We start from the raw sequence: 143,675 nt of genomic DNA, 5'->3' as shown, positions 1-143,675 counted from the left end.
TATGCACATATCTTAAATTTTCATCAGGTCTGCAGGTTGCCTTTCCTGCATGTTTTTGATCTTGAACGAATGAGATGTAAATAGCCCTAGTATACAACAGAAAGTAAGTTGCCTGAAGGAAGTTCCAAAATTTTAAGGACATCCAACATCATTACTCTACAAAGTAATTAAATAATAAAATCAATACAAGCATCAATGTTGAAGCAAAACGATCCTGATGCAGTTGCCTGAGAAAAAAATCTACAAATGTCTCCAAGAAGTGGTTGCCTGTAAGAAAAAATGCTAGCAATGGTTCTTGGTAGGCAAAGCAATCCAACCTAAAAGCTTGCTGCTCTGTGAGTTTGAAGCTAGTGATCAGAAGAAAGTTCAGACGGGTATTTAGACTCAGCATATCCAATCAAATTCCTCTTAGTCAATGCCTGTTATTGCAAAGCATTGTGATTAAGAAAGGTTTTCTAATTGCAGTAAATCATCCTGAAATGATGATCGGTGAACAACCTCATTTTCTGACAGATGTACATTTCTTTGTTTAAGAAATTTGAAAAACTTGAAGCTAACATAAATTGATAACTGCGATTTTAAAAATGCTTTGTTATGCATCTAATATGCCAAAATATTTATCTTAGAGGTAAGCACATAACTGCAAGTTCCTAGACCTTATGTTAGGGGCCTTCTCATTTCCAGTAGTAATTAATGTTGACATTATGGATCAAACACCAACTTTTTATGTGGGTGTTTGATCCGAGGCCTATGGTTGAATCATGGTGGAGAGCTCTCTAGATAAGGATCTAGATGAAGTTGTAGGCATATGCAGAAGCTTATGATATATAGTACAGAAAATGCACATAGAGATTTAGAATGAAACAGAGAATGTAGTTTTATTCAGCTATTGGTTACATACATCACGTACCCTCAAAAAAAGTATATGGTTCCTATCCTCTATTATCTACCTATTTGTCCATTTCAATGAATTTGTGCTTACAACATATATTATAGATGTTTATATAAATTACACTAAAGGTGTATCACCCACCAAAGGTGGAATTTCTCCTACAACAATATCCCTAGATATGCAATTCTCTAAGTGTCTCATATGCAAATTATTATGATAAGCATTATCCTAAGTCAACTTAATTAAAGTGTAATTACATGAAACATAAATTATACCAACACCCCCCCTTCCCCCCTTAACTACAACTTAGGGGAATGTAGACTCAAGCCAAAAATGCAAGATGGGTCTCAACTACTAGGCTATTTTAGATACCCATGTACAAATGCAATGCAATCTCTCACAAATGGAAAAAGAGAGAAAAAACTCCCCCCCAAAAGAGAGATGAACACACAATGCTCTCAATGATGTATGATGTGAGGAAAAAGTCTACCCCATAAGAGAGAAGAGAGAGACCATGAAGCCCCCCTTCAATGTAGAATCTCCTACAAAGATGATCCAATGATGTCGAACAACATTCCACCCCATTAGGAAGAAATAGAGCCAATGTTGCACCAAGAATGTCAAAGTGTGACAAATCCAAGTACCAATGTCGATGAAGAATGACCAATTAATCACTCATTGCAACATGATAGACTTGAATGAGTATCGATTGGATGCTCAAACTACATACATTCTCATCGGAGATATGTACCAAGTCTCACAAGATAGTTCCTAATCTACTAATTACAGAAGGATTACATCAAATATGTCATCAATGACAAAGTACAAAGAGGCGTGACACTTTATATTAGTACGAGTACAATATAACTCATGCAAGAGAATACAACAATACATAGTGCAAATCTAGAACATGAAGAGGATGCCACCAAAAAGATGCCTTGAAGATTGCAAATGAAAATGTTTTTGATTGGTATGCCACCAAGAAAAATGTAGGAGCAATTGACCCCCCCTAGCTGTTGGTTGGAAGACGTTGCAAGACAGGTATGTAGGTGGACAAAAAAAATGTGTTCCCAATTTTGCTTATTTATTAAAATTGTGTTTTTAAAAAACTTAATAAAAACATTATTTTCAAAAAAGACAGAAACTTCATTAAAAACAATAATTTTATTTTTAATTTTTGAAAAAAACTTTATGTAGAAAAACAAAAAAAAAAACTCATTTTTTTTATTTAATGAATTTTTTTTTTAGTATTTAAAAACTTCATAAAATAAATTAACAAAATTTAATTAAAAAAAAATTAATAAAAAAACTTGTACTAATTTTTTTTATTAAAAACAAAGTTTTTATGTTAAAAAATTTAATTAAAAAATATTAATTTTTAAAAATAATTATTAATCCACAGATGGGCCACAGTCATTGCGTAACTCTAGGTACAGTGTATCGTCCTAAATTGTGCCTAGTGCATTTATGACACTTATGCATGGCATCTGATGCATTAATGGTAGGTCCATGATCGAAATCTCATCATTTTGACGTCATGGGCCCTCAAGACAAAGTGCCTTTGTTTGTCTTAAAACTTCATTTGGGCTTATCTTTGGCAAGACGACAACATGCCACTTAGAGGTATGCACGTCGCACTAATGTCCTGATAGATCTATGGAATCTCAAATCTTCCAATTAGCAAGCGCTTTCTGGCGCATGTCTTTTGGCTTGCTTCTAGCTGTAATGGCTCTCTGCGCCTCTTCCCAACCTTAAAAGCTCTTCTTTGCTCATTTTGAAGGGTTCCACTCTCTTGGTTATCTCTCTTAGATTATTGGCTCTACTCTTTGGCTCGCTTTGATATCTCTCATTAATGCTCTCTTGAAGGCTCTACAAGCACTATCAAGTTATAGTTGTTTACGACGTTCTTGCAATCATCTTGCAACCACAAAGCACGCATCTTGAGTTTCATCACGCTCGTTTCTCAAAAAGGGGGGTTTGGCTACATGCCTTGTCTTCTCTTTATCTTTTATCTATCTTTTTATCGTTGCATGCAATCTATTTATCATATCTCTATCTATTATCTAGGTGCATTTAGTTTATCAATACATCACTTTTATCTATTTGCAATAGGGGTTTGCTTCCATTAAGCGAAGTATAGTTTCTATTTGCATTTTATCATTTTATCTTTTATCAAATCTATCTATTTGGTTGTCCGTGGAGGTGGAAACACCAAAGCAGGGGTCTGATTAAGACAGACCCTTATATAGCCCCAACATTTTCCCCTTGTCTTCGTGTGTGCAGGCGGCGAACAGGTTCTGCATGTCTGAAGTGGTTAATTGTGGGTCGTTTGTGAGATTCTGTGTTTTCTAGTCATTCAAACTACAACACGCCACGCTGGCGTCCAAAATTCGAGACCTTCTCGACTCTCTGGTATAACTTATTTTCAGTCTTGCATCTCCCTATTAATTCAAATTTATATATTGCATTGTCTTCGAGCGTTAATAGTTTTATTTTGTTTCTCTATTAGTATAGTTTTTATTTTGTTATTATCCCCTGGCTCACCCTTAGCGCTAGTTTAAGTGAGGTAGCGGTAGACCAATTTGTCATCTAAGATTCGTCATCTTAGAGGTGACAAATCCCTTCTTCTACAATTTGGTGAACCTGACGTGAATTCGTAATGTGTGATCTTCTTCTCTTAGATTTTGACGCTTTTGACAATGCATTCTCTAAGGATGATTTTGATATGTTGGATGAAGTTTTAGATGACTTCTTAGAAGCACCTCTTCCCAAAAAAGATGTAAAAGAAGTGTCGTCCTCCACAACATCCTCATTTGAAAATAACAAGTCCATGAATGTTATTGTTATTTCCGCAGCCTCTTAAAGCCCAAAGAGACCTTAAATTCATGTGACCGCAGCAAGTCCTTCTCCGAAGAAAGTTAAAACCATTAATGGAAAACCTTTTAAAGGAGAAACTTTTGATTTATACACAAAGTTTATGCAATCTAAACAATCATCTTGCAACACCATTGCTCATACATATTGTGAGAATTTGTTGAAAATAGCCAAGATCAAGAGCACATTGAATAGCACAAAAGATAGACAAAATATTTGATAAGAATAAATTGTATTCTAATCAAGATGAAAATACTGATCAACTGGATCATCAAGAATTACATACAATGTAGATGAGTCTGCTTATAAAGACAAGGCTGAGAGACAAGAGAGCACACAAAGATGAGATGTGGCTCAATGAGATGCAAGGGTAGGTAGGAGAAATAGTAAAATATTTCACATGAGGTGGATCATCCACCGAAGGTGGAATTATCACTCCATAATAAGTGGATATGATAAAGTAACAACAAGATCACACCATAAAAGGTGGAAATTCTCCTACATACACACTCCCAATGTATGCACATCTCCTTCAGTGTCTCCTATGCAAACTACAATGTTATGCGTGTACCTAAATAAACTTAAGTAAAGTGTAATTATATCCAACATGAATAAATAATTACACCAACACCCCCCCCTTAAGTGCAACTTAGGAGAATGCACTTAAGTCTACAATGCAACTAAGCAATGAAAGATGGGTCCTGGCTACAAGGCCATGTTAGGTACCCATGTACAAATGCAAATGCAATCTCCCATAAAGCGAGGAAAGAGAGAAAAACCCAATGGGAAAAAAACCTTCCCCAAAAGAGAGATGAAAACTATAATCAAAGGAACTCTCAAAGAAGTATGTGAAGAACAAAACCCCATGTGAGGAAAAAGTCCCCCCCGTATGAGAGAAAAAGAGAAGCCAAGTAACCCCCACCCCTCAGTGTAGAATCTGCACCAATGGTAGAAGCTCGAAGCTGGATGAAGAAACTACTCCACGAACGTCGAACAACATTCCTTCCCTCAAGAAAAAACAAAACCAAAGGTGTATCCATGAAGTCTCCCTAATCATGAAGGGAAGATGTAGGAAAAAAACTCATGATGAATGAAGTCTCTGAAAACTGCTCAAGAGTCCCCATGTCGATGCTGAAAGTTACCCCCTCCAAAGGTGGTATACTAATCCACACTGCTGAAAAAAGGCACTCCAAGATCTAGTGGAGATGAATGTAGAACAATATCCAAAGACTCACATGTCTCCTCTAAAGATAAAGAGATCTCCTCCAATTGTTGTACAAAAGAATCCACAATCATGTCAACCTCGAAAGAATGATCATGTAGAGAGTGCACAAGAGGGTCAGAGTGTTCCCTCACAACAATCGAAGAAGGATCATCTTCATCAAAGAGAAGATGAACATCATCAATGATGTCTCCCAAATCTGCAATGTAGGACTCCACAAACAAATTTGTAATGTATGTCAAGTAGGCATCCCAATGAACTGAAGTTGGAAGACAAGATATACCTTGTTGCATTGAATCACAAGAAGGCAAAGTTGTTGCAACATTTGCATCATCAGGTGCAATATGTGATGTGATGTCAATAGGAGGAGATGAAATGCAAGGCTCAAGAATGGGGTCACATGTGAAAACACCCAAGTTCAACTACCCATAGTTCTCCTCAAAATCCGAATCATCAAAATAGGAAGAATCAACCTCATCAATAGGACCAAATGTGAAAAGGAGTACAACCGAGATGCATGATCCACCACCCCAGTCACAATGATAGCTCTAGTCTCCAAGTCTCTAATGATAACTAAATCAGGTGTGAACTCCACAGTTTTCTTTGTTGCCCCATGTGTGATTTGATAGATAGAAAGAAGATTGTTTGTCAAGTGGGGTACACACAACACATCATTGAAGGATTTATCCCCAATGGCAATAGATCATTTCCCAATCACATCCATGTATATATGATTGCCCATCAAAATCTACGACATGGTGCAAGGCTCAAATGAAGAAAACGTAGACTGTGAAGATGCCATATGATGAGAACCCTTGAATCTATAAGCCATCTCCCTGAATCATGACTTGTAGTAGCACAAAGAGCTTTGTCCCTTTCCTTTTGACTCAAAAGAGTGATCCTTCCCTTTATCCTTTTCTTTGGAAGAAAAAGCCGAAGTAGACATTCTAGAAGGCAAATTGATTTTATTATTCTCAAGAAGATGTTTCAATTCATCAATATCCTTCTTGTAACAACGTTGTTCATCATGTCCTGACTTCTTGCAATATGCACAAAAAAGATTGTCCTTATTTGATTTCCTCTTAGGTGAGGATGTAGAATCACTTTGTTGTGGCTTAGGCTTAGGTTGCTTTTGGTTCTTGCATTTTCCTTGATTGCTTCAATTCCCCTTATTAGCCACCAAAGCTTGTGACTTTGAAGATTTAAGAATCCCCATCTTAGTCAATGTAGATTGCTCAAGTATCAACATCTTCGTGAATGCATCAAAGGATGGTGGAGTGTAGGAGGCACCTTGAGCCAATTGATGGGTGTGAAAGCTATATACAAAGGCTGCATACTCTGATGGAAGCTTGTCCAACAAGTTGTAAACCAATTGAGCATCTTTTTTTATCAATGACACAATCCTTAAGCTTTGCTCTTAGTTCATTTGCTTTTGTGACTTAATCTTTGATTGTATCAAAATCCATGGGATCCAATGTTGTGAGTTCATTGTTTAGTCCTTAATGTACAATTGTTGAATGAACAGATAACACAGTGTTTTCCACACGTACCAAATATTCATGTAACAGAACAGTCATACATCACAGCATAAATAACAATGATACCAATTAGACCAGAAGAGTTATATCTCTATTCCAATGTTCAGAATGTCCATACATAATCTCCCCTGCCGAGGTTCCAACCAAACAATATATAGACCTGACGGTTGGTCAAGTTGCCAACCGTCACCAACTCCCAAGTACCCGACGGGAACCTCTCGGTGACAAACATAATCATAAACACACTTATAAATATTATTCTTACTAACATACGTTATTTGCCCCTAACATTAGCCCCCCCCAAAACGTAGTCATCTTCTAGACGACTAAGACAATAAGAGCTGAAATATAAAACATAAACTAGGACCGAGAAGAGGGAGGAGGCGTCACTGTAGTGGACGGAGAAGAAGGTTGTTGTCCGGTGTGAAGTCTTAGGTTCTTTTATGCCAGCAGCTGTCATTCATGTGCCTTCTTTACCATGTGGGCAGCTTCCAACAATTTCTTATCTTTTTGCTTCATCTGTGAGGTACCGTCCTGGCACCTCACATCCCCTGCCTCATCTTTCTCCACTTGTACCGTACTGGCAACTAGTGTACTAGTACATGTTGGTATCGTACCAATTCCTGCTGGTACCATACCAGTTCTTGCTGGTATCGTACAAGTTCCTGCTGGCATCGTACCAGTACATGTTGGCAATATACCAGTACATGTTGGCACCGTACCAGTTCCTGCTAGCACTGTATGAGTTCCTGATGGCACAGTACCAATTCCTGTTGGCACAGTACCAGTTCCTGTTGGCACTGTACCAGTACCTATTGGCACTTACCAGTTCTTGTTGTACCAGTTCCTGTTGGTATTGTACCAATACTCGTTTAAGTCGTACCAGTACTTGTTTGAGCCGCATAGTACCTGCTAGTACCATACCAGTTCTTGTTGTACCAGTTCCTATTGGTACCGTACCAGTACCTATTGGAGCCATACCAGTACCAGTTGGAACTGTACTAGTACCTGTTGATGTTGTACCACTACATGTTGGAGTCGTACCGGTACCTATTGGAGCCGTACCAGTACATGTTGAAGGTGTACCAGTACCTGTTGGAACAGTACCAGTACATACTAACATTGTACTAGTACCTGTTGATGTTGTACCAGTACCTACTGGTACCGTACCAATGTCTTCCGTACCAGAACCTGGATATGTCGTACCAATTCCTTGCTCAGCCATTGTGTCTTTTCCTGGTACGGCCTCCCCTGCCACTGTCTGGTCTACCGTACTGGTACCCTCCGTGGTTTCTGACGCAAGTACTAGTTTCTGTAGTAATGATACCTGTCGTTGCGCTGGTGGTTCCTCTTCATTGATTTTTTAGGACAACACCCCTACTGGTTGTACGTCCCCCATAGGGCTGGCCACCATAAGTGCTTCCTGTGGTACCAAGTGTGCCGAAGATAATTTGGAAGGTGTGAACTTCACCCTCGTACTCTTCCATTGTGCCTGTAACCTTCCGTGTTGATCCTCCTCTTCCTCCTCTTCCTGTTGTTGCGACTCGGCTTCCCCTTCATCCTTCGCAATTGTGTGAGGTGCCATATGAAACCCCTCATCACCACTTTCCTGCTCCTCAGTCTCTTCTGCCTCCTTAGAATCCTCTGCGTTGCTGGCATCTTCGACCTCTACGGACGTGTCCAACTTTCTTCTCCTTTTGGCTGGTTGCGCGGTGTCACCTAGTGTGTCCAAGTGAGTATAGTAGTACATGGTAGGTTTATTCGGTTCCACCCGTCTGCGCGGTTCGAAGGTTCCCCACATTTCTAGTGGTACTTGTAGGCGTATGGCATCCAGGAATAGGCTGATAGCGTGATGGCACATGTAGAATGTCTTGTGTTCCAGCTTGAAAAAAACATGAATTTGTTCTGCCAAAAGTTGTCCTTCCGACCTGGTACCAGTGATCATCGTACCAGTACTTGAACATGTCGTACTAGCACCTGGTGTACCAGTACCTGCTAGTATCATACTAGTTCTTGCTGGAATCGTACTAGTTCATGTTGGAACCGTACCAATACCTACTAGTACTGTACTAGTGCTCGTCGTACCAGTACTTGAACATGTCATACTAGCGCCAATTCCTTGTACGACGACCTCGTTTTTCCCTGGTGCGGCCTCCTCTGCCATTGTCTAGTCTTCCATACTGGTACAGACCATTGGACCAACTACTGCCTCTACACCGTATGGATTAACTTGTGCACTTCCGCTCCCTGGTCGTACAACCTCTTCAACCTGTGCCAACTCTTCACTCAGCTCCACATGGATGACACAAATCTCTGCACATATACCCTCAAAAAATTTATACAACTTCTCCCTGTGTGTACGAACGCCGTGAAGGAGGGGATTGTACAGATCCTGCACGTGCGGTATGTCTATTTTCTGACCGTACAATCTTTTTCCTTTATCTGTTGGTAGTCGTACAAGATCATAAGACTTAGTTTCCTGTGGGTGCAATGTTCCACCGTACGGTATTCCTCCCCTTGCAGGTCGTACACCATATGGGCTATGCCAGTCTCCCTTCTTTGTCGACCGTACGTCATATAGATAACTCAAACACTCCCTCAACTGGCATACGTCGTACGAGTGATCCAGTACAAGGTTCTAGTCATCCCCTACGAGTATCACCTACAGGTCCTCATCCTTGCCTAGATTGATTTTTTTCACATCCCTTTCCTCGTACTTGATGGGTTTGCCTCGTTCAAACTGGTGGGTTGGTGTGTCATCCACCCGTGCCATTCCCTCCTGGTACCTATCATACTCCAAGGGAAATGACTGCTCTTCCATACCACCACTTGATTCCCCAATCTCGCATATTTGCAGCATGTGGCTCTCTGGGTGGAAAACCTCGTAGTCCTCCATCTACCAATGGAAGAGTCCAGCCAGCGAACTAGTTCCATCTTCAGAGCATCCATCCAGTTGTTGGGCTCTTTCCCTCCTTTGTCTCCTTCAAAACCCGACTCTCATCTATTTGAATCTTCTGAGTCGGAGTTGGATGAAGCGAGCTCTTCACTAATGGACTGGTTCCTTAGATCGATTACATACTTATGACCATCACTCTTGATTGAGAGCGTATTCTTTTTCCAGTTATGATTAGCTCTGGCCATGATCATCCACCCCCTTCCCAGGAGGGCGTCGTACGCTTTTATTTCCAGTGGGATGACTACAAAATCCAAAAGGAATTGTTGTGTCCCGTTTACCACCTTTTGTGCCATGAGGGTACCGAGGGGTTTGATACCATGTTGATCCGCACCGACCAGGTGGAAGGTTGGTGGCCAGAGTGTAGGCTTGCTGAGGCTTTGCCAAGTTTCCTCCCGTAGTACGTTGACTCCGGAAACACCATCAACAATGGTGTTTGTGAGCTTTTGTCCCATTATATCCATCTCTACTACTGTCGATTTTTGTCCAATGCCTACCGTGAGTAGCATAGGGTCCATGGCGTCTGTACCATGTTCCTTCACCGGAGTCGTACTATGTGGTTCTGTCATCGTTCGGTGTTCCTGGCCGACGGTGGTGTCACTGACTGCACTCGTTGGGGCCATCCTCAACTGTGGCATGGTTTGTAGAAGGTCGGATACCCATACAGGTATTGTGGTCTGTAACATCTACTTAATGATAGTTTTCTCCGGTCCTGACCGGAGTGGTGTACTGGCAGTCGGGTGCGAGGCCCTCCACTCTTCTGCCATCGCCCGCTCGATATCCGCCCTGGCTTCCTGTAGTCTTTCCTTCTTCGTGCAAGGATCGGGGTACATGGCTCTTTTGTTTTGCAATCTTGTGATTTCCAATATGCCTACCCTCGGTCCTTCCACCCCCAGCATATTCACCCCTTTTTGCCTTGGACAGTCTATGTCCTCATGATTCCCTAGACTGCACCATTTGCATAGCAAACTTCCTGTGTCACCCCCGTTTTGACATTCCCGCGCAAAGTGACCCCATTCGTTGTACTTTATGTATTGAATCATGGGTCATCCCTTCGCGTCGTATTGAATTCTACTCCTTGGCGTGTTATTATTGGACCTGTTGTTACCCCGTTGATTGTTCTTGTACCCTCCAGGAGAGGCGTCAGAGTTTGTTGTTGGCTTCGGAGGTGTCGTTGGCGGTGTGACTTGGTCAGGTTGGGTGTAGAGCACTTGTGTGCTCTGTGTTTTCAAGTTGTATGGGCATTCCTTAATGGAATGTCCCATTACTTGGCAAATGTCACAGAAGGCTTTGCGGGGACAACTCCCCTTAGTGTGTCCTTCAATCTTGCAGTCAATGCACCATAGTTCTTTTCCTTCCCTGCCACTTTCCTTGTCACCTTTTAATTCCTTCATCATATCCTTCCAGAGTGCTTGCACGGTTTTGGCCCCCCCCATCGTTGTCTTCATCTGTGTTGTCATCGTCGCTCACCTGTCGCTTCCCCCAGGATGTCTTGTTTTCACTTTCAATATCCATCGCAAGGTTGTATGCTTCATCGTACGATGGCGGAGGGACCACTTTCATCGTCCTTCTCAGGGATGGTACCAATCCCTCTACAAACCACCGCTTCTTGAGGCCATCCGCCGGCTGGTTCTCTATTTTGTTAAGTAGTTCTTTGAGCCTTCTGTTATATGCACACACACTTTCATTTTTTCCCTGCTTGGTATTGTAAATCTCCGCCACAATTTCATTGTCGTCCCGTAGGAGTTTGAACTCCTCTTCGAAAGCCTTCTTCAGATTGTTCTAGGACGTTTTATACTAGGCATCCAGGTCCGTATACCAGTCAACGACTATTCCTCACAGAGTGGCTGGAAATGTCTTCAACCAGTAATCCCGATCATCTTGGCCATTTGCCTCCCAAATGGTCACGCATGTCTTACAATGTCATACAAGATCCTCTGACTCGTCGCCCATGAATTTTGGAAGCTTTTGTTTCTCCGAGGTGTGTGCCATTGTTCTTGCCTAGAGGGTTTTATGTAGCGCTTGGAAGTGACTATATGTCAGAAAGGTACTATGTATTTAGGGGGTACCGTACGCTCTTGGTCAGGTTGGGCCCCTATCCACAGGGCTTTGGTCACCCTCGCTCCTATAGTCCCTCCTTCCCGGGGTTTCTGGTTCTGACCCTCCTATTTTGATGCCCTCTGACAAGGACAAATTTTTAATGCCAGATAACATTGCTTCAAAAATACTGGCGATTTCCTCGTGCAGGTCTCGTACCGCCTCCTCTCCTTGTTCAAAATATTCCGACGGGGTGCTTTGTGACTCGGCTCCAGAGTCCTCTTCACTTGGCGTCGAGTGCGAGACCTGGTCGGCGAGATCTTCCTCCGCTACGTCTGGAAGTGGCAAGTTCCTGGCGACCTCGACCAACTCCTTCCACGTACACGGTTTTTGCCTCTCCCGACTATGACTCCGACTCCGACTCACACTCCTACTTCTATTCTGTTTCCCCGGACTCTTTGAGTCGGCAACCTCCCTTAGCCGTCGTCTCCTTTCGGTCTATTCTTTTATGCGGAGAGATCTCCGTACAGTTCCCTCGTTTACTCCTTCGGTGGTAGTGGTACGTTTGTCTTTGTTTGGCCATAGGGGCATCAAGTGCCAAAGGTACGGTGCCGACTAGCCTCCCTCTCCTCTTCCTCCCTACGGCTCCGCTCCTCGTACCATCAGAGTACTTGTTGCTGCCAAAGTTCCTTTGTTGTTTCCTCCCTTCGATCTTGGAGTGCAATCAAATTTCTGGTGAGTAACCTTGGAATACTTCCGAGTAGGTCAAAGACAAGGGTGCTGACTGTGAGTTCACCATGTACCGTGTCTTCCGAGATGACTCTCTCCTGAGCCTCTCTCTGCACGTACTGCGTGGCTAACACGTCCCACCACCAAGTCTGTCGTCAATTGATCCTCTCGTTCTTCTTCTGTGGTACTCTCTTTGTGCGTGTCATTGTCCACGACAATTAATTGTTGGTTAAATGACCACCCCATTAATTGTTTCTGCCTGCCGCCATAGTTATCTCCAGGTTCGTTCAGGCAACGACGCCAAAATGTTTAGTCCTTAATGTACAGTTGTTGAATGAACAAATAACACAATATTTTCCACACATACCAAATATTCATGTAATAGAACAGTCATACATCACAGCATAAATAACAATGATATCAGTTAGACCAGAAGAGTTATATCTTTATTCCAGTGTCCAGAATGTCCATACATAATCTCCCCTACCGAGGTTCCAACCAAACAATATATAGCCCTGACGGTTGGTCAAGTTGCCAACCGTCACCAACTCCCAAGTACTCGACGGGAACCTCTTGGCGACAAACATAATCATAAGCACACTTATAAATATTATTCTTACTACCATACATTATTTGCCCCTAACATTCACTATCAATCTTGTAGCCCATAATCTCATCAACTTGACCATATAACTTCTCATAAATATCCCGAGCCTCTTTAATTGTTGTACACTTGTCAATGTGAAAAATAAGGTCATCCGATATATACTTTCTCAATGTTCCAAGTGCCATAGAATTTTTAGTGAGCCATTCAACTTGAGCATTAGGATCAGGTGGTGCGGTTATTGTTCCTTTTACATAATGAATGAGTCATTTTTCCATTAGTTTACTCCATGCCTTAATCTTCCATGATGCATAATTATGTGGAGTTAAAAGTGGAAATTTAGGAGAACCCATAGCACCAATATGAAAAAACAAAGATAGAGAGAGGCACAATCACACAAGACACCCCCCCAAATTACTCAATCAAGAAACCCCCCAAAAATGATGATTTGACACTTTATACTTAGTGTGTGTACAATGGCCACTTGCAAAACAAGGCAAGGTGGACTTTGGATTTCAACTTTACAATTGCCTCAAATAGGCTATAAGAGACCCCAACAAATACTGCAAGTGATCTAAACTGAGATCCAAGCAATATACAAGTACCAAATAGGCCAAAAATGACCAAATACTGAAAGTAGAATTTCTACTCAAAATCACTGCAAACTGATGGCAGATTATGAAAGAAGACGAAAAATTATGCACTTTAAAAAAATGGCACCTAAAAAGGAGGTCGTATGACCCCAAACAAAGCCTCTGAAGTTGCAAAATTGAGGATTAGACAGGTATAGTCATCAAAAACTGCAAATTGTGAAAAAATTGTCCATCAAAATCAAAAAATTCCTCCACCACTACGAAGAGCACAAAAAATTAGCCCAAATAAAAAAAATTGCACCAAAAAAAGAGCTAAAATGAGCAAAATACAACTTCCTGAAGTTGAACTCTAAAATCAAAAAGCCCAATGAGACGAGGCTCCAAAATTTTCAAAAAAATGTTGACGTGGTGTTGACATCAGCATTCGACGGGCTTAAATTTGACGCCCGCCTAGCCATCAAAAAAACTTCGCCTCCCCTACTATCTTGCAGGCTGATGTGTCAGGGTGACGTGGCTGGTGACTAGGATTCATACAGTGCGAAATCCAATGTGGATTGCATACGAGGCAGGTGACTGGACTGTCCACTGAGCCCTTGTGGACCAATGAAAATGTGCCATGTGGCAATGGCATGGTACAATAGATGATTGTCATGTGTCGAATGATTGCACATACGATGTGTTGGTGTGGCTTCGGACTGTGCAAATCGTGGGCAAATCTGTGTGTGCCACGTGGCGCTACAAGTGTGAGTATGACATGTGACGTGGTCTGTACGACCTGCTGATGTGGACTGCCAACTAGATAGTGACGTGGCTTTCCGTACAGTGAGGTGGTCCTCTGCGTGTCGTGCTAAGGTGTCAAAGCGATCAATAATAAGATGTGTGGCACGTCGTTGTGTTTGTTGGGCAAATGAAAAGTCTTCACGTGTCTGGTGACTATGATGAGGAATGTTGCATGGCCAAATGATTAGTTGCCACATGGTGGCCAAGTGTGCAAAGATTGTGGAGATCCGCGTGGCGTCGACAGCTAAAGATAAGGCTCCACGTGGCGCTAACTAGGGGTAGATGGCGTAAGAGGGCCTGCCATGAGCTGTGGTCGCCAGTAAAGGTGGTCTAGAGCCTTGCTGGGAGAAAAAACAATGCCCAGAGAAAAAGAACGTTTGTGGGGAGGATTTTCGGTAGGGGACGGAGTCAACACGGGCCGTCGGGAGAGGAAGGCGGTCGAGATGTAGTGGTTTAGGCGCGACAGGGACGGCGGAAGAGGAGTTCGACGACTGGAGTGGATGTTGGCCTGCAAATGGTACGAAGTCTGCGGAAAAGCAGATGGGAAGTATGGGGGTGGGGGTCACGGGTACCCCCCCCCCCCCCCCCCCCTATAATATAATATATTTTTAAAAAAAACGTTTACAATTTAAAAAAAATAAAATTACGAAATAAAATATGAATTAAAAAAATTCCACAGAAAAATAAAAAATATCTGTATTTTTTTTTTGAAAAACATTCGTAGCCAAATTGGCTAAATTTTTCCTTCGAAGGCCAGAATTTGATTTTCACCAAATATGGGCAAATTTATACTCATTTTTTATGGAAATGGTCTCTCGGACGCAACAGTGAAGTCAAAATCACCATAGGACGCACCCAAAATAAGAAACTCCCTAGATCTAAAAATATAAACCTCCAAAAGCTCTCCAAAATGACTAATCAATGAAGCTCCAATGGCTCTGATACCATGTGAGAATTTGTTGAAAATAGCCAAGATCAAGAGCACATTGAATAGCACAAAAGAGAGACAAAATATTTGATAAGAATAAATTGTATTCTAATCAAGATGAAAGTACTGATCAACTAGATCATCAAGAATTACATACAATGTAGATGAGTCTGCTTATAAAGATAAGACAGGGAGACAAGAGAGCACACAAAGATGACATGTGGCTCAATGAGATGCAAGGGTAGGTGGGGGTAGGTAGGAGAAATAGTAAAATATTCCACATGAGGTGGATCACCCACTGAAGGTGGAATTATCACTCCATAATAAGTGGATATGATAAAGTAACAACAAGATCACACCGTAAAAGGTGGAAATTCTCCTACATACACACTCCTAATGTATGCACATCTCCCTAAGTGTCATATACAAACTATGATGTTATGCATGTACCTAAGTAAACTTAAGTAAAGTGTAATTATATCCAACATGAATAAATAATTACACCAACACGTATAATAATCGAAGGAATAAACAAACTCTTGATCAACCACAAGTTTCTTTACCACCTTCTCAACCTAATCTTCCTCAAGTGCCTTTACAGGCAAATAAGCAACCTAGTGATTACGATCTTATCAGGTAACTTAAGGTTACTCCTGCTAAGATCTCACTATGGGATTTGCTTCAAACTGCTCTGATGTATCAAGGTATGTTGCAGGAAGCTTTCCAAAAGATTTTACTGCCCTCTTTTGCGAGACCAACGGATGTGAATGCATTGATGGATTATATTCGTACAGATTCACCGAATGTCACTTTCTATCCTCACGAGCTTCCGCCTCCAAAAGTGAGAAATTTGTCAGATCCTCTAATGATAATTGTTCATGCAAACGGTGTTCATATTAGACGAACGCTCATTGACACGGGCTCAACACTCAATGTTTGTGGCTTAGATTTGTTACCAAAAATCAAGGTGGATCCAAACACCTTGGCAGCTTCTTCCCTGTCCATTCGAGGATTCGATAACAATGGTAAAACCGTTGTGGGAATGGTCATATTGTCCTTGAAGGTTGGACCTGTCACTATTCCAACCCTTATACATTTGATGCCAAGTCCTTTGTCTTACAATCTTCTCCTGGGTAGACCATGGCTTCATGCCTTGGGAGCTGTATCCTCCACTCTTCATGGATTTGTAAAGTTTGTAGCTAACAACCAGGTTGTTACAATCAAGGTTGGCCCTAAAGCTATGCGTCTTTTTCAAATAGCAGTAGTTGGTCAAGCCTTGGTTGCACCTTCTTTTCAAAATTATATACCTACCTTGTCCTCTTCAGTGACGACATCTATCTTTGTTTCATCCCCTAAAAAGGAAGAACAAAAGAGTAAAGAAGTCCTGAAGGAGGAAGTTTCTAAGAAGCAAGATTCTGTGAAAGAAAAATTACCTAGGGAGCAGGATTATTTTAAAGAAGACTCCCCGAAAGTAGATCTCTCAGGGGTACAAGCTTTAAAGTCTACTCCTAACAAATCATCTTCTCCATCCAAGGTGAATGCATGCTTGGGTGATGATTGGGGTTCTTTAGACTTCATTGATTCTCATGTCGGTGAATACAACGTTGATCCTGTCCACCTGAATTTTCCTAAGATTTCATTCACTTTTTCTACAAAGGATGATTATGTGTCTATAAATTTGGATGATGCTTATCATGTTGATCATCTTTTATGTACGAAGCCTCCTTCCTTTAAGGAGTTGCATGATATTTATGCTCCTGGATATAAGCTTGTATCACAACTCGGTTATGATAGAAAAGGTTGTTGACCTAACGAACAAGGTATTCGAATTCCTTTGGAAACCAAACCTCTTCACCACAACACTAGACTAGGATATGGCCATACAGGTCGAAGGACAAAGCCATGTTTAACTGTTAACATGGTTTTGTCGATCCTCTTCCTCTTAAGCTTGCTCATCCAGAGGTGATTGATAATGTTGTGTCGCCTAATGAGATTCCCTTGGATCTCTTTCCTTCAGAAGATTCCTTGAAGGAATTTCTAGATGCCTATGATGATTTGCCCTCTTATCACCATAAACATTGATTCCCTTATTGTTTAAATACCCAAGCGTATTTTGGGGGATCCATTGAACAGGGGGCACCCTTATCTTATAACGAAGAACGTATACCTATGTCTCATTCAGAAGATCATAGTGTATTCCTTAGTAGGAAAACTATTGATGTCATCATGAGTGATAGAACTCTTGGTAAGGTCATCAAGGTCGGGAAGTGTTTATCCTCCGAAGAATTCAAAAAATATTTTGATCTTCTACATTAGTTTCGTGACATCTTTGCTTGGTCTTATGAAGAAATGTCAGGCATGGATGAATCAATTGTGGTGCATAATATTGTGCTTGGTCCTGATGTTGAACCTATGAAGCAAAAGATTTGAAAGATGAATCCCAAGGTGGCTTTGTTAGTCAAGGCAGAGATAGAAAAACTTTTAAAAGTTGGTTTTATCTGTCCTATTGACTATTCGCCTTGGATCTCGAACATTGTTCCAATCAGCAAACCTGATGGTCGAATCTGCATTTGCATTGACTTTCGAGATTTGAATAAATCCTCTCTCAAAGATGACTTTCCACTCCCGAACATTGACATGATCGTGGATTCAACTGCAGGTTATGCTTTCCTTTCCTTCATGGATGGTTTCTTAGGATACAACTAGATTCACATCAATCTAGAAGATCAATATAAAACTACCTTCACGACTCCTTGGAGAACCTTTTGCTATGTTGTCATGTCATCTGGGTTGAAAAATTCAAGAGCAACCTATCAACGAGCTATGACCTTGATATTTCATCATTTCATCCATAAAATCTTGGAAGATTATGTTGATGATATCTTGGTAAAATCTCTTGCCCGTCTAGAACATATTGTGAATCTTTGATTTGTCTTTGAAAGGTTGTGATTGTACAAGATGAGACTGAATCCCTTGAAATGTGTGTTTGGTGTGGATGACGGGAAAGTTTTAGAATTCATTGTCTCTGGTCGTGGAATCGAAATAGATATGGATAAAATCGACACAATTGTAAACATGCCTCCACCTAAAAACATCACTCAACTTTGTAGTTTGCAAGGGAAGATCCAGGCCATTCGCAGGTTTGTGGCACAATTGGTTAACCATACCCTTCCTTTCACACGATTGTTAAAGAAAGATGTTCATTTAAATGGAATGAGGAATGCCATGAAGCTTTTGATTCTATTAAGAATTACTTGGCCAATCCTCCTATCCTAATGTCGGATATGTCTGATGGACCTTTCTATTTGTATATCTCGGCCTCATCTCACGCTCTAGCAGCTTTGTTAGCTCAGCGTGATGACAAAGGCCGAGAGAGAGAAGTCAATTACATTAGTCATACTTTGATAGAATATGAAACTCGATATTCTACTGTGGCAAAACAATGTCTAGTTCTTGTCTTTGCAACTTAGAAGTTAAGGCATTACATCCTTGACGCAGAAACACGAGTTATTGCTAAGAATGATATATTTAAGAATCTCTTCTCAAAGCTCGATCTTTTAGGAAGGTTGGCTAAGTTGGTGATGTTGCTCTCTGAGTTTCACCTGAGGTTCATAACACAGAAGTCAATCAAGGGGCAGGTCATCGTTGATTAGTTGACCGATGCCCCATCTAAAAAATCTCTTCCTACCTTAGATCTCTTCCCCGATGAAGATGTATTAACTACTTATCAAGAAATCGTGTGGGACATGTATTTTGACGGATCGAGATGTCAGACTGGTTCAGGAGCGTGTGTGGTTTTGGTCTCGCCTGAAGGAAAATTAGTCCCTTTCATTTCGTTTAGAATTTCATTGCACTAATAATATCGCTGACTATGAAGCCTTAGTTGTTGGGTTGTGTGTCATGATTGCCATGAATGTGAAGCATATCTGCATCCATGGAGATTATGAGCTTATTGTGAAGTAGGTTATAGGTGCATATTGTGTTAAGCACCTAAAGTTATCTCAATATAGGGATTTAGTCATAACTATATTGAAATAGTTCACTACTTATACAATTGACAGTATTTCATGAAGAGAAAATCGTCATGTAGATGCAATGGCAACCGTTGCTTCCCTTGTCGACCCGGACTTTGGTCAGGATGAGTATCACTTTGTGGTACAAATCCTTCTCTCTCCATTTGTAACTGATCAAACTCAATTTGATGATTTCATGTGTGTTTATATTGATTCAGGAGAATGGTTTGCGAACACTTATAATTATCCTAAAACTAGAAGTTTTCCCAATGACGCTAGTAAGAACTCACATGTGCGGATTCAAAAACTTGTCGCTCGTTATATCCTCTTATCCAATGTCCTTTATTGACATTCTTATAATGGTCTCCTTTTATGTTGCTTGACAAAACCTGTTATACCCTTTGCCCTCCAGGAAGCTCATTCAGGCTCTGGAGGTGGATATTTTGGGGGCAAATCTTTGGTTCACAAGCTGATTCATATGAGGTATTACTGGCAAACAATGGAACAAGATTCCTTTTCCTTTGTCAAGAAATGCCCCTAACGTCAGCAACATAGTAACTTGTGTAGACGTATAAAAATGACCATATTCCTAGATGAATATTTTATGTTCACTTCTCTATTTAATTAAATCCAATTTAATTAAATTACCCGCATTCCTCTATTTAATTAAGTAAATTACTCAATTTATTTAAATTAAATTCACTATACCATTTAAATGAATAAATCATTTTATTCAATTAAATCCCCCCTATCCACTTTTAATTAAATTCAAATTTAATTAAATAGTTATCCTAAATTGAATAAATCTAATTTATTTAATTTCCCCAAATAAAAACCAAATTGAATTAAATTAACTTTATTTCAATAAATCCTATTATCCCTCCATCCACTTGCATTTTCCTACATCTCCCACTTGTATTCTAAAACCTATTTCTAATCCCTTCTAGACTCTTCTAATCACTTCTAATTAGCCTAACCCATCTTCTAAACTTTGTCACATCCCTAAGCAAAGGGAAGTCACTTCTAAAAACCTTAAAGTCTTTGATAACCATTAAAGGCTTCAAGTCTTCAACCACTTAACTTTCCAAAGTCTCCCAAACCATTAATGGTTAATTCAACCCTCTTACATGGTTAGAGACTTTTTGCCTAACTTAACCTTCATCCAACCCAAGGGTCTCATCAAGCCTTTAATGCTTTGACCATGATTATCTCTTAATCATTTGCACAAGAGTTTATCCTTGGATTAACTCTTAATCCAATGGGTAAGCCTAACTTAAGCTTAACCCTTATCTCTAGATGACCATGAGGTCTTCTCAGGCATTTAATGTCTCCAACCCCTTCTCTCAACCCAACCCTATGTTGACACTTGTCACCATTTCATTGGTGCCAATTGCAAACATGGATTCCCAAATTTCAAACTCAACCCTTGATTAAACCTTTCAATCCTGGCCATCCATTGCCCTATTTTTGCTATAAATAGAGCTCTCATTCCTCCATTTTTAGAGATCAATCCAAGTCTTTAGTATCATACTTATGCTCAAATACATTCAAGCTTTCATATATCATTTTTATGCTCATCATTTTAGCCTCTTTTAAATCAGGAATTAGTCTAAATATGCATGTTTAGAATACTTTCTATTATCATTAGCTCAATCATAGATTAATATATCATGTTAGGATAGTATTTATACTAACCTTGCCATCTTATAAATCTAGTTTATTGCATTTGTAGAATCATGCATAGTTTAGGATGCATTTCATTCTAAAATATATCAAAGCATCTCTCGTTCTTACATTTGCCATCCCTAAACCATTTTGCTTAGTGATCTGAGAGCAAAAATATTGGTTTGAGGGACATTGTAGGATAGAGAACCATGGGACCCACCTTGGGAAGCTGAGTTATACTTCATGACTCCATAGCTTGCACCAAGAAGTCCTGTGTGTGTGTGTGGACAAGTCTTTTGGAATATTTTCACATATTGAATTCTATCGACCCGCTTTTCCCGCATACAACTTGATTCGAGCCCTCGCACAGGAGCTCCAAACTCAAGTTTCTCCATGGCCTTTTCAGACATGGGGGTTGGATATTATTGGCAAGATATTGCCCCCTCTTCTAAGGGTCATACCTTTATGATCTTTGCTATAGATTATTTCACAAAGTGGGTTGAAGCTATATCACTGAGATCCACCATTGCTGATATGATTTGTGGCTTTATTATGGACAACATCATTTCTTGTTTCGGCTTACCTGCTACCATTGTTTCTAATAATGGCACACCATTTAAGAACAAAGAGGTCAAGCAGTCTCTTGAGAAATTTCACGTTCAACATCGTTTTTCTACACCTTATTACCCTCAATCTAACGGTAAAGCAGAAGCATTTAACAAGACCATTGAGCAGATTCTATGTAAGGTTGTTACTAAACATGGTAAAGATTGGCATACTCAGTTGGTATATGCACAGTGGGCCTATCGCATGAATGTTCGTACAACTACAAGGACAATGCCTTACAACCTTATGTATGGTGTTGATGCTATCATGCCTCTTGAGTTAGAAATTTCATCATTGTGTGTTTCCCTGAAAGGGATCATTGATGATGATTCTTATTGCACCCTTCATTTCAATCAACTTGAGTTGTTAGATGAGCGTCGTTTGAAGGCCCTTCAACATCTCCAAGCTTACCAAAAATATTTGTCTTAATAGTATAATCAGTGTACTACCCTGAACCTTTAGGACATGTGACTTGGTTCTTTATGAGAATCAGAGAAATGTCAATGTGCCACCTGATCAAAGAGGGAAGTTTAGTCGGAATTGGTTGGGTCCATACATCATCACCTTCGTCTATGGTTTTGGTGCTTATGATTTATCTCATATGGATGTCTCATGACACCTGCGGTGGATGGGTCCCTGAAGTCACGGGTGCCAAAGGATCCTAGTCTTGACATGAGGGTTGTCTCACTGAGGTAGACTGCAATCTCGCAGTAGTGGTGCTCCATAACTACAATCCCCTCAGCTCTCCGTGCAACTCCACCATAGTCTCTCGTTGCGTCATGAGCTTCTCTCGCAATGAAGCCTCCCTTTGGTGCGCCACCTCCAAGTCTAACATCAACTGGCGCACTCAAGGGTGGTCAAGATGACCAGTTGCGCCTTGCTGGGCGACATCCACCTGTCGTCAGAGGTCATCGATCTAGCTCTACAAGGTGTCACGTGCCCTCTTGGCACTCTCAACCCCACGTCGTTGCCTGATCTCTCTCTTCGAGGATAAAGAGGACCACCAGCAAGGCATGGTTCCTCTGCCCCATCACAGTGGCTAGTTGTGTTGCTCCTTGCACCAGCTCCATCTGACCCTCCTCATATCCTGTATGAAGTCATGCTACTGGCTCGAACAAGTGGGTGCATCTCCCTATTGTCTGGAGGGGTCAGTAACTATCCAGTACAGGACCCTAGATCTGCACGTCTAGGACGATGTTTGTGAGTGTCTAGTGGATGAAGCAAAGCCACTCGACAATGCTCTCTGCAAACACAAAATATACGAACTAAAATCACAATGCATATCAGGATCACCCCTCTGCTAGTATGGATCCCACGGAGGCACCCTACTAGCAGATGCCCCTACGACTGCTTGTGCAGGTCCTCATGTTAGTGGTGCAGATGGTGGTGGGACAGGCGATGGTGGGAGCCCTCTCACTGCAGGCACTACTCTATCCAGGCTTAGGCTCCTCAGCCGCTGTCTCTGTGTCAGCATGTCGCCCTCATCACTTAAGGAGGACTAATCATCATTGTCTCCTCCTAAAGCTCTGACATCGGGGCAAGCCTTGTTGTGCCCTACCAGTCTGTGAAGTCTTGAGTGACTCCAACATCATCAATGTCTAGTTGAGGTATGGTGTCATCATTGTCACTGCCCTCGGAGTTGTCCTAAACATCTCCCAAGGTGGGGCGAGGTAGATCTTGAGGTCGCACAACACTTTGGGCCGAACAAACATATGTAGGCACGACAGGTGAGATGGTTTGCGCCTGCCTAGACTGTTGCATGCACCGTCGCCAGTAGTAAAAAATCACAATGTGGTCCTGATGCCCGAGTAGGAAGTGATTGCGTTGCATCTGTGGGAGCTGAGTGCGGTCTGTGGTCCAGACCCCCATATCACAGAAGGGCTACTAGATGTCGTCGTCAATCCCCAACTGGTCAATGGTGACCCTCCAATAGGTCAGGTCACAGGTTTGTCAATCATCATGTCGTAGTGGGTATTCGTGCGCCCTCGACATGTCTAGAGGCATCGACATTAGAAATCCTACTGGTTGCGTACATGTGATGTTCTCAAACATCCAAACCTATAGTAAGGTGCATGTTGCCAGACTCTAATACTCATGGTGCACGTAGTAGGAGAGCTCATAATATAGATGTGCAAGCATGCTCCACCCCCACGTGTACACCATCTGGCGCTCCTCCATCTCTCGGATCAGCATCACAAACTCGATTGTCAGCTCTAATCCACGACCATCTGTCAACACCTCGCGCGCCACAGTGGCTATCATAATGTGTTAGACCAATGGTATCAAAACGCGACCCTGACCCAACGCTCGTAAGTAGATATGCCTCATAGCGTTGACTCTACAACCTAGGGCCCACTCCCACTGTCTACCTAACTCTGCTCATGATAGGATGGTGAGAGATACTCTCTTCCCCTGAATGGATAGCCGGAGGATGCGGTAGACATCGATCAAGGTAATAGTCATCTCCCCTGTGGGAAGATGGAACGAAATGGTGTCTGTGTCCCATCTCTCCATAAGGGCTCACAGCATCAGTGCATGGAACTGGAACTTTGGTAGGCGAAAAGTCCACCACAGTCTCACTCTGTGAAGTAGTCATTTGTCTATGGCTAATAGCTCCTCTTCCTAGTCTCGCAGTGTCTGAAGCAAATGGCTCAATGTATGCTCCCGCATCTCAGGCAAAGTCTGCACAAAAATAAAAAGTTTTCATTAAACTCTATCCAACCCTCTACTCTGGACGAAAGCGCGCCCTTGAGATGCCAACGCCTCTCATGGACGCCAGCATCCTTGAGACACCAACGTTTCTCATGGACGTCAGCGTCCCAGGGGGATTAATGTGTGAACCTCAGACGACAATGCATGCCCTTGACAGATGCACAACTTCAGGACCCAAACACGTCCCTTGGACACCTGCACAACGTAAAAAGTAAAAATACTAAAAACATGCGTAAAATTAAGCATGGGAGTGCGATCCAAGACATACCTGCTCAAGATCATCGCCCTGCTCCACCGCGGTCCACAACTCCTTGATCCTACTCGCCATGTGCTCCCATCTATGTGGCATTTTCACTCAGACTCTATACAAATCTCAACTCAAATGCTCATGGTGAATAGTGAAAATGACCCTTCCTGGGGCCCACTTTCAAGTATATAGCCTAATTTTCGCCCATAATTTTAGCTCGTTTTCCTTCCTGTTTTCCCCACCTCGCTAGGAGCAAAACACGAGGGGGCATATACTCACCTTTCTTTGATTTTATTTTTTTCTATTTGTACTAACACTCCTTAAGCATTCTTCTCATTGAAGTAGCTTCCTCCATTTTTTGTGCTGACAAAGTTTCCAATTTTACAGTATGGGACTCATCACATTGAATATTGTGGTTTCTTGTGGTGGCTAGGGGGCATCGTTCGTGACTGCCGACTCAACCTCTGCGACCTCTACAATATCCTTTTCGAACTAAGTATTTAATGCACTTATTGCATTGATTGCACTGCACGGGCTTAATGAATTTATCTTTCTAAAACTAGTTCAGTGCATCTGATCCCTTGAGTCAACCAGTCCACTAAAGTGAGGGCAAAATGTAGTGTCCTAAATTGCGCCTAGTTCATTTATGACACTTATGCATGGTGCTCAGTGCATTAATGGCAGGTCCATGATCGAAATCTCATCATTTTGACATCATGGAACCCAAAGACAAAGTGCCCCTGTTTGTCCTGAAACCCCATTTGGGCCTATCTTTGGCAAGACGCAGCGTGTTGCACAGATGTCTATGCACTGCACTAATGTCCCGATAGATCTATGGAATCTTGAATCCTCCAGTTAGTCAGGCGCTTTTTGGCACATGTCCTTTGGCTTGCTTCCGGTTGTAATGGCTCTATGTGCCTCTTCCCAGCCTTAAAAGCTCTTCTTTGCTCATTTTGAAGGGTTCCACTCTCTTGGTTTTCTCTCTTGGATTCTTGGCTCTACTCTTTGGCTCTCTTTGATATCTCTCATTAATGCTCTCTTGAAGGCTCTATAAGTACTATCAAGTTATAATTGTTTACAACGTTCTTGCAATCATCTTGCAACCACAAAGCACACATCTTGAGCTTCATCATGCTCGTATCTCAAAAATGGGGTTTTGGCTACATGCCTGTTCTTCTCTTAATCTTTTATCTATATTTTTATCATTGCATGCAATCTATTTATCATATCTCTAAGTGTATCTATTATCTAGGTGCATTTAGTTTAACAATACATCACTTTTATCTATTTGCAATAGGGGTTTGCTTCCATTAAGCGGAGTATAGTTTCTATTTGCATTTTATCATTTTATCTTTTATCAAATCTATCTATCTGGCTGTCTGTGAAGGTGGAAACATGAAAGTGGGGGTTTGACTGAGGCAAACCCCTATATACCCCCAATATTTTCTCACCGTCTCTATGTGTACAGGTGGCGAATAGGTTATGCACGACTGAAGTGGTTAACTATGAGTCGTCTGTTAGATTTTGTCTTTTCTGATCGTTCAGAGTACAACGCGTCGTGTTGGCATCCAAAACCCAAGACCTTATCAGCTCTCTAGTATAACTTATTTTCAGTCTTGCATCTCCCTGTTAATTCATATTTCTATATTTCATTGTCTCTGCGCGTTAATAGTTTTATTTCGTTTTTCTATTAGTATAGTTTTTATTTTGTTATTATCCTCTGGCTCACCCTTAGCGCCAATTTAAGTGAGGTAGCAGTAGATCGATTTGTCATCTGAGATTCATCATCTTAGAGGTGACAAATCCCCTCTACACACTTCAGGTGGTAGTCACTGCAGTTCCCGCAGGTACACTGTAGGTTGCAATGCTTGCAGTTCCTACAAGTACACTGCAAATCGCAGGTACATTATGGGAACTGTAGGCATTATAGTATTGAATTTTTTTTAATTTTTTTTTCAATATAAAATAAAATAAAATCAATACAATCGCCTCGCAAAAAAATGTGACCAACAGGGGCAAAAATTTTCTCAACTTGGGGTGATGGAGTCCAATTAGATAATTTTGGGCCTCCTGAGTGGGATGGTAATGTTAGATTTTGCCACAAATGCTCAAAAATTGCAGATCATTCATGGGTTTGGCAACCACCCTCCACCTTCAAACAACTGTAAATTTGGCCTCCGGTATTGGATTTGGATGAAACAAAATGCGATTCTAACTTTCTCGAACCTATTGAATCCTATGATGACCTTAGATTTGACCCAACAAGCTTAAATTGTGACCTGTAATAGAAAGCCATGAAATGCAAAACCCCAAATTGTATCAATATTCTTTCAAATGACAAACTATGTGAGGTTTGGCTACGAAGGTAGCCACCCAATCCATGAGGCAATGGAAAGCACAAGAACAAGAAAGAAATAATTTGTGACAAGAACAAATTGTACTCTCATTAAGATGCAAATAGCTAGATCAACAACTAGATTCCATACAATGTATATGAGTCTGCTTATAAAGGCAAGGCCATAGGGAAAACAAAGCACACAATCATGACATGTGGCTTAATGAGATGCAAGGGTAGGTAGGGGTAGGTAGAAGTAATAGATAATTCTACTAAAGGTGGATCACCCACCAAATGTGGAATTTACCCTACAACCATATCCCTAGATATGCAATTCCCTAAGTGTCTCGTACGCAAATTACTATGATATGCATTATCCTATGTCAACTTAAGTAAAGTGTAATTACATGAGACATAAATTATAGCTACAAGGGGGAATGGTTATAGGACACCTCACTAGGTACACCACCTCATGTGGATAGCATGAGCCACATGAGGCCAAGAAGGATGGTATATCCGCTCTTGGGCCTAGGGTAGAGGATCTCTAGGGCACCCTATCAAGTCACCTTATTCTAGCCTCCCTATGGTTGAATTTTCCCAATAAATTAGAGATATCTTATGATTAAGTTTATGTTTCTAATCCTAGTAGGAAAGTTACTTGGAATTGTGATTTTAAGGCAAAAACTAGGGCATTTACAAAAAGAGACATTACAAATGGTATCAGAGCATGATCATGCCATCTTGAAGGTAAAAAAAAAATGAAACAATAAATCATTCTAGTAAATAAGAAGGAATCTAAGGATATGTGTATGGTGTGTATAATTCATGTATGCTATGTCTCTTCATACATTCAAGTTTATACTACATGTTTTCAAGTGTATGCTCCTTGTTTGACTCAATATTTTTAGTTAATCTAGAATATGTGAATAACAAGAACGAATCAAAGAAGATATGAACTTGTTTAGGATAGAAAATTACATTTAAAGTCGCCAATAGTGTCATGTTTCTAATCTTAATACATAAGTCTTTGTCATTAAGAAACACTTACAACTTTGGGCAACTAGTGAGGCAACCTAAAGTGTTGCTCACCATACTCCACCTAACCAATGGATATCCTAGTGAAGAAAATTGTCTTTTCAAAAGACTTCACAACTTTCTTTATCAACCCCAAGTCAACATTAATATAGGCAAACAAGAGTAAGAAGAAATTTTAACCATTCAAATCAAAACATTGCTTGGGGACAAGCAAATTTAGGAAGGGCGGACTTTCATGCCTCGTCCTTGATCATCATATGTTTTTTCCTAATCAAAGAATATAACCTAGTAAATATAGCAATTAAAATCTTGATAATTGTTAATTAATGAATTTAATATTTAATTTATTCATTATGTACAAATGTAGAAATTACTATCAATTAATTAATATTTATTAAAGTTTGTTTGATGTTATTATTAATTAATATTTATTAAATGATGATATTCATGAAATGTTTTGATAAATTAATGGGTCCCTTATCTCCAAAAGGGCCCCACGTAATTCTAAAGAAAAGTCAGCCCCCTTTGAATAGTGGCGACTCTTCCTTGAGTCACCACCCTCCCTTACTCCTATAAAGCATCGAGAGGGAGGATAGGAAAGGAGGTGGGGGATGAAAGAAAATAAGTAAGAAATCGGGTAAGGAAGCATAAAATAAGGAGAGAGGTCAGCAGTCCCACGACCTAGGTAATACGTGCAGGTATGAATATGAACATCTAGGACTGCTAATAATATCGTATGATGATATCAATACAATATAATATTGTTAATGCAATTTAATGCTGCTAATATAATTTATTGATAATATAATAATATTGTTAATATAATAAAACATAATGGTGTCAAATTAACATAATAATACTATTAATATAATAAAACATAATGGTGTCAAATTAACATAATAATACTATTAATATAATAAAACATAATGGTGTCAAATTAACATAATGTTACTAATATAATATGAAGCTAATATTGTGAATATAACTGGATATAAGATTGTCAACCTAGTTCAATATTGCTAACATAATATAATGTTGTTAATACAACACAATGTAATAATATTAATTCATTACTTAATACTATTAACATCAACTTGTTAAATGGATTCAACAATAGCTAATTATTGTTATTGTTTTCATGTCTGAAATCATTAAATCTATGCTAATTAGGAAGTAAGAACGAATCACCAATTCTTAACTAATTAACAGATTCAAACACAAACCAATGAAATAGAATACTAATCAAGAGAATTAAACAACAAATCAAATAAAAACTCCCTCAATAGTATTGCGGCTTCCATTGTTCTTCTCCATATTGTTGATGTAGGTGGCTCTCAGATGTTGCACTAGGATTTCCTGCATAAGATAGACAATAATTTTGAAGACTGTGATTCTAGACTGATTTGTGAAAATGATGTTGTTTATATAGATTTTCAATACAAAAGTAGTGAGGATTTGAACTCAAGTCCCAATTGATAGTCAACTGAGATTAATTGATCATGATTGATTTGTTGACTCAATAGATTGATCTGTTAACATGATTGATTGGAGAGTGAACTCAATTGGTTAACCAGTAGACTGAATAAACTAGCTAGTTGACTGAATAGATTGATTAGAAGACTAAATTGATTGACTCGTCATAAAAAGTTGATTTGGAGTGAAAAATGGGTGATTGAAGAGTTAACTGAGTTACCTAATTAGTCAACTGATTTGATCAATTAGTTATGATTTCAACATATGCTGTAGGATTTTGAAGTTGAATTTGATTTTGATTTTCAATTTGGATTTGAATTTGAATTTTCGAATGCTGAAATGCACATGAAATTAACTGAAATTCAGATTTGGTGAAATGTGAATTCGATGATTTGGAATTAGATGAAATTAATTGAAATCCACATTTGGGGAATTGTGAATTTGGGAGAAATGAAATTAGATGGAATTATTTGAAATTGAATTTGGGGATTTCGAAGAATAAGTTAATTAATTTAAATAATTTGAATGAAATTATTTAAACATTAAAAATGTGATTAATTAGATAATAAAAATTATTTAATTAAGGAAATTAATCATAATTAATTAAATAATTAATATTTGAGAAAGGGGTTTGATTGATTAATTAATCAAAGAATAGAAATTGGATAATTAGGAATGTTGAATGAGATGATTGAGTTAGCTTAGAAGAATAATTAGCTTAATTAAATATTTAAAGAATTACTTAATTAATTAGGCGAATAATTAGTGTATGAGTAATGAGACATTTTTAGGTGTCTACAGTTATAATGAATGCATATATTGTTTCTTCATTACTTATGATATATCCAAGACATGGTGAAGGAGGGTGTGAAAAATATTACAAGAGGGGTACAATGTATGAGCATTCTTCTAGATACGCCACCTTAAAGTGGGACATAATGAGCCCATAGAGGCCAAAGGAGTACAATGGGTATGACATTTGGGTCTAGGAGATATGATTTCTAGGGCACTCTTTGCAATATTTTCCCTCTCCTCCACCATTGCTCATTAATGCAAGAGGATCAATCATAAAGACACTAGGATGATGATAAGATGAGGGGGATCAGTTATAAAACACCTCACTAGGTACACCACCTCATATGAATGGTATGGGCCACATGAGGCCAAGAGGGATAACATATTCACTTTTGGGCCTAGGGTAGAGGATCTCGAGGGCACCCTATCAAGTCACCTTATTTTAGCCTCCCTATGGTTGAATTTTCTTAATAAATTGAAGATATCTTATGATTAAGTTTATGTTCCTAATCTTGGTAGGAAAGTTACTTGTAATTGTGATTTTAGGGCAAAAACTAGGGCATGTACAAAAAAGGGACATTACAAGCATTTCGATGAATTATGGTTATTGCAAGTGTGTTTGTCTCCATGTCAAGTGTTTTTTTCAATTGTTGGAGTATGTGTGACATTTATTGAAGACTGGAAGATGTTCTTTGTGTTCCCACAAGCATCTAGGAAGTGTTGTGGTATATCATAGACTTGAGAAGTAGTTTCACAATTGTTGTGCACCATGATAATGGTCTTGGCATTAATGCAAGTACCTTGATTAGTGAACTCTCTTGGATTAGTTGCCCCTTCTTGTGAAACAATAGTCTCATTTGCATTAAGTCTATGAAGTGGGTGTAGAGCCTTGTCTTCTAGCTATTGCTTGGTCAACCATTTGATTTGTTGTGGGAGTTGACATTTTTTTTAAACTTTATGTACTATCATAGAATAGTTCTTGGTAAACATGGTTTTTAGAATTTAATCTATCTTTCTTGCAACATATTGTTCTCAATTGGAGGTGAGACGTGAAATGTTAAGTACATACCTTCTTTGGAGCTAGAGTGGTAGGTATTGAACGTGAATTCACTTTAGGGATGCTATATTTTATTGGCCATTGCCACAACTATGCTTTGAGGGTTTGCATTTTATAGAGACAAATGACTATGCATGTATGTATGCCCAAGGAGTATTTTAGAGACCTTCATTGGCACTACATCACAAATTCATTCCTCTTTAAAAAGGAATAACAAAATGTTCACCTTGGGTATTGTAGGAGCTCAAACATCCCAGATTGTTGGGTTATAGATGAGGCATGGTTGGTGTTAGCACATATTTTTACAAAATATTTATGCTATTTGGAGGCCTTTTTTATTTTATCATATGAGCATTTATTGTTGGTTTGTATGTGCAAGAACTTTATTAGCACGTGTAAAGTTCTCTAAAAAGATTAGTTGTTTCAGGAGTATCAAGGTATCACTTGGGCACACTAAGGGCATGCACTAAGTATAGACTGCACAAGAAATCCATTATGGAAATGTTTGTTAGTAGAGAAGTCATTATGGTATGATCTAGGATTGTCTTATAGTATGTATCAGACCCTATGGGAAAAGTTGGGATCACCAATATTCAGGATGGATGGCTCATTTGTGCTGGATTGCAAAATTTCAATTATCGATATAAGCAATCCTGACGAAACAGCATTGGCAAGCAAAAGAAGGATTATCGGCATGACTTATACCAATAAAACAAAAGGCGGATGCATCGGAGCGCTTAAAAAATACTCAACATGGTGTGCGCTCTTGAAAAAGTCATACCATCGAGATAGCTTGTTCCGATGAAGCAGAAGGCGGTTGTTTTATATCGGCTTATCGACAAAACATAGAAATTGTTATATCGATAACCTATGAAGCCATCGGTGTAACTTGTGACGATAAGGAAAAGCGGATCATGGACTTATAGTATCGAAAGATCGAAAGTAATGAGAAAAGTCTATCCCGATACCCGATGACTGAAGAATCAGAGGGCGAAACTATCGATATCACTATACCGATAAAACAGACTCGGAGGTATAAAGCATAAAAGTGCATCGGAGACTTATCAGGACTTCGGGAGGAATAGAAAAAGGCTATTTCGACCCCCGATGAAGATAGAAGTGCCTGCGGGGATATCGGTGTAGACTATACCGATAAAGTAAACATTAAGTGAGGACTCATCGAGACATCGGAAGAAGAAATTTTATGCTATGACGAGTCCTGATAGGATTGTTAAGGCAGATGGTGAGTTGCTAGGAGTTCTTCAAGGTGAGTTATGCCAATAACGCGAGGGACTTAGTCAGAATGCGGATTGGTATATTGAGATCATCGGGACATCAGAGTGACATAAAATGAAATATGTCGATACCTGATGGGTTAAGTAAAAGAAAACCGAAGGCGAAGGCATCGAGGAGAGTTATGCAGATGGAGCATTAAAACAAAAAGCATAGCCGAAACTGAAGGAGTGCTCATCAAGATAAAGTAAACCATCGGGACAGGAGAAAAATTGCTATCCCGAGACCCGATAGGTTGGTCAGGATAGCTTGTGCCGATCAAAAGGTGAAAAGCGGTAAAGTCATAACAAACAACGCCAAACAATTGAATCATCAAGAAAAGTCTCGCCGATTAGCCGTTGGAGGTCTTGATGTGAAAAACTGACATAATGGCTTCAATTAAATGCATATATTGAGTAGGTTTGTCGCCACACGAAGTAAATCCATCAAGATTGTGGTAATTAAGTACAAGATTGGACTCCCTGGGATATATAACCAGTGTTGCATAATAATATTTCACATAGAGCTATTGCAAAAAGATATCAGGTGTTTATTGAGAAATATTTTGAGCTGTTAAGCATAGAGTAAATAAATTTATAGAGATGGAAGGGTCAAGCTCAAAAGGGAAGTGAAAGGTTGTTGAAGTATCTAGTACCACGGCAAAAAAATCGAAGGGTAAAGTCAGTGAGGCTCGAAGAAAATTAAACCAAGATATGATAGATCAGATGGGCTCTCCAGAAGCTAGGTCACGCAGAGCTAAGGTGAATTTGCCTATTCGTGACTAGCTGGAGGACAAATATAGAGAGATTGGAGATGTACTCACAACAGTGCATGGGCACGAGTTGTTTCTTTTTCATTACCTCGGCAAGGATGAGCCTATTTCAAACCCATGGAACACCAATTTAGGTAAACTCGTGGTACCTAATGTCTTTGTAAATATTGACTTATTGAAGCTCCTGGTAAGACATTATGATGCAAACAAACGATGCATTTTGTGGCCCGATGGGACTGCTTTTGTTCACTTTTCAGTAGTTACAATTCAGGAAGTTTTTGTAGTGGATCTGGAGGCAAATGTGCCTTTATCATTTGTGGATTTGGAAGAAGAATACAGAAAAATGGATACTACATATCAGGGTTGTAACCTCACTATCCACAAAGTGGAGAAGGGGAGGCTAACAGAGGAAGATGGTCCTCCCTATGATATGACTATTTTCAAGAAGTATCTACAATATACATATATGGCTTGTGGCCATGTAGGAGGAGTTGAAGCTCTTGATGTGGCAAACATAGGACCGTTGGTTTTAGCATCAGATATCCAGAGACATGAGCCTAGAGCTTTTGATTTTGCTTCATACCTGGTTGACAGACTGCATGAAGGCTTCATGAACTTGAAAGATAATCCAAACAAGCATTTCAAGCATTATTCGTTGTTAATGCATGTTATTTTATTTTATGGGAGATTCAAGGGATTGTGGTCAGAGGGTTTGAATGTAAATACAGTAGGGAAGAATGGACAGGATCAACCAGTGCAAATGTGGGTTTCTTTCTAGGATTATAGATATGTGAATTCTCATTACCTCAAATTTGAGGAATTCTTTGTTAAACCAATTTTCTTACTCTTTGGTGAGCCTCTACAGGGATAATTTTCTGAGGATGTCAAGAAGTTTTGTAGGCCTCACGAGCACAAAAATCCAAAGGTTAATCACAATTGGGGTGATTGGTACTCATGCCAAAACTTCACTTTTGTTCGATGCTACGAATTTGAAGGTTATCCCTATATGTTACCAAAGCCTGCACCAGACATGATTGCTTTTTCAAAAATTGTGAGGCAATTAAGTGTCTCTAATGCCAAGCATTTTGGAGGTGCACACAAGCAAGCCTTCCTCCCTGGTACACTTCATTTCCAAGATTTTAAAGTTGTATCTACTAGAGCAAATGAAGTTATTAACAGGAAGCTGGTGGATGAATACAACCTGTTCGAGCACATATCTAGAACGCATTATGATCCTAAGGGTTACATCCATACAAGTAGGAAAAGGCAAGAGTTGGGAGATTATTTTCATCAGAAGGATGAATTTGAAGACATGTGTAGAAATAAGGAGGTGGAACAACTTGCGGATGTTATGGAGACCCTAGAGAAGAAACTAGAGGAGAGAAGGCAGAGAGTAGAAAACATGGAGGAAGAACCAGCCCAAAGTGATTTAGGGGAGAACGAAGTAGTTTCCAAGCTCCGAGCACTTGAGAAAGATAAGGATCCAGAAGCACAGGATAAGCTCATCATCGCACTGAGGCAGAAACAAATGAAAGAATGACAAAGCATGTTTCTTTTGTATCAGATGATCAATTCATAAAGTCTAAGGAGTTCAAATCATTCCTGTACCATTTCAAGGGTAAGAAATTAAGGGAAGCAGTGCCAAATATTACCCCTGAGAATGAGGCAAAAATGAAGAAGAGGTTGAAGGAAGATATCAATACAAAAGTTGAGACCATGACCCCACAAAAGGGGAGGCAACTACTAGTAGAGGCTGGAATAATTGTGTATCCAAGTTGGGACCTGAGTGCCTTGTTTATCTTTGATTCTTTGCTGCACTCGGACAATAAGGACATGAAATTGAATATCCAAGGAGTAAAAGATATTTTTATTGGATCAAGGTATGATCCAAATGAGGAAGAAATGTTGTTGTGGGCCTTATACCCTCCACATAAGAGGCCAAAAATCATAGATGTGGATAAAGCTTTTGGTCACATGATAACCCTGAAAGTTGGAGAGGTAGATCCTATGGTCACGACTAACATAGGTATTGATATTTCAAAATTCAACAAGGCCTAGATGAAACATGAGATATCAGAGAAGAATAAATAGAAGGCCTTATATGAAGAAACCCTTAAGAGGAGTGGGCATCCAATCTCTCAAATTACTGATTCGGGAGGTCAATGGAAGAATTTTTTTGAAAAATTAGCTTATGAGCATACTAAGTTGAAGAGGGAGATAAAGAGCATTAGGGTTGACACTGCTTGTGTTTTGCTGAGTAAAAGATATGACAATATGGAGAAGGCGTTGGACGAGTTCTGGGAAGTATATTAGAGGAACATGGACAATATGGTCTCAAACACCAGAATTCTAGATAGACTTAACTTGTTGCTACAAGATGCATCGACCAGGGAAAAAGTGAAGAAGAAGGTTCAGGGTTTGCTCGTCACACATGATGAATTCACAAAGGAATTGAAATCTGAATTCGATGAGTGCTAGCAAATTGTTCAGTGTGGGGTTCCCCGTTTGGTAGACGATGCATGGGTAATTAAAGATAAGACCATATGGCTTTCTGAGTGTAAGTCTTTACTTAGTGCAGCCCAAGCCATTGCCAAAACATATATTCTTCATATGAATGACATGACCGACCAGTTCGAGAACTTTTACATGATCGAGAACACAGCCAGGGATGCGATCTTCAACGCTACGACCTACAAGGATGCAGACTATTTGCGACATATTCAGAAGTGTGGACAACGACTAGATCGAAAGTCTTAGTTCATTGTTTCAATTTTTGTAATGTAATTGATGATTTAGTTAAGCTGTTTAGTTGTTGTTCAGTTAGTTGTTAGGATAATGGAAGGGTGTGTCCTTCCATTCATATCTCATACTATATATAATTATAATGAGTCATTTTGTATGTAAAGGCATCTAGTATTCAAAAAAAACGTACTGTCTGGCAGGACTGCAAGTTATATGTATTAGGGAGGTCTATAGAACAAAGAGGTATTTTTTTATGCAAACAAACTGTAATGGAGTATTTTCAAGTGCAACTTGCATATGCAATCATCTTTTAAAGATTAATATATGAAGGTTCATTGTTTCTTTTCCTAAGTATTGTGCATACTTTTGTGTTGATGATTTATTTTGTCCTCTTGATAAACCTATCATATGATTTGCTATAATGCGCCATCACATGCTATTACATTAAACGTGAGATTGGGTTCTTCGTTGTTGTGTAACACATACTAAAACCTTCATAGTTGATGATTAATATTGTCTCGGGAGTTGATAGGATTTTTTGTCCACAAAGTGTCATAAATACCCCTGGATAGAGGCACTGGTCTGCTATTTATCTTTTAAGGTTTTGGTTGGTCATGCGTTCAAGGTCCTTGATAGAGAAACATTCTCCCTCAATTCTATATGAACTAATCTTTACATATTTCTTTTAAGTCCTGAAAGCATTCTCATTCTCAAAATACTATTATAATCATTTTCATTTCTTTTCAAAGGCATTTACTTAAAGCACATAATAAAGCATAAACTACAAAACAACAATTTGCCAGTTTTTGTAATTTGCTAAAAGGCTTAAATCCACTTTAAACAAACTCTTTTGTGCTTGAGAGGAAGAGGTATACCCACCTAGGTTCAATGGAGCCTTAAGTGCAGAGGGATTTGGTCTTCGACCATCCCTGTTCATTGGCCAAGGCTGGTTGGATTAGTTGAGGATTTGGCAAACCCTTACGTTTTCCAATCTATGGTTTTGGGAACCAACAGTTGGTAGATTCAATCTCAATAATTTTTTAACAGATTAATTCTTCATATTACTATCATGGATCATAAAATCTAGTGGCTACCCTTTTACCCACATTTGGGACCGCAATAGACAGTTTGCTTAAACTTCCTTAGAAAACTTAGCCATATAATTTATTAGAATATGATGAAATGTGACACCACTAAAGAGGTCACACATAGCAAAGGAAATCACATAGGTCATGTATGACTAGTCATACAAGTATCCTTGAGTTCACATGAGTTAAAATACATATCTAGTTATCAAATTATATTAAACCATGACCTAATAATTGGAAACCTTTGAAGAGTAACACCTTATCCTATGGGATAGGCTCACCATATTGGTAGATTAATATTGAACTAGGTACGTATAAAGAGAAAAAAAAAAGAGCTTAGAGGCATTGAGGTCATTATATGATACCAATGATAAAATGGTCAATACATAAAAAAAAATATAAAATATAGAAACATATATAATTGAAAATGATAGTAAAATGAAAATATTTCTACTTTCTCTTAAATGACATGAAAATTTACATGTCAAAACATGCATAGATGGTACTAAGTTGTCTTGAGACATGGAAAAGTCCAACTTATAAATTGAAGATGAAATGGAGTTATAATAAAGAATGTTTGACCCCTTCTAATGTATTTGGCAATACTTAATATTCTAATGTATAGTTTTGGTAATAATACCAAGCCTAGTTCACCTCGTACGAAAAGTAATATTATAAGAAAGCATAAAAACTACCTAAGCCATGAGACTTTAAAAGTTGTTATTATTAATGTATTTATTCAACTATGAACTATGTATTTAGTCTACATCAAAATGTTTTTCTAACTTTGATTTTGTATTTGATCTAGACTAAATATATGTGTGAGAGACTTAAACTATGACTGTGGATTATAATTTATAAGGGTGTTTATGAACTAAGTGTTGAATCTTAGGAGTACATGAGTATAAGTGTGTTTATAGGTTAAGTAGTTATTCAAAAATGTCTAAATAATTTGATTTAAACTAATGTATGTAAATTGAAAATTCAATCTCATGTTTAATTTTTATATATTTAATATTTGTAATGTTTATTAATGATCGAACAAGTAAATGCTAGAAAAGGATTTAAAAGCAAAAGAGGTACTAATAGTTAACAAAGATGAGTTTTTATCGCTCAATGAGGATTAAGCATGCTTATTGCATGCAATTTAAGCATTTCCAATGGTCACTTACTAGAAGTTCTTCAAGCTTTTATTTATTAGCTAAAAAGGCTCTTTACTTACTTGAAGAATGCTCAACACTTCCTATTTTAACTTGAGTCTCGTGGATTCAATGATGAATAATAGTACTACAATGACAAAATTTATTATAATAGAGATCAAATTTTGTAAGAATCATATTCTCGTGCAATATTGAGACTTTTTTCTATTGATTTAATGAACTTTTTTTATTGTTTCACATGCACATTGGGATGCGATTCATGAGAGAATTAGCGATAGCTCATGATAAGATTTTGGTGATAGATACTATGTTCTTCAGTATAGACATTATATTTAAAATATACTAGGGTGTTCTTTATAGATTTTATTTTAGTAATCAAGTGTAATAGCAATCCAAATATTCTTCAAAAATTTAATACAAGATACTTTATATCACACCTTTATTAGTTTATAAACCCTAGTTTAAACAATAACACAAAACAAACCCTAATTAAAACCTAAATACATTTGAGAAACAAAAAATAGAAAATATGACAAAGGAGAGGAGTGATTGACAACAGACGCTGGTGGGAGGAGGTGGCAAGGTGCTGGGGTGGTGCAAAATTGGGTACCCATTATTATGTTTCCTTCTTCATTGCCATTAGGTGAAAATGAAATCCCAGGTTTTTTAAAAATAGACAGTTCTACCAAATGGGTACTCATTATTTACAAAATAGGTGCCTATTTTTCTAGTAACAAATACTCATTTTGTATATAATGGGTACATGTTACTTAAAGAATGGGTTGACATTTTTTAAAAAATGGGTACCTATTCTGATTTTAACCTCGAGATCATGAACCATAACAGATACTTGTTATTTACAAAATGGGCACCTATTTCTATCAACATTTTCCTAAGGCAAAAAAATTTCCCTTAATGGGGGCTTAACTTCTTGTGAGTGTCCCTTAATTGGGTAGAAAACTCTGATGCTTCACATGTCTCTAATACTTGGTCTTAAATGTTTTTATATTGCCTCATAAGCTATGTAGAAGCTCTAGAGCTTTCTTACATCCATAGATTGATTGAAAATTATCATGACCAACATCTCCCTTTATAAATGTGTGGAAGACACTACAATACATCTCATAGAATTTTTTTTTTTGTGCCTAAATCACTATAATATATCATCAAATTAGCTCAAGAGGCTCAAAAATCAATTTTCTATTAAATTTGGATGCCTATAGCACCCTTTATCTCCACCAACCAGTCGCAAATGTTTGATCATTTAGTTTATCATTGGATTCCTCAACCACTTTTCATTTGCCAGTTTTAATAACCTCTATCAATTAGCATATAACAACTTAGCTCCATTAGTTTACGTGCAGTTGGCACTTACACCACCAAGATGCACTAACTCTACAACCACTACATTCTTGCAATTGATACATGAACCCACTCTACACTTACAACCTTAAGGCCCACCTTTACTATTAGCCAACCAAATGGAACCACTAAGGGAATCTTTAACTTGAGGGGCATCTAATGACCTCTAAGGTTGTTGGTCCCTTTTAGCAAACCTTACTCTCTCTCCTACATAAATTGCCAACGATCCACCAACATGGATACTTGTTTACCCTACAACGACCATCCATTTAATTATTTCCCAAATGCTTACTTTATCACTTTCCATGATCGATGAAAGTCAACCAACAATAGAGTTGCATCCAAAAAATAATAATTTTTCACATTCCATCTATCCCCTTTAGGATTTCCATCATTTCCCTTCCAAACAATTTAACTCCAACAAACAAAAATATCATCAAATTATGCATTGTGCATGATTTCTTCCATAGTCCATTAATATTAAACATGGATGGTTTTAATTTCACAACCATCAACATATCTTGTGTTTTTCCAACCTATCACTACCCACATGTATAAACCAACAAATCAACCTCATTTGTGTCAACAATCACCCAAAAAACACAAATTATGCACTTCACCAATAATCATGTGATTCAATATCATCATGCTTCTTCTACATCCACATGTTGTCTTTAGCAAGAAAATTATTATGAATTTGACAAGTCTAAATGACTTTAGTAACTAGTAACCATGCTTGACAACAACCTTGTGACTTCTACAGAAACCTCATGAATTGGGAGTAAGTTTTATTGTCGTATTTAGTGGAAAGTGTAGCAACTATAAACTTTGTAACATCATATCTATCTGAACATCAACTATGAGTTGTATACAAGAACCCCAATGGTTTAAATGTTCAAAACAAATCTAAATCAACTAATAAATTTTGGATCAATATTTACTATATTATCATGTTGGATGGATAAGAAATTGAATGGGGATATACAATATATAATGGCCTAAAATAATTATTTTGTTGGATCTCCTTGTTAGAGAAGGTAATAAAGGTGAAGTAGGAGGAGAGAAATATGTAGCATTAGAATTAACATTTCCCACAAAAAGTGTGGCATGTAGTATATCATCATACTCCTTAGTATTGCCATTGTCATATATATCAAGTGCTTCTACATTGTTTGAGTGATTTGGAATGTGTGTTTGCAAAACTTCAAAATGACTAAATTTGCAAGTGCAATAGAACGATTTCTATTGTTTTTGACTCCTTCAACATTGATTTCATTATTGTTGATGAGATAATTGTATCATATGCTCAAGACCTATATAAGATTGGGTATAATGACCTTAATTAGAAAATGCCTGACCATTGTATGACTTAGGAAGTGTTTTGTTTAGATCTAGTGGAAGGATTGCAGGTAGTGTAATAAGATTAACACTTAATGTTTGAAGTACACCATCCATATATTCTTGAAGTTAAGCGAGCTTACTAAAAGTTGGTAATTTAAATGATGGAAATGAAGATATAGTAATAACTCAATTCATATTTTCATAAATACATCATGATCTTTTGAGAAAGTATCAAAATTTCAAAACATAAAAGAGTACAAAGAATGAGATGATGATGGACCCCATTTCAAAGTAGTTGATGTTAACAATTTAATGCCAAAAATATTCAAATGTGTACATGTATCTATAAGTTGGAAGGTTACTTAGGTGAAAATTATTCTTTATTACCAAAAGTAATCCATTAAGAAAAATGATTTGGAATCCATCATCATATTCATCAAATTAGTGTTTTACTTTGTCATACAAAGCTTGGAGTTAAATAACATAGTTGTTGACATGTTCCTTGCTCTTTGTGCTCATTTAAGAAGGTCACTAACAATAACTTTCGACTCTTTATTTATATGAAAGTGCTGCAAGAATGTAGTGGTTGAATTATCAAAGCACTTAGTTCAACTCAAAGTGAATGAGTTAAACCATTAAATATAATAGTTATTAAGGGTTCATGGAAACAACTTAGTCATTAGCATTAATATAAGCAAAATTTATTGATGTTGTGAATGATTATAAATTATGTCACAACCTCCTTTTCCATTATACATGTCAAAATAAAAAGCCACAAATCCTACATATAAAAGATATGCAACAATTTCAAATGAAAATGGTGTGCAATAGGGAAGATTGCATACAATGTTATTTTTTTTTTTGTATCTAAGTGATTATTTTATTTATATTTTTTATTTATTATACAAGTGTATCCAAGTTGCTGGTGAGAACAAGGGTAACATTAGGGGTGTGGGAATAGTATCTATGGTTATACAAAGGTTGGGATAGTAGAGGCATGCACATACTATCAAAGGGATCTGACATCTAGCATGACAAAGTGTTAGTTAGGATTTGATTTAAGAGATAATATAGGTGAGATAATAAAAGGGTGTAATAATAGTAGTTGTGGAAGCAACATGGTCTAAAAGTCAGGGATAGTAGTCATAGTAGTAGGGATGATGAAAGGTGGGATATACCTTGGGTTGGCCTTATCGAGGGTTAAAGCTAATATGGAATGAGGTAGGAGTAATGGAGGTAGCAAGTGCAACTCTAGGGTTGATGGTTGTAGTGGTTATGAAAGTGGTAAGGTTAAGTTAACAAAGGAAGATGGTTTGGATGATACTACACTAGAAAGACTCATTGAGACTTCAAGATTTTTTTGCCCTAAGGACATCCTATTTATTCATTATAAAATAGATTTACCAATTGATTAGGAGATTCAACTTATTAAAAAATGCATCTATCCAAGCTTCTCAAGTAATATGAACATCTTGTTAGCCCAATGGTGCATGATTATCGTAATCCTCTTGGTCACTTGAGTTAATTTAAACTATACCACATTTAAAGGTATTTTATTGCTAGATTGGGTAGTCAGATTAAGGTTTAAGAGAGGGATGTAAATGGAAAATTAGGATCATGCATAGCGCTCGTAATAAACAATGGGAATATAATCAAATCATTTTTAAGAGCAACTAGATGTAAACTAGATCTAAAATTAAGTAAAAAATACAAACCCTAAGGCTAAATTTGGATGGTTAGAGTGGGTGATAGATAAGACTTGTACAAGTAAAGATAATAACCTAAGAAAAAAATGAATTACTAAGGCAACATGGTATAAAAGGAAGCTCATGGTTGAGAGTAGGTTGTAATCTCAAAAAATTACATTTGGGAACCATAATGTGATCTTATAAATCTTAAAAAGTAGACTAGGTCATGTAAGATTAAAGGAGTTCACTAAAATGTAAAGGGAGACAAACTTTCCCTAATATTAACCTAGGCTAATCTAATAAAATGTATACAATTAAACATAAATTATGTAGGGTTAATTGATTTTTTCTAGTAATAATAAATTATATAAATGTAATTGCCGTACTTGGAAACTAAACAAGAACATAGGGGTGCTTAGCTTGATGACCAAAGAATGTGGACCTTTGATGAATATTCTAGAATGTTTCATAATCTCTCTTTGCTTTAGAAATGTAACTTCTTTATTCAATAAGCATCTCATTTTCTAAGCTATTTTTTGTTTTGTTAAAGGCTAAGTTTAAATTATTGGGTCAAATTTGTGATTGTGAACTCACCTTGCACTTGTGAACTCTACCTTGCTCATCGTAAAACTATAATTCTTTGCTTGCCTAATGGATTCTAGCCCACTATGCGCTTCCCAATAACTAAAAAATTGGTAGTATTTAAAAAACATCTTATTAGATTGTCATTATGTCACAAGGTGATAATATCCCTTGGATCAATCCTTAGATTCAACTATGTAAAGATTGAAGATAATAAGTAAATACCTAGAGTACAAATTTACTCTTTTTAATGGACCAAATCTAAGTATTTCACTATGATTTCTCCTCTAATGTTCTAGGATGAGAGAGAATACTTCAATATGATAAAATCATGAATTGAATGCAATTAACCTTCAAATACTAGCACATAACAATCAATCATGCAAATGTGTATTTAATCAACCCTTGGAGGGAATAATTGGTGGGAAGTTGACTTAAATTTGAATTTAAGTGGGTTGTCTATGGGTTCATGGTCAACCTTGTAGTTGTAAACTTGAATGAAGACTAGAAACAAGTCAAGTCAAGGTGGGGACCATGTTATGGGGATATGTGAACATGGGGATGTGATAAGTGCATAGATATACAAAATACACTGAGACATGTAGGTAGATAGGTTTAATTAGAGTACAGATAAGATAGAACTTAGGAGTATGTAGACACAAGGATATGATAAGGATAATTACATAGGAATATGTGTGAGGTGTAGGTGACTAACACAAGGTTAGCCACTCTACTTTGCAAAAGACTACAATGTATATCAATGTGTACATGTATTGAGACATTTCCTCAACATAGGCACAAAATAAAATGGGAAATGACATGAGTATGCAAATCTCACTATTACAATTTAATGTTTATAGTTATAAATTTTCTTTTAAATACCACATACTCCTTTATTGTGAAATTTATTCTAGATAAGGATGAATGTGAAATGATTCATTGATCGTCAAACAAAAATGTTTGTTTGATATATGCATGCAATAGCTTAGAACACAAAATAGGAAACACATCCAATGTTAAGCTTTCTATTTCAAACTAAAACATACCTTAGATAGAGCATGCAATTGAAATTCAAACAAAGAAAATGAAATACAAGTTACAATAGAGTTGGAAGTGTGATTTGCTCTAATGATGATTGAAATGTAGACACCCTTTACACAAAATCTACCTATTTTGACAACATATAGCTAACATAAAGTGGATGATGAATTGTATAGGATAATGTGTTTATTTATAGATTTTTGGGAGGGAAGATGGATCGTGGAGATGCGATGAGAAGACTTTCCTAGGATTGAGATCACAAAAGATCATGACAAGGTTTGTTTGAAAATTAATGGCTAGGATTACATTTACTAAAAATAGTAAATTAATGGCTAGGAACATAATATAATATAATTAAATATCAAACTTATTTTAATTATCTTTAAGAAGGAAATTGAGTAATATAATTATTTAATTAGGTGAAGTGAATTAACTAAATAATATAATTATTTAGTCAATTTTGGATAGGGTTACTATAAAATTTAAACATCTACAATATACACACAAACTTGAGATACAAAATTAACATTGAGCATTGCCAAACTTGGAGTATTACCAGTACACACAAATATATCAAGTTATCTCACTCAAGCTACCTTTACTAGATATGTCACATGGGTTAAAAAAGACACCTTGGGATTAATTTCTATTGACATCTTTAAGACAAATTTATTTGAGATATATATGCTAGTCTTATAAAATAATTTTTTTAATGCTCATGATTGGAAATTTCAACCTCTTTGTAGTGTTGAAATATGTCAATTACAAAGTAGATTGCAAGGTAAAACTACTAATGATATTGAGAGAGATTTGATATATGAATATATAAAGAACAATAGTAAAAAAGAAAAAACTTTTACATATGATTGAGTAGAGCATAGGTTGAACTCATTAACATCATTACCTCAACTTGACTTGGAAAATACAAGGCTCTCTTACTTATGAAAATTGTTGTCTGAACTCAATTCAAACCAAATACCTCATCAAAAAACTTGAGTCCCCTTTGTGTTTCACTCTACCAACCCTAATTCCATTGATCCTTTACTTGTGCTTAAATTTGATGCTTAGTCCTTATTGTCAAGCATATATATATATATATATATATATATATATATGTCGATAGGCATTCTATAATTACAACAAAGGATGAAATGTAATGGCATGAGTGTGTTAAGTTAACAAAAAGTTTTACACATTTTATCTTAAATTTGACAAACTTTTACATGTCAAAATATTAATTAATTATAAACATAATGTTTTCAACTAAACACCACATAAAAACAAAGATATGCTTAATCAAAATTAAAAGTTTCAGATAGATGCATAAATATAAACAAAAAATAAAGATATTTTTAAAAAATAATCTAGTATTCCATAATTACATTGCATAACAATTTTTTTAAAAATTATTAGTAGACATATTAAGAATAACTAATTTATTAAACAAATATATCTTTAATTTTTTTTTTTTTTTTAATAATGATAAAAAGTTTATATTTTAAATACTAAAAATTAGATATAAAAAATTAAATATAAAAATTAGAAAAAAAATTTGTAGATAGAATAAAATCTAAATAAAATAGTTACAATTGATATATATAAACATTCTTTAATTTTATATATATACATATATATAAAATCAGTTTTCTCAAAATTTAAATTATATTTTACAACAAAATAACTAAATACGACTATAAAATACACACAATAGCTGCAATAAATACGACCATATCTTTCATTACACTTGGAACCTCGTAAAGGAAGAGCGAATTAAACCCTAAACACTCATACTCTACTACCCAACCGCCCAACAGTGGAGATCCACGCTGCTAGGAGTATAAATTTCTTATTGTTTTTTTTATTATATATTGTACACTTCTCCAGTAGGGGTTTTCGTGGTTTATCTACGTGAGGACAGAGAGATTTTGCAGAGGCTGGAGTGAGATTCATGATTTTTCTTTTTTTTGGTGAGAGAACAAAGAGATATTGCTAAAACTGAAGGAAAGACTAAATGGGTTTTTTCAAGAAGACAATAAATAAGAAGATAAAAATGGGGAAAGAAACAAAGGATTCAACAGACGCTCAAATCAGAAAGAAGAAAAATATTAGAAAAAAACCAGAGGGTTTGATAGGCCCCAGTTCGCTATGGAGGTCAAGTGTAGACGATCCTTTCAGTGTTTTACTTGGAAGTACAGAAGGAGGTAGGAATTGTTGAATTTAAACATCATAATTTTGCACATAGTAATCATGGCGAGGTTTCCTGTAGAAATGACAATGTGCATTGCTTGTTTGGAACCAGAATAGGGGAAATGCGTAGTACTAACGAAGTGCTAATTTTCATAAATATGCCAAATTACAATGTCCATAAGTTGGAAATTCCTGTCACTGGATAACTTAGGGGATGGGAATTATTGTAGTTGATTGCGTTTAATTGCTACAGGGAAAGTGATTTAAGATATTAGCAGAGAAGCCATCAGTTCAATTTCTTTAACTACTGTAAGTGTGTATGCAAATCTAGAGTACACACTGACATTGATTCAGACAAATCTGTCAACTGAACACGATTGCGCATTTCAAATAAAACTAGTAACTAAATGTGATGATACCATGCTGGGACTGAGAAGAAACGATCATCCCCAGGATGCTACCAGAGAGATAAGCGCAGGTGGAAATTACGCTAAGGCAAAGCTAGGGTTATTTAAGCATAATTGAATGAGAATATAGGATTAAATCACTAACTTCGAAATAAATCTTTTAAATAGTAGATTACAAAATGATTCAAACATTTTTATTGGCAATTATGGCGATTTTACTGTTCACTAGCAGTTAAATTTTTTTTTTATTTACAAGGGAAGTTGAATGAGGTTAAACGTTGTACACTTTTATTTTATTTTTCCAAAACATTGCAATAGGCTTTTGGTTTGGATTTGGAAACTTTTTGGATTCAATGGTATTAACATATCATTGTGTGTAGGTTTTTTATCCTTGGAAGAAATAGATGAAGATTTATACAATTTGGGTCAAAAAGACACTCCTCAGCCTGAGAAAACTGGTTCTTCATTAAAGAAGCGGAAACGTGTAACGGAAAAAGTTGACGAGAGGAGTGAGTCATTACTCTCTCAGAAAGATGACTCGATGCAAGGGTTGGCATCAAAGTCTGCAAAGAAGAAGAAGAAGAAGAAGAAGAAGAAGAAGAAGATGAAGAATAAGAAAAAGAAGAAAGACACAATAGAAAGCAAAAGTGAGAAGGTACATCTTTCAGGTAATTTTACACTTTTTTTTATCAATGAAGGCATGGTCATTTGGGAAGGTTGCAAGAAGATTTTCTATCAGGCTTGGAGTTTTGAGTTTCTAAATAGTTGCAATTCTTTCCAGAAGATCATTGCAATATTGATGCCTTGATTCTGAAGGCTAAGGCTATATTTTAACTTCATTTTTAACATGAAAGTTTTGCAAGCTTGTCTTTGTAAAGACTTATTAGTTTCTTCCTCATCTGAGTTTTAAATTTTTATGCAACGTCTTTTTCAGCAAATCTCTTTGCCTTCTTTATTTAATACGTTATGATTTCATTCCTTGAAATAATGTTCTTTTTACCTCGCAGCATTGATTCTTAAATAATTGCGTTAATATGTCACTTGCAGAGGAAGACCGTGATGTAGATAATGCTAATACAGGCATATCAGGAGTGCCAGATGATATAAATGCAAAAGATTGTGAAGGTGATTTGTCATTTGATGTGGAGGAATTTTCAGCATGGAATGAATTGAGACTCCATCCTTTGCTCAAAAGAGCAATCTGGGCATTGCAATTCAAGGAGCCTACGCCCATACAGAAACTTTGCATACCAGCAGCTGCTCATCAGGGAAAGGTTAATGTCTTTGGAATTTTCATTAGCTGTACAGTTCAAGTTACTAGTACAACACACATTTTGCATGACAAGGACAAGGCTTTGTTCCCTCTGTACCAAGCTTACTTCTATCCTTCTTCATGTTCTAGTTGGCGTTGCTATATATTATAATTTTTGTGAGCCTTATCATAAAATTTCTAGAAAATTCAACTCCAAAACATTTGTTTGCTTAATGCTAGAATCCTTATTCATGGCATGATGTTTTAAATGATTTGTTTAAAAGAAAATTTATTAGTGAGATTCCTTATTGCTTTGCATGTTGTATCTGTAATCTTTAGTGTAGCCTAACCACCATGACACAGGATGTGATAGGTGCAGCTGAAACCGGATCAGGAAAAACCCTTGCCTTTGGACTGCCAATTTTGCAGCGCCTTTTGGAAGAGCAAGAGAAAGCAGCACGCAAGGAAGGTTTTGCAATTAATGGACAAACATTCACAGGAGAAGAGAGGGGAGCTCCTCTCAGAGCTCTTATTGTGACCCCAACCAGAGAACTTGCATTGCAGGTATAGATAACTCCCTTTATTGCTTACTCACACTTTGATTGAATTTATTGCTTGTTTCTTGCAATTTAAATGTTTCACCAGAGAGCTTATTCCACGGTTTCCGGCTACTGTATGTATATATTCAAGAGATTGGACTAAGCATTTGATGTTGTTCACTACTGACGACTCAATCTCACTAACAATTATCCATAACTGTGAGATGCTTATATTTGATGACATGAATTTTCAAAGTTAAGAGAAGTTCCACATTGAGGTTTATTCCAAGTTAGTTATCCAGGGTGTCTTTACTGTAGTACTTCTTTATTATATCTGAATATACACTCCAAGTTCCATTGACCCAATTTTGGTCATCAATTGATATCAATGAAATTTCTTTCATTTTATAGTCGTTTGGATTTCTTCCTGCCTGGATATCCCATGTCATTTGCTTGGTTTGCAACTTTTGAGATCCCTATAATCTGGGAAATAGTCATGCCACTATGACTGGGCATTCCGTTTCTAAATTTTTTCACCATACTGGATGATTGAATGTTTAGATGGTGTGAGTCTAGAGAGCTACGAGTCTGATTCCAAGCTGTAGAAGAAACAACCAGAAGTCTGCCTCCATCATTGAGGAGGCTAAAGCCAATAGGTGCAAGTCTTATTGCTATTTAGTGGATTACTATAGTACTTATCTATTATATCCGAATGTACTTTCCAAGTTCCATTGACTTACTTATGGTCATCTATAGACACCAATGGAATTTCTTTCTTTTTATATTCTATTGGCTTTTCATCCACCTGGATATCCTATATCATTCACTTAGTTTACAAATCTCGAGATCTCAATAATCTGGAAAACTATCATAGGATTGTGATTGGGCATGCCTTAACTAATCTCTTTTTCATTGTACTAGAAGATTGAATATTTAGATGGAATATAGCTAGAGAGCTCTAGGTCCAATTCCAAGCTGAATGTAGAAGAAACCACAGCAAGTGATCAAATCTTGACACTTGCCTCGATCATTGAGGAGGCTCAAGCCATTAGATGCAATGTTTATTACTATTTAGTGGACTTGAGCAAAACTTGGATGCCGTTTCAAGCTACTTTCTGATAGAACAAATTAAAATTTACCTTTAAGATTTAGTGTTCTCCCCATTGATGATCTTTTAGGATGTCTATAATGGAATATATTTGCATCAAAATGGGCGATATAGATGAAATTTATGGTACTATGATGCCCATTACCCACACTTTTTGGCTTTTAAACAGATGAATTGCATGGCAGAGGACCTTGGAGATAAATGTAGCTGGACTCTATTTGGAAGTCACCATGTCTAGCCTCCTATTTCTGTATGACATTGTTTTGTTATCTTCAAGCCTCATACAAAATTAGATTTGGTTCGTTCATTTTTTGATGAACATGGTCTGCTTGTGTACCTTAATAAAAATCAAAAGAATGCATTATTTATGCCCAAGAAAGGATTGTCCAGTATTTAAAAATTTTACTTATGAAGGATGACATGTTGAGGTGGTTTCATTTTGCATTTATTTAGCTGTGGTATTCTCTGGATTACAATTCAGCTTGATTTCTGCAGTTGAAGTGAAGCTTAATAAAGGATATATTACATATACCATTTTGAGCACATAACATTTTTAGCTTTAATTTCAGGATGTTCTGGACCGATATTTGTTTCTTTGACATGCTTGTTACCTAACACTTATTTATTGGTTGGGAGATTCAGAGCTCATATTTGGCGCAAAGTTTGTTATAGATTGGTCGAGGGGTACCATTACTAATCACAATGCTTTTTTTAGCCTCATCCACTGCTCACTTCAATGGTCTTCCACATTGGTATTATGCTTTATTGGTCAATGCATGGCCAATTGTCACTTTGGATGGGAGAGGTACCTATATCTTTCTCTGCAATTCTTTGCCCATGGAGTTCTCCATTAGTGCACTAGATATTACCAGAAGACAAATTAGTCATGGCATTTATGTGGGGTCTTATAAGGCTTACTAAAAACTGGCATGGACTGAGCTGAAATAAATTTTTATGTTTAAGATCCTACACTATTATCTGCAATCTCTTCATTTCAAAGACAGTTAAGTTTGTAACCCACAGAATATAACCTGTACACATCCTTGTTGTTTGAGATTCCACTGTAACAGCTCAGATTTTGCTGCTTTTGGCTTCATATGGAGTCAGATAGGTAGATACCACATGAGCAACATGTTTCGTGAGATTCTCTTTCTGTATGAGATCCATGATTGTTAGTGTTACTATTAGATGTTTAATACCAACTGAATCTTTGAGGACCTTCATCAAACATGAAAACAAGAGACGTCTCTTCTTATTTTTCTTAGATGTGTTCCATTTCAGACAGAAAACCATCGGGACTGGTTATGTCAAATTAATGGTCCATATTTCAAGAGAACCTAGGCCAATACTGCATATGCAAGATTATTTAGATGGTAAAGGGGTCAGATATTCATGCAAAATTTAATGATAACCTTCATACCAACTTCGTCTTTGTTCTATGTGTTAGAATAGTGGCTGAATAGTACAGCGCTTGTGTATTACATTGCTATTGGTATATTTGGTCATTGTTTTAGATGCCTTGTCTATATTTTTGCCTTCAGCCTTTGTTTGGGTTTACTTCATTTCATCCATATTGTTTGGATTTATCTAGTTCTCATTTATTCTTTTAGTTCTTTATTGGAAATGCACATGAACCCTTTTTCTTTTTCAAGGATATGAAGACCAACACCTTTGTAACAAAATTTAAATGCTTCTAGTATGAAATTTAGTTTGGATTGATTGTTATTTATCTGCAACTATGAGTATGTTCAATGTTATTCAGTCCTTATTTGTCCTTAAAAACTCATTTAATAAAATTTTGCAGGTCTGTGATCATCTTAGAGCAGCTGCCAAGTTCACTAACATAAGGGTGGTGCCTATTGTGGGTGGATTAGCTCCTCAAAAGCAAGAGCGTCTTTTAAAGAAAAGACCACACATTATTGTGGGGACTCCAGGGCGATTATGGGAACTTATGGCTGGTGGGGAAAGACACCTAGTTGAGGTTGGTCCTCTTGTAAGGATGCATTGTAATCACTTATGGCAGAAAGATGGTAATTATATTCAGCCAAAACTCACATCTGGTTGATACCATGTGGTATGATGCAGCTACAGTCTCTTTCTTTCTTTGTCCTCGATGAGGCTGACCGGATGATAGAGAAAGGCCACTTTCATGAGCTTCAATCCATAATTGACATGCTTCCACAAGTCTCAGATCATTCTGTAGAACCTCGGAGCTCAGACGGGGCACAACCTCTGGAAAATGCTTCAGGAGATGAGGTGAAACAGAGTTTCAAAAGAAAAAGAAGGCAGACATTTGTGTTTTCAGCCACTATAGCGCTTACTTCTGGCTTTCGAAAGAAGCTTTCAAAGGGAGGCCTGCATAAAATAAAGCCAGGTACTATGGATGAAAATGACTCCCTTGCGGCACTTTCTGAGAGAGCAGGTGTGAGGCAAAATGCAGCTGTTGTTGATTTAACATCATCAAGCATTATGGCACATAATCTGGAAGAGTCAGTAATAGAGTATGGTTCTAAACATCCAAACATTTCTAGGCTTTAACTGCTTTCCTTGTTAGTTCAGGGGCAAACATATCTTTGATTGTGACTCTAAGGATGCATTATCTGTTGTTTTTATTTAGAGAAGTTATTTAGGCTACCAGTAATGGATTTTGTAATATTGAATTACGCAGGTGTAGAGAAGAAGACAAAGATGTGTATTTGTATTATATTCTGAAGGTTCATGGGTGTGGACGTACCATTGTCTTCTGCACTTCAATTGCAGCATTGCGACGTATATCTGCACTATTACGAATCCTAAATGTTACTGCGTGGCCTCTTCATGCACAAATGCAGCAGAGAGCTCGTTTGAAGGTGAGTATTGCGAATGTTGTCATTTTCCTATCAACTTCCTAACTATATTGGAGTAATGCTGTGATTCTTCTGCTTCTTAAATTCTAGGTGATCTCGATTGTAAAAAGTTCCCTGAAGTTATATTATGAAAAAAATATTGATTTTTTTGATAATGGCATTGCTCTTGCTATTCATGCTTCAAGTTGATTTTGCTGTACTTCTTTATGCATCCTCAAAGAGATTTTCACAGATCTTTTGTCAAGTCCTGGGACCTTCATCAGAGAGGTGCAGAATATACACTGCAATGGCTGTACCGTGTGTAATGTATTATAGCTCTGTAAGTGTTTTAAGAGACAACTTGAAATTTTAGAGGCTTAGCATGACTCCAGTCGATTGCTGTATTGAATTTTAATGTAGTCAGGGTTTTCAAACTCTTTAGAAATTCATCCTTGTTACATCGGAACAGTATCTGACTTCAACCCAGCAGGCTCCTTGTTCTCATCAAAACATCTTTCACATTAGTTTGCTCTAAAACAATGCAAGGTTATGACGTTTTAGAAACAACTTTGAAGGTGTAGAGAAACAAGGCAAAATACTGCAATGAAATTTTCTGAAAGTGTATGAATATCTGAATTTTTTTTATTAAACATGGATTACCATAAGATCAAATTTGTGCGATTGTAAAATCAGCAATAAGATATAAAATAGCAAACTAAGATAACACAAGATTTACGTGGAGAAACCCTTTTGGAAAAAAAATTCACATGAGAAAGAGGATAAGTATATATTATTCTTCAAAAGTAGAGATGCATTCACTTTGACAGCACTCTGATAGCACCTATGTACTTGTAAACAATCTCATCAAACTATCTCATGCTCTCACTATATGGACATGGAGTGACGACAAAACCATAAATGGTTTACGAAAACAATGGATACCAAAACCATTGTATCATACAAAAACCCCACACCCACTTTAGAGAGCATCTTCCGATAATAGCAAGTACATCAAAGACTTCACATGGGCACAATCAATTGGTTACCTGAATAGAAAATGTGACCTCAAAAGCATCTTTGGTGGCAAACTTTGATGGCATAACTCCATAAGTGTAAGCACTCCAAAATGTAATTGCCAATTCATGCGGGACCTGCCTTGTCATACAAGATTACCCTTCTCAAATTCTAGCACCTAGAATTGGGAAAATGTTTTTAGTGATTAAAAAGTCAACTGTAACTGCCACCGTTGTGCTCCACCTTTTTCATGTATGCATATGACAACTACATTCAAGCTTCCAAGAGAATCTAAGTTACAAATTAATTTCCAATCACACCCTAAGCATCCAAGGACAGTTTCCAAGAGTGTTGAAGGCACATTAATAATACACAGGTTTTCAAAGTAAATGGCACCTTAATCCTGATAAAAGTTTGGTTTGATTTAAGCAATCCATTGCAATTGTATGACCTCTAAACACAATTATATAGGTCAGTTGTCACCAATGCATGAAGCTATGAAGGCTATTCTCTTTCGAATTCTCTCTCTACATGCAGCACTGGTTTTGTGTAGCTCTTTGGTGTTTAACACATTGCATGGACTCTAGTTGGTGCTATTAAAGCCTTTTGATTACCTGGGATTATATCTACATAACCAATTACTAGTCAACCTTTGGAGAATTAGAGCTATTCCCCTAAATTAAAGCTCCACTTCTTTTAGTATAATGGCTTGGTTTGTGCAAGTGCAACTAACTTTTCGACTTCTTCCATGAGATCAACCTTGGATATCAGAAGAGTTGTCTGATAACTTTAAGTATGGCTCCATCATGCCCCCTTGATCCAGAGTTCTGACCACTTATCCAATTGCATCATTTGATTTGGGTTAGTATGCAGTGGTTGATACTTGATAGTGCCACAATTTCCCTTTTTCTGTTGATGAATGACAGGGAACATCTTGTTCTGTTTGGTTGTCGTTTTTCTTCTGCATCATCTAATTTATTGCATCAAATTCTTGAAAATTTATTGGGTTAGTTTCAAGTTTGGATTGCTGTTCACAGTAAACCCCATTTTGTTTATTTTTTTGCTTTTTGTACTTGGGAATCTCCCCTATTACTTCCTTTTCTGCAAGCATTTGTAGATATAGTATGATTTTTAAATTTTTTCCTTCTAACTATTTCTAATAAGAAGATATTTTCTTAAATAGTACTACAGATTTAATTTGTATCATATATGATGATTATTTTGGATGTTTAAACCTTTTCTTGAATCAGACCATCCATGAACAGGATTTGGAATTCACAAGCAAAGTGATAGAATTTTTGCCTAATTATTTGAACCAACGAAGAGCAACGCATGTGATGCATTACAATATTACACAAAACACAATTGTAGCTTAGTAATGGCCTGCTCAGCGAACCACATGTAATAACCTACTTGATTTGGATCTAAGTCACTGCATTCGAATTCCCCAACAATAAAATTCGGATGAAATTCGGCAAGAGAAAAATTCAACATTAAATTCGCTTTATATAAATTTGATTTTTTAGAAAATAAATAATATATCTAAAAATTATTAGAATAAACAATATCAAATTTGTTTAATTTAATTTAAATAGTTTAATTTAAATTTGTCAAATTTAATATATTAAGAATTGAAAATTTAAATTAAATATTCTAAAATATTTAATTTTTAATATATTAAATGTGAAATCCACAAATTTTATAGTAAATGTTAATATATTAAATGTTTATCAAAATAGACTTTATATTTATATTCGTTAAGTTTTACTTTAATTTTTTAATATTAATTAACATTTATATTGGGTAGCTACCATTATATTTAAATCCTACAATTTTAAAAAGTCTTTTTAACATTAACAAATAACATTTATATCGGGTAGCATTAACAAAAGTCTTTTTAACATTAATATCAAAAACATTTATATTGGGCGGCAATTTTTCCTGACGCGTCTACAAACCCTACCAGCGGAAGGCATGGCATTGGCGTGGGGCCCTTCGGTGGCCCTCTTCCCGACAGCAAGTGTGAACTGGTCGTCCATCGACGGAAGAAACCTCTGCAAGTTATTCGACGAGTTTAAGACAAATTTTTGCGAATTTTATATGATTTTTATACATTCGCTGAATTTCAAACTTGAAGCCGAAAATTTGCCAAACGTGGTGACTAAGATTTGGATGACTTACAAGGTTTTTCTTTACACATTTTCCTCCCATTTGCAGCTGTAAATCTATTGTTCGTCAGCTCCTTTGGACATTTTTTGGTGGGTATTGGTTCTGTCTCCTTATTTTTTAATGATGATTTTTAGTAGAGACAATTCTTGCACATTAGGATAATGCAAATGAAGATTATCTATTGTTTGACCACAGAACCAACTTGAAATATGACCAGATGCAAGCTCTGTTAAAGAAATCATTGGGCATGCTCTGTGTCCTAGAGATGTACATCAAACTTTTTAATGGATCTTGTTCTACCTAAAAGTTTTTTAGGTAGTTTGAATACTTGTATATAATGTTATATTTGTGGAGCATTTTTTGTGAGTTCTGATTATTTGAACCAAGGAAGAGAAAGCATGTGATGCATTACAATATTACACAAAACACAATTGTAGCTCAGTAATGGCCTGCTCAGCCAACCACATGTGAATAACCTACTTGATTTAGATTACTTACAAGGTTTTTCTTTACACATTTTCCTCCCATTTGCAGCTGTAAATCTATTGTTCATCAGCTCTTTTGGACATTCTTTGGTGAATATTTGTTCTGTCTCCTTATTTTTTAATGATGATTTTTAGTAGAGACAATTCTTGCACATCAGAATAATGCAAACTAAGATTATCTATCATTTGACCATGGAACCAACCTGAAATATGACCATATGCAAGCTCTGGTAAAGAAATCATTGGGCATGCTTCATGGCATAGAGATGTACGTCAAACTTTTTAATGGATCTCGTTCTCCCTAAAAGTTTCTTAGGTAGTTTGAATATCTGTATTTAGTGTTATATTTGTGGAGCACTTTTTGTGAGCTCTGATTGAGGAACAGTCTTGTTTATATGCATATAATCCACAAAGTTTTTGTTTTTCCTAGGTTCTCCATAAGCATTTTTCTAGGGTTGATGTTTAAAGGCTTATGAAGGAGTCAGTCAATCTAAAGTGGAGATGAATTTTAAGAATGTAAATTGATAAACTTGAATGTTATGAATTCTTGTTCAAGGTTAGAGAGTGCGAATCACATGAATTATTGAGTGCCCTTTGTTGTGGTGGAGCTAGAACTAAGGGATGAGCTACAATCCATTAGAACTAGTATTGCATAGGGATGCGTCTCCCTCGATAAAGGTGTTGTTTAAGATATGGGGACATCCCTAGGATGTGGGGACGAGGATGAAATGCCCCCTCCCATGACCCCCCTCCACTACCTATAGAAATAGGGCGCCTCCCTTGTAGGGGACGCCACACTATCCCTAGGATCACTTAGAGTTCCCACGTCCCAAAAGCGTGAAACATTTAGAAAACACTTTTAAAGAATTTTTAATACATATCGCTAACCCTAAATTTAAAATGGGGCCCCTCAATACCTCACATCCCCCAAAACACTGTAAATAAGTTATCCCTTAATAGAAATGAGACTCAAACTTAGCTCAGATTTGACTAGTTAATATTTGACGTAGACGTAGACTTAGACTTGGATCTTACACTTGGCCAAGACTCGACAAATACCCAACAAATTGAAAAACCATGAAATATATAGATTTTTAAGGATTTAAAACTTTTATCATGTACCCTTCTATAAATAAAACGAAGACAATAAACTAAAGGAATGGAATTTAATTTTATTGCATTCACAAGTATACAGCAATTACATGACTACAAAAAATTGATTTAAAATTTTTAGCTAAAGAAAACAACATTTTTAAATATGTAAATATTGTCTTGTGTAGACAAAACTTATGTATTATGAAATCTATGGCATCAAAATAAATATCAAAACTAAAAGTATAACTATGGTTCAAAGGATCTTGTACCAATCGTCCTAGCATCCATAGTTATATGGCAAGTCTTGTGTGGGTGTCTAAGATAGGTCTTTGATGATGATGCGGCCATGATATCAACATCCAAGGGGTCTACTTGTGTTATGTCCTCTCTTTGCGAGGGCTACTATCTCTACCTCTAGATTGACTTAATAACCCATGTGGGGCTGTCCTTATTGAAGATCAGATCCTTAGCCTTAGGGATCCAATTTGATTGTTGTTCAATCTCCTCTAGAGTGATGGGAGATAAGTCGGTTGTAATGTCCCCTAGTTAGTTATGCCCTTTAAAGTTAACCCCAATTTACCCAAATCTAAAATAAATGAATTAAGTTTATGGGAATACCTCTGTCTACTGTTTTCCTGCATATAAAACCAGAGAACATATATGTAATGATGCTTATAAAACTGAAACACACACTAAAAAGTATATTGAATGATGTATGTATTAGTATGAGACTTATTAAATAAATCTAGATTGTTATATCTGTCAGATACAGTCATATTTGTTAGATAAAATCAAATTACAGGTTAGTTGCTTTCCTTAATTTTCCAATTCCTCATTACACCAGGGTGGGCTAGTTTTATAGGGTGTCCAAGAAACCATCCCTCCTAGGCCCAAGGGCAGAATACCAAATCCCCCTTGGCTCCATATGGCAGGTGTTAGGCATCCATTATGGAGTGGCGTACCCAGCGAGGTGTTCTATCGGCGTTCCCCCTAATCACAACCACCTTCTCTCTTAAGCCCAAGAGCAGATGCTTCACCCCTCTTGGCCCCATGTGGCAGGTGTTAGGCATCCACTATGGAGTGGCGTACTTAAGAGAGTCCCTCATATAATGAACCATTTGTGATATTTCTATGAAGTTATATTTATTCAATTCATTCCTTTATGACAGTCAGTTATATAATTACCACATAAGTACCTTGTATTGGATTAATATCATGTTCCCTGTTAGTGTTACTTTGTATTAGTGTTATACATTTATTGTCATTATTCCATTACCATCAGTTTGTTACTCCTTATATCAGCATTATCATCGTTTGTGTAATTTGAATTTTGTTACGATTTCTTGGAATTATGTGCAGATATTTAATTATGTTTACTGTCAAATAATTCTGTTATTTTACTGCTGTCTGAATAATACAATTTGTCCTTCTAACTTAATAGTATATTAACTGTTATTAATTTTGATTAAGAACAATTACATTCAATTTACATTCACTTATACTCCTGTCTAGAATCAGACATATGTAACACACTGGCTGGAATATACTTTAACATTAATTCAGAAATTCATATAAATACGTACCTGTCACTAATTCTAACCGCCTTCCTTTATCCTTACTGCAGACCTGGGTAATTCCTTTCGCGCTTCCCACTTATCCTTATCGGCAGGCTCAGACCAATTATCTCCTGTTTTTCCCCTACCTCCCTATTCGAGCTATGGGGGGAGGTATTTATCTTCTCCTTCAACGTGGTGGAGGGAGGGCCACGTTGATTCACCCGGCAATGCTCCTTAGGAAGGGTTGCTTCTTTTGTCTAGCGGGACCCTCTAAAGTCTGACGTGGGTGATATTTTATCATCCCACTGATTCACAAAGTCATTGGACCTTTTCATCCCAACTTAACTTTGACTATCCCATGTATATTATATATATATATATTTTAATGTACTTTGAACATTGCTAATTAGGATAAGCATTAATCAATATAAAGTTTAAGTTAATAATATGATATCAATCTGCAATAATATAATAATTTTAATAATATGTTGTCAATAATGCAATTTAATAATTTCATTATGGTTTTACATATGTTATGGCAAAAATATATCAATTATATCTTCTACAATTGTGGGGACATGACATTGGTGACCAAGATTTGTTTGTAATGAAGGCCAAGGTTTATATAAACAAGATCATTCAGCTTTTGCAATGATAGCTTCTTGGAGCATATGTGCTCAAACATATTCTAATTGTGATGCATATTGAACTGTTGCATAGTTGGCTCAAGACATATGTTGCAATCCTTAGAAGATTTGACACCTTAGCACCAAACCTTTTCCACCATGCATTTGAAATGAGAAAAAAAAGAAATCAATTCCATTGTTCAACTTTGAGTTTCAATATTAATATTAAAAAGGAAAAGTTTTAATTTTAAACTTAAATTACACCTGTACTAGAGTTTTACCTAGTTGAAATGTTGTCTTAGTTGCCTTGCATATATCTTGTGCAAAGAGGTCCTATTGTGCAAATCTATAGACCTTAATCTTAGAGATTATCTTTGCTCCAAGGTAAGGATTAGGTACCATTTGCTCTACGATTGTGTAGAGTCCACCAAAACATCCTCATCCACCTTTGTATCTGGGCAGAGTTGGAATGTTGGATTCAAGAAATAGGTAATTGCATGCAAGGGCTTGTGAAGTTGATAGTGTCATTGTTGATCAATGATGCCCCATATGGAATGCTCATTATCCTCAATTGCACGATAAGTGGATGTAATGGTTTCCTTGATCCTATTCATGCCCTCATATATATATAACTCGTTGCAGACTTCTCCCCATCAAGAACTCAAAGGAGAACAACTAAAGGCTTTGTGAATTGCAATTATTTTTAAACATTAACATAAAGAATATGAACAAAAATAAACAAATAGAATGAAAATATGAACATAAATAAACAAAATGGAATGGAAATATGAACTTAATCTACAATCTCCTTCACTTAAAGTTAGAAACTGTTCTCATTGAAAATCGAGTTAACCATCTCAACCCTAGCATTGGTCTTATCATATGAAGATGTAGATCACTCCTCACCAACAAACATGCATCCCAAGACAACTTTTTGTTGATTTTATGGTAGTGCTCGTTAACCACAGGCAAACATCAGATCTGTTGCCTTCTCAACCATAGACGATAAGCTCTTATCGTTACCCTCGAGCACACTACATGTCCTTCATGTTATTGAATTCATTGCTATTGATGCAACCATGACCTTGCATATATATGAATCAATACCTCCTAATAGATCTCAAGTTGGCCATATGCTTTTGGCGCCAAGGATAGGGTCAGACCTATATATTACATGTTACATATGAGTCTCCCTTAGTTGCAAGTTACATTTAACTCAATCACAAGTTACACACAAGTGGTTCGCCCAAATAGGGCCTGCCCCAAATTAGACTCATACAATTGAGATATCCAAATGCCAAGGCCAACAGGCCACTTGGCATTTTGTGCACTAGGTCGGCCCTAGAAGGGATCCAACCTAGCTACACAACAACACTCCCTCTTAGTTAGGGAGGATTCCTTCTTAATAACCAAGTCACATAGTGACTACCACCATGGCTACTCCCATGAATAATACGTTCACCATAGCTACTCCCAAAGGGTGAACAAGCACATCATGGAATTTCTTCCATGATACCCACCATACCTACTCGCAGAGGCTGGGCTCACCATGCCTACTCGCAGAGGGTGGAAAGAGGGATTTCACCTCAACCTTCTCCCAGAGAAGGGTACATTACCACCATGCCTACTCGCAGAGGGTGGAATGAGGGCTCTAACCTCAGACTTCTCCGAGAGAAGAATGCATCTCCACCATGCCTACTCGCAGAGGGTGGAACGAGGACTTTCACCTCAAACTTCTCCCAGAGAAGAATGCATTAACAAGGGATTGCACCTTGAACTTCTCCCTCACAGAGAAGAACTCATTAACAAGGGATTGCACCTCGAACTTCTCCCTCACATAGAAGAATTCATTAACAAGGGCTTTCACCTCAAATTTCTCCATCACAGAGAAAAATGCATTAACCAAATCTTCATGATGACGTGGCTCCCTCTGAAGCTGGAATGTCAGGGTTCCTTTGAAGCTGAAATGTCCTGCTTCCTCTGAAGCTGAAATGTCAAGCTCCCTCTGAAGCAGATATCAACCTTCTGATCTCTTCGTCTAAGGTTACTTTTGACGATATGTCAGACTCCCTCTGAATGCTGATTCTTCCTCTGTGAAGAAATGCAAGCAATCTTCCTTCCTTGAATGCAATCTCTGATTCGTCCTGGAAGCATTTCGGAGAGAGATAATGATAGTCAGGGGAAATGTCAATACATGATTCACTGTTCAATGATGTAGCATGACTTAATGAAAAATCCATGAACATTATTCAAACATAAAGAGTACTTATCTTTTATAATTTTGCTCAGCAATGGAATTTCCATTCACTTGGATTGATCACACCGAAGCACCTAGTGATGATCTAATGGCTGCGTGGCCTTTGGCCCTCGCCATCACTGATCATCTATCCACAATATCTGCTCTGTGCATAGCTTAAGCATCTTCTGAGGAACTGCCTTTAATACCATCCACAACAAGGTGATGGACCAACCACATAATTGCGACAGAAATCCACCTGTAGCAGGGTGCGCCAGAATGCTAAGCTGCAGTGCCCATCCTAGGACAAATATCAGATGATCTTCAAGAGCGACATAAGAACTCGAATAATTGGACCTTCAGTTGCAATATCATTCGATTCGCAACCCCATCCAATTATGCCTATGCAGGCTTCAGCGAAACGAATGCTTCATGTGACTCTCGAAGCTTCTAGGATGATGTGAGAGTTGTTGCAAGGCGTTATTGCATGGAGGCCTTCTCCATCATTCCTGATTGTTAGGTGCCTCCATTCGCTTTCGTCCCCATATGCACACATTTCACATTTGTGTACGGCTTAATGAGATCATCACAAAACTTGCCACTATGCTGCTGCTCGATCTCAACCTTCCATTACACTAAGTAGTCGATAGCATGCGTACCGACTCACATCGCTTCGTTGAATCCTCAGAATGCTTGCTGCCACCTTGTCGATGTCTCTAGCCACGAGCGTTGTGAAGCAAGCGATCTCCGTCACTTTCATTTGCTAGTACAAGTTACGATCACCGGAGAGAATCCTCCACAACATGTTCTCCTCCCTGAATGAAGAATTCGAATATAGAATGTTAAAATGGACAGAGATGTCCATAGCGACTCCACTTACCGTCGGCATTTCGATACCAGGCTTGGCGACTTTTAACGCCAAGGCATCGAATTGAATCTGTCATTGAGTGCTAACGATAGATCTATGGCGATCATCGACACCTCAACAGTCATTACTTGCCGCAGAGCATATGCGATGCTCACGCTTGAGTTGAGAGGCTCGGTAATCGACTTTTGCCTGCACTTAGATTTCTCAATCTGCAAGTTACTTTGATTGAACTCCCTCAAAAGCACAGGATCTACCTTCAAGCGGTTAGGCTCTATAGAAGGAACCCTCTCTGATACCATGTTGAGACATGGACCAACTAGGACTCGAACCTAGGACCTTCCATACACTGCTGGAGTGCTCTACCATTGAGCTACTGGCCCCTCTTAGACCAATCCATTGTTGGTTCGGGTGTGGCTTATTTCCAACACCAACACCCCCCCTTAAGCCACACCTCTTGTGTGCTTGGGGCTCCTAGCCTGGACCTGACTCTGATACCATGTTGATTTTATGGTAGTTCTCGTTAACCACATGCAAACATCAGATCTGTTGCCTTCCCAACCATAGACGATAAGCTCTTATCGTCACCCCCGAGCACACTACATGTCCTTCATGTTATTGAATTCATTGCTATTGATGCAATCATGACCTTGCATATATATGAATCAATACCTCCTAATAGATCTCAAGTCGGCCATATACTTTTGGCACCAAGGATAGGGTTAGACCTATATATTACAAGTTACATATGAGTCTCCCTTAGTTGCAAGTTACATTTAACTCAATCACAAGTTACACACAAGTGGTTCGCCCAAATAGGGCCTGCCCCAAATTAGACTCATACAACTAAGATATCCAAATGCCAAGGCCGACAGGCCACTTGGCATTTTGTGCACTAGGTCGGCCCTAGAAGGGATCCAACCAAGCCACACAATAACACTTTTGACAGAAACAAAGATTACAATATGATAAATTTTGTTACAAGCTGGATTATTTTGGGTCAAGCCAACTCCTTGTTTGTGTCTTTTTTCATTAAGTTGAGGATCCAAGCATGGTTGTATAAGTTTTTTCAATTTTTTTACCATTCTCTAAATATGTTTTGATCCATAGAATTTTGCCAAGATCCTTCAATGCAAGGTGAAGATGATGAATGGCACAAGGAGTCTAGAATAATGATGGGTGCCTATCTATGAGAAGCTTACTTTTGTTAATTTTATGATCAGATTTAGAACGATGCAGATATAAGACAATTTACACAAGTTTGCATAGCATATACCCTGGGAAAACCTTCAAACTTGAAGGTGAAAAACTCAGCAACAAAATGTCTCTTATTATATTTATCAGAAAACAAGTTGTCTTTACAATAGATTCGCTTCACTCCTTGAAGCTAGAAGCAAACACTTGATAACACAGTCTGATCTGAATGTGCTGTTTGATGATCACAAGATAATCCACGGACTGCTGAAGAGGATATACAAATTGCTGATGAAGATATACGATCTGCCTTAGAAGTCTGATCTGCTTTATGTATGATTCAAAAATTGCCAAGGAGAAATCAATCGATCTCCCTTTATACCCGTGCAGGGTGACTCTCCATGAAGAGTCGGCTCCCTTAGATTGAATCCATACAAAGCAAAGTATCCTTCCATTAAGGGTGGCAGACTTTCCCAAAAGTCGCCCCCCTTAATAAATATATTTATTTTGCACACAATTAAGAAATCGCACATCTTAGATAATTATTATTGGGCAACATGAAATATGCAAGGCCGAAGGCCAATTGCATATTTGGCGGAATCGGTCCCCAAGGAGACTCCTGCAGATATATACATCAACAACTTTTAGCAACATATTTTGTTGCATTATCTGAAACTATTTGCAGAATATTCTCCTCACCCGCCTTGACCAAGAGTTCCCCCAAAAGTTCACAAAGGAATTCAATATTTTTTGTCTTTCTTAAAGCATCAATGGATTTTAAGAAAATTGTGCCACAAGAGAAAGAAACATTGAATTTTGGAATGGTAATGTTAATCACTAAAGTCAAAGATAGAAACCTTAATTATTAAATCAATGGATTTCACGAAGTACAACTACCTTAGGAAGACACAAAGTAATTTAGCAGTGTCTTAGTTTTCTTATTTGTCCAACCATTGGTCATATTTGTGCAACTTTTTTTCTTTCATCTTATGCTGCTCATTTTGGGACATCACATTAGCCACCTTTAGAGTCAAAATGGAGCCCTTTAACTCTTCATCCTTAGGGGCTTTGAGCCCTTCCCCACAAACAATAATAGCATCTACCAACCATATTTTTCCAATAAGGAGACTTAAAATAAATGAAACTGTGAGATTTTGCCAAGATCAAGAGGCAATGGAAAGCACAACTAAGAGAGACAAAATAGATGATAGAAATAAACTGTATTCTATCAAGAGAAAATACTGATCAATTGGATCATCAATCGATACATACAATGAATATGAGCCTGCTTATATAGGCAAGGCTATATGGATATGTGAGCACACAAACATGACATGTGGCTCAATAAGAAACAAGGGTAGGTAGGAAATAGGTGTGGGTAGGTAGGAGAAACAATATAATAGTCCACATGAGGTGGATCACCCATTGAATGTGGAGTGTAACAACAAGATCAACACCATGTACAAATGCAAATGCATGCAAACCAATACAATGAATCTCTCACAAAGTGGGGAAAGAGAGAAAAACCCAATGGGAAAAAACCCTCCCCCAAAAGAGAGATGAAAACTAGATACAAAGAACTCTCATAGAAGTATGTGAAGGACAAAACCCCATGTGAGGAAAAAGTCCCCCCCATATGAGAGAAGAAGAAGAGAGACTAGGAAGCCCCCCCTCAATGTGAAATCTGCACCAATGATAGAAGCTCGAAGATGAATGAAGAAACTGCTCCATGAACGTCAAACCACATTCCTCCCCTTAGGAAGAAACAAAACCAAAGGTGTATCCAAAAGGTCTCCCCCCCCCATATGAGAGAAGAAGAAGAGAGACTAGGAAGCCCCCCCTCAATGTGAAATCTGCACCAATGATAGAAGCTCAAAGATGAATGAAGAAACTGCTCCATGAACGTCAAACCACATTCCTCCCCTTAGGAAGAAACAAAACTAAAGGTGTATCCAAAAGGTCTCCCCAACCATGAAGGGAAGATGAAGCAAAAATACTCATGATGAAAGGAATCTTTGAAAACTGCTCAAGTGTCCCCATGTCGATGCTGAAAGGTACCCCCTCCAAAGGTGGTAAATTGTGCCACTGCTGAAAAAGGCACTCCAAGATCTAGTGGAGATGAATGTAGAACAATATCCAAAGACTCATATGTCTCCTCAAAAGATAAAGAGACCTCCTCCAAGTGTTGTACAAAAGTATCCACAATCATGTCAACCTCTAAAGATTGATCATGTAGAGAATGCACAAGAGGGTCAGAGTTATCCCTCGCAACAATCAAAGAAGGATCATCTTCATCAAAGAGAAGATGAATGTCATGAATGGTGTCTCCCAAATCTGCAATGTAGGAGTCCGCAAAAAACCCTGCAATGTTTGTCAAGTAGGCATCCCAATCAACTGAAGCTGGAAGACATGAAATATCCTGCTGCACTGAATCATAAGAAGGCAAAACTGTCGCACTAACTGCATCATCAGGTGCAATAGGTGGTGTGATATCAATAGAAGGAGATGAAATGCAAGGCTCAAGAACGGGGTCACATGTGAGAATCCCCAAGTTCAAATGCCCAAAGTTCTCCTCAAAATCTGAATCATCAACATAGGAAGAACCAACCTTATCAATAGGACCAAAATCTGAAAAAGAGTACAACCGAGATTCATGATCAACCACCCCAGTCGCAATGATAGCTCCACTCTCCAAGTCTCTAATGATAACTGAATCAGGTGTGAACTCCACAATTTTCCTAGTTGCCCCATGTGTGATTTGATAGATGGAAAGAAGATTATTTGTCAAGTGGGGTACACACAATACATCATTGAAGGAGTTATCCCCAATGGCAATAGATCCTTTCCCAATCACATCCATGTATGTATGATTGCCCATCAAAATCTGGGGCATGTGGCAAGGCTCAAATGTAGAAAACATAGACTACGAAGATGCCATATGATGAGAAGCCCCTGAATCTAGAAGCCATCTCCCTGAATCACAACTTGTAGTAACACAAAGAGCTTGTCCCTTTTCTTTATCTGTCCCAAAAGAGTGATCCTTTCCTTTATCCTTGAAAGAAGAAGCCGATGTAGACATTCTAGAAGGTAGGTTGATTCTATTTTTCTCAAGAAGATTCTTCAACTCATCAATATCCTTCTTATAACAATGATGTTCATCATGTTCTGACTTCTTGCAATATCCACAAAAAAGATTGTCCTTATATGATTTCCTCTTAGGTGAGAATGGTGAATCACCTTGTTGTGGAGAGGAAGATTATGCTCCATCTTGATGTGGTTTAGACTTAGGTTGCTTTTGATTCTTGCCTTTTCCTTGATTACTTTGATTCCCTTTGTTAGCCACCAAAGCTTGTGACTTTGAAGATTTGAGAATCCCCATCATGGTCAACTAAGATTGTTCAAGTATCAACATCTCCGTGAATGAATCAAATGAGGGAGAAGTGTATGAGGAACCTTGAGCTAACCTATGGGTGTGAAAGCTAGATACAAAGGCTGCATACTCTGAAGGAAGCTTGTCCAACAAGTTATAAACCAATTGAGCATCCTTTTTGTCAATTCCACAATCTTTTAGCTTTGCTCTTAGCTCAGTTGTTTTCGTGACATAATCTTGGTTTGTATCAAAATCCTTGGGATCCAAAGTTGTGAGTTCACTATCAAACTTGTAGCCCTTAATCTCATCAACTTGACTATACAATTTCTTAAAAATATCCCAAGCCCCTTTAATTGTTGTATACTTATCAATGTGAAAAATGAGGTCATCTGATACATACTTTCTAAGAGTTCCAAGTGCCATAGCATTCTTAGTAAGCCATTCAATTTGAGCATTAGGATCAGCCTTAGGATCAGGTGGTGCTTTAATAGTTTCATTTACATAATGAATGAGTCCTTTTTCCATTAGTTTACTCCATGCCTTAATTTTCCATGATGCATAATTATGAGGAGTTAAAAGTGGAAATTTAGGAGAACCCATAGCACCAAAATGAAAAAACACAAGATAGAGAGAGGCACAATCACATAAGACACCCCCCCAAAATACTCAATCAAGAAATCCCCCCAAAATGGTGATTTTGGCACTTTATACTTAGTGTGTATACAATGGGCCACTTGCAAAACAAGGCAAAGTGGACTTCTAGTTTCAATTTACAACTTTTCAAAATGAGATCTAAGAGACTTCAACAAATACTGCTAGTGATCTAAACTGAGATCCAAGCAAAATGCAAGTACCAAATATGCCAAAAATGGCCAAATACTGAAAGTACAATTTCTACTTAAAATCACTGCAAACCAAAGTTCCCAGACTTGGACTCGGCTCGGACTCGGCAAGGCTGACTCGACTCGTGACTCGGCTCGGACTCGGCAATGACTTGGCAAAATAAGAAAACCCTTGAAATTTAGAGATTTTTAACGATTTAAAATTTGTTTCATACACCCATTATTGAATTAAGCTTAAAGACTCTATAACATCATCAAATAGAAGCTAATTTGATCACATACATAAACATACATCCATCACATTTGTAGAAATGTAAATTGTAGCTGAAGGAGTTAGAAAACATAGATATATAGAGTTATAAATGTTGTCCAATATATAATATAAAATCCATGACTTCAAATGTTCCCAAACATATATCTAACTGTAAAGTGTAAAAAAAAACAAGTCTATGGCTCAAGCTCTGGCTCAGCCTCGTCTATCTGCCTCCTACAAAGGCGTCTAAGGTAGGTCCTGGATGACTGAGTAGCCATAGTCTCTGCCTGTGATGTGCCAGTCTGAGTAGCCATAGGTGCTGTGCCTGATCGTGCTCTATCCTCCTCCTCTGCCATAGCCACAACCTCAGCCTCTCTGTCTGCTTGGTCAACCCACTCAAGGTCCTCATCAGTGAAGACTGGATCGGTGGACTCAGTGAACCAATCGGACTCGGGGTTGACTTCCTCTAGAGTGATCGGAGAGGAGTCATCGTCCAAAATCTGTCTGGTCCTGAGACAGAGGTTTTAATGAACAAAGACTAGATCATTCAACCTCTCCACAGACAATCTATTTCGCCTCTTCGAGTGGATGTGCTCGAACATGCTCCAGTTGCGCTCACATCCAGAAGCGTTGCACGACTGGCTCAATATGCGGATGGCAATTTTTTGAAGGTTTGGGGTTGAAGGCCCAAACATTTGCCACCATCTATTTGAGATAAGGAAAAGAAAAAAACATTAGTCTCATTTCCAACTTTAAAGGTAGATTATAAAATGAAAAATTAAATTGCATGTCATAAACTTTAGAATTTTCTACCTGGCTGCAATTTGTCCGACCCTCTTTGCACAATTGGCTGGCAAAGATTGCCCCTAATGCATTATTAAATGCATCCATCTCGAGAAGTGTAGCTGTGGTATTAGTGCCCATTCGTTGTACTACTGAATATAGCCCGCTAAGAACCTCCTCATCCGCTTTGAAATCAGCACGGAAACGAAATGATGGATTGAGGTAATAAGCTGCTGCATGGATGGGCCTATGAAGTTGGTTATGCCATCTTCTATCAATTATGTCCCAAATGGGCCTATACTTATCCTCAACTCCAGCATATATGGATATAATGGCCTCCTTGGCCCTATCCATGCCCTCATATATGTAGCCCATAGCGGGCTTCTCCCCATCAACAACTCGTAGGAGAACTACTAGGGGCTCAGTGACCTGCAAATAATGTTAAACAAAAATAGTTAACTCACAAGTGTGCATGAAAATAAGAGAAATTGCAAAGTTGCACAATGCAAACAAAACAAAAATATGCATATAATATTATAAATTTATAAAATTACCTACACGATCTCTACACAAGGGATCCAAAAACCTGGCTCATCAAAAATGCAATCTACTACATCCATCCCTGTAGTGGTCGTAGCATAGGATGAGGAAGTCCACTCCTCACCAACAAACATGCGCTTCAAAGACGCCTTTGATTTTAACAAGGATTTCAATGTGAGGAAATTTGAGGCAAATCTCGTTATACCAAGACGAGCCAACTCCCTTTCCCTCGTGTATTGCCTCATAATGCTAAGGACCAATGCATGATTGTAAATAAATTTGCATATATTCTTGGCCCTTTCAATGCATTCTTTCACCCATCCAAGCTTACCTATATCCTCCAGCATGAGGTCAAGGCAATGGGCCGCACATGGAGACCAAAAGATTTTTGGGTGCCTCTCCATCAAAAGTTTTCCTGCAACAATTTTAAATTAGTTAAAGAATTAGATGTGATAAGTATCAAGAAATTTTACCATTAATATTTAAAAGTTAAAAACTTAAAAGTTTAAAAGTTAAAAGTTAAAACTTAAAAGAAAACTTTTAAAGTTTACCTGCAGCAACATAACTTGCTGCATTATCCGTCACCACTTGCACCACATTTTCTTCCCCCACCTCATCTATAACTTCCTCAATAGCCTCACATAAGTATGCCGCATTTTTGACATGTGAGGAAGCATCGATGGACTTCAAAAACATGGTGGATCCTGAAAATAAAACAAATTAATTATCAATAAATTAGAATGTAAATTATTCAATTTCAATCACAATGCATATAGAGAAGTAAAATGATCAATCACCTCTGCTGGAAACAAGAAAATTTAGGAGTGTTCTATTCCTCCTATCAGTCCAACCATCTGTCATGATGGTGCAACCCTTCTAGCTCCAAGATTGGCGGTGGTCCTCTAGGTCAACTTTCATATCTTCCACCATTTCCAACAAGAGAGGGCCACTCAACTCAGTATCACTAGGGGCTTTAAACCCCGGCCCACAAATGGTTACTGCATTGCCAATAAGGAGACCTGTTACAAATTGAAATAGATTAAATAAGAAAAGTTCAATTTCAATTTCAACTTTCAAATTCAAACCATAAAATTTTAAATTTAATTTAAAACAATCAAATAAAAAAGTACCTGGCTGCAATAAATGGAATGTTGCAGAAGTACCAAAACTTGCAAATTGCTTTTCTTCCTGCATCATGGACCTCCTTGTTCCAAGACATGCTCTCAAGCGAGGGCTGTGCGCCAGGAGTAGTGCGTGGTACAAAAAAATTGTCTATCTTGGATTTTCGCACTCTAGGACCAAAAGTGTGACTAGGAGTAGGAATAGAAGTACTGGCACTAGCAGAAGCACTAGGACGAAAGGGAGGCATAGAAGAACCCTCTCCAACACAACCTATGGATGCAGCTGTGGATGCGGATGTGGGTGGAGGGGAATCAATATGACATAACTCCTCTCTTTGTCTTTTTTTTGTTTGCTTATGTATTTCAAAGTTTTCTAATAGGACGTAACAAAAACGGAATGCTTCGGGAGTTGCCTTGTCACAAGGCTCAGTATCATGACCATGTATGCCAACAACATGATATTTTAATCTATTTATCCCCCCATGGTTAATTTCCTTACAAAACATACACTTGGTTTGATTTCTTTGTCTACCAGGGAATTCTTTAGTGTATTTCCATGCCTCATCTTTTTGACCATGTTTCCTAGGTGCAGGATTAGGATGAGCCATTAGGAAAAAAAATTGTTTTCAAAATGTGAGGGCTGCTGCAATAAGACAATTTTACAAATCACCATTTGAGCATTGTGTTTGACAAAGTTTTAAATTTAAAATTTTAAACTAATTAAAAAAAATCAGCAAAGACTAATTTGTGCATTGTGTTTTTTCTTGAAAATTTTCAAATTTCAAAGAAATAAATTAACAATTCAGAAAAATCAGCAAACCTTAGATTTTTTTTAGAAAAAATTATAAATACATGTATACAGTTTTTTCAAAAAAAAAGTCTAGGGTTTGCTATGCTATTGTTCTATTTATGTCATTGTGATTGGATCATTGAAGTATGCAAGCAACAATATAGATTTGGAAAGCTGAAGTTAAAAAAAAATAACAAAAAAATGAAAAAATCCATAAATATAGAAAAAAAACCAACATAATCAATAAAAATTAACACTTACCTCTTTCAAATTTGTTGACAAGTGTTTGAAATGAGCTCCTTGATGCTCTCAATGCAACTGTAGTGCTGCCCCAATGTGATTTGTGCAAGCTTTTCACCTCTTCCTCTCAGCTGGTTGCAAAACTATGGCTCTCTTTTTTCCTCTCTTTCTCTTTTTTTTCCTCTCTTCCACTCATAAAACTGAATGGTAATCTCTTTTAGGGTTATAACAAAGGCAAATGGCACAAAACATAATAAAAATGTGTTGTATTTTTTTTTTTTTTTGCGTCCACTTTTTGCAAGCTGCGCCGGCCGGGTCACGACCCTCGGACTCGGCGAGTCAGGGGGTGACTCGCTGACTCACGTGACTTGCCACGAGTCACGGAACTCTGCTGCAAACATATGGCAGATTATGAAAGTAGATGAAAAAACATGCACTTTCAAAAAAAAGGCACCTGAAAAGGAGTCCATATGAGCCCAAATGAAGCCTCCAAAGTTGTAAAAATCGGGATTTCGCGATTTCCAACAAACTTGTATCCGGAAATCAGAAAACTCCTGCACCACTATACAGATCATGGAATTCTACCCCAAAACAAAAAAAATTGCTCGAAAAAACGAGTCCGGATGAGTGAGATATCGCTATTTGAAAATTGCCTGCAAAATTATAATTTCTGGAAAATTTCCGCCACAGCGTCAAACTTCAAATGCCTCTAGATTTGGCCTCCGAAGTCCGATTTGGATGAAACAAAAGGCAAAACCGACTTTCTTGGACCTCCTCAATCCAATGGTAACCTCAGATTTGACCCATCAAGCTCCAATAAAAACCTGCAATAGAAAGCTCCAAAATGCAAACCCCAAATAGCATCAAATTTCTCTTAATTAGCAAATCAATGACACTTTAATGACTCTGATACCATGTGAGATTTTGCCAAGATCAAGAGGCAATGGAAAGCACAACTAAGAGAGACAAAATAGATGATAGAAATAAACTGTATTCTATCAAGAGATAATACTGATCAACTGGATCATCAATCGATACATACAATGAATATGAGCCTGCTTATATAGGCAAGGCTATATGGATATGTGAGCACACAAACATGACATGTGGTTCAATAAGAAACAAGGGTAGGTAGGAAATAGGTGTGGGTAGGTAGGAGAAACAATATAATAGTCCACATGAGGTGGATCACCCACTGAATGTGGAGTGTAACAACAAGATCAACACCATAAAAGGTGGGAATTCTCCTACACACACTATCCCAATGTGGCACAAACACCCAAGTGTCTCATACCCAAACTACTATGAAATGCATTTTCTAAGTAAACTTAAGTAAGGTGTAATAATATCCATGATGAATAATTATTTACACCAACAGAAACAAACAAAAAAAGTATTATAAAATTTAGAGTTTAAATTCTACAAATCTAAAATTAAAAAATTCAAGAGACAAAAATTGAACAACATATTTTAAAATAAAAATTAATTTCCAATTATCTAGATGTATGAAATGGAATGATGTAGTAAAACCAAAAGGCTTCGATTGCACTCCTTACTGCACCATGTATGTCCTTGTTTCAACCTATGCTCTCAAGGGATGGTTGAGAACCTAGAATTGTGTGCAGTAGAATATATGAATCTAATTTTGATTCATGAACTCAACTGAATGTTAGCATTAGCACTTCCATTACCGCTATTGTTCAAGGATCTAGAAAATAGAGGAATCAAAGAATAAGAGTCTCCATGAATGGCTGCCATGTCTTCTCCTTGTTTGTTTTTAGTTCTTTTTGTTGGTCAAAGGTCTTTAATTGACTTTGTACCTTGTGCACAACTTCAGGAGGCACATGTGTGTGCACTCGAACATTTTGTGTGGTACATTGGGGTTGACATTAGAACAATTTATAAATGTGAAGTACATTTCAATAACAAATAAATGGACAATAAATTAATGCTTAGGTTTTTTAGTTAAATTAAGATAAAAATTAGAAAAAAAGTAAAAATAGTTAGGTTTTGCAAGTATAAAAAAAATAAGATTAAAAAAATAAATAGATAGAGTAGTTATAAAAAGAGAAAAAAAAAAGCTAGGGCTTGTTTTGTGGACTTGAAATAAAAAAAATCCAAAATATTAAAATACCTCTTCAAATTTGTGTCAACTTGACAGTGGGATGCTCCAAATTAATGTCGAGCCTTCCAAATGTGCCATAGGCTCTTTCAAGTGCACCAAGGGTTGCTACAAACCTACCCAAATGAGATTTAATGAATGTTTTTTGCTTAGTTTGTTTGTAGATTTTATTTTCAATGCCATGTGATTTTGGCTCAATAATTTATTTTTTCTCTTCTTATATTTGCAAATGAGATAAGTGTGCTTATAGAGTCTTAGAGTTCATGTTAGGACATTAGGTTTTACCTTCTTTTTTTTTTCCTTTATTTTTTTTTGTTTTTTCACTACTATTGCTGCTGTCGAGTTTTCCCAATATGACTGTAGGTTTGACAAGCATGACAAACTCAATGACTCTAATAATCTAATTAGATTGTGGGTACTTGGGCCTCAAGTCTGTAGGCCTCATTTTGACTTGCTTGCCTTGGAATTCGGTGATTCTTTTCAAGTCTTGTATTATTGATTGAAATCACCATCAACAATTTACCATTTGCAACGGGCAAGAGGAAGAGTCTCTATCCATTTTAATTGTCTTCCTAGTCATCATTCATCAAGCCTTAAAGTTAAAGGTTATACCTCTCATTCAATTTTTTTTTTTTTTTTTTTTGAATTTTCTTTTAGCATTCAGTAGGAATATTTAGATAATTAAACAAAACTTAAATGTCAACAAATGAATCATCTTTTTAAATTTTTTAATCAAATCTGAGTTTTAAAATGCTTATTTTTTGTTTTAATGTTTCAAATTTAATAGTTATAGATGCAAGTTCTTACTTGAGCTTAGAAATTATTTAAATTGTTTGAGTTTATAATCATTGTTTTTTGGGGTTTTGAAATGTTAAGTTTAGATCAGACTGATAGCAATAACCAGAAATAACACAATGAACACACAAAACACAAGAGTACCCTGGGAAAAGCTCCCTCAAGGAGGTGAAAAGCCCAGCAACAAAATCTCAACTTGCATTAGGCAATAATCAGACTGTGTCTTTACAATTTTGCTTCAACACTTGAAGCAATATGAACAACAGAATATAACTTTACACTAGGGCACACAGTAGTATGAACAGCACCATGAAAATCTGAGTTATAACAAACTTATCTCCAATTATCCTTGACTGAGAATGATGCCCTAATCAGAGAGGACAATTCGCTGATTAAGGAGACCTGTAGCGGACCATGAATGAGGTTCACTGTTCAAGCACAGATTCGCTGACCTGGGAGATGAGTTCGCTGCCCTTGGATAAGTTCGCTGATCTTGATAATGCAATTCGCTGTCTTGGATAAATGCATTGCTGAAGGAGAATGTAACTCGCTGACTTGATGTGTGTCTTGATGCATGAATGAACCTTGCATATATATGTTTCTTGATCTCATTGTACACCTCAGGTCGGCCTTGCAAATAATAACAATAATATGCTTGGCGCCCATTATAGGGTCAACCTTATAAGCATTTACAAGTTACATGTTTAACATAGGGTCAGTCCTATTCACACTTACAAGTTACATTTGCACATTCCAAGTTTCATCGCCCATTATAGGGCCGGCTCAATTCACAAGATACATCACCCATTTAGGGCCAGACCAAAATACAAGTTACATATTGATTTTTTTTGCACACTAATGTGACTAAGGTTGATAGGCCAATTAGTCACCCATATGCTAGGTCGGTCCTAGAAGGAATCCGACCTAGCTACAAAAACATCAACATTAAATTGTTCTTTTTAAGGTTTTAAATTTGATTTTCAGTTTTTTATTTGCATAATGATTAATAAATAGCTTGGTTTTCAATTTAAAGCTTGTGTATCTTTTACACCAGTGCCTTGTGCCACTTGAGGTAAGACGAACATTAGTAATATTTGGGCATTTTGTGTTTTTCAATGTTCTTATTTTACGTATTCTAATTTTAGTTTTGTTATTAAGATAGTCAAATTAAGATTGTATTTTTTGTGTATCTTTTGCATCTTTTGTTCTTCATGTGATATTAAGTAAGAAGGCAAAAGTGATCCTTGTTTGACAAATTAGTCCATTAGAATTTTTTATTCATGCTTATTAGTTTTTTATTTTTACTATCTAGCTTATCAATTAACAAACAAAACAATTCAAAGTTGAAGGAACAAGATTGCAACTTATTTGTATCTCATCCTTTGCGCGACCTGATTAAGAAAAAGAAAAGGAGAATCCTTGTTTCTTGAGCCCTTGCATTAAGTTTATGCAATGAAATTAAAATTGTCAAATGGTAAATTTCATTCTTATGGTGTTACTATGAGTTCTCACAACATAAGTGATGATGATGAGTCTCAAAATGCAACCATTGAAATTCAAAATGAGAACATGGATGAGGGGGCACAAGGAGGTTAGTTTAGTTGGGAACAATTCTTAATCCAATTGCACTTCCAAGTTGTTGGAAGATTTTGCCAAGGGAAGAGGAGCCCGCCCCTTTGATAAGAAGACCCTTTTATGATAATTTTTTTCCAACATACAATCAAATAAGTCTATTAGATTAGATTGGACTTGGTTATGGAAATGTCATTTTTGTGTCAATGAATTTTATGGCAACATTACTAGAGTTAATATGCATTTCCTTCACATTCCTTGCAAGGGCATTGGAAAATGTGGTATTTTGACACTAAAATAGTGGCATTGATGTACATGACAAACCACTTGTTATAATGACGCAAAGGGATATTGACACTTTTTACAACCTAAGTTCCTTTTTTTTCTAGGGTGACAAGTTCATTTATCAACCTAGTGGAAAAGTTGTTTAATTTACAAATCAAAGATGAGGCATATGATGCCATTGGCAAATTCTTCTTTGCCAATGACATTCCATTCCATGTTGCTTCTTCTCCATATTATAAGGGTATCATGGTTAAGGTGGCAAAAACATGACCTTCATTTGTGCCAGTAGAGGAGATGAAACCGAGGACTACTATCTTGGATAAGGATCATTCTAAGATAAACTTTCTCATGGGGAAAATAAAGATCCACATGGATCATAAGCAAATGCAAAATTATCATGGGTGGCTAGATGGACATTAGGTGCCATCCACTCGTTAATATAATGCTGATATGCAATGTTACTGGTTTGGCCCACTAAAATTGTATGTTTTGGTCCAATCTGGCCTAGATATGGATCTGGATCTAGTCTGTAGGGGGTTTGTCTAGGGTCTTGGAAAAGAACTATGAGTTCATTTGGGACTAACCTTCACAAACGTGTCACCAATTTCCTAATGTTTTCCTCGGTTGCCACAATGAAGTTGCCGATTTTCATTTGTAAATCACTTTTAATATATTTGTAAATCTCTTTATTTGTTTGTGGTCAAAGAGTGCATTCATGAGCAAGGAATTTTCACTTGTGTTTGTAGTTTGTGAGGCAAAATGAGCAAATACATACCCCAAAAATCTTGTGGGAAGACAAAATGACATAGTTTTATATTCTTAATGCTTTTGTAAATTGTAAAGGTTAAATAATATTTATTAATAAAAATAAATTATGTAAATAAATTAAATAAGTTATTACTATTAATAATAAAAAAATTAATAGGTTTGTATGTTAATTTTTTAAATTATAATATATATTAATATTTATTCTTAAATTAATATTAACTTTTGTTATTAATTTATTATTATATTATAATGTTATATATGGACTTTATTAATTACATCGAGAGGTGTATATAGTTAGAGACACATGAAAAAACCTCAGTCAATAAAAACAAAAAGCAAAACAAAAAGAAAACAGTTTTTGTTTTTTTTATTAAATTTATAAAAGCAATATTTTTAATTTTAAAAACAGGAATTTCTATTACATTTTATGAAGATAATGTTTTTAAATAACAAAAAGCAAAACTAAAGCAAAATAGATGTTATTTTATTATTAATTTGATAAAAGCAATGTTTTTTTATATTAAAAACAGAAAAATAGAAATTGTATTACATTTTATGGAGACAATGTATTTTGTTTAAAAAAAAGAAGAAAATCTATCAGTTGTGCAACAAAAATTCATTGTAAACCCAATGTTGTTTTTTGTTTTAAAACAAATATTTGTACAAACACTATGTTTTTAGAAAAAATAATTAGAAATACTGTCAAAGATGTAGCAGATAAAATTCTATTCAAACTGAGCAGGGAAAGAAACCATGACAATATCATCTATTCCCGAGCTAGAAGAGTTTGACTAGAGACGTTAGCAATATGAAGAAAGTCAATAGGTGTGTTATGAATAGAATCTTAGAAAATTGAATAGTATGAGTTTTTTAGTCATTCATCTTCTAGCCATAGTGGTTGTCATCTATATGCACTTATGGTGGTTGGAAAGTTGTGTTTTTTCCCTTACATTATAGTTCTATTTCCTCAGTGATAATGCAGCTGCATTGATTGTCTAATCTAAGTTTGATATGGGTTCAACAGTAATTTAGGTGGTTTAAGAAAGTTATATTATTGTGATCTTCATTTGGGTGATTATGAATTGGTAGACAAGCTTGATGGAACATTTTATTTGATAGATTTAATTCTCAGAGTGATTTTGATTTTTTTTCCAAGGCACAATTTCCTTGTGTTTATGTCTGCTTATCCATGAATTAAAGTTCAATAAATTTTGTAAGACCACATAAATAATTTAATGATGGTTAAAAATATCAATAATAACACTCAGGCGGAGGCAAAAGAGCCTTGTAGGATTTTGTCGGGTGAACAGTTCAAAAGCCTATTGCCAACTTTGCTTTCCCCAAAATAAAACTCTAATGGTGAATTTCTTCATCAAATTTTGGGGCTGTAGAAAATTCAAATGGCATGGTTTTAAGATGATGCCTTTAATGTTGTGCTATGCCTGCAAGAGGTGAAAGAATGGTTTTCAAATTTGATTATTATGTGTATATTGTTTGACAAACAAAATGTCTATATTCTTAGATTAAGATATTATCTCATTTTGATTGTTAATTTTTTTGTTTCAAATTCATTACAATAAAGATCCTTATTATTATTTATGAATATTATATACTTTCAAATTTGATACCTCTCGATGTATTTTACATGGACTTTTTTAAATATGGGTATGCTAGTATTGTATAAGGCTTATAAGTATTATTATATATTAAAAATATGTATGCTACATCTAATATTTTTAATTTTAGCTTGTAAATATGTATATATTTATGATTTTTATATGTTTTTGTATTGTCAAACCCAAAATGAACCCAAACGCTCAATTTTTCTGGCCAAATTCATTAACTAAACCAGTGAACTTGAACCCAAACTAGTTCAGGATCATTAACTTTAGGTGATATTTGTAGAGGGCCTTTACTTCCTTAGGGTTGTTGATTGCTTCAGGCATTGCAAGGATGTAGAGTTTTGGTTTCACATCCTTAGAGATGTTATTTATGAGGTTGGCCTTGAGAATGTGGTACAAGTTGTGATAGATGTGGTCTGGGTAAAGGGCAATTGCGAAAGTGAAGTTATTGAAAAACATATATTTTGGACCCCTTGCATGCATGCCATGAACAACACAATGAAGGACATGGTGAAAATATAGTGAATCTAACAAATTGTAGTTAATGTGAGATGTGCAAATGTTTGTTTGCAATCGCCGCACATTTCATGCACTTTTTGGACCTTCTCAAACTTGTTGACATTAGACATGCCTTGTACTTAATTATCTTCGAGGTAATGGTTGAGTTGCAATAGTGCTTGCAACTAATGGTCATGACACGAGAGTGGAAGTAGTGTGCCAAATCTAAGTCATTGTAGGGGAAGAGGGTGAAGGAAGCGATGAAGCGCAAAATTGTTTGGGTTGATGTCAACTATATCAACTCCATCATATTTCTAGTTTTCATAGTGCTTAGATTTGAATGTTACAATGCTCCAAGCTTAGTGGAAGTGTATGAGTGCCTTGACAACATGCTTGGCCAAATGAAGGCCATGATACACAAGAGACCTGTTAGTGAACAGATTTTTGCCTTTCTTCAAATTAAATTGTTTTAAACTCCGTCGCCTTCTTTGAAAGACAAAAGTTCAACTAAACAGTTGGGTAAGTGTGACATACACCACTTTCCTCTGAATTTTTGATAGGTACAACTCCCTCCATTAGTTATTCAGGGAATAATCTAATTAAATTAAACTGGTATGCTTTTAACCTGAAAGCACATAAGGCTGCCTACTTCATTCTTAGATGAGAGGCTAATGGTTTACAAATATTTCAGAGAAAACTATTCTTCAAAACGCTTCAACATGAAAAATGGAGGTGATCGAAACAAAGTTCAGAAACACTGATTCAGCACTTCATAAAAACAAGTAAGAGAAATAAAATCTCTTTTCAAACACATATCTTTTAAAATCACATAGAAAGGAGCTCCAGAATAATAACAACATTTACCATCAGAAAGGTGATCATAGTCGTTCAATTAGATTCATATTTGCAAAGAAATACCACTCCACGGATTCAAAACTCAAAGGTTTTCCCTCTCCAAAACGCATATGATCTTTATATATATATATGTATTTTATGCAACAAAGACACAACAATACATGTATAAGTTCTTTCTAATTTCAGATTTCGAGAAACTGGTGACTCCCTTCCAACAAAAACAAGACTTCTAAAAACAAAATCTAAGTAACTTATTTTAACCCCTTCTCTATCTATCTTAATCTCATTTATAGTCCCTTTAAAGAACAAAGGTCTCCCTTAAAATCCGACCTCCTCCGAAACAGTTATAAAAATCAACAAAGTATTTTAGGGACATATGTCTCGAAGTCATTTGCAAGATTATGAAAAACACATAAAATAAAAACAGAGCATTATCATCATGCTACACTTCTTTTCCATCATCATCCTCTCCTTTACTTTTCTAAGCATTGTGGGCGGTTGCAAGCTCCTGAATTATAGACTGGCTTGGATTTTTCATGGCGTTGATCTTTGCTTTTGCGGCTTCTTTGTCCCACCTGTGCTTCACCATTTTCTCGGCATGCTTAGGTAACTGATCATTACCGATAAATGTCATGGATTCAATTTTGGCGACTTGTGTTATATCTTCGGGAGTGAAATTGCGTTTGGCTTTAACTTTCTCCATGTGTAGCCTAAAGCCTTTATTGCGTCCTGCATGTTCAGCCCACAAAGTCCCAGTTGCTAATCATGGTCCGGATTAACCACTTTATTGTCATTAACCAAGCTACACTGAAGATCTTGAAGCTCATAAACAGAAGCCCTGGCATCAGAAATCACAGACTTGATTGTGAGTACCTGCCACATTATAGTCTTCTTCAATACGAAGAGTTGGCACTCATCTACCAACTTGATTGAGTTTTCTGCTAAAAATTTGGTGGCTCCGTACTCTTCTATCTTGGTGAGCATGGGCAAGACATTTTCCGATTTATGCTCTTCTTTTTCCCATGGCACAATCTAATTCTGAATCTCTGCAATGAGGCTTTGCATCTCATCGCATAACTTCTTGGAGCTTGTAATATACTTTTCACCATCTCTAATCACTCCTTAAATCCATTTCTCCACAGCCCCCACGATGCTTTTGGCTCACTGAACTTGACCCATCAACTTCTTGTTCTCTGGCGTAGTAGGGTCAAAACTTTCTGAAGCTTGTGATATGGGAAGTGCTGCAAAGCAGTCGATACTATCAATGAATTGAGCAAGAATTTTGATATGCCGCTTCAGCTCTCTTTTCTCCTGCCCATCTTTTTCTGAGCTAGTGAGCATCTTCTTAGCCTATACTTGGAAAAGGTGATTATCTGAATCCCTACTCATGTTCCCGAGCTCCACTTTGGTGATCTCAAAGTCCTCTGCATTTACCTCCTTATTCTCATCTTTGGGCTTATAAGAAGCAATCTCGGCAACCCACTTTCTAGTCTCTTCATCAAAATCCAATCTGGCAGTTGTTTTGAACTTCTTTTGTTTGGGACCCTTCTCCATGTACTTAACCACCATGTCCTGAATTGGGATGGTTACCGGAATGAAACTCCGTTTCTTGCTTATTGAAGTGGTTAGCCATTTAGGAGTTGCACTTGAACTAGCTGTTCCTTCGATCACCTTAGGGGGCGGCGTCATGGCTACAGTGACCACATGAGAATCTATGGTGCTGACAATGTCGCTGTCAAGGTCCTCGACTTCGAAAATCTAAGTATCAAGGATTCTGTCTTTTGCCTCTGTCTTTGACTTGGTCCATTTTCTTTTGCGCAGCACTCCGTGTCCTTGTATATCGAGGAGCAAAAAAGTCCAGAGTCAGATTAGGCTTGTGCTTGGTGTAAGATGGCTTCTTATCTTTACCTGCATGAACAGGCATAGAAGTGGGGTTAGAAAAACGTTTTGGGGAACGTAGAGCAGCCTCACTACCTTTTGCAGGACCAATCTTGTTGCCTAGTTTCATTGCTCTTCTCTTGTTAACCCATTCCACGGTTCTTTCCAAGACCATCTTTGTTTTAATCTGTATGTCATCCTCTTCTTCTACATCCCAATTAATGCAGGACGTTTCAGGTTCAACTTGGTCTTGATATCCAGCTTCAAAGAGTTCTAGATAATCCTCTTGGATTCCCCTTATATCAAGTTTCACCTGTAGTGAAATTACCTGTTCCAGAACCATTCTCATGTTTGCTCTTTTGAACATTTCAAGCTCATCATTGCAATCTTCCCAGAAGTCCTCCAGGTGTGGGATTGGAAGGTGTGGCATCAAACCAAGACTCCGTGAGAAACCTTTATTGTCAAAGCCCTTTCTTTCATGATACAGTGGAAAATTGAAGTTCTTCAAGTCGGCTCCAATGCTTAGAGCATTTGACATTGAACTGCAAGATAAAATACCCAATTGAATAGGAAAATGATCCTCCCATTTATCTCTGGGTTGAGCCTTCTTAATTACGGTAGCCAACTGCCTACAGACCTCAGCAAGAACAAAACAATCCGAGCAAAAACGTGGAAGTCTGAAAGGCTCTTCCTCAAAACCGCCTACTCTTATGTAGCAAAAACGAGGAAACTGAACAAAGAAACTACCATATTTCTTCACTAATGCATGTGCATCTTCAGACATTCTCTTGGTTTTCATGTTCTTTAACTCATAACACAAATCTCCCAGGAAAGCATTATGTACTCTCCTAAAATCTTGCAAACCATTATCCTTTTGTAACATAGGGTAAAGTCATACACAGAAACCTCTCCCTTAGCGAGCTGCCTAGGTATTCCCACTATCTCTTTAACACATGCCAAGCAATATATTAGATATGAGGACATGAAGAAATTTTGCTTGAATTTTTTCGCCATACTCAGCTGTTCCCTCATGGAGTCGGCACTCAGCTGCCCAATCAAGATACTGCTTTCCTTCCAGCACCAATTGTACATAGCAGTAAATCCAATCATCGAAGTTGTAGGCCTTAGCTGAACCTCTAACTCGGTGTAGCAGTAACATGACATCATGGATGTGGGGAAGCATGTGGTTCTTGTTGGGATTCTTAGGTAATCTGGAGCTACCCCTCTGAGGAACCTTCAACCAATACTTTGCTATATTATTTCGGTGTCTAGTTTTATCTGCATTGAACTCAGTGATTGATTGGGTGGGAGAAAAGTTTGAGAACTGATAATCAGGCAATTTGAAAACGGAGGAAATAACTTCCCTGTTAATTGCGAGGAGGGTTTCATCATTATCTCTCTTAATAGTTTCGGAAATAGGATCATACCTCGCAATACACTCCCTAACTAGTTCTGGGCACGGGATAGCAGGTGGAAAGGCTGCCGCTTCTATTAGACCACTACTCAGAATTTCTAAACCAAATGAACCGTCAATTCCTTTAAACACCCTTTCCTTTAAAACTTCCAGATTTTCTCCTTTCAAGTCTGTATCACTGACTATGGGCTTTGTGCATGCAAGACTGAAAATATTCCCGAAAAGGTGCAATGTGGACTTCATAATTCATAAACAACAACCCTTATTTTCCCAGCAAATTTTATTACGAGAGAGGAAAAGCAGGTAAAAATCATTGGAGAGGACATGAAACAAACTCACCTTCACAGTTGAGACCAATCGGACGACTACCAGCAAACAAACCTTCTATCCAAAAACTTTGCAGCAATGAAGAACAAGTTTTCAGAAATTAATCACTTCATACCTTATAGCAAAAGAAGTGATACAAACTTATTAAGTGCATTAATTTCAATCGTCAACTCAAATGTGCTGAGCGTTGGGATTGGACATCACATGCGTGCATTGAATGCATGGCAGCGTTTTTGGAGTAATCACCAATTCCCAAAAATGATTACTTGCCTTGAAAACTCAACCAGTTGACGTCACCCGAGATATGGTTCAATCTTCATCATACTTAACAATAAATACACCATCATGTCTTTTAGCCCATGGGACCCACCTGATTTGAGCACACATGAACAATCTGAACTGACTTCATGAGAGTTCGGGTAGTTCAAGATGTACACCGCGCCAATAAAATTCTCTTTGAAAGGATTAACTCTGTTAAGTGCCGCTGATCTTTTGAACTTCATTGAACATGTTGAACACCACTGAACTGTTTGAACAAGGTTCAAAAGGTTCACGGCTTGGAGAAAGAAGATATAACACATCATACGCGACCATGAAAAAGAACTGCTGTAAAACACTTGAGTGAACGTTAGCATGAAAAGCCTTTTAGAAACCTTAGAACCTGCGGAACCTAAATGAACATTATGAACTCGCTTCAAAATGGTTCAATGAGTTAATGGGGTTCAAACAGACCATTAAAACTTGGCGTTACGGATTAAGAGACAATTTACAAACGGATTAAGGATTGAACCAAGGAATTTCTAGAAAGATATGGACTCGAATACAAATTTGTAGGGTGACTTAATCTTGTTATGAAGGATGAATGACGAGATAACAAGACCTCACCTTGCAGTTCTATGGTGAACACATTCAATCTATCATTTAGTGGAGGTGGGAGAAGTTCAAAACTCCCTTCCATGTGGCTTCCAATGCATTGAATTAGAATTGGTTTGTGTAAAGGGTTGGCAGAATTGTTTCCGTGGCAGATATTGAGGTGAAGAGAGGCATTAGGAAGGCAATTCAAAAGTGTGTAGTATAGAGGAAGCTTTCACCATCCATCATGAGTGGAGCAAATTTGCCACACCCAAGGGCTAGCAAAAAAGACAAAGGTGGATAGGGAGACAATGGTATAGGATGATCCAATACAATGGTGGACTATAATGGGCCTAATCTTTGACAACACCATTCGCCATTTGTTTCTCGTCTCAAGTTTTTAGTTCGTTTGTTGCTTCTAGTTTACATACAACTTCATCCAATCTATCAAGAGAAACATGCTTACTTTTAGGATTGTAGAGGAGATTGTTAGCCATTTGCTTACACAGAGCCTTGCATCTTATGTACTGCAACATGTGTATGTGCAAGGAGAGTCCAAAACATAGTCGAATATAGACCAAAGGAGTTGACAGAGATTGATGAGGATTAGGTTGCACAAACAGTGTTGGTGTCCAATTGGAGTAGCTTCAGCTAGATGGGTCCAACAATTCCAATGATGAGGAATTTGCCACAACATTTTAGGATGATGATTAGACCACCAAGGCATTGGCCCATTGTACTTGAATATACACATCGTATGAATATAATATATTGATAGCCAAAGTTACCTGTAATGTCCTGATGTGACCTTTTCACACATCGCCCCATTGCTAACGGGGACCCCCTCTTTGCTAGCTTACTGCGTCGTTAGGTTAGGGTTTTGGCTGCTTAGTGGGCAATTTTGCGTTTTCCGTGCTCGGGTCTCGGAGTTTTGATCATGCCTAGTGCCGTCTAGGATTTTTGAAGTGTTAGGATCAAGTTGCAAAAGATGATTATTTTAATGATCCTAAGTTTTGCTAAGTGTTTGAGCATTTGAACGTTAACGTGTTTTTAAACATGCGCATCAATAATTTTAAAGTGCTAAGATATTCATAGACCTTTTGGAGTTGTTTTCTTGCTCCTAAGGTAATATTTAATTTGGTTTCGCACTTTATTCCAACATTTTCCTAGCGTTTCGCTCATATTTTTGGAAAATTAGTCTAAGTCCAGTTAAATTTAAAGTCGCTGAGTGATTTTGAGTGGTTAAAATGATAAAATCCTAAGGGAAATCCTTATTCCAAGGGTTAAAGGGTCAAAATCCATGTTAGAGGTGATTTTCCCCTCACATTCCAGACTACCCAACCCATTCCCCCACTCAAAATCCATACTACACATGGGTTTCCCCTGGAATCCATACTGGCCACTAATTTCTCCCACTGTTTATCCACATCTGGAGCGATTTTCCCCTTGGAGATGCTAAAATTTGGCTAAGTGTCAGGATTTATCCAGACACCCATCGAATTTCCCCTGGGAGTGCGGATTGGAGTGCAAGGATAATTCCATGCCTGGGTTGTTTTTCCACCAGTATTTTTGTGACAACTAAGTTAGGATTTTTGTCCGGATTTTTATCCAGACAGGGATCGATTTTCCCCTGAGCATTTTTGTCCGGATTTTTGCCCAGACAGGGATCGATCTTCCATTGGGAACATTATGAAGAGTTTTTTGAGTCCGGATTTTTGTCTAGACTGAGGTCGAATTTCCACCAGGGAGGTATTTTTTCAAGTTAAGTGATTTTTGAGTGTGGATTTTTGTCCAGACACCCATCGAATTTCCCCTGGGGGGTGATTTTTTCAAAATGAGTGCATTTTTGTTTGGATTTTTGTCCAAACTCATATCGATTTTCCCCTGGAGGGTGATTTATGTGCATTTTGATGATTTTGAGCATGGATTTTTATCCAAGCATGGGTTGAATTTCCCCTCTGGGGCAAATTTTGACACTTAAGTGATTTTTGAAGGGATTTTTTAATCCCAACCTATAGCGATTTTCCCCTAGAGGCTTTATTTTGGATTTAAATTGGAACTTCGGCATTATTTTATTATTATTTCTGCCAGGTGTCTCCATGAGGGCGATTTTTTTTTCAAGTTGGGCGAATTTTTTTTAGCAAGGCATTTTTGTGAAGTGTGGGATTGAGGATTTATTTTCGTCCATTTTTTCCAGCTTGCTGATTTATTCCTCTTGGCTGCCATTAAAGACCAGTTTCAAATTTTCGATTTTGCTAAGTTTGGCGATTTTTTCCAAATTTAGCATTTTTTGGTGAAAGTTGGTGAATTTGTGTTTGGAGACCTTGGGCGATTTTTCCTCCACCATTGTTGCTTGTTGTTCAGACCTTCATTTCTGCAGATTGCTGCCATTGACAACAATTTTCAGAATTTTGAAAATTTCGATTTTTTGTTAAGGCAGGCAAATTTTTGTGTTTGGGGTTTTCAATCCCAACTTGGGCGATTTTTTCCAGATTATTGCCATCCTCCATTATTGCAGATCCGAGCTATCCATTGGCATCAATTTTTAGATTTCCATTTTAGTGCTAGACTTGGGAAAATTTCGATTTTGCTTGGAGGCCACATTTTGGTGGATTTTTCATGCATGTTTGTTGGCTATTTTCATTTCCAGCCTGCTGATTCGCTTCAGATCTGAGGTTTGCTTCAGATTTTGACCTCCATTAATGGCTGCCATTAATTTTCAGACTTAAGTTTTTATTGCCCAGCCAATTCTAACTTAAATATTTAGCATTTGGAGACATTTTGTGGAGTTTTCTGTGCACTTTTTAGACCATTTTATCGCTGTTGCAGGTCTGAAACTCCATTGTTAGGCGTTTGTCCTCAAAAGTTTTCATTTCCAGCCACCTAACCAATTTTGGCGAATTTGCTTGGGGCTGTTTCCTAAGCCATTTTTCATCATTTTCAGGGATTTAAACCACTTTGCAAGGTGCTGGTAAGTTTGAAGTGTTCGATTTTCAGACTTGTCCTTAGAAAACTAATTTTTACCAGCCATACTTACATTCCAGAAAATGATTGTTTTCATCAATAAAACTGATTTTTATTGATTTTATGCACATTTTGAAGATTACAACATATTTTGAAAGTCTGAATTTTCAGGTGTCTTCAGAATTTTGACCTCCATTGTTGACTGCGGAAGGTGTCTTCAGACATTCATTGTGTGAAAACACAACCTTTCACACCTTTCCTAAGTCATCATCAATACGGTATACTCCTTTGCATTCTTTGCTTGCATATTTTCTAAGCGTAAGGAGGTATAAATGAATTTTTATGGAAGGCTTCCATGCCTTAGTGTTGTCACACATTGAACGTAATTGCTAAAATTTACCAAGTGTATGGATTATTTTCCTGACTCCATGCTCTAAACTAGCTAAATCTCTAGAAAGTCAGGAATTTTATTACAAGTATTTATTTTTATCCTAGGACTAACTTCCAGTTTCGTACAGGTGTGATGTCGAAGTCAGGATACAAGGAAAGGAAAGAGCTGCTGAAGACGTTGGAGACTGGATTTTATCCAGAGTTCAAGATTTCATCTAGATGGAGGGAGATCACTGATACCAACATGCATTTCTTGGACTTCGACCAGATGTAGCGTCGGATGTTCGGATCCAGAGATCAGGTTCCTTCTCCAACATATGCGAATGTTATGAAGAGTGGCATTTTCCATGCCGCTGGGTTTCCACAATCCATGCAGTGCAGTGAGTTGATCCTGGAGTGTGCACGATGTTACGATCCGCTCACAAGAATGATCAAGAGTCCGAAGGGTGTTGTCATTGCCTACCTTGCTGAGGATGCCATTGCTGAGGTATTTGGAATTCCATGCAGTACAGACATGAAGGATGTGACCAAGGAAGATTATGCAGATAGATACACGAAGAAGATGGGTGTATGCAAGAGTTTAATTAATAAAGAATGGATGATTGAACCTAGGAATCATCATTCCAAGGCTCCCAAGACACTTATGTGCGTAGATTTTAAAGAGGAATATAGTGATTTGATATTCCTACTCAACAGAGTGATGGGAATGCTGCAGGGAGCAATATTTCATGGATGGATGTTCTACTTCATTCAGGATTGTCTTAAAGGAATACTAGTGAATTGGTCTAAGATCATAAGCGACAATCTGGATTTTCAGTTGAGGAATGTAGAGCGGTCCAAGTCATTCGCCATGACTTCTTACCTGGTGTACCTGCTTGCACGATTTGTTTCATACAGAGGATTAATATGCAAAGGTGAAGTCGGGAATGGGCAAGGACAGTTTAAGAGTTATGAATGCTACCCCTAGTTGAGTATGCACAGAATTGAAGACTATAAGAAAGTGAATGATGCATTCACTATGTACATCACACGGATGCTGCAGGGTGGAATCCACAGAAAATTGTCCACGGAGGCAACAGAGTTAATAGAGAAATATGGATCGTGGTGTATACAGTTTCCCACTTTCACATACCTCAGGATTCATGGGTTTCAATCTGAACCCCACAAACTTCCTAGGTATCCTACTGACAGAATGATATTGTTGGAAGTGGTAAGACAACTTCTAGAGTTCGATGTTATCCAGAGAGAGAAGCACAGGACAGGAATGACATTCCCTATTTCAGTTGGGAAGACGTCAGAGGTCTGCCAATCCGCCATAGCTGCTAGCACTGCAGGTGAGGAGATTGCATTCTACAGATTTGCTACCTACAAGAAAAGAGAGAGATTCGATCCAGACAAGAAGGTCGGAAGGATCAGAGGAGAGAAGTTCACTCATAAGGTTGACATAGAGGATTATTGGGCTAACTTAATGGACGAACAAGCAGTGAAGAGAAGAGTGTGGTCCAGAATGTCAGTGGATTTCATGAGGAAGTGTGGACTTTTCTTCATCCCTGATCAGGTATTAGATGATAGAGATCATACACACCCACATTATGAGAATGAAATGAAGAAGGCAATCCTATTGCCAAATTGGTCAGAGTCAGAGGAGACTGATTTGAATATATTGATGAGAGAAGTCTTGAATTTCTCCCGCACATGGGTAGATATGCAGATGAACAGATTAGTTGACATGGGTGTTCCCTTCACTTATGAGAGGATGAAGACGAAAGAGTCTACTTCCGAGGATGATCAGAGGACTGTCAATGATGTCAGGATTCATGCAGACGAAGAAAGTCAAGCTCCCAAGAGAAGGAAGAACATGCCTGGAGAAGTCAAGGCTAGAGGGAAGAAGATTGAGGATGTGAAGAAGAAACAAAAGACTATCATTCCTTCACCCCCTCCCAGTGTCTCATCAATCGAAGTGATTGAAGTAACAGAACAAAATAAGGAGACTCAGTAGTGTTCCAACACAGTGATACTACCTGAGAATGCTCAGGAATTTTATGCCACAACAACATCTGCACCTCCTAATGAGAATGATGACTAGCTGGGATCCCCTACTGTCCTTTTGGAAGTTAGTTTGGGAAATGATGTATATGATTGGACCAGGAATAATCTTGATGATAATGATGAAGTTATCTCGACACTGAAGGACCTTGATCGAGAAATATGTCTTGATGATGGTATGGAGATGACCGCTATTCCTGAATGGTTGAGGAAGAGTATGGAAAAAAGTAAACAAATGATAAAGTATAGCCTATTGAGGATATTGATGACTACCTAGCTAGGAGTGCTAAGAAGAAGGAGCCCAAGAGAGCGGAGATTTTGTCGCACATAGCTAGAGATGAGACGGGAATGCGGATTGTGCAGATTGCTGTTCCTAGAGCCGGCGTGACAGTGGACACTGCTACTCCCATGGATTTCCAGATCACTTCAGTTGCCCTTGGTCATCCATCCGCAGGGCAGGACTTTCAGGAGATTGGTGACAACCTCCAAGCAATCAATGCAAAGTTAGACATAGCGATTGCGGAGAATGAAAGGTACAAAGAAGAAAATATTAGACTCAGAGAGTATATTGCAGGGACAAGGCGTGGAGATCCCACCCTTATTTCCCCTATTGCAGTTGACCATGGAATACATCCACACTGCGAGGTAGCGAGAGGTACACACTCAGAGGTGGAAAAGTGGATTGAAAGCACAAGAAAGCAGGCAGATGATTTCCTTACTCAGTTTGTCCAAGCATATGATAAGACAACAACGCTTGTATTCAGGATCCAGTATTTGGAGGGAGTTTGGGAAGAATTCCGGCCTATCCAAGAGAAGACTATTCCACGCCTCCTGGCATTGAAGAAGGTTCCTAATTCCATTTTGGTCAGCAAGAACATTGTGCATAGTGGAGACATATATAATTTCCATGGCTGGTATTGTGCACTAGCTTTGAAGAAATCAGCTTATGAGAATGCCCAATCGAGTTGTATGGAGATGGAAGGATTAATTCAGGACATTTAGATGAAGATCCTTGCCTCGATTGAGGAATTATTGGGTGTTGATGTTAGTGATGCTAGTGGTTTACACTTAGCTGAATTAAGAGACAAGATAAAATTTATGTATTTTTGCCAGTTGGACTCTTTGCAGAAGAGTCAGATAGATGACTTGATCTCTTTGTTGATTCATGTTCATAATTCGCAGAAGCTCATGCCTGAATGGGAGAACACTTTGAATGCTTGCTCGGATTCATTGGATGTGATTGATTTACAGCAAGATACCTTGCCTAGCATTTCCATGGAGGAGTTAGATTCAGTTTTGGCTAGATTCTTGGAGTATGCTAAGAGAGAGAGAGATGCAGGGAGGAATCTTGTAGAAGATTCCCGATATGATGACTAGGTATCTTTCTATTGGGCCATATGTTGGTGGCACCATTTTTGATGTAACCCTAATTAGGGCAATTCTAGGGTTTTGTTGGCATGATCTCGGTCGTTGATCTTAGATCAATCTGGGCCATCCATTTTGTAAGAGACTCTATATATGCCCCTTTGTTTCTCATTTGTAAGAGAGAGTTTTTGTAGAATTGTTGGTATATGCTATAGCTATTTGAATCCTAATCATTGTTCAATTGTTGGTGATTTTGCTCTTCAAGTGTTGTATTTGCATTCATGGTTCTCAATTCCTCCAAGTTAGATTAGAATTTAGATTAGAATTTATTTTCATGTATGTTAGATTGAATGGAAGATTTGTTGAGTATATTTGTGTGGAATCCTTAATCCATACCACTAGCCTCTTTCCGCTAGTAAGTGCGCCTTGTGTGGTCAACTGGAGTTTGAGTAAGCATAACTTCAACTATTATGCGTCCGTTGACAAACATCAACTTGGATGGTGTCTTCGTTTGATGGTAATAGTCTGAAAATCATTAAGTATACCTTAGATGATTGCACTAAGCTTGTGTCAATACCTGATTGTGAGACCTTGCCTGGTTTGATTCCACTAAATCCATTCATCATTCCCTACATTCTTAGGATTAGAATAGATTTCCTGAACCCTATTCTTTTTTTCCCCCTTTTTTTAATAAGAAGTAAATCCAGAGCCCTATTGATAAATCTTAAGTTGTCAGCACACCTATTCCGCATCATTCATGATAATCCAAACATTTGCGTAAGTCCCCAAAGTGAAACACAACAATTCACATCAACCATTGAACTTACGCACTCGTCAAGGCCTGACATGTAGAAACCTTGGAATCATTTTAGTTGATCTCATTCTTAGCATCTGAGGTGATTTTGTTCAAGAGAGGGTAAATTACTTTGGTAATTTATTCTGTATTGTTATGTGCATAAAAAACACATCAACATGTCCCTTTTGGGAATATTACTATATTTTGTCCTAAAATCACAAGTTCAATTAAAATAAGAGATATAGTTCATTTTGAATACAAACTGAACAATTAAAAGATTCTTTTCTAATGTAAATCTTGTTTTAGGTCCTGCAATCAGGTTAGTCAACATTTGAAATGTAATCCATGATACCAACTATTTTTATAAGGGTTAGGGATCCAATAACATATAAATGCATATATAATCAATTTCATTAATGATCATCCAAGGCATATTCCTATAGTAACCATATTAGGAATTAGATAGAAACTTCACAAACCGCAATGTCAAGGATAGTTATCCTTGTATTGCAAGAGCATGGGTGGAAAATAGTCCAGTCTGTCCCTTAGTCCACCTCGGAGGCGCTCCACCCCCTCGATCAAGCCTAGGAGCACTAAACAGCCTCCTAGCTCACGAGTGCTCCATGTAATGCTCCCTTGTTGAAATAGGATTTATTAATACAAAATAATAATAAATTAAAATATAAAAGAATAAAAATAAAAATTAAAGTAATTAAAAAAGTTAGTTAGTTTAATGAATGGTCAAAAGGCATGAAATGAAAAGTTGTGACTCCCTCAAACATGAGATATAAAAGGGAGAGAAGAGAACTTCATTTGGGGAGAAAAGGAAAAAAGGAAGAAAGAAGGGAGCAAAGGAATTAAGGAAGCTCTAATGGGAGGGAGATAAGGAATTTACTCTTTCAAAGGGGCAGCACTGATGAAAGGTTGTGACCCTTTCGAAGGGTGGTGATTGTGAAAGGTTGTGACCTTTAAGAAGAGGTGTGACTCTCCTTCACATTGGAGGATTAAAGTGGAGAAGCTTTCATTTGAGATGGAAGGATCCGTGGAATAGAACAAAATATCTGAAGCATTAAAAGCAGATTTAGGAGCAGGCCTAAATCAGAATTATAAGAAAATCTGGAAGAATGATATGAACATTTATGAAAGAGATCAGAACACAAATACAAATCTGCAAACAATAATAAAGCAGGCTTTGAAGGAAAAGATGAGGAAACATCAAATCAAGACCTGATGGAATAGAAAGGATTCTCATTCACACACATATATATATCTGAGTATAGGCAGCAGATCAGATTGATATAAACAGCATAGAGGGAAACAACTTTGAATTGAATCTGTCCAAATTACCACAGCAGACTGAAAATACATAACCTGCAATAATTCTACAAGTATGTTGGGCAAGATTTAGTGTCCTCACAAAAGGGCGTTGATTATTTTATTGTCATTGATGTCAAGGTTTGCTTATTTGTTTGCTGGGTTAAGCTTCTTATCTGCTTGGTTGTTTGAGCAGCTTGAGCTGCTTGTATGCTTGTTCCAGCTGCCTGTGTGCTTATTTGTTTTGATCAGCAGTCAGCTTATTTGTGGGACCCGATTTCTCTTTGACTCAACAGAGATTCCATTTGGGTAACAGCAGCCTATGCATGGAAGTGATCCTTGTGGGGGCGTTATTTGCTTTTTGACGTGGCTTCCCTGTGTATTAAAGAAATTTGTGGCAGATTTAAAAATGTGGAAGGAAGACGGCTACTGCTGTTACTTTTTTTTTTTCTGTTTTTTTTTTTAAATTCACTTCTTTCTGGAATCGACATAATTATCTTCAGCTGTATGTGGAGTGGGCATATTAATGTTTTTTTTTTTGGAGCTAGCTTCCGTAACAGCATCCTTAGAAGTCATGGTTGGGAACTACATTTTTTTTTTCAGAAAAAGACATCTTTAAGAATTGTATTTGATAAAATTATGTGTGAATCAAAAAATACGAACAGGAATATGAAGCAATGCTTTGGTGTGGGGTGTATTTACCAGTGGATTAAATACGGCTTGTTTAAAAAATCGAATTTCTCTGTGATGCTATTGAATTTGTTGAGTATGGTCTGCAGGTAAAAAATTTAATGCAGTATTGTTTGCGGGGGTTGCAGTTCATACTAAAAATTCGGTTCCTTCTGAATTTGATTTAATTACCTTCTGCTGGTGTCGCTGATTATTTTTAGCACGATTTTCACCTTCTAGAGTGGGCAATGGAAGTTTTTTTTAGTAAAAAATATGATGTGCAATCAATTCGATAGTTGTGCGGCTGGGTCGTGCTTCTGCAACATTTTTGACAGAAGTCGTCTTTTCAAAAAGTGAGTCGGGCATGACAAATGTGAAAAAAACACTCTTCGAATTCTTAATGTAACATAGCCTTGCCGTTGGGAGTTATTACTCGATGCAGTCCGTTGAAGTTTTGTCTTTGCTTCATCGTATCGTGCTGTGGAATGATTTTAGAGTTTAAAAATTTCGGATGCCTGAAGAAAATGTTTTAGTGACTGCCGATTCTTCTTGTGAGTGGTGCGACTAAGTGTGAAAGTGACTCTTTTTGGTTGTGGTTGCAATTATCACTGCAGTTGGTCGATGATTTTTTTTTTATGAAACTGGGTCGTAGCATTAAGAGCATAATTTTGGTGACCACAAGATTATATCAGAGATATATCTGTTAATAAGAACAATGTTTGGTCTTCAGCTATGTGTATGGTATCAGTGTGATAAATCAGTTTGATGAGCATTATTCTGGTAGCGTAGTACCACTGTGTGTTGAGTTCTTTATAGCAGATTATACAACAGAAAGATGCAGGGACAGATAAAAGTGCTGAAATATATATATATATATATATTTTTTAAATATATATATATATCCTTTTGTAAGAGAGTTGGTTCTCTCAAAGGTGTTTGTATGGTTATCATTCTCAGTTGGTGCTGAGTAGAGGGTTGGTGCCCTCTTTAAGATATTGATGAGATTATTGTGCCGTGGTTTTTTACTCGAAAGGGTTTTCCATGAGAAAATTTCTGTGTCTGTCTATGTGCTTAGCTTGCATTCATACATTTACTTTTCAAGTGTGTTCAAGTTTTGTTGGAAGTTTTTAAATTCTCCAATACTGATTCACTCCCCCCCCTTCTCAGTATTGGCTGTGTGCTTTCAAAGGGGTCATTATACTCCATCTTGGGGTGGTGTGCTTGATAAGAGTATGAGACTACCCCCTCCACCAAGCCTGGAAGCTCCATTTTGTGGTGGCATACTTGATGAAAGATAGGTCAAGTCTTCACCTCTTGTGAACTTGAAAGGTTAATCAGCCTTTTTGTTTTGCAACCATTTCTACTCAATTCAAGATAGATTAACTATAGATATGTCACCATATATTTATCAAAGTAGAAATACAACAATCTCACTTAATTCACGAGGCAATACTCAAATTGGAGAAACTATGCAATTACTTACAAATTATCACTATAAAATTTCAGCAAGGGATAATTATTTCATTCCTAAATTTATATCATACACAAACTTACTAATTCAAGGTTAATAAGTTATAACCATTAATCAAATTTCTGCTTTTATTTTCTATTTCCTGATTTCCAGTCAAATGCCTATTCAAGATCAGATTTTCTTGTTCCTTTTCTTATTTCATTGATCCTTCATATCCTTTTATTAATGAAGAGATGCTCCTCTTCTTATGCACTCGCTACCTTTTGCCTTTTTATTTACACTTGATGCCTCTTGATAACACCTGAAGCCTCTTGCTAAATAATAATTAGAGTAAGTGCCGAGAAAGATAGATCTCAGTTGGCCCTCATTAAATAAATTCTGCCAATATTTATTTTTAATGCTGGGTCGGCCTTGCAATAATTGATTACCCAGGTTTAATTATTTAAGGCTGCAATTTGCTAGGTTATAAAACAATAGGGCGAGAGCTCTATATAAAGAATTCACAAGAGACATTGTTTCTAAAAGAAACAATCGTAAACTGAAGCTGAAAATAGAAACTGACTAAAGACGACTAAGATGACTAAGATGACCATTAAAGAAACATTACAATATGCTGATACCCTCCCTTAATGGTCATCATTCTAACTACCCAGAGAAAAACAAAGAAGGTTGCCCCCTTCTTCTTAGAACGTTCTGTGACATGAGCCTGCCATTGGCCCTCCCAGAATCTGCAAAAATTTTGGATGTCACCACAAATCATCCAACCTGATGTTAGTTAACAAAGCTGTCCCTCCCTGTAGCTAGAGACACTGAGAACAACCACATAAACCAAAACTGTGATTTTGAGGAAAAATCGACAAATCCTCTAGTGCTTTAAAAAAAGTCACAAACTTTTGTAGATGAGAACGACACACTAAAACAGACTGCAAGAAGCCATGACTTTTGAGGAGAAAATTGCCAAACCCCAAAACTAAAGATTATAAAGCATCGTTTTTTTCGGAAAAAATGGTAAAAGCCTTAAGACAGGAATGCTTGTACCCTTGATTTTTGAGGAAAAAATCAGGCAAAGCCCAAAATCCCACGCGAACATTGCAAATTACAGATGACTAGACACAACTTTTGATGTGAAAAAAGATCAAAACCGGACACGATTTTTTAAGTGAAAAATCGATCAAAACCCACAGACAAAAAACCAGAAATCTGAGGCACATATCAGAATACAAAACTTTGTTTTTGAGGAAAAAGGGTAAAACCTAACATAATTTTTAAAGGGAAAAAATTTATTAAAACCAATCAGAAATTTTTAATGGAAATTTTTTATTAAAACCCATCAAAACATCTCCAAGCTACCAAACAAAGAGGCAGATTACATGCCCTAGTTGCATTGTTGCAGGGAGATGAAGACATCGAACAAGGCTTGACTCCACGAAGCCCTAGACCGCAGGTACAGAGGATCTGAAACCCTAGGTTGCAGGATACAAAATACAAATGTGGGTTGCAGATTTGAAACACCACAGTCGCGAACAAAAACCAGATATCCATGGGCTCGAAAAAACAAAAGAAAACCTCCACGATCTTCAAATGAGGCACTCAAACTGCCCACGAACACTGGTCCATGAACCCACAAAAATTTCGAATTATAGCTCCAAAAGAGCCCATGAAATTCTGCAAAGATTTCAACAAAACCTCCAACAATTTATAAGAAATCGAAAAAACAAATTTTTGGAAAAAATTCCAGATAAGAAGAGGTTACAAATTTTTTCTCAAAAAATTTGCCAAAGTTTAAGAAATCCCATTGGCCTGCTTTGATACCATATTAAATTATTCGATGTTATTAAACAATAGAGCGAGAGCTCTATATAAAGATTTTACAATAGACGATGTTCTTAAAAAAGAAACAGTCGTTAATTGAAACTGAAAATAGAAACTAACTAAAGATGACTAAGATGACCATTAAAGAAACATTACAATATTCTAATAAATCCTTGTGTCCCTCCATCCCCACATTCAAAAATTTTGTGGAACATTGATTAGAACTAACTATTGTTGAAATAAACAGGAGCCACGCCACAAGATATCATATACAATGTCGCAAATGTGAACCAATAAAAAGTGAGAATTACAATAACAAAGGTAAGTTTTTGGGTAAAGGATCTCTCTAACCCAAGAGTGTCTTTGAAATCTGTAAATTATTCATGCACATGGACAGATTTGAGATACAGTGGATGTAAGAGTGCATTACAATTACTTCACTAATTACTATCACTCCCACTTTTAAATAATCTATGAAGGGACATTAAGGGAGTTAATATGTGACAGGTCAAGCCATTGAAAATCGAAAATGGGGAAAGAATCCTTACACAGTAATAATCCACGGTAATTATTACAGATTGATGAACCATTTAACCTTGATAATTAGCAACGGTTCACTACACTATGATTATCCTTTGGTAATGGTTAGAGATTGACGATGCAACATAACAGAAGCAGTAATGAATGCCCCATTAAGGATTATTTGAAAGTGTGGGTTGTGCGGGGTGGAGTGGGGCGGGGGGGGGGAAGGGAGGCAAGTCCTTGTGGAATAAACTGCATTGATAAAGTCTAGTACTGCACACTAATAGTAATTAAATAATTGTGGCCTTATAAAAGGTTGTTTTAGTTTCTGAAGATTAAATACTATTTGATTTTGATGCCAAGAAATATGTAGATTAGTGTTGCATAGGGACGTCTGTTAATTATATGTTATTATGTTTCTTAATAGACAGTTTGGATTTTGTATGTGCATAAATTCATTTAATGTTCTTGGTGTGTTGGCATTCTTTTTTTTTTCCAGAATCTTTTATTTGTCTTCTCATTTTCTATTAGTTTTGTTTATGTATAGGCCATGGATCGTTTCAAGGAAAATGAGAACTGTGTTCTTGTGGCGACTGATGTTGCAGCAAGAGGTCTTGATATTCCTGGTGTTAGAACAGTCATTCACTATCAACTACCACATTCTGCAGAGGTTAGTTTAACTTTAGGGTATCATACTTTTTTATTTTGCGCTAATTCAGTTTTATGAAAACATGTTTTACTGCTTAGTTTAAAAATTCTAGATCAGGGTTTTCCCATGCAATTGAGCTTAGTGTGTGTAATTCAGGTCTATGTTCATAGGAGTGGGAGGACAGCCAGGGCTGCTACTGATGGATGCAGTATTGCACTTATTGCTCCTAATGAAAGATCAAAATATATTGCCCTTTGCCGTTCTTTTTCAAAGGTAATCAATTAGTAAGACTTATCCTTAGAATTTATCATGGTCCGTTTTTTTTTCAAAACTAAAAAAGTGATTTATACCAAATAAATTAGTCTGAACATAAATGATTTTGTAAAATAACTTGAAAGGCACTTCAAGACTTGTAAAACATTTTTGCAAATTGTTAAATCTCAGATAAATTTATCTATAATAAGATTTGTCATAGATCAATCGTTACTCAGTTGTACTTGTCATAGATGTACTGGTTTTCTTTGCTATGAGTAAGCCTATTTCTAACAAATAATAATCTTATTGATGGCAAAAATAGGAGTGATAATGTTAAAGATACAATTAGTTGAAGGTATAGTCATCACAAGTGCCTGTCAAGTCTATGACTATTATGGGGCTACCATTGCATGTCAAGGCATCCATTGTGAAATTTAAGTTGTTCTCTTTTTGCATATGTTTAATTTGTCTAGCAAGTCTAATGTATGAATATTTTATGCCAATAGTTGTGTATTAGGATTGGGCATACACCTATTTGTGATACTCATTGAACACACACAAACATGTTCATTATGCAGTAATTAAATTTCAGTCCTCCTGATATTATTAGACAACATTATTTGTGGAGGCATTGCCTTTTTTCTGTTCTGCATGTAAAACTATAAAGAGCTCTTTCACACAGCTGTAAAACCTTCAAATTTCTTGAATTATTTTATGATTGTCTTTTGTGTTTGGTAAATCTTTAATGGGTACTAGTGTAACTTATAGTTGTTAACTGTACTGATGATTTGAGAAACAACTTTCTGATTTATGCTCAGGAGTGTTTGTGTTAACTGTTGCTTTAAAAGTAATGCTTTTTTTATGAATTACTTTTAGGATTTTACGTCAACTTATGTTTTTTGCACCTTCTAGGATGGGCTTCAAGTGTTTCCTGTAAATAGCTTATACATGCCAGAAGTTGAAAAGCGCTTGTCTATTGCTCGACAAATAGATCGCATTTTGCGTAAGCATTCTCAGGTAATAGTTGAGTTCTTATCTCTTCAATCAAAACAAAGTAGTGGGATCGAGTTATGAGGATATCTAGTATAATCACCGTGCATATATTTATTATAATTTTTGTATATCTAGTATCAATATGATTTAGCTTTAATTGCTCAACAAAGGAGTGTGATTGAGTTATGAAGATAAATTTCTAAAGTTTCCACTTATAAATGTTGTAGTCTTCCTCTCACATATCCATATTTATGAGTTAATTTATTCATATTGTTTACTTTGATTTGCTTTTGTACAAACAATCCAATTAAAAGCTAACATTCTCGGGCAAATTATCTTGTTGCTCTGTGTAACTGTACATTGAGTTTACTTTCAATCAAGCTTAATGCCAAATATAGCTACCTATTGGCTGTGTTCACCTTTTGATTCCATTGTATATTATTTTGCTTGTTATAATGTCCCTTAAGTAGAATCTGAGTCAACCTTCAACTCATGAGCTATCAAGTTAGAATAACTTAGAATATATGGAATGACATCTACATTTATTTGTAAGTTTTAATTACTAATCTTTATCAAAGTGGGAATTCTAACATTTGCAGATAACAATGTCAATTTGCTACCTCAAACAGCTCTTAAGTTGTAGTGAAACATATAAGAAAAAGTGTAGATCTTTAATGTTAATTGTTTGTCTAGCAGCTATGAGGCTGATTACAAGATTATAATGTTGTTACAGTATTGGTTTAGGAATCAACTGAAAACTGTTTATTTTACTGATTTTTTATCATACTATGTCCTGAAATATTAAGCGATCAGACCTGGTGGCTGCTGAGGATTGTATGCTCTGATATAACTATTGCCGGCACCCAATGCCTGATGCAAATCTGAAATATCCTGTTTTTACTTTATAACAGAATCTCAATTTCAAACACAGATTTTAACTGGTGAACAGATCACACTTGGATTCAAATCAATTCGAGCTCAATACAATTCATTTTATAGTTTTTACACCAAAGAGTTCTAATTCAACATCTTTATTATTAATGAGTTCCTGGAGCACATACTTTCAGAGTGTTACACATTGACAACTTCTTTCACAAGCACAAACATACCACACACTCCTCCTGATGGCAACTAGTCTCCTCTGTCTGGTTCCTGAGATTTAAGATTTATATATTTGCTTCAGCGTTGGGAGGCGCTTCCGCAAATCTTCTCGGCCTAAGTCCTCCACTACTATGGTTCACACCTGTCAATAAATGGAGCAGTATTATGCCCCCTTGCTTTGCCTTTGTATCTTCGGCACTGACTTCAAACAAATGGAAGGTCGCTCCCAGGTATGACGTTTCCACAAAAACCTGAGCCTCACAAATACCACACACAGCGCTCAGTGTATTCAAACTGGTTCTCGTGGTTTCAATAGACTGCCAGGTGTATAGCTCGCACCAGGAATGATCGACTCTGCGCATAGGCGTATTAATATCTCCAGCCAATTACAAATACTATTGTAAAAGATAGACTCTATGCTTGGTAGGAAATCTCCAGGGCCCACATAAAGCATGAAGACGGCTCAATTATATTTGCAGTGGCCAGAAATATATTGTCTCTTTTATATTTGCAATTGTCCTCGAGACATGACTTGGGTATATGCATAGCCACACCTAAATAAATTGAGCCTTCAATGATTTCCTTATTTCCTTCGAAGACAATCGCTTCTAAAAGCCTCCATGATAGATAATATTGATGAAACGGCAGACCAATACTGGTTTTTAATCGATGGAGCAGACAGGCAAAAAGATCATAATCATATAAAATATCTCTTTATTTAAGATGGAAGATATTCATCACAACAATGTTGAACCTCAATAACTGTAGGTATTTTTATTTAATAAACTTATCTGCAAATTTGTCTCCACAGGAGACTTTACAAATTTGGCACAGATGTAGACTCCATCACAAATCCACCCCTCTAGAAGAACTAGGTTTTCATCCAGCCCTTCTTTTAAACACCTGAAGGTTTTTGTCTCCAGAAATCATAAAACGTTTCTGTCTTACTATACCCAGCCAAACTCCTTATGAAGAACTCCAAGAAACATCTAGAAGCTTAGGCTGGCTTTAATTTTATCGTAATTGGAGAACTTTATTTAATAAAGTGACATTATAATAATATTTTACTATTATTTAATTAAATTAATTAATATTAAGTCATCATTTGAATATATATATATTTTTTTGACAACTTAATAAAAAATCAATTTAATTAATTGTCACCTTAAAAATTTTGGACATGACAAAATCACGTAGATCTGACCCCTGCATCTTCGCTGAGTAGATCACTGAGTAGGATTTAGGGTGATTTGAGGTAGTTGCCTGCAGAAGTGTCATGGCCTGATCCTTATTGGCTGCTGCTTGGTGGCAGGGGTGGACACAATAGTGATCCTCGAAATTTGTATAAAACCAGGCACAATTCAGGGTAGGAGATCCTCAACTCTAACCCTAAATGGCGATTTGATTCTGCTAAGGGAATGATTTATGAAGGACTTTCAGGTATTGAAGGATTTGTGACTTGGTTCTGCCAACCAATTGGTGTTTTTAATGATTCTCCAAATCAATAGTCCCTACTGAATGGTTTGTATTGTGCAATTAATCCATTGATGTTCACCTTGCCCTGAAAGTAAACAATTTTCAGAATTAGCCCATTCTGTAAACCCTGTTTGGATTTGCCAAGAAAGAGGTAGGGTTTTTGCCCTACCCTTGCAAAGTGCAGTCAAGAGGTTTTGTCCTCTCTTGCACAGCAGATGAATTGCAAGTTGATATTATTGCAACACACATACTTGTGAAATGAAGGAATGTGACTTGTAGATATACTTTTCCTTGAATAGGTCTCGGGCCCAAAATTGAGCTATACTTTTGAATTTGAATATATATATATATATGTGTGTGTGTGTGTGTGTGTGGTAAAAAATCCTGTTTTAAGTATTACTACTAGTACTAGTAATTGTAAGTATTACTTCTAGTAAGATCATTGGCAGGAAAATAAAAGGGACATGACAGTCCTTTCCCCAGATTATTTGCTTTCAAGCAATTTCAGATTTGGGTGATAAAAGATCTCCACTCCTTCCCATGTGCATTTTTCAAGTGGAAGATTCATCTATTTCCACAATGACCTTGTTTCTTAGCCCTTCCTCTCTCATGTGAATGATAGCTTTGGACTCCAAAATCAATTTGCCTTTGTCATCAAGTGGTAGTAGCTCCAAAGAACTTGTGACCTGTTGTCTAAGCGCCCTCTTAAGGTGTGACACGTGAAAAATATTATGAATTCTCCTTTTTTCCGGCAATCCCAACTCATGCAATCTTGCCTATTCTTTGTGTGATCTTATAAGGTGAATAAAATCATGGTAAGCTTCTCAACACCACTCCCCTTGGGAGAAGATTGCCTATAAGGCTGCAACCTTAGAAAATCCATGTCTCCTACCACAAAAATCTTTTCCAAGTGGTGTCGACTAGCATACATCTTCTGCTGATTTTGTGCCTGTTGTAAGCTCTCTTTGAGTGCATTCAAAACATCTATGCTTTGCTCTACCAAATCTCTAGCTCTCGGAACTTTTCTATATGCAAGAACTAAATCCACGAATGATAAATGATTATATCCATATAGTGCCTTGAAAGGAGTCATACCTATAGACATTTGATGAGTGGAGTTGTAGCAATACTCCCCAAGATGGAGTCATTTAATCCATGCTGCCTATTGCTCTGTAACATAATTCCTCAAATACCTCTCAATCCATTTGTTCACAATCTTCATTTGTTTATCTGTTTAAAGGTGATAAGTAGTGCTAGGAGTCAACTTTGCTTTTGTTAATCGAAAGAATTCTTGCCAAAACAAACTAATGAACTTGCTATCCTATCACTCACAATGTTTGTAATGTAATCTAAAAACTTCTCTAAAAAACAAATCAGTTGTTTATCAAGCTCTATGTTTAGAGGTTATAGCATAATAATGAGCATAGTTTATCCAGTACCACAAAAATACAATCTTTATCCTACACTTTCAGAAAACTTTAGATAAAATCCGTTAAGATGCTTTCCCATTTCTAATTTGGGATGGGCAATGACTGCAATCTTGCTAGAAATACATCTTCCACTTTGTTCTGTTGGCAAGACAAAAACTCCCTAACATGCCTCAATATATCACCCTTTTGTCCCTTCCATTGAAAAAGCTCTCTTAGCTGCTTGCATGTCTTGTAATACCTACCCCTGGTGACCAGTTAATGGTGTGTCATGACACCCCTTCAAAATTTTCTCCTCCATCTTTGATTCTTCTACACTTGATTCTTATAGAGAATAAGCCCATCAACCACCTTGTACCTATCATCTTGTAACTTGCCATCCAAAATATCAATAGCAAATGAATTCTTGGCATACCCAGCTATTATAAAAACTCTCCTATCAGAAGATATATCAGTCATGGAACACGTAGGTTTTTATAGATAATGCATCAGCCACAACATTATTCTTCCCCTTAATATATTCAATATCAAAATCATAGGCATGTAACTAACCCACTTTTTCTGTCCATCATTCGAATCCATCTGATTGAGGAAAAAATTCAAGTTATTATGATCTTTTTTCACCACAAATATATCTCAATTCAAATTTTGTATAAATTTGGGTAGTGCATGCATGATGATTAGCATCTCCTTTTAGATGGATAAGCTCCTCTTGGACTTCTTGAGATTCCTACTCTGAAATTCTATGGTGTGTTTGTTTTGCATCAAAACCGCTCTGATCCCCTCTCCTAAAGCATTGCACTCCAAAACAAAAGGAAGTGAAAAAACTGGAATAGCCAAGACGAGTCATGAATTCTTTACGTCCTTGAGATTATCAAAAGCTCAAATCACACTAGGAGGAGAAAGCTTCTTTTGTTGTCAAATTTGTCAATGGGGCAGTGTTGACGTGTATTTTATACACAATCATACACAGAATAAAATACCAATAGGTATCTTATCCTCTCTTGAGAAAATAGTCTCTAACTGCTGAAGATCTGCAAAAAGGATCAGTTAGATGGACTCCAAGGTTCTTTTAGTGGGGTCTCCACGTGTGGACAAGCTTTTTAGTGGTATGATGTGATTTGCTGTTTCCTCCAAGGCGTCTTACGGATTCCAAAGGCTCGAAGATTCTACTAAACTAAAAGGGAACTTTCAAAAAAAAAAGCAAAAGATAGGGTTTGAGAGGTCTAATCTAGCCTAACCCTATGAACGACTTAGCATGAATGAGATTTGGCAAGACTCAACCAACTTCAATTTTGCCATAAGATAACAACTCAATTGAAATTAGTGCGATCTTCTAAGGTAATAATGATGTTCAATGCATCAAAGACCAAGGACACTACTACGAAGGTACATATCCTAGATACGAAAATGCTTGAAGGTTAAGGACTCAAAATGTTTTCCAGTCGACCACACAAGGCGTTCCTACAATCAGCAAGAAGCTAGTGGTTTGGATTGCGAATCCTACCAAATATCAAATCCCACACTTAGTCTTTCAAATTAACAAACTACTTTGATTGAGCGTGATTCAAGTACATCCAACAACCATGAAGATAACTCAAGAAATTTGCAACAAAACACCATAACTTCAATATTTTATTGATTTCCAAGTCATCATATACAACAATTGCTTGAATTTCTCTCTTCAAGACTCAATCTTGCTACAAAATAAAAATTGCTTCTAACTCTAATCTCTCTTACATCAACTATTGACTATTACTCTATTCTTCTATTATACTATTCACTATTACCAAATGAAATGAAAAATGGGGGTATAAATAGCATCCCCAGTTACAATGAAAGGTCCAGATTGAAAGTAAATCAACGGACAAGATCATGACACCTAAACCCTAATTAGGGTTTGTTACAAATGACCTCCTTTTTACTGAACAATATTAAATACATAGCCAAACATTAAATTTGGCACAAAAATCTAGGAGGTATCAACCAATGAGAAATAAGATGTCATGTCATCTGTAACAACCTTTCATCTAGAATCTTATTCCCTTTCCAATTCTCTTTCTTAGCATATGCAATGAATTTTGTCACGATTCCTTCGATTTCTGTGTTTGGAATCTCGGGAAGATTCTTGATACTCTCTTCTAAGTGGATAACCTGATCAAATGCATCTAGAAGAGCTGCGTCCCAAGTAGGTTCAAGTTCCTTTGTTCTATCAATCAGGAGCATGGTGGCATACATCTGATCATACTGCTCATCTGTAACATCTGCGTCCTTGCGAAAGATGATCTTGATTCTATCCTCAAATTCCTGGATATCCACATCTGTCTCGACCTTGATCCTTCTACCAAGAATGGTACGAAGTACCTCAAATACTCTGTCCTGGATCGGATTGATCACCTCCTCAACTTGACCACATCTAACACTGATGTCCTCGAAGAGAACACTCTTTATATGGAGTAAGGTTGACCACTGAAACAAACTGTGAGAATCACCTTCTAAGATCCTCTCCTGCGTTAAAATTCTTCTGGATGTGTGTCTTATTACTTTCAAGACAGGGATGACAACGTCCTTAGTATGGGCAAATGCAGCTACTGTTGCCATCAATCTGTGGATAATTTCAAGAACTTGGATAGCCTGATGAATGATCTTCGACATCCTTGTAACAAACTCTATGGCCATTGTATGAGATCTATCCATCCAACTACATGTACGCTGGACCAGGTTCCTGAATCTTTCTGCTTCATTGATCGATTGAAGGGGCAATGCCTGCACTGGTGATCTAACTGGATCCTGACGTCCCAAAGGTTCATTGATGTGACTGAAATATGTCCTCCATGCACCGACCTCTCTCTCAAGCTTTCTATTCTTTTCTACTTCTTCTCTAAGCTTGTCCTTCAAGGCCTCAAATGTGTCAGTGGCATCATCTAAAGTCTGCTCTGCTGTGGATGGTCCTAACTCAATAGTCTGTATATGATATTCTTCTGCTAGGATCTCACCCTCATATTTGTCTGCTGCCAGTGTAGCTATCTGCAGTTTTCTAGATCCAGTCTCATCTCGAATCATCTTGGACATCTTTGTAGCCTTCTTCTTCTCTGTTGTCATATGTGAACGTCCAACAAGGCTCTCCAAATCAATTGCACTGTCCTCGTCCTCTATTACGATTACCTTAGTCAATCTTTCCTTCAACCAATCTGGGATATTCGATCTTGTCTCTTGAACTTGAATTTCTTTATGTACTATTTCTTCTTGTCTGGGAGGAGATGTTACTTCATTATCATTATCTAAATCATAGTCTTGGAGAGATCCATCTGACGAAACATGCTGTGCCTGTCCTTCCTCCTGTCTGTCATTCTGTACCATCGACTCCATGGACTCTTCCACTCGAACTGTTTTATCTTCTGGTCTGGAAGAAGTACCTAGTGCTTGATCTTTGTTGGCACCTAACTTTTTCTTGGAAGGCTCTTTCTTTTCTGATCTTTCCTTTCTCTTCGAACCTCTCGAATGGAGATTGCCCTCACTGGCACATCGAAGGTTACCTTCACTTGAATTCCTAGGATTAGGATTGCCTTCACTAACACTGGCTCCACCTTCGGCTGGCTTTTCTTCCAAAGTAAAAGACATGGCTATGCCTTGTTCTCTCAACTTCTGATGCTGAACGTCTACCCATCTGCGAGTACAAGACAAGACTGGTGCCATCAAATCATCTAAATCCACGGCCTCGGGCTCATTCCAATTCAAACTTATTGTTTTGCTTTCTCTATCATATGAAGATTGGATGTGCCTGCCGTTGTCCTGAGCTTGGTCGGCCACTCTGTAAATCTTACATTTCCTGATGAAATCCAAAGGCAATCTAGAATGCATCCTTCGTTTCACTTCGAGATCATCTAGGAGATTCATCATAAAATCTTCAATTTGGTGCTCATGTCTAAATCTTCTACCGACCGTCTCTTCTAAATGTCCATGTGGATCAAAACTATTCCTCCAAGCAAAAGATGAAAAAGGATACAAGGCTAACTCCTTCTCTGCGTCGTCCATGGCTAAGACATTAGGACATACCTCAACTGAATTACCCAAAATAATAGGTACCTGAACTCCATTCTGATGTCTGTGTCTGAATGCCTTCACATATGCTGCCAACTGCCTTGTTACTTCAAGTAACACAATTCTGTCTGTCGGGTACCTCGGCAACATGTATGGAGGTAAAGGACATCCATGCACTCTAATGTAAGTAAACTTGGGAAACTGAATGAACCAAGCACCGTACCTCTTGATGAACTCCTGGGCATCCTGAGATAATCTGTTGTGAATTCCACCTTGCAACGTCCTTGTGATGTTCATCGTGAAAGTATCATTGACTAACTTGTAGTTCTTCCCTGGCGGATGATGCAAGTAGGTATAGGATTCACAAGCTCTGACCTCGCCGGGTCCTCTTCCAATCACTCCTCTGTGAGGTAGTCCTGCGTACTCAACGCTCCTGATTAAGGCATAGATGACGTATGAACTCATGTGGAAGGACTTAGTAGCCCTGAGTCTTCTCAACTGTACGTCTAAGCAATGGCTAATTATCCTAGCCCAATGTATTGTACCCTTTCCTTGAACAATCACCTGGATGAAGTAAAACATCCATTTCTCAAAATAGAAGGCATGAGGTGCTCCTGTAACTCTGTTGAGCATGGTAATCAAATCTCTGTACTCCTCCTGGAAATCAATCCTGTGTGGTGTGTTGGGTACTTTGCTCAGACGGGGACGACTCTTGAGTAGCTAGTTCTTGTTGATTATGCTTAGGCAAGCATCTGGATCATCATCGTACACTGATCTGGCTCCTTCAATGCTCTTGTATATCATGTCTCTGTGCTCTGGAAGATGGAAGGCTTCACTTATGGCTTCCTCTGAAAGATACGCCAAAGTGTTTCCTTCATTGGACACAATTGTCCTGGACTGTGGATTGTAGTGACGGGCACACTCGATCATCAACTCGTGGCACTGAATGGCTGGAGGAAAACCGGCCGCTTTGATGATGCCACTCTCTATTATTCTCCGGGCGACAGGTGATGGCTTGCCGATGTAAGGGACCTCCTGGAACTTCTTCGTGCTAAAGTTCCCCAAGTTTGTATCTCCAATATTGCTCCATTTAGACACGATCTTGGTCTCTACTTCTTCGGTCTTCTGATCTTCTTTCATGAGAGCCGAGCGGCTGGTGGATGCTCCCGCCTTTGGGGTCGCCATACCTACACAACATTTCATTATAAGAAATAGATTTTGCAATAAATAACGGTGAATAAGAGAGACAAAGTTTTTAGGAAACCTCTTGATAAGTCTCTAGAGTTATCATTTCCTAAAAACAACGATTGAGCTAAGAGAAATTCAAAAATCAAAATTTCAAAATTTGGAATATGACGATGAATGAATAAAGCAATAACAATTAAATCGCCATACCTTGATAGAGAGCTAACTCTAGAATGCAAAAACAAAATTCGCCTAGGCAAAATTTGAGGTATAAGATAATCTTCAATATGATTTCCTCAAAATCGACTTCGCCACCTCTGGAGAGAACGTGATCTTCAAGTATTGCCTTAGACGTGGTCTTAAATGATCTTCAAATTCGCCTTTGGCGTGGTCTTAGATGGATCTCCAAGTTCGCCCTTGGTGTGGTCTTCAAATTCGCACCACCTTTTGATAACTACGCGCCACCCTTGGATGAATGAAATTCGCACCACCTTTGGTCTTCAACGCAATTCGCACTCCACACAAGATGATACTAGCGCCACCTTTGGTTTGAAATCGCACCACCTTTGAACACACTTCGCACTATATTCGCCTCTTCTTGATTCGCATGAAGAAAGGTAAAAATGATTATGTGAAAATGAACATTTCACTCCCCTTATAAATAGCGCTCATATCCTTTCACCCCTTAGGCCGACTTGACAAATAAAATCATTTTTTAAATGATTTGCAATAAAATAACAAGGCCGACTTGCCTAATTGGGCGCTTCAAATCGATTTTATATTAACTAAATAATTAATTATTAATGCCTTGCGTTTTTTTAAATGAGAATTTCGATTTTTAATAAAGGCAAAAAATAATTAATAAAAGATAACGCCATATTAAATGCTAAATAAAAATGGATTTTCAATTTTTTAAATCGATTTAGCATTTAAGGAAAATTTGAATTGTTTAACTTGGCGCCAAAACTAAAAAAAAGGAAGGGACGTACCTCATCGCCCTGGTCCCTTGGAGAGGGACAGGAGCGATCCATTACTTGGTCTGGATTTTTTGCATTTTTTACGTCCATCTTCTTCATCTCCACGTTAAAAATCGATCATCTTGATAGGTTCTTCGCATTTGATCATCTTGCATGCGTATATGGGTGTCCTTTAAGTGCATATCGCCCTGGTCCTTGTCCAAAGGACAGGAGCGATCTTCTAATTTCCACGTCTATCTTGCATCTTTTAACTTCGATCTTTTATTGTTGGCGAATAACATCCTATGCTCATTCCTTTTGCGCTTATTCCATTTGTCTTCATTACGTGTTTGGACGTATTTAAAGGGACCATCGCCCTTGTCCCTTGGAGAGGGACAGGAGCGATCCATATTTTCTCCTTGACCTTGGCAATTTTAAACTTCAATCTTCTTTGCAATGTCTTCCAAACGATGTCCCTTGCCTCGCTTATCCTCGCCTAACTTTGATCGTGAAGGAACGTGAGTGTTTTTAATGATATCGCCCTGGTCCTTGTCCAAAGGACAGGAGCGATGTGAGGCATTTACATTATTTGGCGATGTTTGGACGTTCAACACTCTTGCGAATTATCTTCAAACGATGCCTTGGACCATATGCTATCTTATGACGTCTTGACTTAGCTTGAACTTGAAGCAAAACGAGGAATCCAAAGCAAATCGCCCTGGTCCCTTGGAGAGGGACAGGAGCGATATAGTTTCCATGCTCAAAATGATGATCATTTCACGTTCAAAACTCTTGTTTATCATCTTTTTATCATACCATGGACCCTCTAAAACATTGCAACGTCTTGTCCTTAACGTAAATTTTGCATGAAATGGCCAATACATCTAACATCGCCCTGGTCCCTTCCTGAGGGACAGGAGCGATCTATGTTATAGGGTGTCAATTTCTTCATTTTAACGTCCTTTGAGTGTTTGCGCATGATGAAGACGCCTTGAAATGTCCCTCGCCACCTTGTCTTGACTTGTGTCGACCTTGAACTTCGGAGGAACGACCTTGAACTTGCATAGGGAGTATTATCATCAATGTATCGCCCTGGTCCCTTGGAGAGGGACAGGAGCGATCCTTCCCTTGTGGCCACTACCTCACTTTGCCAGGTTCCAAGTTTATATTCAACGGATTCGTCCCTCTTCACTCCATTCGTCCATGCCTCGACATCATCTGTAACCTTGCAAGAAAAGCAATTATATCAAAAATCGCTCTGGTCCCTTCCTGAGGGACAGGAGCGAACTAGGCATTTAACACTGTTATGGACGTCCCAAAAATCTTCAATTTGTATTCAATGCGTTCATCTCATGTTTTCCCTTGTTTTTGAACGTAAACTTGCCTTGACCTTTGTCTGGATTTTGCATAATGAAGGAAATCGCTCTGGTCCCTGGGAGAGGGACGAGAGCTACAAGGTACCTCGCCCTGGTCCCTTGGAGAGGGACAGGAGCAATTTGGTCAATATAGGTCATTCTCCTTCGTTTTTGCATCTCAAATTATATTCATTTGGCAAAGTATCTTCCTTCGGACCCTTTCAAATTGTTAAGTTTTCAAAATCTTGCAAGGACAAGGCGAAATTTGAATTGTAGCTCCGGTCCTTCACTGAGGGACAGGAGCGATTTTCCTCCTGGAGGCATTTCTGTGCTCATGAAAATCTTCAATTTATATTCAATGGAAAGATATTGCCGTTCTCCATCACTTCCAACTTGAAATCTGTCTGGACTCTGCAGGGACGATGAGATATTTGAAAATGAGCTCCCGTCCTTCAGTGAGGGACAGGAGCGATTTTGCTCCTACAGGCCAAAATAACAAGATTTTTCACATTTTAACACTTCACGAGGCGAAAACAAATCAATTCCAATGCCCAGGATCAAAATTCAGAAAAGTCAAAATTTGGTCAAAATATTCAATCGGACAAAAATTCACATTGACGGTCAACACTTAGACAAATTTAAAGCTCTGCATCAACATTCCAATTGAAAATTAGACCATTTTGGCGAATTCATTGCATTCAAAATTTGCATCCTAGAAAAGGAAGCTCAAAAGCTCTCAAAAAAAAAAAACGACTGGATTTTGGCTTGAAAAGACAAAATTTAAAACCCTAAGGTTTGACCCTAAATCCAGACGACTAACTAACAAAACCCTAAAAAACGAAAGCAAAAGCGAGCGAAAGACAAGCAAAAAGAGGGGGTCCCCATTTGCGATGGGGCGATGTGTGAAATGGTCACAACAGGCAGCTAGCTCTAAAAACTGTTTGATAAACCTCCTGTAATAGCTGCCAAGAGCAAAAAACCTCTCAAGTGTGATATATTCTTTGGTGGAGGCCAATCCATGATTGCCTTATTATTCTCACCACCCACTCTAACCATGACCCCTTTATTAAATACTTTTACATTCTTATTGGGAAAATAAGGGCAATGCCCACTTAAGCTAATTAATTAAAAAGGGACATTAAATATCTTCAAGGTATATTTGTGTACATTCTTGTGGTGATGTTCTCTCTAATTCTTGCAATTCCCTATGTTCCATGGGAATGCATCCTCGATCTTGAAATTGGCGTCCTCGTCCCCTGTGGCATTTTGAAGGTGGTAGGATGCCCCTTGGCCATCCCTCATTTTTTCTAAAACTTCGAAACATCCTTGGGATGCTAGTCAAACTCGTGGAATGTCTATGGGGACATTTGGTTGTCCCTGAGATAGCTGGGAATGTTTGAAACATTCCATGACCATCTTGGGCATCATGCCCCTGCCATGATACCTTCTCACCCATCCTTTAAAGAAAATAAAAATAAAGCAAATCTGATATGCATCGCTGTCAAAAAGTGAAAATGGATTGATTAAATCATTAAATAGTTGGCCAACCCTTGTATTTATACCAGTAAGCTTATTAAGTGCTGGCCAACTGGGAGATAATTAATTCAAATGGGCTGCTGACCGACCCTATTTTGATCAGCGCCTCAGTCCTTAAGAGGATAAAAAAATGTTTTAGAAGGGGCTGATCTTTCTATGTTGCCGACCACAGGAACATAAGATTTAATCAAATAAAGCTTAAATATTATGGCCGACCTCTCTCATAAATATGCATCTTTTGGGCTTTGGAAAGGGTATAAGTGGAAGATAAAATGAGGAGAGGATGGAATTTGGGGCAGAGATAAATATATCAGATAAAAATATATCTTTGCAGCAGACATAAATTTATCGTTACAGCAGATTATTACAACAGACTTGAATATATTATTGAGTAGATGGAAAGGTAGAATATGCAGATTTGAGAGAGACCTACATTGAATGAAGGAAGGAAGCCACTGCAGCAATCATTACAAAGAACACCAATACAGATCAAGGAAAGATCATTGGGAGCAGCAAAGGTGAACTTGGATCAGATCTGTAACAAATCAGATCTAGATTCACTATATCAAACGGATAATAGCTTGAATAATTAATATTGTGGTATGCCTAACCTATGTACTATAAGATGGCATTTATGATATCATCTCTTGTATGCATATATTGCTGTGAAATACATGTGCTTGAATATAAATACGTTTGCAAACTCACAAGCAATCATCTAGGGAAGAGGAGGTGTAAGGAAGGGGAGCAATTATAAAATCGCCATCTAATTAGGCCACCCCATGATGGATGCCCAATGTGCTACCACTAGGGCCAAAAGGGTGAATGTCTACTCTTGGGCTTAGTATGGAGATGGCTTCGGGCGGACCTATCATGCTTCCTCCTCCAAACCCTAATGTGATTGAATAAAAAGAAGTAATATAGGTATTGTTTATTTTATTGATTTGAGATTATTAAATGATATCATTTAACCCTAAAGATTGAAAAGTATACACGTATATATCTTTGGTTATGGTTGTATGATTTAAATCAAGGTTCATCTTGTTAAAAAGGATATTCTACTTGGTAAAGAACTATGTTCTGATTAATAAGAAAAACAGGTTTTAAGGACCCGAAACCTTTACATATGAGAAAAAGAGATCATCAAAAAGCAGCCAGATCTGCTAGGAACAGCTTACAAAAAGACTGGAAAAAACCCAGTCAACCAAAAGGACAGTAAAAGAAAGGAACAACAGAGCAGAAAAAACCAAAGCAAACACAACACAACTAAAAAGACTTAAGGAGCTCCTCCGCCTTATTCACCAACTGATCATAGTTTGCCGTGACAACTTTCAATTCTTCCAGGTCCTTGTTTGGCTTTTTCTCCTTATTAAAGAACTATGTTATTGGGGATGTGTCCTCGATATTTTTTTCAGGCGTCCTTGTCCCGGGGACATGGGGCTCCTAGGGGACGTCCCCATAAATTCTGCATATTGACAGTGAATTTTGACAACGAATTCTATAAGCAATTTGACTTTGACTCTCAATTTAACACAAATTTGGCATAAGAACTCTGCTAGTTCTTATATGTCAAGGTTCTATAATGTATATGTGCATGCTTTATCCATGTTTTTGTATGAATATTTTAATTTTCCCTATTTTTATATAGCTGCCCCCTTTGTCGTCCCCTAGTCGTCCCCAAAATTGGCAAAAAAATCATTGTCCCGGAAACGTGTACCCTCGTCCCCAACCCGGAAGCTCGGGTTAACATAGGTAAAGATGTAACCCTAACTCTATTTCATCTCTTGCTTTATTGTATTTGTGATTCTAGGGCCAATTCTATGGTAAATCCAAAAGGGGACATTACATTGGGGACATCCAAACATCTTGAATGGGAAAAAATATTGTCATTTATTTAAAAAAAACTCTTGCATTTTATGAATGATGCTAAAATACAATGTTTGCAATCTCCCTCAATTGTCTCAGGGACATCCAGATGTCCCAAATATAATTTTTGTCTATTGTTTAAAAAAGATAGCTTCATTTTATGAATTGAAATAAAATACACATTCTGCCAATAAAGTTATTGTTGGAATTAAGGTGTTGTACCTTGGTCATTCTTCACCTAGGTGCTAATTACATGTCACTTAAGCTTACTTAGGGACCACATAGGAGCTTTTAGGAGCATCTCCACTTTAGGTGGTGTTATCATGTTATCACATTACACTTTATGTGGTGTCTCCACCATTAGTGGTTTTATCACATTATCACATCCACCTTTTGTGGTTTCACTTTTCCACCTTAGGTTATCACACTATCACTTTTCCACTTTAGGTGGGATGATAAGTTATCACTTTTTGTCTCATGTCATAAGATTACGGCATTGTCATAATCTTGTGCAGTCTATGTTCTCACCTTGGCCTATTTAACAAAGGGATCTCCTATGTACTAATTTATTCCAATTCAATCCAGTTGATCATATTGTATTACATCATTGATGAGAATACAATTTATTCTTGTCACATTGTTTCTCTCTTGTTCTTGTACTTTCCATTAGTCATCTAGATCTTGGGTGGCTACCTTCATAGCCAAATCTTACAGTTATTATATATGAATAGTTATACCAACTATCCTTTTCCTAGTCATTTCATTTGATTTTTTCACATGTAATTTGTTTGCTTTTTTTCAAAAATTTAGAGTAGATATGTGATATGTCCAATATTTGTTTGCAAAGCAAATGTTGTGCATTTTTTAATTTAATTTTGGTTGTTTTGTGATGGTTTGTCTTTTATATGTTGCTATGATATTCCAATCTATGAGTGGATTCTAAATTTGTCCTCGATAGCATCCCTATTAAAGTAATATTGTAATATTTAGCTATAATGGTCATTTAAGTCGTTTAGTTAGTGTTTAGTAACTTTCTATTTAGTAAGTCAATTAGTATTTAGAATTTTTCTATTTTGTCTTTAGTTCTTGATCGCTTATGTTATGGAAAGATCTTTTGTAATTGCTCTTCTTTGTTAATTCAATCAATTATCATTTCATAGTATCGGAGCATAGGTTCTTTTTTTGGCAGATTTTTTAATAAAAAAATTCGTGGTCCATTTACTGACAAATTTATTTCAAGGAAATTTCTAAAAAGTTTTTTTATCGCTTTTTTAAAAACTAAAATCGTGGGGTTTCTTTGGCTGATTGTTTATAGAATAAAATTTGTGGTTTTTTACCAACAAAGTTTTTGTGAACAATCATAGTTTTTTGGTTTGTGTTTCCTGATCATTTCTGCTTGCAACTAGTTTTTTCCGTGCGAAGGGTTTCAGGTATAGGTCTTTTCGATGATATTTGGAAAAAATAGTGTCTTTTCGCCCTCGTCAAATTTTTTTTGATGATTTTTTATAAATCCCAGCTTCTTGCTATTCGTTTTTGCAAATTTTATGATTTTTAATCAGACTTGAGTTTGCTTCGGTAAGAGTTTTTTGCATCGTTTTTAATCAAAATTGTGGGTATTAGTTTGTGTAGTGTTATGGGGTTGTGCCTAGGGTTTCTAGGACGAATGACATTTCTGCAAAAGTATTGAGTTTTTGCATGTGTTGTTTTTTCTCCAAAATAGTGGGTGGGTTTTTGCCTTGGTTTTTTTTGACGATATCTGGCAAAATTTCAGATTTTCAAAGCTATGAAGGTTTAGAGTGATTTGCCAAAAAAACCATGGATATTCAGAATTTTTGCATGATTGTTTAAAGAACAAATAGTGGGATTCAGTATTTTTTCAGATTTTTTATCAACAAAAGTTGAAGGTATTTGAGAAGCTGTTTTTTATCTTGTTTTTTGTGTCTTTGGATAGTGGGAGAGTGTCACTATTGTAGTAAACTTGGTCATATGAAGAAGTTCTACAGAAAGCGGTTGGCTGATGAAAATTCCGACCCAGGAGGATCTCAACAAGAAGTTCATGTCGCAAAGCATTCAGAGAAGGGGTCAGCCTTTTATGCATTCATGGCCAAAAGACTAGTAGATCATGACAAGTCTTCTGCATGGTAGTTAGTAGAATGGCCATTGAGGGAGGGCATTGAAGTAATATTGTAATATTAGCTATAGTGGTCATTTAAGTCCTTTAGTGAGTTTTTAGTAACTTTCTATTCTATAAGCCAATTAGTTAGCACTTAGAATCTTTCTATATTGTCTTTAGTTCTTGATCGTTTTTGTTATAGAAAGATCTTATTCCTCTTTTGTTAATTCAATCAATTATCATTTTAGTCCCTTGGGATTTTCTTGATGTACTCTTATTGAGGACATCTTGGGGATGTCTCATGGATGTTTCTCGACCATCCTTGATTGGAAACAAAGAAGCCGAAATGTCCTAGGGAAGTGGAGACAAGAAGGGGAGGAGTAGGAGATGTTTGTGTCGAATATTTTGTCATTGATGTCAAAGCTAGTTGGCGATTTTCTTAATAAGTGGTAATTATATTTTATTTGTGCTATTGTTTGGTGAAATAAATATCATCTCCTCGAGGTGGTAATTTAGTGAAGCCATATAGTATTATTTTTGGTGTATAACTGCTGCAGTTGTCTGTATACTCTGACAATTTCAGACTTTGATTCTTGGTGGCGCATTAATTTATTTATACTTCGTGGGTGACAACAAATTCTTCGTTTGACTGTGAGTGGGGCGGCTTATTCTTGATGATGGTTGTGTAACGTCAACATTAAAAAGGGAATCATTTTTTAATTCTGAAGTAATTGATAAATACCTCAGTTGTTCCTTCCTTATTTAGAGTTTATGGAGACAAGCATGTATGCTGTATGTTAAGTTTTTCAAGATTATTTTTCTGTCATTAATCGTTGTCTTCATTTTTGGTGTGGGATATATTTTTGGTTGTGTTTTCAACTTGCTGCAGATGAGAAGTCAAGAACTATTTTAGTGGGATGTGTGTAATTTTTGTACGGTGATTGAAGTGCTCAGTGTTTTATGAAAAGTGTTAATAAGTTTTAGTGCATTTGATTTTGTGTGAAAACTGAAGTTGATACTTTGAGGAGAGTTGGTGTTCTCAGTGAGTTGATGCTCACTTATGTAATCTGGGTTGGTGCCCATTTCGTGAATGAAAGCAATTGATCTGCCGTGGTTTTTTTACTCAAAAGGGTTTTCCACGTGAAATTTGGTGCTCCTTGTTGATTTTTCTCTCTATTCTATTTCTTTGTTTATGTAATTTCATGTGAAAAAAAGTCTGTAGGTTTAAGAAGTCATTTTATTATTTTGTTTGTGGGCCCCCACACCCCTCTTAGCCATAGCATAACAATAGGAGGCCTTCATATCTAATATTAGTTCATTCCTACATGCCAAAAAAAAAATTAATCTTATTTAAGAGGTAAGTTAATCTTCCATTTGTTTTTATTTTCAGTTTTTTATTTAAAGTTTGAAGAATGAAATCTATGATTTTTTTCTATTTTTAGTTTTCAAATTCCACTTGCATATCATTTCACAAAACTAAACAACATGAGCAATAATAGTGAGAAGTAGCGGACATGATGAGTTGGAAGAAAGAAATGAAACCAAAATGTGAGAGGCACAAGCTCACTTGGGGGTTTATCAAGGTGTGGGAGTGCTATGGGGATTGCCCTTTCAAAGTCTTAAAACCTTATGCAAAATGCCCCATTTATTCCAAAAATGCTCTTCTTCACTTTGTGACGGCCCTAGACTAAGACAAAGGATAAATTCAAGCGGTACTAGAGTGTGGTTGTTCCACATTTGTAAAATTGATTTCAAAAGGAGGTACACAAGAGTGTATTATCATCTATTGGGCTATATAGAATGAGGGATGATGGTTTGTAAAGAGATAAAGGAGGGTAAGAAGGTAGAGGCTCAAAGATTGAACATGGAGGTAGAATCAAGGTCTAAGGGGTTGCCAATGCCAACACAATCCACACAATCAGCTATGCATGTGCCCTCTATGGTTAGTAGTCGCAGTCGTCGTGATGTTTCTACAAGAGGGAAGAGAAATGCTATTGCTAGTGAGAAGACGAGTACAATTACAGGTTTGTTCAACGTGTAGGCACATGATGTGGCAGGCTTACATTGTCAAATTTTTTGATGCCCATGGAATCCCATTCCATGTAGCATGATCTCTTTACTTCAAACCAATGTTCAAAGATGTAGCTTCTGTTGGTCCCCCATTCAACCCTCTAGAGAACATAAACTACACACTAGTCTCTTTGACAAAGAATATTCCAAGGCAAGTTTGGTGATGGAGTACACGAGAATGAATGGAATTAGGATGGCTTGCTCAATTGGCACAAATGGTTGACCAATATTAGACATCAATTGCTTATAAACATCATAGTCACATGTTTAGCTAGCTTTTATTTTGTAAGAGCTATTGATTATTCTTGGAAGTGCAAGGATGTAGAATTTTGATTTCATATTTTGAGAGATGCCTTGGAGGAGGTTGGGGCCTCAAATGCTGTACAAGTTGTCTTTGATTCCACGTGTGTGCAAATTAGATAACATGATAGTGGAGAGTGTTGACAAACACATCTTTTGGACCCCATATTGTGTTTCATGCATTGAACAATATATTGAAAGACATAGGTAAGATAGATTGGGTGCAATAGGTGGTGACAAAAGATAGAGATATTTAGATGTTTATTTGCAACCCCCACACCTGACTTGCTCTCTTAAGGACATTTTTAAAGAAGGATTTCCTCAAACTTGTGTAGACAAGCTATGTTAGTTATTTTATTTTGTTAGAGAGGATGCTTGAGGTGTAGGAGGCTCTACAGTTGATGATGGTTAATTCCAAGTGGAGTAGATGGTCTACCGCAAACGCAGTGGATGGAAAAAACATTAAACAAAAATTCTTAATGATGATTGGTGGTCCACTGCGAGGTAAGAAATTATTTGATTTTAATAACTTGCTGATTTTATTAATAAATTAATAATTTAATTGCTGGTTTTATTATTAATTGTTTAAAAAAAAATTCTAACATGTTTTTGTTCAAATTTTTGTTTACAAATACGTTTACTTCTCCATCTCACATGTTGTAGATGTCATTGGATATGCTGATTTGGACTCTCTTAGTCTTGGAGAGATATATGAGATATTTGACAACATGCTTGGAAAAATGAAGCAAACAATTTGTAATAGGGAATACTAATTTGGGATTATATAATTAACATATTAAGCCCATTGTGATGTGGTGGTGGAACACTATGAACACCCCTCTTCATGTTGCAGCCTTTTGTCTAATCCCAAATGGTATGCACCAAAGGCTAGTAGGTGCCCCTTTGTGATGACAAAAAGGTGAAAGAAGGATTAGTGAAGCCGCTTTGAAAGTTACTTGAGGAGTCAAGTTAACTTACAAACAATGACATTCCTTTACTAATTTACATTCAACAAACCGGAGTTAAAGATAGATAAAGCTACATTGGCTCAAATTGATCCTATTGGATGGTGGACATGGCATGGCAAGGAGTCAAGGATGCTCGCTATTTGCCTCCTTTCATAGGTAGCTAGTTCCTCTATAGCAGAGAGAAATTGGTCCACATACAACATTCATTCTATCACGAGGAATATATTGATCTCTAGACAAGCAAAACAGTTGGCTGTTGTGCACAGTTCTTTATGACTCTGAGATTGTCAGACTTAAGAGTATTGGTAGACACCAACTTTATAGTGGGATGTTGGTCAAGAGGATGCCACCTAGATTGACAAGGAGGAATTGATTGTGAAGAAATTTTCCCCCTTATTGCTTGTATGGAGGTGATAAGGATGTTTTTAGCTCTTGCCAATTTCAAGAATTTCAAGGTTTACCAAATGGATGTGAAGTCTGTTTTCCTTAATGGCAATCTAGAGGAAGAGGTTTACATGGAACAACCATAAGGTTTCTTGTTGTCAAAATAAATGATTGCGTGCAAATTGAAGAAAGTGTTTTATGGATTAAAACAAGTTCCTAGAGAATGGTATGCAAGGCCAGACAAATATCTACAACATTAAGGATTCAAGAAAGGAGATGTGGATAGCAACTTGTATGTCAAAACTGTTGGTGAATATTAGTTGATAGTTGTAGTATACATGGATGATATTATATTTTGGGGAAGTTATGATAATATGTCTCAAGACTTTGCTAAGGAGATGCAAAAAGAATTCGAAATGTTTATGCTCAGTGAATTATCTTTCTTCCTTGGGCTACAAATTTCTCAATCAAATAAATAGATTTTCATTTCCTAGACCAATTACTTTAAGGAAATGTTGAAGAAGTTTAGAATGGAGGACTATAATCCTATTAGCACACCCATGGTAACAGGATATAAAGTAAGGATGATGAATCACCCGAAGCAAATCAAACACTCTATAGGTCGATGATTGGAAGCTTATCATATGGAACAACTTCAAGGCTTGACATTATGTAGGCATTTGGTATGGTAGCAAGGTTTCATGCTGCACCTAAAGAAACTCATGTGCAAGCAGTAAAGGGATACTCGAATATTTGAAAGGCACACTAAATTTTGTCCGATGGTATTCATGAGATGAAGATTTCACCTTAACAACATATACAAATGCAGATTGGGCCGGTAGCGTTGATGATAGAAAGAGTACAAGTGGTGGTGCATTCTTTTTAGGAGTTAATCTTGTTTCTTGGTTTACTAAGAAACAAGCATCAATTTCTTTATCTACAACAGAGGTGAATATATATTACAGCATCTTGTTGCACACAGATTCTATGGATGAAACGAATTTTGAAGGATATTAAGGTTGAGTATGAGCATCTCATCTCCATATTTTGTGACAATATGAGTGCAATCAACGTCTCAAAGAATCCAATCATGCACTCCAAAACGAAGCATGTTCCCATTATCACTTCTTAAGGGAACAGGTGGTTGAGCAACAAGTAAAGTTGGAAATTGGAATATATTGCTATGAAGGAACAAATTGCGGACATTCTCACAAATCCTCTTCTGAAAGAGACTTCTAAGGGAGAAATTGGGAGTGATATCACTCTCACCCAGTCACTAATTTCTTCAGAAGGAGCATGTGTTCAAGGGGAGCTATTCCTTGTCTTATATTTTGAACTTGGAAAGCCTTCGTCATTGATGTCAAAGGGAGAGGAGTAGAGTAAGGGGGAGCATTCAATCAGGGGGCAAAGTTTTTGTTTCATTCCATGATTATTTCTTTACAGGGTTACCATCAATGAAAAAGTGGAGATTGTCGGATTGTTGTCATTGAGGTCAAAGTGCATTTCGTGGCATATTTGATGGAGGTTATTTTGTGCAAAATTTATGGTGCTATGATTGAGATGTCATCGAGCAAGGAGGAGACTCAAAATCGCAAAATAATATTTTTATTGTTGTGGCCGACCCCACTCTTGGAGCCGACCCAATTATGGGAAGTAAAAAATGCATTTAAATATTATTTCAAGAGGGACGATTGCCTTAAGAGGTGTGCCCTAACTTGAGGGCTGCAAATAAATTTAATTATTCTTTTTTCTTGTGGCCAACCCTCCTTGGTTTGAGTGCCCACTTGGGCAAGCAAATAAAAATTAAATAAAATAGTTAAATCTGTTCTTGGCTGACCAGCATGAAGAGAGTTAACTGTTGGTGAAGGGGTGCAATTTGCCTGTATAAAAGGAAGATCATTTGGGGTACATTCTATCAAACAATTCATTAAAGATGATTCTTATTCTTTGGAGCAAATCTAAAGAAGAAATTTGTAGATTCAATCCAGATTTGTGATTAGACCTTTAGGAGAATTATTGCAATATCTTGAGCAGAAATATTGCAGATTTTTGGACACATTTTGAGCAGACTTTTGAGAGTGTTAAGGCAGATCTTGAAGATATTTGTAGCAGCCATTTAAGGCAGTTTTGAAGGAGCTTTATTTTAAGAAGACCTAATTTTTGTTATTTGAGGTTGGTGCCTATCATCAAAAGAAATTGGTGTCTTTTGTTGGGTTGGTGCTTAGTTGTGGGGATTGGTGTCTCTAGTGGGTTGGTGCCTCTAAATCATCTAAAAGGGATTGGTGTGTCTTGTGGGTTGGTGCCTACGAAGATTGGAAGGATTTTCTAATATAAAAGCAATATTTTGATGTGGTTTTCTCCTACAAGGGTTTCCACGTAGATCAGGTGTTCTTAATTGCTTGATCTTGCATTTATGTTCTTGCTGTGGATGATTAAGTTTTGAAGTATTGCAATTGTGATTCATTAAGTTTTGAAAAATAAAAGGTTGTTATACTAATTCATGTCCCCGCCTGCTCCCCGCTCCCCCCTCCCCCATTCAATATAATTGAGTGCTTTTCAAATCTTGGCTGTTGCATGACAAAAATATCAACCTAGGAAAATTTGATTAGCAAATAGGTGATAATCAATTAATTTCTTTTTTGCTACCATAAGTTCCTGGTGGATTAGGTCTGAAGATGATTGGGAAAAGCTTAATTCTGCAAGTCAATCAAGCCTGTGGGCGATATTTTTATTGACTTTTGCTAATATGGAAGACAACATATTACCCTTGTATCCTTGGAGCTTTTAACTGTATTGCAGCCAAGCTCAAATTAACTGTGAGATCCCACTATATTGATTCTCATGTCCATTCTTATGCCCCAAGTCTGGTTGGTCTAGTTTCTTTATTTTTTTGGTTTTGGAATTTTGTGCAAGCAATTACCCATATCTCCTCTTTTGTTGGACTGTCAACATAATAATTATCCTCACAACTTTCTGTGTTTCTTAAACTTGTATACAATAGGCAACTGGTGTAATATGTAAGGCATCGGATAATGTTGTTTTGCATCACCAACAAATAATTGGAGCATGACGATAATATGGTTTCCAATTGAAATAGAATAGAATATTAGAGGCTTTGTCATCACTGGCCTCGTGGCTGATATACAAGCACCAAGTTAGATCATGTTCGGTATTTTAAATAGGTAAATTGCAACATGACATGCATTCTTGTAACCATTGAACAATCCCAAGGCCATTGTCTTTGAGCTTGTTTTGTTATATGTTGGTTAGTTTAGTTACCAAGCATGGGTTTTGCTTTTGATTACTCATGTTGAATAATGACGATCTAACTTGGATGGTCTAGTTTGGAAGACGAATTAGGGAGATGTTATACAGGATGAGTACAAGGACACATACAAAGACTCCCGAGTTTTTTCTGAGGACTCGCGTGGGTTTGATGTCGGAACTCTCGAGTCTCGATGAAGGACTCACCGTTTGTTGAGATCAGCCAGTCAAAGTTAAAACATGTTTTTTTTTTCACTTTTCCTCATTTTTGTCATTTAGATACCTCAGCATTTACTAGTTAAAGCCCTGAAAGATTGAGTTATGTTAGGAGAGGAAAGACGGATATGTAGTCTTTAGTTTGTTGTTTTTCACATTTGGACATATCATTATATGTAATTTTGTAAACATTTATAAACTTATGCCGCTGTTATACATTTTAAAGTTTGAAATTATGAGCGTGAATGACGAAATTTCAAATATTGAGTGTTTGGAGATGTAAAGGGTGAAAAATTAGGGTTTCCGCCACAAGATGTAGTAGAACCACAAATTTTTACTTAGGGACCTTTACATTCAAAAGAGGGGTTGAATCCAATAGATTTAGTCACAAACCAACAAGGATAAGGACTGAAAATACTGATTGGATTCAAGGTGAATTTGTTTACCCTCTTTTGTAAGTTGAATTGCTGAAATTAGGGTAAAGTGTTGAAAATAAAGATAAAAACATAGAAACAACAAGCTACAAATGCAGGATTGAGACACACACCTGGATCTGAGAAATATAAGCAGATTCATATATGATCCTCGAAGGAGCTCCTAAAATGTTGGGACCGTGGTGAAATTTGACATGGTCTTCCGAACTTTTCACACACCGAAGGGGGATTGATTCCTCATTGTAAATAAAGCTTATCTTGAAGATCGCAGCTCTGTACCTATTTCTTGCACACAAAAAGAAGGGGAAATAGGTTGGGAATAGGGGTTTGAAGAATTAACCTTGATTGAAATATTGCAAATACTGAAATAAATAATGGAAGGATATACCTCAGATCTACAATGACTGATAATGATGCTTTGCTTCTTGAATGTAATCACATATGTTGTATGAAATGGCTTGAACATGACAAAACCTTAATCGCACACACATTCTTGCATATGAATGATGTAATGTTGCTCCACAATTGATGAATGAAGAATATGCAACCTTGAAGATCTCTAGAAATGCTCGATGATGAATGCTTCAGTGTTTGAATGATAGATTGCTTGAATGGGTGCCTTATGATTCTTCTATTTTCTTCCTGTATATCAAAATGAGAGAGGAAAGCCTCCTTATATACTTGCCCGTCGAAAAACATGTTAATTTTCCAACATAGGCCGACACGAGGCTAGGTTTCCCGCTCAAATTTGAAACTGCCCAAAGGGAAAGTTTCAGAGGGGGGCCCAAATAGGGAGGACCAAGGCGTGGCGCCAATGTCCCAACGAGGGCCAAGGCGCCACGCCCTGGTCCTACCCCATTTTAGAGCGAAGAGAAAGGGGCCATGTGGTGTATGAAGTGAAAGCAAGGCCATATTTGCATGAGGTAAACATAATTAGGTCTTAATTAAGCATTGGGGTACAAACACTAAGGTGAGGGCCTGTTGACGTGTATTTTGTACACAATCATACACAGAATAAAATACCCAAAGGCATCTTATCCTCTCTTGAATAAAGTTGCTAACTGCTGAAGATTTCGCAAGAAGGATCAGTTAGGATGACTCCAATGTTCTTTTTAGTAGGGTCTCTACGTGTGGATAAGCACCAGTGGTCGTTGCGATTGCTGTGTCATCAAGGGGCCTTACGTTGCCGAAGATTTTGCTAAACTAAACAAACTTTTCAAAAAATATCAAAAGGATAGGGTTTGCAAGAGGTCTAATCTAGTCTAACCCTAAGAATGACTCAATGTGGACAAGACTTGGTGAGATTCTACCAATTTCAATATTGCCATAAATTAACAACTCAATTGAAATTGATGCGATCTTCTAAGGTAACAAATGATTTTTCAATACATCAAAGACCAAAGACACTACCACGAAGGTACATATCCAAGATACAACAATGATTGAAGGTTTAAACGATTCAAATATCTCCAGTCGACCACGCAAGGCGTTCCTACAATCAGCAAGAAGCTAGTGGTTTGGAAAACGAATCCTACCAAAGATCAAGTCCAACACTTTGTCCTTCGAATTAACACACTACTTCGATTGAGAATGATTCAAGGAAAATGAACAACCATGAAGATAACCAAAAGAATTGCAACAAAACACCATAACTTCAATATTTCATCGATCTCAAAGCCATCATGTACAACAATTGCTTGAATTCCTTTTAAACACCATAACTTCAATATTTCATTGATCTCAAAGCCATCATGTACAACAATTGCTTGAATTCCTTTCTCAAAGCTCAATCTTGCTACAAAAGTAAATTGCTTCTAAACTCTAATCTCTCTAATACATCAATAATTTCTAACTCTCTCTAATTTCTAGTTTTTCTTTCTTACAAAATGAAAAGAAATGAGGGTATAAATAGCATCCTCAATTACAATGAACGGTCCAGATCAAAAAGCAGATCAATGGCCAAGATTATGACACCTAAACCCTAATTAGGGTTTTATTACAAAAGTTCCCCTTTTATTGCACAACATTAAATGCATAGCCAATTATTAAATTTGGCACGAAAATCTAGGAGACATAAACCAATGACAACTAAGGTGCCATGTCATCTATAATAACCTCTCATCTAGAATCTTATTCCTTTTCCAATGCTCATTTTTAGCATATGCAATGAATCTAGACACGATTCCTTCGATTTCAGCAATTGGAATCTCGGGAAGATTCTTCATTCTTTCTTCCAAGTGGATGACCTGATCAAATGCCTCGAGAAGAGTAGCGTCCCATTCAGGTTCAAGTTCCTTAGTTTTCTCAATCAGGAGCATGGTAGCAAACATCTGGTCCTGTTGCTCATCTGTGATATTAGCGTCCTTGCAAAAGATAACCTTGATTCTATCCTCCAATTCCTGCAAATCCACATCTGTCTCAACTTCGATCCTCCTGCCAAGAATAGTACGTAGTACCTCAAATATTCTGTCCTGGATCGGGTTGATAACCTCCTCAACATGGCTACATCTAGTACTGATGTCCTCGAAGAGAACTTCCTTCATCTGGAGTAAGGTTGACCACTGAAGTAAACTGTGAGGTCCTCCATCCATGATCTTTTCCTGTGCTAAGACCTTCCTCGATGTTTGTCTGATTACTTGCAAGACAGGAATGATAACCTCTTTGGTATGAGCAAAAGCAGCTACTGTTATCATCAAGTTGTGGATAATCTCAAGAACCTGGATAGCCCTATGAATAGTCTTCATCATCCTTGTTGTAAATTCTACGGCAACTGTATGAGATTTGTCCATCCAAGTACTCATACGCTGGACCATACTCCTGAATCTCTCTGCTTCGCCAATTGATTGAAGGGGAAGTGCCTGTATGGGTGATCTTGTTGGATCCTGACGTCCTAAAGGTTGATTGAGATGGCTGAAATATGTTCTCCATGCACCAACCTCTCTCTCAAGCTTCCTATTCTTCTCCATTTCTTCCCTAAGCTTGTCTTTCAAGGCCTCAAATGAATCGGTGGCATCATCTAGTGTCTGCTCGGCTGTGGATGGACCTAGCTCAAATGTCTCTATATCATATTCCTCTGCTAGGATCTCACCTTCATACTTGTCCACTTCCGGCGTAGCTATCTGCAACTTTCTGGATCCAGTCTCATCTCTAATCATCTTGGACATCTTGGTAGCCTTCCTCTTTTCTGTCACTTCCTGGGAATGTCCGACAAGGCTCTCCAAATCAATTACATTGTCTTCGTCCTCAATCACGATCACCCTAGTTAATCTTTCCTTCAACCAATCTGGGATGGCAGATCTTGTCTCTTTAACCTGTATTTCCTTGAGCAATTCTTCTTCTCTGGGAGGAGATGTTACTTCATTATCTTTCCCATCTTCATGCAACTCATTGTCTTGAAGAGATCCACCTGGTGCCTGTCCTTCTTTATCATTCTGTACCATTGACTCCATAGAATCTTCCACTTCAAGTGTCCTCTTCTCTTGTCGAGAAGATGTGCCGGATGAACGATCTCGGTTGGCCCCTTGCTTCTTCTTGGAAGATTCTTTCTTCTCAGGTCTCTCTTTTCTCTTCGAGCCTCTTGGATGGAGATCGCCTTCACTTGCACTTCAAAGGTTGCCTTCACTTGCATTTCTAGGATTAGGATTACCTTCGCTTACACTAGCTCCACCTTCGGCTGGTTTCTCTTCCAAAGTGAAAGTCATAGCTATGCCTTGCTCTCTCAACTTCTGATGCTGCACATCAACCCATCTGCGAGTACAAGACAAGACTGGAGCCATCAAAGCATCTAGATCCACGACCTCGGGCTCATTCCAATCTAACCTTACTGATTTGCTTTCTCGGTCATAGGATGACTGGAGATGTCTGCCACTGTCCTGAGCTTGGTCGGCCACTCTGTAAATCTTGCATTTCCTGATGAAATCCAAAGGCAATCTAGAATGCATCTTTCTTTTCACTTCAAGATCGTCTAGGAGATTCATCATAAAATCTTCTATCTGAAATTCATGCTTAAACTTCCTACCGACTGTCTCCTTTATATATCCATGTGGATCAAAGCTTTCTCTCAAAGCAAAGAATGAAAAAGAATACAAAGCTAACTCCTCCTCTGCGTCATCCATGACTAAAGCATTAGGACATACCTCAACTGAATTGCCTAAGATGATAGGTACAGGAACTCCATTTCCATGTCTATGTCTGAATGCCTTCGCATAAGCTGCCAACTGTCTTGTTACCTCAAGTAACACTATTCTGTTTGTCGGATATCTCGGCAACATGTATGGAGGTGAAGGACATCCATGAACTCTGATATAAGTAAACTTCGGAAATTGGATAAACCAAGCACCGTACCTCTTTACTAGTTCCTGTGCATCCTGAGATAATCTGTTGTGAATCCTGCCTTGCAACGTCCTCGTGATGTTCATTGTGAAGGTATCATTAACTAACTTGTAGTTACTTCCTGGCGGATGATGCAAGTGGACATAGGAATCACAAACCTTGACCTCGCCGGGTCCTCTTCCAATCACTCCTCTGTGAGGTAGTCCTGCGTACTCAAAGCTCCTGATCAAGGCATATATGACGTATGAACTCATGTGGAAGGATTTGGTAGCCTTGAGTCTCCTCAACTGTACGTCCAAGCAATGGCTAATCATTCTAGCCCAATGAATTGTTCCTTTTCCCTGAACTATCACCTGGATAAAGTAGAACATCCACCTCTCAAAGTAGAAGGCTTGAGGAGCTCCCGTGACTTGGTTGAGCATTGTAATCAAATCTCTGTACTCCTCCTGGAAATCGATCCTATGTGGTGTGTTCGGTATCTTGCTCAGGCGAGGACGACTCTTGAGTAACCAATTCTTGTTGATGATGCTTAAGCAAGCATCTGGATCATCTTCGTACATGGACCTGGCTCCTTCTATGCTCTTGTAGACCATATCTTTGTGCTCTGGAAGATGGAAAGCCTCACTTATAGCTTCCTCTGAAAGATACGCCAAAGTGTTTCCTGCCTTGGACACGATCGTTTTGGACTGAGGATCATAATGACGAGCACACTTGATCATCAACTCATGGCACTGTACTGCTGGAGGGAAGCCGGCCGCCTTAATGATGCCACTTTCAATTATCCTCCTGGCGACAGGTGATGGCTTGCCAATGTAAGGGACCTCTCGAAACTTCTTCGTACTGAAGTTACCCAAGCTGGTATCTCCAATGTTGCTCCACGTAGACACGATCTTGGTCTCCACTTCTTCGGTCTTTTGATCTTCCTTCATGAGAGCTGGACGATTGGTGGATGCTCCCGCCTTCGGGGTCGCCATACCTACACAACATTTCATAATAAGAAACTAGATTTTGCAATGTATAACATAGATTAGATATTAATTTTAGGAAACTTCATGATAAGTCCTTGAGTTATCATTTCCTAAAAAACGATTGAGCCACTGAGATTCAAAATTTCAAAATTCAAAATTTAAAGCTATGACGATCAAAAATTTAAAACAAAACAAGAAGAAAACGCCATACCTCACTTGAGAGCTAACTCTAAAAAGCAAAACAAGGAAATTTGCCTAAACAAAATCAAAATTTGAAGCTTTCCCACGTGATCTTCTTCAAACGAACGTCCACCTAACAATTCGCCACCTTTGGGGGTCTTTGACGTAGTCTTTTGCAATTTCGCTCAACTCTAATCAAGGTTCGCACTCCCCTTGGAAGATGTTCGCACCACTTCCCTTGAATGGAAATTCGCACCTTGCTTAGAATAGAAATTCGCTCCACTTTGAACACAATTCGCACCTCTCCAAATCGCATGTGAAGGATGTTTGAATAATGATTTGAAAACGAAATAAACACCTCCCTTTATAGGCGCTCACCTCATGCATTACCTTAGGCCGACTTGGTAATTAAAAACAAATTTAAAATAAATTTAAAGGCCGACCTTTTGTAAAAACAAGAGATTCAAGCGCTCCAAAATTAATTATTATTTAAATTAATAATTAATTAATTAAATGCCTTCGTTTTTAATTAATAAATTCGATTTTTTTTTAAAAGGCAAAAATTAATTAATAAATGCTTTGCGCTATTTTTAAATGCTATCTTTAATTAAATTTATCGATTTCTAGCATTTAATAAAATTCAAAAATGTTTTAGCGCCAAAACTTGGAGAGGTGGAAAGATACAAACCATATCGCTCTGGTCCCTGACTGAGGGACAGGAGCGAACTTGCATTTTAGCCTTGATTCTTTTACCTTTGACGTTCAAAATTACAATCTTCATGTTGAAACTGGCATTTTTGCAAGGAATCTCGAGCTTGATCGACTTGATTTTGTGGATGAGTGCCTCCTGAGGTTGATATCGCCCTGGTCCCTTGGTGAGGGACAGGAGCGAACCTTATGTTTCCTCCTTGACCTTGGCTTCTTCGATCACCAATCTTCATCATGAGGAAGTAACAACGTTAGTCTTTCACTCCACGCTTGCTTTACTTGGCTTTTACGAGGCATATTTGAAGTTTGAAGGATTTTCGCCCTGGTCCCTTGATGAGGGACAGGAGCGAACCTGGTGCTCTAGTCTAAATTTGCCGTCTTTCAACCTTTGCTTCATGTTCATTGCCTTCCAAATGACATTTTCAACCTTATATAATCTTGCTTTGACATGATTTTCGAAGGAAAATGATAGATTTAATGAAAATCGCCCTGGTCCTTGCCTGAAGGACAGGAGCGATTTAGCTTCTTGGCTCAATTTGATCACCTTTTGACGTTTAACTTCCTCGCATATCATCTTCTTAAGAACACTTTGACCCTGTGCAACCTTGTACGTCCTTGACTTAGCGTGATTTTTGAAAGAACTGGCCAATATGGTGAATATCGCCCTGGTCCTTCACTGAAGGACAGGAGTGAACTTTGGTGTCTTGGGCGCATCCTTGTTCTTATCAACTTGCAATTGCCTTCACAATATAAAACGATGTCCTTTGGTCCTTCTTGAATACTTGAAACGTGATCAATATTCAAAATTTAAGCCTTCATAGAAATTTCGCTCTGGTCCCTGACTGGGGGACAGGAGCGAACTTGAGCATATAGTGCAATTCCTTCATCATATTAACTTGTAATTGTCTTCAAAGTGCAAAACGATGTCCCTTACTTCCTTTCAAACATTTAAAATGTGAATGGTAACTTAAATTTGGACACATTTAAATATTTCGCTCTGGTCCTTGCCTGAAGGACAGGAGCGAACTTGGGCATTTCAGTGCAGATCCTTCATCTTTGGCGGTCTTTGATACTTCGTTCTTCGTCGAGACACCTCAAAATGTCCTTGCCACCTTATACTTTGACTTGGAATGACTTGAATTTGGGTGGAAGGCAAGATAGCTACCATTTCGCCCTGGTCCCTGACTGAGGGACAGGAGCGAATTTTCACTTATAGGCTCCATCACACTTCGCTAACTTCCAAAATTATCTTCAATGGTCTTGTAGTACCCCCTTTCATTCATCTTTGCCTTGGAGTTCATTCTAACTTGGTGAGAAATTGACTTAAGGCAAAAATCGCTCTGGTCCCTTACTGAGGGACAGGAGCGCCTAGGCCAATATGGAGTTCACTTTGGTGTCTTGCACTCTTCAATTTGTCTTCAACAGGGTCGTTACGCCTTCTTTGTTTGCCTCAAACTCAAAACTTGCTTGATCTTTGCCCAAAACATGCCTCATGAGGAAATTCGCTCTGGTCCCTGGGAGAGGGACAGGAGCTACCACTGAATTTCGCCCTGGTCCCTGATTGAGGGACAGGAGCGATTTAGCTTCTAGATCAAGTTTTCCTCATGTTTGTGCTTTCAAATTATATTAAAATGATGAAATATATCTCCTTTGATCTCCTCAAATCGTCAAATTGTTCAAATCCTGCAAGGACAAGGCAATGTTTGATTTTGAGCTCCGGTCCTCCATTGAGGGACAGGAGCGATTTTTGCTCCTGGCACATTTCCATGCTTGTGAAATTCTTCAAATTATATTCAACAGAAAGATCATGCCTCCCTTTATCATTTCCAGTCAAAAATTTGTCTTGATCCTGCAGAGACAGTAAAATCTTGAGAAATAAGCTCCGGTCCTTCACTGAGGGACAGGAGCGATTTTGCTCCTACAGGCCAAAATATCAAGATTTTGGGAGTTTAATCACTTCACAAGGCAAAAACAAGTCATTTCCAATGCCCGGGATCAATTATCAAAATTTTCAAAATTTGGTCAAAATTACTCAATCGGACGAAAATCAAACACTCATCATCAACACTTAGACAAATTTTCAGAGTTGCACTCAAAATCCCAATTGAAACTAGACCAACTTACTTAGCCTCTGGCGAATTCACTTTATTTCCAAAATTGCATCCCTCGGGAGGAAGCTCTCAAATTCAAAATTGGACTGGACTCTGGCTTGAAAACACAGTAACAGAAACCCTAAGGCTTGACCCTGGTCCAGACAACTAACAAACTAAACCAAAACCCTAAAAAAGCAAAGCGAAAGGCGAGCAAAACGAGCAAAAAGAGGGGGTCCCCATTTAAATGGGGCGATGTGTGAAATGGTCACAACAGGGCCCCAAATGTGGACTAAATTGTAAGGGAGTACAATTGAGGACTCTACATTTAACCCCCACTTTAGCGGGAGTATGAGCTTACGCAAATGCTCATGGTAAAGTAGCTTGATTTTCTGCCTCTCAATCTCTTTTCTCCTATTCGTACCTTGGTACATATAGGTTCTGATTGCTCTATTGTTCTTATTTCCATAATATCTTCCTCATCCATCCATCCCCATTCATCATCCTCCTCGACTCCATCCAATTCTCTATTATCTTTGGCTTCCTCTTTGTCAGACCTCGAGCCATTTTCCTTCTCCGAATGCTGTATCGGCTCCACATTGACTCCTGCTTCCGCAAGAGGAAAAGCCCTGGAGTTAACCTCATCTAGAATATCCACTGCTTTCTCGACTCTTGTAATGGCCTCTTCTACCTAGCTTGCAACCTCCCTATGTTTGTTGATAATAGCAACTTCTATTATAGTCTCTTCCGCCTTCTGGGTGGTGTTGCTGGGGAGCCTTCGAGGCCTCCCCCTGCACTACAGGGTTCTGCGTAGCTTGGATCACATCCTTATTGATCTCACTTCCTTACTTGTACTATCCTTGTTTGCATAAAAGGTCACCTCGTCTTCTATCGTTGTCTCCACCGTTTTCCCTTTAGGTCCTATTAAGCATGTTTCCTTCAAATGTCCTTTTTTACAATGTTGATAGATTTCATTGGATTCTTCCACCTCTATTTTTTTGGAGCCACTGTCCTGCATTTGTTATAATCTCCACCTGTACTGGAAGTGGGTAATGGGGTTTCCATCCAATACATATTTGTGCATACATGCTAAAATCTTTGGACTCAATGGCCTCATCCGCTCTGATGTAGAAACCCAGTTTGTTCCCTAAAGCTTGAAAGAACTCCTCATTCTAGTATTCTCTGGGTAGGTTATATAATCTGAGCCAGACAGGTACCATTTCAATCGGAGCTAGCACTGGGTTGAAATTAGGCTCCCAATCCCTAATGTACAAACCCCTTCCACCCATGAAAAAGGGTCTCCATTGTTTAAGATTTCTTGCTTAACCTTACTATCATCTGTGATTACCAAGAAAAACCCATTTGGAAGGGTTTTGAGTTCGATTTTGCATTTCCAAGTTTCAGTACACCAACTCTTCATTTTTCCCAGCGCCGGCCAATCACCGAAGCATTTTACAAATAATCCCCTCTCCCGGAAAAAGGATACAGAGTAATTCTAGCTTTTGTTGTCTATCATCAAAGACACTTTTTCCATTCGCAGTCCATCTTTACATTTTGGGGACTTCCTCTACTTCTGAGCATTCCTTTTTGGATGCCATTCTTTCTCTTGGCAATGCTGCCACATTGTTTTCGGGCCATATTCCGTGTTGCGATGCCCTTGGGTTCTGAGGCCCTCATTTCTCCCATATTTGGAATCTTTGACTGAAACTTCCTCCCCCCATTGCGTGTGAGAATGAAAGAACCTATCCTGATCCTCCCAAGCCTTTTTTGGTTTTTGCCAAGGTCGTTTTCCAGGTCGTGGCTGTGTAAAGCTCTGTCGTGGTCCCTAGTCTGCAAATCTTCGGCCTTGAAAGCCATCTTCTTGAGATCGAAATTCCTAGTAACCCTGAAATTCTTGAAACTCCCTCGGTCGAAGCCCTAGCCTCCTCCTCCGCTCCATTTTCAAAATCATGTTGGATGAATTTTTCAATAAAATATTTATTAAAACCCCCTTAAAAAACTTTATTACAAAACTAAAAAGAAAAATTGAGATATATTTTTTATTTTGGACCAAAAAATCCTTATTAAAAATAAACACATGTTATTTTAAAAAAAATTTTGAATTAAAAAATTTATTAAATATAATAAAGAAAAAACATTTTTCAAAGTTTAGTTTTATTATTAAAAAATTAATAATAAAATTTATTTATTAAAAATTTCATTAAGTTTTATTAAAAAAACATCAAAAAAAACTCAAAAACAAAACAAAAAGCAAAAAGGACACCTTGCATGCATAGAGGCCTGCTTGTGTAGGTATCCCTACGTGCGAAAGGGCTTGCATGTGCAGGTATCCCCTACGTGCGCAGGGGTTAGCATATGCAGGTGTCCCTGTGTGTGCAGGTACACTTGCAAATTTAATTTTTATTTTATGTTTTTATAAAAAAAACAAAAAACAAAATGCCCCCCAACCCCCCAACACAAAATTAAAATACGATTTTAACAAAAAAAATGTAGAGAATAAAATTTATTTATTTTAAATAAATTTGTACCTGCAAGTTTGTACGACAACTAGGGAGGCGGATTTTTCCAACTTCAAGTGATGAGGCTGATTTGGACAAATGGACAGGCTATCTTACAGTTTTTGGGAGTTTTAAACATGATGGTGATGTCCGGATTTGACCCTAAGTGCTCCAAAATTGTAGATCGCCCCTTGGACGAGTCACCACCCTCCACCTTCAAATGACTCTAGATTTGGCCTCAAGTGTCGGATTTGGATGAAACAAAAAGCGATTCTGGCTTTCTCGAACCTCCTCAATCCAATGGTGACCTTAGATCTAACCCAACAAACTCCAATAATGACCTGCGATAGAAAGCCTCAAAATACAAAACCCCAAATTGCATCAAATTTCTCTCAAATGACTATCCATGGCACCCTATAGGTTTTGATACCATGTAAGAATTTGCCAATAATAACCCTAGATCTAGAGGCCAATGAATAGCACAAAAGCAAGAGATAACAAAATAGAGAAGAACAAACTGTATTCTCATCAAGATGCAAAATGCCCAACTAGATTGTCAATTGGATTACTTACAATGTAAATGAGCCTGCTTATAAAGGCAAGGCTATGAGAGCACACAATCATGACATGTGGCCCAATGAGATACAAAGGTAGGTAGGGGTAGGTAGGAGAAATAATAGATAATCTCATTAAAGGTGGATCACCCACCGAAGGTGGAATGGGATAACAAGATAATACCACAAAAGGTAGAATTTCTCCTACAACCATCTTCCTGAAATGCACACTTCCCTAAGTGTCTCATATGCAAACTACAATGAATGCATTATCCTAAGTCAACTTAAGTAAAGTGTAATTATGAGAAATAATTAATGTTGATAGGCATTCTACAATGGCAACAAGGGGTGGAGTGAAATGGTGTGTTATAATATTAACTTTTATTTTTTAGTTTAAAATTTGACAACTATTTAACTTTTATTTTTTAGTTTAATATTAACTTTTATCAGCTGTGTTAATATTAATTTTTATCTTTTATCATTTTTTATCTTTGCATGCACTCTAGCTTTTTTCATCTTGATGATTGGATCACATAGTGTGATCCGAAATGTTGATGCAAAATTTTTACACACAATCGAATCTGGAAACAGCTGATTGAGACCTCATGGATTGTGGAAACCTTATTTTTATTAACCATCTATGTGTCAAAATATTAATATTAATTATAAACTTAACATTTTAAAATAAAACACCATGTAAAACAAAATATACTCTCATCAAAATTATAAGTTTTATATATATATATATCCACCATTTCATAATTACAATATTCTTTTAAAAAATATATATTAACTCATTTCAATAATAGTTGACCTTTTCAAAGATAGAATGTTCTGGTAAATGTAGTTGAAGAAAGGTCTCGTGTTTTTTCACCATGACTGAAAAATTCAATTTGTGGCAACATTTTAGTCTCATGTAGATGAGCTGTTTTTTAAAAGCTACCTGAAATTGGCTTTCTTGTTACTTTTATGTTTGAGTTACTATTGGAAGTAAGCAATATAAATAAAAATGCACTTCGTCTCTTATACCAGAGCAAAGCACAAAACAATTGGTATATCCGAAATGCTGAAGCCTTAGAGATAGACATAGAGAATAATGAGAAAGACAAGGAGGAACCTAGAATTTCCAAGTCTACAAAAGCCGAGTTATTTCAAGCAAAGCAACTACAGAAGGTAAGTTGAGAGCTATTCTATTTGGACATTTTTTCACCAACGTTAATTCTTGTCTATTTTTGATTTGGCAGAAAATTTGACTTTTATCTAATTATGAATTTATGGTTATACTTCAGGAGTTAGATCAACTTCTAACATGCCCACTCCAACCAAGGTCATTATCCCGTCGATTTGTCACAGGGGTAAGTTATCTTCTCCTCTCTGTAAAGGGTTAAAAGGTAAAGGTAGTATTTTTTGTTCATCGCCAAGTGAGACATCAATTCCATATATCAGACTTATCCAAGCATTCTGTGAGAAGATTATCTTTCCATTTACCTTATATTGTTTTAATGTGTACAACCCTCCCCCTCTCTGGATTCAAATATTTGACCTCAATTATGGATTAGACATGCCTTCAAAATCAGGGGAATTCAGACTGTATATATAGATGTGATTGATCATTGATAGATCATTACATGCCATAGTGAGGCATTTCTTCTACTCCTGCTCATAAATATTGTATAAATGAATGTCAATGGTGTGTTGTCCTTGCAGGCTGGTATGTCCACACTTCTTCAGCAACAGTTGCAGGAATTGACTTCAAATAAAGCACCTTCTAACTATAAAATGTCAAATGGAAGCAAGAAGCATAGGCTTCTTGTTATTGGTGAGGAGGCAATCGAACCTCTTATGGCACTTAGAAATTCAAAGAATGTGATATGAATCAGAAATTTGATTGATTCATTTTTAACAAATTTTAAAAAATATATATCACTCATATATATAAGATGCAGGGTTATTGTAGTTTCAGCAAAATAGCTTCAAAATTAGCAATGCAGAAATTTGTTGAGCATTGCATTTAATTGATTACTTTCCAAAAGCATAATTTGTATTCTCTCAGATGTCCAGTAAAGCTTCCTAGAAGTGATAATTTTATCACCTTTATAAGAGTGGGATGTTATCTCAAGAAACTACATGCTGTTTTTTCTGTATTATAGATATAAATCAAATTATTGTGGCTTTTTGCTTCAGATTTACAAGCTAACTTAGTATTATGGAGCGATCTACAAGTCATTTAAAAGAAAAAAAGAAATTTGAACTATTCAAATAATCTTGTTGCATGCCACTGTAAAGTTAGCTGACCCACTAGTTTGGTTCTAATCACTGGAGCTGTAATCTCTCCAAGGATTTAAAGAGGTAGGGAGCTTATTTCAAAATAAAAATTAGTTTATTTAATATTTGGCGATTTGAGAAACTTGAATTGGTAAGCTATTTCTACCTATTATGGATAGTAAAATTTGATTGTTCTTAGAAGATAAAATTTATCTCTTGAAAAAAGAATATGAATTATCATCGTAGCAGGGATTAAGAAAGTTGTTGCACTGACATAAATCTAGATCAAAGGATGTCAAGGAAATGCTTAAAGAGAAATCATTTATGTACTGATAGAACTTGCAAGTGGCACTAAAAATATTGACATCTAGCAATACAAATTAAATTGCTTTAAGGAATTATTTAAAGAGAATTAATGAAATGGGTACACATGATTATAGCTCTTCCATTTAGGTCCTCAATTAGTATGTAAGCATGGTGGATACAACATAAGTGACCTTCTGGCTATTAGACGGTAACAATAGAAGCAAATGGGAATGTAAAGGAAATCATCTTTACTCATCGTGTATGTACTCATCGTGTATGATATGGTTTCTATGATTTCCATTAGGTATTCTCAATTAATTCTGTGTCTCAAATTCAGACGCCTACATTTTCATAGATTTGAGTTTTGCACAATGAGATAATAACTTATGTATACATCAAGGTAACAATAAAACATGGTATGGCAATTACGTTTCTAGTGAATGCATTGTTGTGAAAAGTACATCTTTGCAAAGTGGCATCCTGCGGTAGCATGTGTTTACGATGTGGATCCCTGGGTAGCGTGTCTTTGCAATGTCCTTTTCATGTGAACCAATCTATGTATATGGATTTGATGAAGGGCTGAAAATAGACAACTTATAGATGTCAAAGGCACATAATTGTGTGAAATGGTTAGCTATAATTTCTTTCGGCAACAATGAAAGCTATCATACAGTACAATACTGTATAATATGCACTTCTATGTATTTTCGCCTTTATATAATTTGCACTTGAGGATGTCTACTGAAGGTGTCCTTGTGTGGGTGTTGAAACTGGCACGTTTTTGTTCTCATGTAGATTGTTTTTCACAAGACCCTTTGTGGAGGCATAAATTTGTCTATGCAACGGAGCCTTGAGCGTTTTGTTCAAATGCATGTAGAACATTATTTATCACGAGGCTTAGAACTAGGAAATTTTGTTGTATTCAAAGAAAGTCAGACCTTGTGAGATTGTCGTCAGTGTGGATCTGCGAATATCAACATGTACTGAAGTTTGACGAGGCATTACTTTTCCAAAATATTACTTAACCAAAATTGTGTTCCCATGGCCATTTTATACATTTTGTGAGTTGCATCTTATTTTTATTGTTGGACATTTTAACACATTTGTTTGAGCTTGCCATGTTATTGTTTACATGGTTTTTGGGCAGTGCCAAATTTTATTACTTCGGTAGCTAAGACCCCTTTGCAATATCATGCCCTTGATAAACAGCTGGGTTTAAACTAACTATGTATAGTTTGCAGCTAATTTTAAGATTCATGTTTGTCAATTGTCTCGTTCTATTGTTGCATACATTGCAACGTATGATTCTTTCCCATAATAATAATTTTTGAATTTCATTGTGATTAATTTCTTTGGCGATCCATTTGTTGTATAATGTTTGTTTAAATGTTATCATAACTTTATATGTTAATATTATCTTTATAACCTATTGTTTTAGTAACTCTTGGGGTTCCTCTATAAACTCTCTTTTGTTACTAAGTAATTATCTATATTTTTATCCTACTTTGTCAAACATTTATTCATGTCTCCTCTTACAACATGAATCAAATTTGTCTTCAAACTCCTCACAATTTGGGTTGAATCTGATTTTTAACAATTTGACGACTTAGGTTAAGTAATTGTATATAAATAATATTGATAAATCTATACAAAGAGAAGCAAAGTAGTACTAACATAATCTGAAATGTAGTAGAAAGAAATAATAACATATCTTAGTATGGTGAGTGTATCATAGGAAACCATTTTGGGAAAAAACTTAGACACAAGTAGGGGAAGGGGCTCAATTATTGCCAATGTACATTGGAATACATTTTTCAAAAGCTCACTAACAAATCATCTACTAGGTCAATAACTACCCACTTGTATACCCAATAGTTGAGGAAAAAGTTACTAGTTATAGGAATTGTGTAACTTTATTAGTACCCGTAGTGCACATTTATTGAGCCATTTGTACAATATTATTGGATCAGTTGTGCAAATTTTGTGGTGGTTAAAGTTAACGATTATTGTGGTAATAGACAATATGTATTGCATACCACTTTGAAATGACCACTTTTTAATCCTTGCACACACATGAAATCTTCATGTGTTTGTCGTAACTACCTAGAAGCCAATAGCTATAAGGTCTTAAGTCACATTCAAAGAAATAACAAAAAAATTGTCAAAATTTGATGTAACATTTAGGAGCTTAAGGTACACAATAGCTACTGGTACCTTCCCCTAGTACTCTCAACATTAACATTCATAATATGATAAATATTTTACAATCGTGTTAATCCAATCTGCATGCGAGTATTTATAGGCACATTAATAGAGGAAAGTACTCTGCACTATTGCAATATAACGTAGGTATAAAAGCATGGGTTGAAAAATCACCTATAAGGCCCCAAAATCATGGGGCTTTTCTAGACCATATATCACCCAACAAGGGTGATGCCCCATATCCCACTAATTGTGCTTAGATGTGCAATCTATAAGGAGTGCAATACATGTATACAATACATCCAATTGATTTCTAGTTGTTAAATACCCTACACATGGGGGCATGCATGCACACATCAATTGTAAAGGCAACAATGGCCATTTATCCTTGTACCAAGAAATTTTTTTAATACTAATATTATTTGCCAACTAAGGATCCTTCTTAACACTAATATAATTTATTCAAGCATGATAAATAGGGTTCTTTGCCACACAATTTTCACTTTGACTATCATAGTATATCCTTCCTTCATGAAGAAAGCCCACATTTGAACATCTTTGTAACCATATAACTTCTATGTAGACATGAATTCTTGCCATTATTTGAGTGTCAATAGTTGACAATCTAATTATTATGTCCCTTGTTCATCTAACTACCCCTCCAAAAAAACTTAGATGCCTATTTACTTATAAAACTTTGGCAATCAATATATCTAACCAAATTAGCATCAACAAAGCCTTGTACATCTACTAATCTACCTTTATTTATGCTAACATTGTTATGCTAATCCTTGTTTGTGTTATGTAGTGACCTAAAAATTTTAGGTTTATTTATTGGTAATTAGCTTAAACATCCATTGCAATTTTTTTCATTCAAATGGAAAGTCTTATATTAGGGTAAGGGTATTGTGTATCAGGTTTTTCATGTATTTAACATTGTGTTGAATGGTACTTATATATAAATTATGATAATTTTTATACTCTTATTTTGTATAATTAATTAATTTATTGTAATTGAAATTAATAGTTTTTGGTTGTATGGATTTTGAATAGCAAACATGGTTGGATAGTTGTCTTTATGAATAGTGAATCATTGTTGATTTTTCAAGACTAAATAAAAATTTGTATTGACAATATATAAATGATGCCAACATAAATAGGTAAGCCAATTCAAGTACTTGAAACAAAGCAACAAAAATAATATGCTTTCACAAGAAACTTTAAGCATGTGTGGTATCTAATATGTGAGCATGCCAAAGAAGAATTAGATAGAGATTAGGTATCTTTGGATTCTATTTGGGACAACTTGGTAGTATCAAGAGAAGTTGATTGACTGCTAGATCATTTGCTAAAACTTAATTGTATATAGGACCTTTATGTTGAATACGCTTTACTGACAACAACAAATCCTACAATAGTATGAAGGCATATATTGTCATGAAGAGGAAGGCCTAAAGATTGATGTCCAATTAGAGGGAATTGATTCCATCTAGATTTACTTGCAACACCTTTATTGATATTCCCTTTTTCCATAGATTTACCTACATGTATTGTATATTATTTATCAGCTACCTATAGTTCTTGTGCATAGATTTTTATTGTGACATGATCAAATGTTTACATCTTTGGATTGGGAAAGGATCATGTTGGATTGTACCTTTTATGAATTTTTCATAACAAATATTTAAGTTGCATTTTAGTTTGTTTGAGACAATTACACCTTAAGTGGAAGGAACAATGGACACCAATCGTTCTAGTGCCATTGCTTGGAATGGTGTCAAAGACCATCAACTTAGTTCAACTAAGTTAAGACTAATATATTAGGCTAAAAACCAAAGCAATGCCTAGCTTTGTTAGGTGCGTAAATCTAATTTGTGTTCGTTAGTGAAGGTCATTTAGATGCACTTCATGTTACAGATGATAAATATTTTTTTTCCAAACAACCTTTTATTAGCCATGATACAAAGAAAGCCAAAAGAGGCAACCCAACAAGAGCATTGAAGCCAAGAAAATTTATTAGAATAACAGAAAAGGAAATAATCAAGCTAGACTTTTTTAATGACATGATTGAGAGTTGAGAATACTAAAGTTCTTTTTAACAGGAACACATCTATCTAGGAGCACACATTAGAAGATTTTGATCCACTATTCAATGCACCTCTCTTTTCTAGAATAAGTAAACCTCACAATACACTTGATAACAATAAAGATCAACTCTATATTATTAGTTAGGAAGAAGCTAATCCACTTGGTGCAAGTAAGTCAAAATGTGCAACTCTAAGGTTTGAACCAAGACAACTGTTGTTTGATGAGTTTGATAGATCCATGTATGTGCCATGATTTTCCTCCCTTTACAACCTTTAGCTTAAGTACTACAGTCCCTAGGCAAAATCTAGAATGGTAGAATGAGCAAACAAATCAAACAAATCAAACAATAATAATGGAAACAAAGCTCCAACTAGTAGTGCTCCAATCACTTTTGATTTTTTAATCAATTTTCCTAATAATGAGGCACCCATTAACAATATTCGTCATGTAGCACTTCTACTCTTTCATGGGCTTTGAATTGAAGGTTGATATGCTTTGATTTTAATTTGATGTGTTGTATCACAACTATATGACTATCAAGATGCTCAAAAGCTTAAATTAGTTCCAACTATATTTGACGATTCAACATTATGATGGTTCGTATGAAATGGATGAAACATTATTAATACATGGGATGATATGAAGGATTGGCTCTTGAAGAAGAATGAATGTTATTGCATATCTAAAAGAGTCAAAGACACAATCTTTAGGATGTTATAGAGAAAAGAGGCATTAGAAGACTCTATGTAACAATTCTTATTCAATATTTAACAATCAAGGAAAAAATAGATGGAACTATAAAAGGCAATCGAGATGCTTTTTCTTCGTAGAGTTTACTTAGATGATTCATAGATGCTCTTAATCCAATTGGAGGAGGTAATGTTTCCCAACCTTGATATTTTGACAAGTCTATGATACTTGTATG

At 37.2% G+C, this 143,675-nt stretch overlaps 1 protein-coding gene across 2 annotated transcripts; it reads left to right on the top strand.

Moving 5' to 3' along the window:
* The first annotated feature begins 45,869 nt into the window (after nt 1-45,869).
* Nucleotides 45,870-138,072, top strand: LOC131047130 (DEAD-box ATP-dependent RNA helicase 13). 2 transcript variants are annotated; one of them, XM_057980977.2, is made up of 13 exons: nt 45,870-46,337; nt 47,111-47,398; nt 47,778-48,004; nt 48,346-48,546; nt 51,434-51,610; nt 51,715-52,130; nt 52,298-52,478; nt 98,518-98,640; nt 98,776-98,892; nt 99,787-99,891; nt 136,922-137,062; nt 137,179-137,244; nt 137,597-138,072. In XM_057980977.2, exons 1-13 carry the CDS (start codon nt 46,148-46,150, stop codon nt 137,762-137,764), a joined length of 2,400 nt encoding a protein of 799 aa, XP_057836960.1. In that variant the 5' UTR covers nt 45,870-46,147; the 3' UTR covers nt 137,765-138,072. The 2 variants fall into 2 exon arrangements, with proteins under 2 accessions (XP_057836960.1, XP_057836961.1); XM_057980978.2 differs by lacking the exons at nt 98,518-98,640; nt 98,776-98,892.
* Nucleotides 138,073-143,675: the final 5,603 nt, after the last annotated feature.

Source organism: Cryptomeria japonica, chromosome 3 (assembly GCF_030272615.1).
Source record: "Cryptomeria japonica chromosome 3, Sugi_1.0, whole genome shotgun sequence".
NCBI lineage: Eukaryota > Viridiplantae > Streptophyta > Pinopsida > Cupressales > Cupressaceae > Cryptomeria > Cryptomeria japonica.
This window is presented reverse-complemented; position numbering and strand designations above follow the sequence as displayed.

Coding starts and splice junctions, on each gene's coding strand:
- LOC131047130 (XM_057980977.2), top strand. CDS start 46,148: ATGGGTTTTTTCAAGAAGACAATAAATAAGAAGATAAAAATGGGGAAA. Junction 46,338..47,110: donor ACTTGGAAGTACAGAAGGAG/GTAGGAATTGTT, acceptor CATTGTGTGTAG/GTTTTTTATCCTTGGAAGAA. Junction 51,611..51,714: donor GGGAAAGACACCTAGTTGAG/GTTGGTCCTCTT, acceptor GGTATGATGCAG/CTACAGTCTCTTTCTTTCTT.